This window comes from Convolutriloba macropyga, chromosome 15 (assembly GCF_964194025.1).
Source record: "Convolutriloba macropyga chromosome 15, txConMacr16.3, whole genome shotgun sequence".
Classification (NCBI taxonomy): Eukaryota; Metazoa; Xenacoelomorpha; order Acoela; family Convolutidae; genus Convolutriloba; species Convolutriloba macropyga.
In genome coordinates this window covers 2,737,086-2,881,264 of record NC_134482.1, presented here as the reverse complement: position 1 = coordinate 2,881,264, position 144,179 = coordinate 2,737,086, and the positions used below count along the sequence as shown (strand labels likewise).

The 144,179-nt window shown below is 35.1% G+C and overlaps 3 protein-coding genes across 5 annotated transcripts in view; 2 read left to right on the top strand and 1 right to left on the bottom strand.

Annotated features, from left to right (window-relative positions):
* The window catches only part of LOC142354744 (uncharacterized), a 52,127-nt gene extending 38,272 nt beyond the window's left edge, over window positions 1-13,855 (top strand). Inside the window, exons 10-12 of the mRNA XM_075407125.1 lie at window positions 5,159-5,294; window positions 9,691-9,869; window positions 13,475-13,855. Of these exons, the coding sequence (XP_075263240.1) occupies window positions 5,159-5,294; window positions 9,691-9,869; window positions 13,475-13,669 (510 nt within the window). The 3' untranslated portion in view covers window positions 13,670-13,855. The remainder of the gene's footprint in view (window positions 1-5,158; window positions 5,295-9,690; window positions 9,870-13,474) is intronic.
* A 22,463-nt stretch (window positions 13,856-36,318) lies between these two features.
* On the top strand, window positions 36,319-103,540 carry LOC142353905 (uncharacterized). Of its 3 annotated transcripts, none has more exons than XM_075406135.1 (5): window positions 36,319-36,455; window positions 51,657-52,206; window positions 56,023-56,046; window positions 76,915-77,081; window positions 103,114-103,540. In XM_075406135.1, exons 2-5 carry the CDS (start codon window positions 51,960-51,962, stop codon window positions 103,267-103,269), a joined length of 594 nt encoding a protein of 197 aa, XP_075262250.1. In that variant the 5' UTR covers window positions 36,319-36,455; window positions 51,657-51,959; the 3' UTR covers window positions 103,270-103,540. The 3 variants fall into 3 exon arrangements, with proteins under 3 accessions (XP_075262250.1, XP_075262249.1, XP_075262251.1); XM_075406134.1 differs by having other exon boundaries at window positions 51,404-52,206; XM_075406136.1 differs by lacking the exon at window positions 56,023-56,046 and having other exon boundaries at window positions 36,342-36,455; window positions 51,404-52,206.
* A 9,523-nt stretch (window positions 103,541-113,063) lies between these two features.
* LOC142354007 (phospholipid scramblase 1-like) lies at window positions 113,064-129,642 on the bottom strand. Its single transcript, XM_075406258.1, has 3 exons — window positions 129,378-129,642; window positions 115,260-115,554; window positions 113,064-113,529 (listed from the first exon to the last, which is right to left on the bottom strand). Exons 1-3 carry the CDS (start codon window positions 129,567-129,569, stop codon window positions 113,297-113,299), a joined length of 720 nt encoding a protein of 239 aa, XP_075262373.1. The 5' UTR covers window positions 129,570-129,642; the 3' UTR covers window positions 113,064-113,296.
* Window positions 129,643-144,179: the final 14,537 nt, after the last annotated feature.

Sequence of the window (144,179 nt, the reverse complement as noted above, 5' to 3'; positions counted from 1 at the left end):
TGATTACGTCATTCTTGACTTGTTTTGTGTCTGTAAATTGATAGGTTGATATTGTTGCTCCGTTTGGAGTTAATGCATTGCGTAGCAAGAAGAATTTAGTTTTTTCTATCGCATTAATTATGAAGTTTTTGTCTTCGTCTGATGGGGGAATTGCTTCTCCTGTTGGATTTCTTCTAAGATAATCTGCAAATCACATATTTTTGCCGGAAAGGTGTTCGACTGAGAAATGAATTGGTAGTAATCGATCTACTCATCGTGATAGTCTACTTTGGTAGGTTTTATTACCTCTATTTTCTTTGAGTGCTGTAAGTAACGCTTTATGGTCCGTTTGGAGAAGGAACTCTGAGCCGTAAAGGTAGTATTCAAAATGTTCTAAAACCCACACGACTGCTAGCAGTTCTAGTTGGTTAGTACTGTATCGTGAATCTAAATTGTTTAGGAAACGACTTGCGAAGGCAATAGGTTTCCATAAGTTGCCAGATTTTTGTTTTAGGCAGGCTCCTAGGCTTTTTTGCTGGCATCACATCGTACTCTTGTTTGTTTCGATGTATCAGTGTTTATTCTTCGTAATTAGTTTTATTTGAGATCTGATTTGGTTAAACGCTTCTGTGTGTTTATCTTTCCAGTCTAGCAACGGTCTTAGAAGTTCTTAAATTCTTGCCAGTTTTGAGAGAAATTTTTTAAGGTGATGGATGCTTCCTATAAACGATCTTAGTTGTTTCAACGTTTTAGAGTGTTCTAAATATGATTGCATCGTATTTTTGTTTTGTGGGGGTTACTCCATTTGGAGTCACTGTAAATCCCAACCACATTATCTGTTCTTTGGCGAATTCGCTTTTTTGGAGATTGATTGCTAGATTTTCGTCATTTAATCGTTGCATGATTTTGTCTATCTCCTTTTCGTGTTCTTCTAACTTTCTTTTTGTTATTATTAGAATGTCGTCCAATTATGCAAATTTTGTTTTTATTTCATGTAATGTTTTGTCTATTGTTTTTTGGAACGTTGCTGGCATGTCAGTCGAAACGTAGAATCCATTTATGAATCTATATGGACCAGTAGCTCTTCAGCCTTGAATATTAAAGTTACAGTATTTTTAATGTTGTCATCTAATGGTATTTGACTATATGCATAATTCAGATCAATCTTGGAGAAAAAATATTGTACTGGCTGGTTTTACTCTTCGCAGATGAAATTTGCTACGGAATCAATTAAATGATCGATGCCTTGCATCTGATATTTGCTTTTATGTACAGCGTCGTTTAGTTTTTTGGAATCGAGAGATACTTTTACTGTTTTGTCTTTTTTTACTGTTATCACTACGGGACTTATGAAGAGTTCTTCTGAACATTTGTCCAATTTTGTAATTTGTTTTTCGTCGATGATTTTTTTTTGTAGTTCCTGTTCCACTTTATATAATAAGTGAAGTGGTACTCTTTGTTCTTTGTGTTGGGATGGGGTATATTGAGATTTGAATATTCATTTTGCAATAGGAAATTGGGAGCGCCCCAGTCTTGTACATAAATGTGGATATTTGTGGAATATCTATTTTTATGTTTTTCTCCGCATGGATTTCAGAAAATGGATAATTTTCTTACCGGGTTTTTTGTTTGCGTTGAGAGTGATGCCGAGTTTTGTAAGTATGTCTCTCCCCATGATGTTGTTTGTTTGGTTTTCTACTATCAAAACTCTGCGTGTTTTTGTTTTCCAGGATTTTGACTTTATGTCGAGCGTTAGTATTCCTTTTATCTCGATGTTGTTGTTTGTAAATCTTTTGTAGATGGTTTTCTGTGTAGTCCAGTGTTTGGGCGTTTGGGATCTCATTTTGGAGTTGATGGGCGAATTCTACATTCGTAAATGACATTGGAGAATCGGTGTCCGCTAGCCACTGCAACTTGTGTGAGCCTGTTGTTGTTTCCACCCAGAAATCTCCATTTGGATCCTTGTTAACTGTTTCGTTTTTCTTTGCTCTGAATTCTGTTGGACGTATGAGTTTTATTTTGGCCCAATCTCATGGAGCTCTTTGATTTATAACCCGGCTTCGACGTCTACGCTCTCCTCCGTCTGGTCACTTTCTGGCATTTCTTGTTTTATGTGTTTGACTCTTCTGGTCTGTTGTTGTTTGCAATTTGGTGAGGAGTTATTCTGTGGTCCACGTGAGCCCTTGAGAATGGGTTTCCACATTTCCAGCATGCCGTGGAATATTGTTGTGTGTTTGTCATTTGCGTTCGTGGTTTGTTTTGACGAATATACGAGACTGTGTTTCAGCTCGTATTTGCCTTCAGGATTTCCTGTTGGTTGACTTGACCTGTTTCTCTGTTAATTGCATATTTAAGAGCCTGTTGAGGTGTCCGCACTTCTGATCGTAGTTCCATTTGGATAAGGAAACTTCTCATATTCGACATAAGTATTTCTTTTACGAGATCTTCTTCTCGCCTTTCGAATCTGCAATGGGCTCCTAGTTCGCGGAGACGACTCCTAGAACGTTTCGAAGGATTCTTTTGATTGCTGCACTGCTTTAAAGCGTTGGAATCGATCGAATGTTGTATTTCGTGGTCTGGTGAATGTCAGTGCTAGCTTACGGACTAGCTCATTTATTGCGCAGCGTTCTTTTTTTGTATGAGGTTTTCTTGGTGATAAGCTCTGCTGCCTTCTGATCCTAGGGAAAGGTATATTAAGCTTTTGATCTTTAGGTCGGCTTCATCCCAAATGATTCTGTCTATCATCGGTCCTGTTCGCTCGACTTGTTTACATTCAATTTCCCAGTCCACTATTCTGTGTTCATTTCGCTGTTCCCTCTGGCTTTCTTTGTTGTCTGTTTTTCCTTCGAGGGGTTCTTCGTATGTTGGGAGGGTTGGGTATAATAATTCAGATCTCGTCGGTTTAAGTTTCAACAGTTTATCAACTTGTAGGTTGTCTCTCGCCATTATGGCCATTTTTAATGTGCCGAACCACGTACTCCATTCTGTAGGCGGATTGACCATGACTACCAAAATACAGGAACTCCGAGTGGAGTTTTTATTTGCGACTGCGCCATGTGATCCCGCGCGCTTTCTCTATATGACATAAATCCGGTCGGAGCGCTAACGAGTGAACGTTCGCTAATGATCTCGCTTTTATTGATGGAGCTATCCGTAAGGAATGCTCGGTAATCTTGTTTTCGATTACGATCTAAAAACAATAGAGCCAGTGGAACTGTTTTAATAACTTTTGACTTTGATAAGGAATTATGATCAACACTAAATTGTTTGGCAACGAGGTGACTGTTCTCAGTGACAATTTCTGTTCGTCTGCACTTAGCAGACGTGTTAACTTGGCACCACGCTATGTTACCTGCTGTTTTGCAGGCGTTAAAGTGAACATCAACTCAATCTCCTTTTGGAGGTAACAAATATACAAACTTAGTTATTTAAAAACCATAACTGTTTATAGTAATGAATAATAAATACTTTTAGGACTTGGTTACATAGTATAGTTTGATGGATGCGGCTTAGGCCAGTGTTTCAGAGAACAAAATATTTCTGTCTTTTAAATAAAAATTTGTTTGTTTAACAGCACAAAATAATGATATATAATTTTGTAAGGAACACAAACAAAATAATATTGTGCGAACACTTATTGTTTAGAAAGTAATCGCCAATTTGTGTATATCACAAGCTTTACTGTCAAAATTTTGTTTCATAGAAAATGTACCCTGGGTTTCCTCAGTTTGTTTTTTCTGGAAGCTGTTTTACTTACTTTTTTCTTTTCACTTGTACCCCACAACCCCGCCCACTGTTATCAAAATTTTGGTTTTATAAAAGTAATTTTAACTTAATATTTTTGATTTTAGCATTGATAATATGTTTTGGTCATCATGGTCAGAGCAACTTTAGTTTACAGTTCAATGAAACTTTAGAAAATTTAGAAAAACTTAGAAAGTTGTATATTAGAAAAACTTGATTGAAAAATTCAGGATGTCGTATATTATGTTACTACCCGGATTGAAGTTTCTTTGATTTTATACAAGGATCATACATGATTTCATGCTGTCCATACTTGATTTCTTAGTACGATCCTTGTATGAAACCAAAGAAATCATATATGATCCTTGTACGATTACCAAAAAACCATATATGATCCTAGTACGAATACCAAGAATCATATATCTACTAAATAAAAATCTTTAACCATTTATGTTTTTTTTTATTCGGTAGGGCATCACCTATATGATACCCCGGCATCACATTGTGATCCGCCGAAGGACTCTAACGTACAATATCAATTGCAAATTGGGCACAAAATATAAGAGTTAGTCAAAACAGACAACAAAATTTTTGACATACTCCGAAGCCAGTTTATACATATAAATGCTCATTTATGAAAAAAAATCAAGAAAAAATTGAATATCACGTCAAATTTGTTTTCTGAATACGTTTAAACCACGAAGTCATTCTTTTATCGCACACAAAGAATCAAATGTAGATTGCAAATGCGATATAATAATTTTATAAGTCCTCTTACTACATTATACGAGAATTTGTGGCACTAGTCAATGTATTATGTGTCATATATGACCTTGTATGATATCCCAGAATTTTTTTCAACTTCGATGGAAAATCAAAATTATAGAGTTTTTAGTCTTTGAATTTTTTTGTATGATCCTTGTATGATTTCTAGGAAATCATATATGTTCCTTGTATGAATACCAAGAATTCATACAAATCATATATGACCTAGTGTGATTATTAAGAATCATATATGACCTAGTACGAAATCAAAGAAAGTTGTATGATCGTTGAACCGGGTATAGTTACTATGTTTCCTGGGTTTCCCGACAAGACAACCGAGCTGATCTGACAGGATTGTCTGGATTGTCTGGACATAATGACTCGTCGAATGGATTGGCTGGGTTGTCTGGGTTGCCTGCGTTGTCTGGGTTGTCTGGTCATTAGACTGGCTGGGCTGGACATAGACATTTGGTTGCCTCGGTTGTCTGGAAGCTGTCTGGCTTGTCTGGTCATATGTTAGTGACCTCGACTCGGGTACTGCCAAAAAGTGAACTTGATTGAACATGGCTAATATGTGAACTGTTCAAATACTTATTCAAATTTGGTTCCTGATTTAGCCGAGAATAACAATGTCATGTTGCGTTTAGTGTCCGTTCTGTGTTTTCTGTAGATCGGAGAGAAGAGATGTTCCTCCTCACAGTTGTCCACCGAGGTGGAAGAGGAGGAGGTGGAGGAAGAGGGAGCAGCTATGACTGATGAACAGAAACAAATGTGGAAAAACAAGATAGATGGCCTCAATAAAATATGTAAGAAGCGGATTTACTAGTTATTTTATTGAATAATCCTTTTTATTTCTAGATGCTAGCATTTTTAAACTCGCTAAAAGCAACTATTCTGAAACTTTCATTTAAGATTGGACGGTTTTCTGAAAAAAATCTCAATTGCCATTTTCAAAACAGCCCAAATACGACTAAGTTAAACACATTATCAGGCCTTAAACGACGAGACTTTTTTTAGACCTTACAATATAAAAACTCAAAATTACCAGATCTTGGACAATGAAATAAAACAAAGACTCTTATACAAATAAGGCATTTATGGACTGTGATTTAATGCTGAATAAACAGAGCTCAGTTGCATTTTTGGTTCATAGCTGAAATGGTTCGAATTCCAATCAAAAGTGCACTAATTGAATTTATAGCGTCCCCATCCTGATCGTTAATTTCACTAATTCTTGCATCTTATTTTTCGTCAACTTAAGCAATTTGTTCGACACCCCTCACCCTCACATTGGGTGAGTCGAGAAAAATTAATTCATTAATTAAATCGCCTCTCATTGGCTCTACTACTATTTCAGCTCCACAATTTCGCATACTATTTCACTCCATGTGTTCACAACCAATGAGAAATCTATTGTTCAATCTGTTCGAATTGCTCAGGTCTCCTTAATTTTGGGCGAGCAATTATGAATGTTGGGCGGTGTCCTCTTCTTGATGGTCGGCAACAAATCAAAATACCAAATAGCTGTCAACCCTTGAGATCAGCAGTCATTACATGAGAACTCAAAGCGCAATAATCGAATTGGAAAGACTGCTTTTTGCATCCGTTACCTCTTATTTACAAATTTGATGCTCTCAGGATGGCAAAACAATGTCTTTTTTAACCCAACTATTAATTGTGGCATACAGTTTTTATCACTTTGACGACAATCTATCTACTAATCTTTGCAAGAAAATTATGCTTTCTCGGTCCTCGATGCCGTCAACGCTAAACACAAGGAGAGTAAACGAGTTATGCTTCTCTTGACAGGCTTTGAAATAAGTCTCGCTTATCACCAGTGGCCCTCTTTATTGCGTCTGCAGGTTTCTGTTGCAGTAAGATTTTGCCTCATTGTCATCGACAAGAAAACCAAATGAGGCAATTTCTTGAGGGCTCCATGCTCCCCTGACCCCTACAGCTGGCTTATCCCCTCAATGATCTCTGATGATTGATTATTTTTTGGTTTAGGGCCATTACATGTTAAAAATATCCCCTACTCTCCTCATATTTCATTATGCATTTGCACGAAGAGGCCAAATTTTCTTACAGATGGGTGCATGTTGAGCATTGAAATCTTTGCCACATACGTCACATTTTTCGATAATTTTATGCTTGCATCATAGGGCGTTGTGCCAAGGCCTCAAAAAACTCGCTTCTATTTGCAATTTTGATCAATTAGATTAACTATTTTCAACCAAGAAATGATCTACAGAAATTCAACTTCAAAGAAAATCTCAAAAATCAAGTAGGTTTTGCAGAAAGAACACAAAGAGTTGCCGTACGCATCAGCTCTTTATTTGACCATCTTGACTGGCCAGAGGTATGCAGTCAACTTAGTACTAGATCAATCTTCAGGAAACAATTTCAATTGTTGTGTGCTGCTGTTTTGTCTTAGGTTTCATTGAAAATAAAAATTTAAGCGCATCTTATTGATTACAGCTCCAATAACAATCTATTAAGGGTGCCTTCTCTTGATTTTTACAATTGAATGAGTTTGCTTTGTATTGGGGGCGCGGTCTTTTTCAAGATCTAGTCTTATTTTCCCTAGCTTGTAATGTCCAACTGGCATTGTGATTTTGGTCAAAAAGAAACAGGAAGTAGATAAAAAAAGCTAGTGGTTTTGCGGCGTAAACTTTGTGTCAATTGAATTGCGAATCAAATTGAAAAAAACGGTGCTCGAAAACAGAATTGAATTCTGGATAGTGGTTTTTCGTTCACATGCGGCGATTTGAATTTGAATTTCGGTTACTGCTTTTTGAGCTCCTATCAATTTTTTTCTCTACATGATCTTCGAATCCAATCCCAGTTTTTTCTCAGTTTGGTTAATGAAAATTAAATTTCTTCATCGTTCTCACTTCAAATCTGCGTTTTTTTTATTGCTTCATGCAAAATCGTCTGACTTGCTTGACTGACATCATTTTTCACTCATAGTGAAGCACGCTTTTTTGTCAATTGCATGATTAACTTTGTGATCAAACGCTAATTACCTCAACATCAAAAGTAATTTCCTCGCTTTCAAGGGAACTTTTTTAAATTTTAACTGTAGAAGATAAAAGGAACTGATTATATGTCACTATTCGAAAGTTATTTGAAAGCAGCTAAGAGAAAAAGCTGATAAATACTAGTAGTTTTTTCAAAATAGATTTATGAGAAAAACTGAATTTTTAATTCTTTTACACTACCTTTTGAGAGTATTGGTCTATGCAACTCTAGCAGCTACTTCCTGAGAATCTGACATTTATGTTACTTTTTTTGCATAAAACTTCAGTTTAAGACCTTGCATTACTTATTAATAGCTGCCGTCAAAATCTCAACGCTCTTTAATGAGCGCTCTTCAAACTTGTCAATCAGTAGGCATTAACTGCTTTTGAACCAAAATTTAAAGCAATTTTTTTAAACTTGTCTCTTTTTAAGCAACGATTTCTTTAAACAGTTTATTTTAGAACATTCTACGAACTTACGAGTGACACACTTGATCTAAGTTGCTCTTTTTTTATATTAAATTTGTGAGAAAAGATTCCAGTTTAACGGTTAATACGTTGGGCTGCCATCCTGGAGGTATTGAGGTTGCTCCCCTGTGGGGTCTGAGTTTTGTGCACCAATAAAACAATTCTAAGATAAACACCTCTAAATTTAGTTTCCCATCCTGTTATTTGCCTTTCTAAGTTTTTTTCTTGTCATTTTGTAAAGAATTCAATAAAATGGGACTGCTAAAAGAAAACAAAGCGGAATAATTTGTTTGCGATAGTTTTGGTTTGGATTAAAAAAGATAGTTTTTCAACAAATTTTTGTTATTTTCATACTTTTTCTTGTCCTTATAATCCAATATCTTGTCCATATAACCCCACCCCTCCCACAGCAACCCTCCTCTACACAATAACCACCCCCAACCACCTACATCTATATACCCCCATACATGCCTCCCACCCCCACGCACACACACACAATAATCACATTCTTAATTAAAATTGGTTGTGTCTAAGTATATATTATCGTTTCATTTTTATTACTTTTTTGATATTTCTGAAGTAGTTATGGTTTTTCGACATTTTTGATTTAGGTAGGCGTTGTTGAAAGTTGTTTTTTAGCGCTACTCTTTGAATCGTTTCCGGTATTCTATCGGCTATTGATATAAATGGCTGCCAACGGTTTATATAAATGCTTAGGCACTCTGTACAATGTTATTAACGATGTCTTAATTAAGATAATGAAAATGATCTTTTTATTGATCCTCCAACTTGTTGAACGAATTCAGCAGGTGGATTCCATACATAAAAGTTGTTAACTACTTTCTCACGGCTTGTTTTCCAAAAATGAAATGTGATATTTGATCTTTAAATTTTTTGTAGTTTTTTGTGTTGTCTTGTTTCTTTGTTTAACCAATGGCAGGCTTAATTGAGTTGCCTTTGAGGAAGTTTTGAAGCTGTTTCATGGTTTTCAACTCAAATCTGTCATTATTAACTTCTTTTACACTTCTGTTCTTTTTAGTTTTACCCTATTTTGTGATTCTTGATATTGTGCCCACTAGTTCAGTTTATGACAGAACTCATTAGTTCTCTAATGAAGCATGAACAAACTATTCAGGGTTTTGTTTTGCTATATAACTGTTGTGAAAACTTTCGGCAACGTCCGGGCTCAAAATTTGTAAGACTAACGACCATTACACGAACATAACTGAACGTTCTCTTATTTTATACCGCTTAATTAAAATTTTCAGTTAAATTTAACCGCACAGCAACTTTTCTTTGATTAGATGTGATAGTTATGACAGTTTTTTTGCGTTGTTTGTCTTTCACTTTCTTCAGTAAAAATGATTGGTTTGTGTTATTAATAACATGACGATAAATTACACCAAATTTGTTTGAACATTGAGTTTCTATCTCCTTGTTTTGCGCTCCATAACTTGTCTCCAAATTCGCATTCAAAACCGGGTGAAAATTATTTGGAAAATCGGTGATCCGAAAAACAGGGGTCATTTCAGCAACAGGGGGGACCTCAAAGAGAACAGGATTTTTTGGCTGTATTAATGAACAATTTTACATACGTTAATGGTTTGTGATTTGTAATTAATAATTGTGGTTCCTGCGCAATCGCAGCGTAACAGCATTAGGCGACTTCTCCCTGTTCTCAGCTGCTATTTCAGACTGTTCTTTTAATTTATAGTGGACAGTAAAACAGAGGCAATAGAAGAGGCCAGAAAGAGACACCAGCAATTGAAGGCCAAACTGGTGTTGTGGAGGAAGGTGTATGTGGAGTTCCAGACCAACTGTCTCACCAAACACGCCCCAATTCAACAGCCTCACAAGAGGAAGTGCACCCAAAAGCACCCCACCATGTGTCAGGTAATCTTACCATTAATTTGGATCAATATCTTTTTGATTGGAATTTCGGTTTTTGTCCTTTCGTGCGCTCAAAATTCCCTATGTATTGAATTTCGTGCGTTAATTTTCGTTTCAGACCGTGTAATTGAGCGGGTCGAGATCTGTACCGTTAAAAAATGGAGATAGAATTAGAAACTTATAACTTTAAGAGTAACCAGTCTTGCGTAATTCAATGTGTAGCCATTTTGAGTCACTTGTTGGGATTAATTAGTGTACTATAAAATAAATTAAAAGAATTTTTCCTGAGAGTGATACTGATGAAGTCACTGGGATCTTTTTAGTATTAATCGAGTGTCATGTATCGTTTGTGATCTTAGAGCACATTTTCTGCATATAATTAACACTTACATCCGCCCATGGCTGAGGTCTTGAATCATCACAAATTCGGGTCGCGGACAGGGGGTTCCAGACCGAACAGACCAAGATTCTTCTTATCAGATCCGTTCCGCTAATGTTTGATTATTGTTTATGCTCTTCGGCTTAAGTCTTGCATACCAAGACAAAGTTTCAACAAAATTTTCATTTTTGAGAGTCGCGCCGTGGTAGCAAATCAAGCTCTGTAAATACAATAAAATTCGCGCCATGGGCACAAGAAATCTGTTCAAAAATGGGAAATCCCTTACTGTAAATATCTCACTTCTTCATTAAAATCAACATCAATCAGGAATTAAATTTCTGTTTTTTACAAAAATGAAAAGGTTTAGGGGACGGAAAAGTATAACTGAAGAGAGAGAGAGAGAGAGAGAGAGAGAGAGAGAGAGAGACTTTATTCTCAAAAAGAGACATCAACATTAAAGTTATTAAAAATCTCAATTATTATCTTTGTACAGAAATAGTTATTGGAACACACTTTTGAAAGTTCTACTGGTATAACATTGACAACATATATAAAACGAGCAAAAATTATCAACAAAAACTGATTCAAGCTTACCGATAATATATCGACGAATGAAAGATACAGACGGAGATTTTAAAAAAATTATGACTCCGTGTTACTGAAGGAAATTAGCTGGGATAATGACACGGTCAAAATAAGTATTTTAGTTAGTTTTAGTGAGATGATTAAGTTGAAAAACGTTGTATGAGGAAAAACGAATATTAGCCGTTTTGGCAGTTAGCACCATACTTTCCCAAGAGAAAATGGACAAAAAACTGAAGTTCAATGGTTGCAGCTGAAAACATATGGGTAACAAACTATTCCTCCGGTGCAACTCCGAATACAAAATAAAATTGTTGCCAAATATCCATTTAATTCAACGCGCTTGAAATCTCTCGAGATTCATCATCAAGGAAGTATCAGCGTGCCATACAATAATAATATAACCAAAACAATATTGTAAACAAAAAAACGAAACAAATTATACTTGACATTGAACTTTCAAGACGATAAAATTCTCGTCTAGAAAACGCAAGCTTTGCATCGGCATGTTTATTCCATTGGAATTTCTTGTCAATTATTATACTAAGGTACTTATATGAATCAACAGTTTCAATGACCTTACCATATAGAATTAAAGTTGGCTCCACAGAACAGCTAAACATAACAGCCTTTGTTTTCGTTCAGGCTATTAAGTATCATATCATTTTCAAGACCCCATTGCTGCAGTCCAGATAGATAAATTAAAAAATTCAAGGACTCAAATAACACTTTCAGAGAAAAGAATCCTGAGGAAATCCACTGAGAACTAGTAAGGACGATGACAAAACACCATGTTAATTTTTGATAAGGATCAATTAGGTAAGAGAGTAATAGGGCTCAAAACAAAAATAGTATGTGGAACTTTGTCAAAAGCTTTATGAAAATCCTGATGGACGGTATAAAGACAAGTTTTCTTAAATTTTCTGCAAATATTGTCTCTATAACCAATGAGTTGGGTGATCGGGCTTTTTCTGGATGGGGAACCAAACTGTTTGGAATGAAGAAGGTGTCTCACAATTGAATGAATAATTCCAAATAGTAGCCTCCTAAAAATAAGGGATATCTTGGGTAACAGACTAACTGGACGGTATTTTTCAATGCAATTCTTCGTGCCCCCTTTTATGAAAAAGATGAACCAAGCAGTTTTCTATTGTAAAGGTAAATGAAGAGTGAGTTTAATAGATTTTAAAAAGGTAAGGAAGAGGGAACCGAATAGAGCAGGACAATTGCTGAAGAGTTGTCCAGGTAAACCGTCGTATGACTTAAACTAAGCTGTTTTTGTACTAGACATGAGGCCTTGTACTTTCATTGAAGCAATAGAGGCTTGGAAATCTTCAATTAATAAAGCAGGCCGCGTCGAAAATTAAGGAGAAGCTTCACAGTGCTTCTACTGAAAATAGATGAGAAAAACATATTGAATGCGTTTTCCATTCGGGAATTCAACAAATAACACAAAGACTTCAGAAGCATAGGTATTGAGAATCGCATAGGCTGTCTAGAAGTAAATGACAACCTCGCAAAGTTGCAGTAATGGATCCATTGATAAAACAAACTGTATCAGGTTCATTAGACTGTTGCAGGGAGACTCTAGTGGCCTTTAACTTCTGCAGGTTGTTTGGTGTAGGGTTCCTAACACATCGGCTATAAGCATTCTCTTAAATTTTAACAGAGTGAATAATATGTGAAGAATCGAAATGAGGAAGAGAAAACGTTTCAAGGATATACGCTTGAAAGGAACCAGAATTTGCTCTACCAAAAAGCTATAATCTAGATAAATATCGTCTACCGAAGGGTAACAAGAAAACGTGAAATGCTGCCACTTGGAAACAAAGGCAGATAAATTGTTTAAAGTCGTTAAAAAATGTCTTCTCCTGCAAAATACAAATGGTCTCCTAATCACAGACTTGATAAAATGTTGTCCAGAATCTGCCCCTATCATGCGTAGCTGATAAAACTATCGGCATCAAATTTTATTCGGCGCATATTTCAACAAACTTGGACTCACGACAATTAGTACCGGTTATTGTCTCCCAATCTAAACCAGGCATGTTGAAATCACCTAGTACAACAAGAATTAGCTCATGGTCTGCACTCCGGTCAATGCCTGCAACTTGATCAAAAAGAACGCAATTGATTTAGCTACACTGTGTTTCAGAACAGCACAAGCACTGCCAATAGGTGGAAGATAAGTTAAAACATAGATAAATATGTCCGTTAGGTATAATTAGCTCTACGGCCGTAGAAAAATCACATGCAGTGGGCGATGACAATGGATAGATGTCAGATCGTAAATTAATTGATGTAAGAATAGCAACACCGCCACTCGAAACATTAAACTAGTTGAACGGGGATAAGATGCGGTCTTCTATAGAATCGTCAAGCCAAGTCTCGGTTAGAAAAGCAAGTAAAATAATTTCAGATTGCGAATACGTATATCTTTTCTTTCGAATTCAGACTCAAGGAGTTTGTCTCTTACAGCCAATAGCTTCTTCTCCTTAGCTCTTTCTTCCGACAGAAATTTGGTTTAATAAACTGACCCGTACCTTTGAGATTGTACGCGCAGTTTATTACTACTCTACGATCAAACTCATTCTGAGCTTGGTTCCTGTACAATTATTAAAATGATGTGTCTGTTTTGTGTGTTTAGGTGGATGATATCTACCAACCAGAGATGTACGCCCAAGAGAAGCTGAAGTTGCCCACCTTGGAAGAGATCCATAAAAAAGCGACTGCTCCTGCTCCAGTCCCAGATCGTCATTCCCATCAACAACAGCTACCAATGAGAGCTACCCCTGCACCCACAATCGCATCACTTAGCAACAGGGCACCCAGTGTTGCTTAATATGTGAAGAATACCAAACAATGACTCAAGTTTATTGTGATACAGATTTGAGAGAAATGGATACTTTGGATAATAGATAGACGTAAGGACATTTAATGAGGATAACTAGTTTAGTTTCCCGTATGACCATTATTGACCATTCATTTTTTAATAGCCGCCCTCATCTTCTCAGCCGGCTATTATAGCGCTCCTATTTTTTTTTTACGACTCGAAGAGGAGTATTGGAGAAGTCCTTTTTTTTTTTTTAATCACTTTAGTTGGAGTGAATTTTGAAGCAGGAAATGAAACGCGTGAAAAATTTTAGAGTGGTTTGGGTGCTGAACAAAAGTGAAGAGGGGAGCGAAAAGAGAGTGGTTTTTTGTTCATGCCTCTGTTTTTGATAGAGCGAGAAATTGATGTGTGAAAAAATTTTCTCTGAGCGAGCGAAATTTTTTTGTTCACGTGCGGCTTTTAAAAGCGGTTTTTTTTGCAATTTTTCTTGTTTATGAGATTTGATTATGATATTGTATTGGATTTGGGCTCGTTCTGATAGGAATTGAAGGTTTCAAGTAGTTAATTTGAGTTTTATGCCAATTTGGAGGTTTTTGATCAGTTTTGCTGATTTTTCGACGAAATTTAATGTATTTTGGTCTTTTGTTTTGTTTTACTGCTTTAAGTGCGATTTGCATAGAAGCTCGTTACTCAAAGATCATCAGGGATACAAATTGATTACAATTTTGTTGTTATAAATCATTTTTTCTGAAGAAAAATGACAGAAAAATTAGGAATTTTTTAACCACTTTTTCAAATTTTTTGCTTTTTTTCGTTTTTTTTCAATGGTAGACAACTTCTTTAGCTTGTTACGACTTGTCCATTTTTTTGCTAAAATTTCATTACTCTATTTGCTCTAAGTATTTTTATTTGGCTGTATTTTTTCTTGTAAAATTAAAAAAAACACCTTACTTTTTCTCGTTTTTTATTTGTTCAATTTGGTTTTAAATGTCGTTTCTATTCTTCCTCAACCTTTGATAGGATTTGGGGAGTTTTCTAGTGGAAGTCAACAGTTGAAGCTCTTCTGGATAGCTCTCATTTTGATTGATAATAGTTTCGAGTTGTTTTTGTTAAAGAAAATCGAGTAAATCAGAGCAAATTTTGGCCACTTTTTGTCTTTTTCTAACTTTATTGCATATTTCTTCCAATTTTATGTTTTTTTGTTGGTAACCTTTTCCCAATAAGGAGCATTTTTGTAGGTGTTGATACTATGAATTTGCACTTGAAGGCTTAGCAGGGCAGTTTTCATTTAAACAAATTATACAAATCTCTAATTCGTTAGAGTTTTTCTTAGTCTTTTTTAGTTTGTTGTTTAACGTTTCTCTGCAAGTACTAGGTGGGCGGTTGATCTAGCGAAATATATAACTAATTGATTGCTATGAGTTATGGATGGGAAGCTGCATGTTATCTTTTTGTAGAGGATTTTGTTTGGATTTTTAGAGAATATTATTTTTTGATTTGGTCCTTTGTCAAGTTTCCAGTTCTCCAGTCTTTTCTTTGTGAATTGGTTACACTGTCTGTCGATTGATAATCTGCTGGTGATGAATCTGATTAGTGAGATTAGTCAGATTTCTACTTCGAGTCGTTTCCGGAATTTTTCCGGCTATGTTTTTACTTCGTCGAATAAAAAAATGTTTCGCTTTACCTCATTTTGCCGCCTTTTCAACATTTTGCGTGAAATCTTTTTGACTTCTCTAGGCTAGTTTCTCTCTTCTCTCATTCTGCTAAAAGTGATTTTGAACATCAGTTGCTCAGCAAAGCAATTCAAAATGAACAGAGTCAGTATGAAAAATTGAAGTCAGAAATAGAAACGGGATAAACCCATAAAGCCCAATTTTAGATGCCCGCTATTTGAACGTCGGTCCTATAAGTATTAGTTGCCTCTCTCTAATGCTTATTGTTATTGATAGTAGCCCATGTAGCCTCTCTCTAAGAAACAGAAGTATGTTCAACTACGAAATGCCATCAAAATAAATCGGACTTAAAAAAATGTTTTTGTCCAAAAATCTTTTTTTTTTCAATATCTTCTGTTATTTCAATCCCAATCATGCTTATTGGAATCAACGGCGGCTATTTTCCGGCAATCTGCCGGGTATGTTTTTGTTGGTACATAATTTATTCAATAGCCCAATTTCTTGAAAAGTTGTGACAGTTGTCTTTACTACTATACAATCCATTACAATGTTAACACAATGTTAACTCAACTTAAGAGGACAATAGTTGAGAGCGGATGCAGTTTCTACTTTGATAGTTCATGCAAGATTATCATGGAGTGTCGACTGGCGTAGTTTTCTGGGTTGCGTGGCGTAATGATAGTCAAGTGGGGGGGGGGGGTGGGGGGGGGTGGGGGGTTACAGATAGGGCCCTTCCAAGAAAGTTAAAATAATCGTTTTGTGTATAGGAATATTTTGAGTTCAATATTTTTTTTGGTACATAAAAATCTTGCAGCACAACAAAAAGATAAAAATCAATGCCGCAAAAAATTAGATAACAGTTTCACCCACAACTAAATCTGTTTAATTGCTCTTGAACGAAGTTTATAGCAATTATTTTACGTGTCTTTTTTATGCAAAATTTTTGCCTGACAATTTTGACTTTTCGTGTGACTTTTACGCCCTTGACTGTTTGCGTTTCGCGTGATCTAAAATTCTCTCTAAATCACAATTTCAAGCAGCTGAATTCAATTGGCGGCAATTTAATACCAAAAGTCAAATGAAAATTGCGCCGAAACTGGTGCCATTTTTACTTTAAAACTAAATAGTGGTATATGTTAACCTCTAATGTGGTTATTTGAAGACCACTATTGAACTTCTTAGTTACATTTAGGCTCCCCCTCCCTCCCTCCCTCCGCCCCCCCCCCCCCCCCCCCCGACTGAAATGGGCTGCAATTCATTAGAGCTCCCACTAGCCGTTCGAGAGCAATTCTTCCAACGTTTAGTCGGTTATGTTTTACACCTGCAGCAACAAGATGATTGTACGATTAGGGTTGGCTAATGTGGTCTCAACCAGAGCTTTCAGAAATTATGTTTGTCGTCTCTTTAATTCTTTATAATTTTGTAATTTTGAGAAACTTTGATACCTTAACAGTTCCACTGCTCCCTTCCCTTACCCCCTCCCCCCTCAGTTCGTGTAACCCCAAATAGTCACGTAGCCCCTAAGCCCCCATCTGGAATTACTGAGTCCGCCTTGAAATTTCTGGTCTTTTAAAGCTGCAAAGCTGTAAGCTGAGCACAGCTATATTGAGGTGCTCTTGGTTTTTTACAAATCAAAGAACTTGATTGGTATTGGGGCGCTGTCTTTTTACGACTCGAAGAATAGTGGTTTTGCGGCGTGAATTTGTTTTGCTCTAATTTTGAAGTTGAGTGAAAAAACGGTGTTTAAACAAAAATTCGCTTCCTCGCTAGTGGTTTTTTTGTTCACATGCAGCAATTTCACTTTGATTTTTACTTTTTCTGTTTTTGTATAATTTTTTTGAAATGGTTTTCTCAATCCATTCATAGTTTGTACTGCGACTAGTTTTTTCTTTGAACCAAATTTCAATTTCTCGTTAGTGTTTTTTTGTTCACCTATGGAGATTTAACTTTTTTTCTGTTTTTTTTTCGATTTTTTTATCTGAATTTTTCTAAATGGTGTTCCCAATTCACACACAGTCCGTTCCAGGTCTAGTTTTTTTCTTTTGTCAATGAAAATTCTTTGAATTGTGCGTCAGGACTTGTCGTGCTATAATTTTTAAAATTCAAAGAATTTGAATTGTATTGGGGCGCTGTCTTTTTTTAAAGATCTGTTCACACATTTTCATGATTTTTAAAGACAAAATGGAGTAGTGATTTTGGTCACGCCGAAACAGGAATTGGATGGAAAAAACAAGTGGTTTTGCGGTGTGAAGTTTTGTTTGGCTCTAATTTTAAAGTAGAGTGAGAAAGCGTTTGAACAAATATTTGCATTCTCGCTGGAGGTTTTTTCTTCACATGCGGCAATTTTACTTCGACTTGTACTGTTTTTTCATCTTTTGGATTTGGTTTTTTTTCTAAATGGTTTTCCCGGGCCACTCATAGTTCATTCTCTGCCTTTTTTTATCAATGAAAATTCTTTGAATTGTGCGTCAGGACTTGTCCTGCTATGTTTTTTGTTTCGTCGTCCGATGCTCGTTTTCGTTTTAGATTTGTTCACACAGCAAAGCTGAAAAAGTCAAAATTTCTGAATGATTTCTTCCTCTCACTAACGGCGTTTGCGCGCATGACGTATTGTCTAATTCTCTCTCTAGCGAAATTTTTTAAATCATTTGCGTGATTAGATTCTGATCATACGTGACTTACCTAACTAAAATAAAAATGACATTTGCACTTTAAAACTTAAGTTTATTGTTGTTTTAGTTCAAGGTCAAAGGAACTCATATGTGCAGTAAAAGTCCCAAATAAAAAGCTTCTGCGGAAAAAATCTTAACAATCTTTATTAATTTTTCGCTGAATGTTTTTACCTAGCTTTTTGGAGTTTTTGAGTGGCGCAAATTTTTTTTTCAATTTAGATCTGTATCTGTTTGTATTTCTCTTAGCCGGCACGCAAGTCTATTCTTTTGCAGCTATTTTGGCAATCTGTTGGCTATGTTTTTTGGTTTCAATCAATTCTACTGGTCGCTCGCTTGCTATGAAAGTAATGAAAAATTATTCTCTTCTTCACTCGTTTGTGCCTATTCGTGAAGTGAACAACTTCTTTCTATTATTGACTTGAGAAGCAATTATTGTAGACGTGTAGATTTTTCCGACTCGAAGCGAAGTGGTTTTCTACAGTTTTTTACGACTCAAAGAGGAGTATTGGTACTCTACAGGGTTTTACTTCTAGGAGAGAAGCGTTGTTTTCTACATATTTTTACTACCTCAAAAGGAGCATTGGTTGTCTACAGGTTTCATGAGCTAGAGTCATGACTAGAAATTTGACTTTGTTGTCCAACATTGACTTCTGTGTTAAAATTTTACTCTTGTTTTTGAAAAACAGACTTCAAAAGTACTCTTAGAACTGATGGTACCTGCAACCTATCTAACATGCCTGCAATCTATCTAACCTATGTCCTTGCAACCTATCTAACATGCCCACGCCCACCTCCCAACGTTCAGTCGGTTATCTTTTACACCTGTAGCAACAAAATGATTGTAAGATTAGGGATGGCTAAGGTTGTCTCAAGCTGAGCTTTCATAAATTATGTTTGTCGTCTCAAATTTTTTATAATTTTGTAATTTTGAGAAACTTTGATACCTGAACAGTTCCACTGCTGCCTTCCCTTACCCCCCCTCAGTTCGTGTACCCCCAAATAGACACATAGCCCCTAAGCCCCCATCTGGAATTACTGAGTCCTCCTTGAAGTTTTTGGTCTTTTATAGCTGCAAAGCTGTAAGCTCAGCAGAGCTATATGGAGGTGCTCTTGGTTTTTTACAATTCAAAGAATTTGAATTGTATTGGGGCGCTGTCTTTTTACGACTCGAAGAATAGTATTGGAGATGTCCTTTTTAATCAGTTTTATTGGAGTGGTTTTTGAAGCGGGAAATGAAATGCGTGAAACAATTTGGAGTGATTTTGTTGCTGAACAAAAGTGAAAAATGGAGCGAAAAATGAGTGGTTTTTCCTCATAGCGCTGCTCTTGAGAGAGCGAGAAATTGATGTGTGAAAAAATTTACTCTAAGTGAGCGAAATTTTTTAGGTCTGCGGCTTTTAAAAGCAGACTTCTTGCAACTTTTGATGGTTATGAGGTTTGATTAGGATATTGTATTAATTTTGGGCATTAGTTTTTTATCAGTTTTGCTGATTTTTAGACGAAATTAAATGATTTTCTTACCGGTTTTTTTGTTTGTTTTTTTGCTTTAAGTGCAATTTGAATAGAAGCCTGTTTTTAAAGGAATTTTTTTATACCAATTGATTAAAGTTTTGTTGGTATAAATCAAAATTTCTTAGGGAAGATGACAGAAAAATTCCAAAATTTCAAACCATTTTTCTTGTTTTTCAGTATAAGCAGTTCTTAATCACTTTATGCTGTCGCATGTAACAAACTGGAAAAAAGTGGAAATTTTGGGATTTGCAGAACTGCGCATGTAAGAGGAAAGAAACAGTGATAATAAAAAATTACGGTGCGTTGGCTTCCCTTTCTAAACACCGAAGGGAACAAGTTTGGTATACAACATTAAGGAGTCAGAATAATTTTTTTTGTTTATAGCCGCAAAGCAATAGTTTGGGCTATTTATGGCCTTCTCCTGCTTTTCTACAAGTCCGCCTTGAAATTTCTGGTCTTTTATAGCTGCAAAGCTGTAAGCTCAGCAGAGCTATATTAGGTGCTCTTGGTTTTTTACAATTCAAAGAATTTGATTTGTCTTGGGGCGCTGTCCTTTTTATGATCTGTTCCCACATTTTCATGATTTTTGATGTCAAATTGGAGTAGTGATTTTTGTCACGGCAAAACACGAAGTCGAGCGAAGAAGCGAGTGATTTTGCGGCGTGAAATTGTTTTGCTCTAATTTTAAATTAGAGTGAAAAAACGGTGTTTAAAAAAAATTCGCTACCTCGCTAGTGGTTTTTTTGTTCACATGCAGCAATTTCATTTTGATTTTTACTTTTTCTCTTTTTGTATAATTTTTTTTTGAAATGGTTTTATCAATCCATTCATAGTTTGTACTGCGACTAGTTTTTTCTTTGAACCAAATTTCAATTTCTAGTTAGTGTTTTTTTGTTCACCTATGGAAATTTAACTTTGTTTTTTTCTGTTTTTTTTTCAATTTTTTATCTGAATTTTTCTAAATGGTGTCCCAAATTCACTCACAGTCCGTTCGAGGTCTAGTTTTTTTTTCTTATTTCAGTGAAAATTCTTTGAATTGTGCTTTAGGACTTGTCCTGCTATAATTTTTAACATTCAAAGAATTTGAGTTGTATTGGGGCGCTGTCTTTTTTTTAAGATCTGTTCACACATTTTCTTTTAAGTTAATTCTTAAGTTTGATTTGCTTTAGTTCAAGGTCAAAGAAACTCATTTGTGCAGTAAAAATTCCAAATAAAAGGCTTCTCTGGGAAAAATTGTAAAAAATTTTCTTAATTTTTTGCTAAAAATTTTTACCTAGCTTTTTGAGCGGCGCCGATTTTTTTATTCAATTTAGATCTGTATCTGTTTGTATTTCTCTTAGCCGGCACGCAAGTCTATTCTTTTGCAGCTATTTTGGCAATATGTTGGCTATGTTTTTTGGTTTCAATCAATTCTACTGGTCGCTCGCTTGCTATGAAAGTAATGAAAAATTATTCTCTTCTTCACTCGTTTGTGCCTATTCGTGAAGTGAACAACTTCTTTCTGGTGCCTATTATTGACTTGAGAAGCAATTATTGTAGACGTGTAGATTTTTCCGACTCGAAGCGAAGTGGTTTTCTACAGTTTTTTACGACTCAAAGAGAAGTATTGGTACTCTACAGGGTTTTGCTACTAGGAGAGGAGCATTGGTTTTCTACAGGTTTTTACTACTTAAAAGGGAGTATTGGTTGACTACAGGTTTCTATAGCTAGAGTCATGACTAAAAATTTGACTTTGTTGTCCAACATTGCCTTCTGTTTCGAAACTTTGACTCTGGTTTTCGAAAAATTGACTTTAAAAGTACTCTGAGAACTGATGGTACCTGCAACCTTTCTAACATGCCTGCAATCTATCTAGCCTAAGTCCCTGCAACCTATCTAATATGCCCACGTCCGCCTTCCATCGTTTAGTCGGTTATGTTTTACATCTGCAGCAACAAGATGATTGTACGATTAGGGTTGGCTAATGTGGTCTCAACCTGAGCTTTCAGAATTTATGGTTGTCGTCTCAGATTTTTTAATAACTTTGTAATTATGAGAACCTTTGATAAATTAACAGTTCCACTGCTCCCTTCCCGTACCCCCCTCCCCCCTCAGTTCGTGTAACCCCAAATAGACACGTAGCCCCTAAGCCCCATCTGGGTTTACTGAGTCCGCCTTGAAATTTCTGTTCTTTTATAGCTGCAAAGCTGTAAGCTCAGCAGAGCTATATTAGGTGCTCTTGGTTTTTTACAATTCAAAGAATTTGAATTGTCTTGGGGCGCTGTGCTTTTTTATGATCTGTTCCCACATTTTCATGATTTTTGAGGTCAAATTGGAGTAGTGATTTTTGTCACGGCAAAACAGGAAGTGGAGCGAAAAAGCGAGTGGTTTTGCGGCGTGAAATTGTTTTATTCTAATTTTGATTTAGAGTGAAAAAACGGTGTTTGAACAAAAATTCGCTTCCTCGCTAGTGGTTTTTTTGTTCACACGCGGCAATTTCACTTTGATTTTTAATTTTTCTGTTTTTGTATAATTTTTTTTCGAAATGGTTTTCTCAATCCATTCATACTTCGTACTGCGACTAGTTTTTTCTTTGAACCAAGTTTCAATTTCTCGTTAGTGTTTTTTTGTTTACCTATGGGAATTTCACTTTAATTTTTTTTCTGTTTTTTTTCGATTTTTGTATCTGAATTTTTTAAAATGGTGTTCACAATTCACTCAGAGTCCGTTCGAGGTTCAGTTTTTTTCTTTTGTCAGTGAAAACTCTTTGAATTGTGCGTCAGGACTTGTCCTGCTATAATTTTTAACATTCAAAGTAATTGAATTGTATTGGGGCGCTGTCTTTTTTTAAGATCTGTTCACACATTTTCATTTAAGTTAATTTTTAAGTTTAATTTGCTTTAGTTCAAGGTCAAAGGAACTCACATGTGCAGTAAAAGTCCCAAATAAAAGGCTTCTGCGCAAAAAATTTTAACAATCTTTATTAATTTTTCGCTGAATGTTTTTACCTAGCTTTTTGAGCGACGCCGATTTTTTTTCAATTTAGATCTGTATCTCTTTCTATCTCTCTTATGCGTCACGCAAGTCTATTCTTTTGCAGCTATTTTGGCAATCAGCCGGCTATGTTTTTTTGGTTTTAATTTAATTCTACTGGTCGCTCGCTTGCTAAGAAAGTAATGAAAAATTATTCTCTTCTTCACTCGTTTCTGCCTATTCGTGAAGTGAACAGCTTCTTTCTGGTGCCTATTATTGACTTGAGAAGCAATTATTGTAGACGTGTAGGTTTGGTTTTCTACAATTTTTTACGACTCAAGGAGGAGTATTGGTATTCTACAGGATTTTACTACAAGGAGAGGAGCATTGGTTTTCTACAGGTTTTTACTACTTGAAAAGGTGTATTGGTTGTCTACAGGTTTCTTTAGCTAGAGTCATGACTAGAAATTTGACTTTGTTGTCCAACATTGACTTCTGTTTTAAAACTTTGACTCTTGTTTTCGAAAAACTGACTTTAAAAGTACTCTTAGAACTGATGGTACCTGCAACCTATCTAACATGCCTGCAACCTATCTAACCTAATTCCCTGCAACCTATCTAACATGCCCAGTGCCACAACTTCCGATCTCCCACATCATCCCCAGCACACTTACGCCGATCCCCATTTCCGAAATAGGTACGGTTAGATTACACTTTTTTTGCACGATTTTTTGAGTCCTTGTCGGTATTCTACCGGCTTTTTTTGTAGCAGAAGTGATGACTTGAAATTGGACTTTAGTTTTTGAACATTGATTTCTGTTAAAACGTTGACTCGTTTTCGAATAACTGACTCTAAAAGTACCCTAAGTACTGATGGTAATAATAAAGATGAAAAATTGATTTGAAAATTTTTCGATCCCATATAAGTCCCTCCAACCTATCTAACTTAACCTCTCCCCCAACTAGTAAGTCACACGTACACTCTCCCCCCACAAATACATACCTACCCCCACACATATTCCACCTCCCCGTACCTACTAACATTTCTCGTTGAAATTGATTTTTTTCTCAAAGTATGTTGCTTTTATCTCTTTTTCATATTTGTGAAGTATGCAGGGTTAGATAAGAGATCTTATATCCAGAACTTTGTAGTCGTTTCCAGTATTGTACCCGCTGTTTTTTTGCAAATGTTTGGCCTGACCGTTTTGCGTTTTTGTTCCAGAATAATCTTTGACTTCTCAAGTTACTTTTTACGCAATCTTTTTTTTGAGTGATTTCAGTTGCTCTCACTCCGAAATAAAGTTTATTGTTAAAACAAAACCTATTGCTAGAGACTTGATTACGGATCCCTGATAGCCGAGTGCTTATTATCACCGTCGAGGTCACGGAATCGGGTTTAAGAGGTTGGTGTTCGAATCCTACTGTGGACTGATTTTTTTTGCACGCATAAAGAGAGTTTTATCAAGGCAACAGCCCTTGAATAACATTGCACCGCCTGTCAATTGCGAACAATTTTTCTGCAGTTAGTCGGGTTACTATTTAATAGTTGCAAAGCGATAGCTGAGGCCATTAATTCTGCTGGTTTCTTCACGACTCGAAGAGGAGCATTAGGTTTAATGAAGTTTTTTTTATCTGGAGTGCTTTTTGTTCAGAGAGAGTTGTGACATAAAAGCGAAGCTAAATAAAATTTTCCTCTGAACATTATTTCTCTGAGCAGGGAAAAAACTGATCATGCGATTCCTCTCCTGCAACTATGTACAGGTGTCTGATTTTTATGAAAACTCTTTCCGAATCTGCTTATATTTACAGCTGTCCTTTTTTTGCGTACAATCCACCCAATCTGCGTTTATTTTTGCGTCTTTTTACAGGTGTCCATTGATAGGTTTATATTGAAAGGTATTTTTAGCCAAGTGTCGATTGCCGAGTGTCTAATAGTTTTGTCTGAAAAATCCAGGCGTTCATCCAAAACCATTATAGTCACGCTGACAGTCTTCTGAGTAACCTTTAGACAATTTTTCACCACGGTTAAGGTGATGAAAAAAGTTTTATATCACCAACTGATAGACAAAAAGCTATTGAGAGGTGTCTATCGACAGGTTTTCAATGCCCGATAATTTTTTTTTGTAAAAAAAATCCATACATCTTTAGCGATTGTTGACACTCTTTGTTGATATTTATGATATAAGGGGATTTTTGGTAATTTGAGCGATAACCAAATAGTTCAATCTAACGCTACATCCTCTCAACAAAAAGATCCCGAAAAAAATAGAAAATACGGAAGTACTGCTATTAATGGAAAATTAATATACGGGTTTTGATTTCCAATAAACCTAATTTTTATTTTTTATTTCCGCGTTTTCCGAACTTTTCTTCTCTCTTTCTGTTTGAATGTTGTTTTTGGGATGAGTTTTGTGGGATGGCATTCTATTGGGGAGGTTTTTCTCTGGGGATGTCAATCCCATGTGTGGTACGGTTGTACCCTAAATTGAAACGTGTACTAATTTCTTAGTTGTCCTTGTGTCAGTTGAGTTAAAGTTTAGTCATATTTGTATTCACTCAGGTAAAACTTTACCTCCAACTATAAAGTCAAATTTTCAGTTGTATTTACGCTCTCCCATTTTACTACTTAAACTAACTTTCATTCTTTTAACAATATTTCTTAAACCTAGTTGTTCTCGATCTCTTCTGTTTTGATACCCGTATAGTTCACCAAAGATTCGAGACAGGATTCCACACCAATAGAACAGTGTCACATTCGTAACACTATTGCTTGTTTTAAATGAGAACTGTAATACTACACTTCACCGAATACAGTGGATTTGCACCTGGACTCCAACTTCTCTGAATTAACACACCGTCGTGGCTCAAATACATACCTCTGTAGTAAGAGGTATCACGTGGCACAGTCAGCACCTAAAGAACAAGCCCTTTTGGGAATAGAACCGTTTTGGGAACGGCCCAAATTAGAACCCCTGTTGAGATGGGAAGGTTGGAGAAAAAATTTTAAGCTGGCCATACTTGCTACAGAAGGTATTTCGATCAATATCCTACAAAAAACACCACCAGATAAGGTTACTTTTCACCCCGAAATTATCTATGAAGAAGATGTGGACAATAGCACTGCTCAAAGCGAAAGAGACTGCAGAATTTGGAACGCACAACTGAAGAATGCATGACTCAACAAATGTCAGAAGATTCAAGCGGCGATAATATTGTGCGGTGACAAACCATGGAAAATTTGCGACACCAAAGATGTCTCTCTCACCTACCTTAGTTTAGCCTTTGCTTGGGAGGCAGTCGGATATTTGGTTCTGAGAAACCAACCATTTAAATTGATCAAATCACGACAGAGGACCTTTGGGAGAGTTTGGATAACGTCTTTACTAAGCAGAGAAAAATAACTTTCGATCGTTATACTTTCATAACACGAAAACAGCTCAAAGGAGAACCAGTCAAAAATTCTACGGATGACTTCGAGAGCTTTCTTTGAACTGTGATCTCGGTAGCCACGAGGAATCTATCATTCGAGATGTTTTTATTGCAAATATGCAGGATGATGAAATACAGAGAGAGCTACTGAAAGAAACGAGATCGGCAAAAAAGCATAAGAAGTGGCACTAAATATTGAGATGGCTCATTCACCATCAAATCAGGCGGCCAATTTGTCAGTAAATAGCATTCAAAATTCATGGAACAGAAACAGACCATCGTCAAATACCTTTGTCAAGTCTACAATTTGCCATAATTGTGGTTGCGGATGATCAGCTAGTCATCGCCAAAACTGTCCAGTTCGAGGGAAAAACTACAAAAATTGCGGTATTGCAAATCATTTTGCAAATTTTTGCGCAAAGACAAAAATACGTATGAAGCCAAAAGCAAGAGTCAAGAATGGATAGTACTTCTGAAGCCGCAACTATCGGTACTTCTGCCACGGCAGGGGAGCAAGTAAAGCAGATTGAGACGATGTTCCAAAAACACAGTATTTATGATGCTAACTACGACTCTTAATATGATGGATTTGATGACAATTGTGTAGCTGAATTTTTTGATAATGACAATATAAGAGAAGTGGAACCAGTTAATTTAAACATTCGCATTCCAAATACAGAGACGAAAGCATTAGTGGATTTGAGGAGCGTCTGCACCATCATTGAAAGATGTCAAGCAAATGCAGTGGTATTGAATAGTCAAGAAAGGTTTTGGTTACAGTCTCCGGAAAATCAAGATCTAAAAACTTTCCCCCAACGAAATAATCGAGACTATTTGTGTAATTAAAACGTTGGTGAAATGCAACAACTGGGCAGCTGTAAATATCAATTTTACAGTTTTTGAAGAGGGTCAGAGACCGATAATTGGGCGAGATCTCTTTCTTCAGCTTGGAACTTACCTCACCCAAACTAAACAAGTCTTAAATGTTGAACAAAACCAGTGTTTAACCAAGAAACAAATAGCTTTTGACTTTCCTGGTTGAATCTCATGAATTGGTAATTCATTAAAACACACATTGATATCTACATTTCACAAATATTTTATACCAACACTTCAAAAAGGACGCCAAGTCCCTATAAATTTTCACACTTAGTTAACACAGAACTTGAAAAATTATTAGATGAAAAACACATAGTAAAATTAAATAGTCTTTCAGATAAAAATTTCAAATCCGCAATTGAAATAACTTGAATAGAGATAAAACAGTTAAATTAGCTTTAGACTCCAAGATCTTAAAAAATCATTACACAAAACTAAATATTAAAAGCCTAACATTGATAATCTAATTGACACGATTCAACAAAATTCAAACGTTAATGAATCACATGAGACAGCTTAATTCTCCACTCTGGATTTGGAATACGCCTAGAGTCTATTAACGTCAGACCCGGAAACCTCACGTCATCGCAATTTTAACATTGTTAGTGGTGAGGATAAAGGTACATATCGCTTTGTTTCTGGATTTTACGGGTTAACTGACATGTCAGTGGCATTCCAAAACATAATGGATTACACATTAGTTGGACGAGATAAAAGTCATTGTTTTCTAGATGATATTATAGTAGTTAGCCGTGGATCAAAAAAAGATCATATAAATATAGTCTATAAATGTCTTAGAAAATTACACGAGAAGATTTTGAGAATCAGTCTACCCAAATGCCACTTCGCTAAAACTGAAATAGAATGGTTGGGTTACAAATTTACTTAATCTGGAACCGCACCACTTGAGACTAAAACGTCAGCAATCCTAAATTTGACAGCACCGAAAAACTTAAAACAATTGCGATCATTTTTTGGATCTGTGCATTATCTTTGTTATCTACAGCTGGATTAGGGGCTGCATTGAAACAACGATCACCAACAGTTTGGCATACCGTCGATTTTGCGTCTCTTTTTCTGAATTCAAATGAAGAACGCTATAGCGTCATTGAATTGGAATTATTAGGAGTGTTGGGGTATTTTGAATATTTTAATTATCACTTGTTTGGAAAATCATTCACAATTATTACAGATCATTGAGCATTACTTTCAATCATGAAAGATTACAAATCTAACAAATCTTACAATAGTCCTTTAACTAGTCGGTGGATCGCTTATTACCTTTAACATTGAACATAATCATGATTTTATTATTGAACATTTACCAGGCGCAAAAATGGGGCTGGTAGATTACATTTCAAATACCTAAAGATTACAATCAATTAGAATACTTAAATCTCCGCACAAACGCAGCCTTTCAAAATTATGTTCATGAGCACATCAAATGCATCTTCACAAACCCCACCCACACCTGCAACCAGCAGAGTAACATTTCAATCTACTCCCAATTTGGCGGTTGATTCCACCCGCTCCCCAAACGAAGGCCCAATGTCACCCAACTTTGAACTTTCAAAGGAAGAATTCTTTGAAAACAATTTCACCAGTTGTTCACAAAGGAATTTCTTGCGCTGCTAACAAGCAAGGAAGCAGTTTTGAAAGAAATGGGGGATCGCATTCTCCAAAGAGACGAACAGAGATGTAAGGAGGTCAATCCCTATCTACATTCGTACTGGGGAGACATGCACGTTCGCTCGGGAGGTGTCTGTGTGGACGAGCGCGTGGCCATACCACACTCCATACAAGACGCGGTCCTCGAATCATTGCTCCTCCCACACCCAGGCAGTTGGGGTATGATTACCCTGGGTCAATATGCATTCTGCTGGCCCTACATGCATTGGGAAATTCTTATTGAGTCCGCACAGTGCGAACCATGAACTGAGATTTGTAAGAATCTTGAACCAGTCATTCCAGCGTCGAAATGGCAACTTTTGATAAATTGTTCCGAACATAACAAAAAAATTGAGCTAGAATTTGGCGGACCAGTTACAAGTGAAAAAGATCGAGATATACATTTCTTTGCATGTATGGATCGTTTCTCTAATTATCATACAGTCGAGGTCTTTTATACGCCTAAAGGACCTAATGTATTTGTAATAAATACATGATTCCTCGAAATATTAGATTAGATCAAGCACGTGGCTTAAAGCGGATAAAAAGTTAAAAAATTTTGTAAACAGACAAATATTAACATTATTACCGTTCCTGCTATCACAGGGCTATTGGATTAGTGGAACGTTTCATACAAAAAATTAAAAGGCGACTAAGTTGCATGAAATTAGTTTAAAAAAAAATAGCACATTCACAATAAAAGAATCAATAAAATCAATTGTGTATCAATTCTTTATATGCAAACATTAGACTACAAATGTAACACTTTTCCAAGCACACTTGGGAAGAAAACCAAACACAACACTAAGTAATATAAGTACAATACCAAAACCACTTAAACTTTCATCTTCTCAATCCTTATTTAGGCGCAGACACCGTCCCAGTGGAAGATTATCCTGATGACAACGGATGGATAACGGGAGAACGGAGCGACATTTTAGTCAAAGAGACATGTCTACAGCACAGGTGGATGCGGGCAGACGCTATAATGGGGACAAAAATAATCCAATATTGTGCATTATCCTCCACCCGAAATTGACAAATCACATACCCCGTACGGAAAGGTCACTAGAGTTAAAGTTGACCAGAAAAATCTTCAAACGATCGAAGTGAAATTCGCGAGGCCTTTGGGAGACTTTAGCGTCCGGCAGTAAAGATGTACGCACATCCCCTACAACGACAGCAATCAAAGAGACAGAAGTACAAGAAGTGAAGGTGCGCAATAGTGATATTGCTAAGTTTGGAGCACGGGCAACTGTGGCAATACGCCCAAAGACAATCACTTCCGCATGACAAGAGGACGGAAGAAAAGATTGCACAGCATTCCAAGGAACTTAAAATAATACAGAGGGGATATAAAAATAAGGCACACCTACAAGTTGATAAAGCATCCGGAATTTTATCCGCAAACAGCAATATTTCGAAGGCTATGTCATCCCGCAAACCAAAAAATCCTCAAGCAGGAACAAGTCTTTCACGCAAGTCATCTGCTACACCAAATACTTCAGCAGCCTCTTCGATAGCAGCCTCTTCAGCAGCCTCTTCGATTGCAAGTCCGACTACTTCAACGGGAAAGAAGAACCGCAAAGCTCCGGACTACTTTGGATTGGAGAGCACGGTATGCTCTGTTAGTGATCTGAGACAATGGTAGCACGTACACGCCGAAAAACTAACAACCCTGTACTCAAAACAGTAATACAGGAGAAGGCCTTACAACCACCAGCAATCAAAAGTTCTTTCGAATTACCAGTTGTGAGCCCATCAGACCCTCGTATTCGCCCTCTCGGAACATCGCCTCCTGAAGAATACGATTATGCTGACTATGAAATTGACGTCAGTATGAGCGTTTTTGATGCCGAAAACCAAATTTGAGAACTTTTCGCTTGCTCTGAAGAAATAATCTGTAATTTCAAAACTTTCCAATTTGGATTTTTGATCACAACTTTAATTTTAAACTTCAATTTATTTGTTGTTGAATTCATTCTCGTTTTAAAAATTACGTCGTGAATGAAAAAACTTTATGTTCATTTAATAGAATTGTCTGTTAATTTGATTGATGTTACATTTGTACTGCAGTTGCCTCTTGATTTAGGCCATTTGTTTAATATTGTTTGTAAACATTAGTTGTTAACATGTTTTTTATTTTAACTTGGAAAACCATTCCAATTCCAATTGTCCTGTTATTGTTGCAATTCTAGTCGCCTTTGTAAGTGTTAGAGTATTAATAACACTAACCAGTAAATATAATATTTATATTTTAAAGTTTTATTACTCGCAGTATTAAATTTTGTCAAAGCCACGGATATGTGCTACGGTTGTACCCTAAATTGAAAAGTTTAATAAATTCTTGGTTTTCCGTGTGTCAGTTAAATTAAAGTGTGTTCATATTTGTATTCACCTAGATAAAACTTTACCTCAGACTATAAAGTCAAGTTTGCAGTTGTGTTCACGCTCTCCCATTTTATTACTTAAATTAACTTTCAAACTTTTAACAATATTTCTTAAATACAGTTGTTCTCAATTTCTCTTGTTTTGATACACGTTTAGTTCACTAAAGATTCGAGACAGAGTTCCACACCAATAGAACAGTGTCTTGTTATAATTGAGAACTGTAATCCTACTTTCCACTGAATTCAGTGGATTCGCACCTCGAATCGAACTTCTCAGATTTAACGCGCTTTCGTGGCTCAAATACGTACCTCAGTAGTAAGAGGTATCACACCATGTGATGCCAATCGGATGTTTGCTGTAGGTAGTGATTTGGTTGTGTGGTGATGTCACTCCGTTCTGGGTGGTGTTTTACTGGTTCCCGGCCGACGATAAAAGACAAATGCTTTTTTGTGTATTTTATACTACTCATGAAAGTATCAATAAAGCTATAACTTTATCTGCATTGGTGAAGAGATTGGTAAATTTATCTAAGGCATGTTTGGTAAATTTTTAAACGAATTTCACCTGCTCAGTTAATCTAGCTTTTATTCACTTTTTCATGCTCAAAAACGCTCATTAAACAAGACACAATTAAGAATAATACATAAAATTATTGCAAAAAATAAACAGTATGATATAGTACTTTAGAAATTGTCACCCAAACTCCAAGTATCTTAATCTCGCGAAAATAGCAAAACAAATTTTGCAAAATATAGATATTAAGCTCATTCTAATATTGCTCATTTTAAATAACTTATTTCAAGCGACTTTTACCAAGGTTTATTGTATGGCTTTGTAAAGGAATTTTTGGAAAGAATGGCGCAAATAGATAACCTATTACCCTTTGAGACTTCATTTTTGTGGAAAAGTTTTTTGGTTGATGCTATATTATTATGTAACCCTCTAAAATTTTTACAGTAAAAAAAGGGTTTCAAGTTTAAAAGATGCAGATAATGCTTAATTGTTAGTTCTGTTTTATCAATTTCTCATTGAATTTTAAATTTTTGAATCATTAAGCCCACATTATTTCAAAAATTTTCGATGAACATGTCAAATTCCCTTTGATGATTCATGCATTGAATGCCCCTTTTTAATGTGAGTATTTTCTTTAAAAAAAAGGTACACAAGCTAATCCAATTTGTCCTATTTTCACCCCAGATTGTATTTGAACTTTGGTTTTAATTGGTAAAAAATTCTCTTTTTTGCATCTTCAGGGAAATTACTACTTGAATCGTTTTTTGCGTCGAGATTTTGAAATTCAAAAAAATTATTATGTGAAATTTTGAAAAAGTTTTGACATTTTTTTTTATTGTTTTGGATCTTTGAATTTTTTTTTATTTTCAGTTTTGCAAAATCAGGAAGAACCCCATTTACTAATTGTTTGATTTACAATGCATCCATAGTCACAAAATTCTAACATGTATCATTCAAGCATTCTTCTATGAAACAAAATTTTATCCGCTCTGCTTGAATCACTCGTTTATGAATTTTATTGATCTCTGCCTTCTTCTTAGATGTTTTTATTTTTTTTTACTTGTAAAATATCACAATTAAAAAGAAACAGCACTGAGACTTTGCTTGAGTTCCTTTCAAAAGTCTTGATTGATGTTTATTTTTTGCAGAGTTTCCATGGGGCCGGTTTTGATAATTACTGCTTTTGGACCACTGTTTTTTTCTCATTATTAATTGAACTTTTGCAATAGTTTGAAATCATTTTGACCGTAATATTTTGCTCATGAAAGAAATATCCTGTTTTTGCCTTAAATTCATGATTGCAAAACAAAAATTTTGTGTTTTTTGAGTCCTATGTTTTAGTACTCTATTTTGAATTAATAATTTAACTTTCTCAATCATAAGAAATTTAGCTGCATTACGCTTTCAAAAAAATTTTTTTCGTTGCAGAGTCGATTGTTGTGTTCTAATTTTTTGCCTAGGCTCATGAGCTAACTCTTGACAAATTTGCAGCTGTGTAAGTTTTTAGCGATTATCAATGTTTAACCCTCCTAAGAATTTGGGACTTTTTTCATCAATAACAAATGTTTTTGGTAATGAGCTTATATTTTATAAAGATTTTATTGATTTTTCAAGCTTTTAAATCAGTTCTTCTGTTCTTTGTTTAAATCAGTGCTTTTTTGTCTTGAAATTTCATGATGTGGTTATTGCTTTTGTTTTAAATTGTTCCAATGATATAATGCTCAAATGTTTCTCGTTATGACCGGCATAAATTTTACCATTTTGATCAAATCTGGCGAAGTAAAATGTTAAAGTTTCAACACAAAATTTGATGCTTTTTGGCTGCAAGTACTGTTTTTGTGAAGTTCCGAAGCTTCGACTTGCTACTGGGTTTCTTCCGCATATCTTTTCTATTTTGTCGTCAAATATTTTGTTTCGACCATATGAGATTACGATTTCTTCAAATCTTTTTTTTTCGTTCATGCAATATTAACTGAATTGCATGCGTGAGGTCATTTTCACCCTCAGTTGGCTAGGCGGGTGTTTTTGTTCATTTGCATGATTAACTTTTGATCACACGTGACTTATCCAACTCTCAAAAATTACTTTTTTATTCTGAACTTGACTTTTCTGTAGTTTAATTCAAATAGTTAAGGTCTGTGAGTGCGTGTGTCACACTAATTGAAAGTTATTTGAGGTCAGCTACTAGAGGTAAAGCGTATTCTTAATTAAAAGATAACCTCTCAGTATTTTTTAATGAGAAGTTTCTTTGTAGGCTTGTTTCCTTTAATATCTTTTTGAGACTGCAGATATACAAAACTAGGTGCGGCTATTTTCTGGCATTCTGCCTGCTATGCTTTTCATTTCTTTCAAACAAAGTTTTGCTTTTACTTTTCCAGAAAATTTAAATTATTAAACTCCAGCACCCTCATACTACTTGTCATCTGGAGATTCTAATAATTATCAGGATTCTTGAAATGTATGGTAACACATATCTTTATTGTGCCGTATGAAATATATACCTCAACAAAGGAAATTAACGTGCTCTCATTTTATCTTCTCGTTTTTTCTTGGCTTTGCATTTACAGAAACTAAATTAATTTCATCGAGGCTATTTTTTTGCTTTTGCTTTGCTTTCCTTCAGATAGACAATCGCTAATTTGAACAAAAGTTATTGGAAGTGCCCAGATTGGACTTAATCAATTGCTCTCTGACGTTAGAATTTTTAATTTTTACGACTCAAAGAGGAGTAAGGTTAATTTTTTTTTAAATCGTCGACGTCTATATTAGAGGATGTGTTTTAGCGGAAGTCATTAGACGCATTAGAAGCACGTGAAAAGAATTTTTGAGGTCAATCTGTTTAAGGAAAATCAAACGTAGCGAGAGCTTAGAGTGGTTTCCTTTCATGCATTATTCTGATAGAGAGTGAGAGAAGTAGATGTCAAAAACAATTCGGTAAGCAAACAATCTTTTTTCGATCACTTGCGGCTTTTTCAGAAAAAAATAGCCTCGAAATTATCGGGTAACAGTGTATGTCACAATCAATTAAACCAGTGTTAGCGTGTTTTAGGCCCCTTTTTAATAATCTGAGAAAAACATTAGACTGTTATGCGCAAAATGTTGGACGCTTTTTCAGAAGATTTTGTATTCTTATTCCCTTTTTTAAGGTTTCTGGCATCTTTTTTATTTTAGTTTTATAGATCTATTATATATGTGTTGCCACTAACATTTGACAAATCAAGGTCTCATACATCATATTGTTCACGAATTTTTGTTACTTACCTTTCTCAATGTAGAGCGTTTTTCTGACCGAACTTGCGTTGTGCACTGATTGAGCAGAAGAAATTATTAAAAGTTTCCTAAAAGGACAATCAAGAGAGATCATTTTTTTGAAGTTTAGTAACAATTTATTGAAATTTTTTTGTCCAATTTCCTCGATTTTCTCTCTATGTAACGTTTCTCTTGTTTGTTATTTTAAAAATCAAAGGGTCGTCAGTTATTGAAGAACGATTATTTGTGTTGCGATTTGTTTTGGCCATAGCAATTTCTGTGGAGTAACTTGGGATAGAAATTTTACAGATATTTTTTTTCAGATGTCCTATTTGATCGTCCTCTTGTTGTTTTTCCTCTGTTATTGTTTGAGATGATCCGTAGATTTGTTTAGCAGGCTAGATTTTTGTTAAGTGGTTGGCTGGGGCCTAAACGAATGTGTACTTTGAGTTGCTTCCGGAATCTTCCGGCTATGTTATTGCATTTGAAGTTCTTTTTTGCAATTGTCGCCGCATGAACAGTTTTATAGTATAATCTATCATAATTGTCAGGTCATAATAGAAATAAACCACATCACGTGTTATATTAAGTATATCGGTGGCTTTGCGGTCTCTTAGTTTTGATATTAATTTTAGGTGCTTATAACTCTAAAAATCAACGAATATAATTGATTGTCAGTCGCAGATTATATTTGAATGTTTTTTAAAGAGATTTGCTATGTTCATCTTTATCGCCAAAAGTTGACATCATAATTTCAAAACGACGTAATCTGCGAATCTGATAAATCATCGTCAAAGCGCAAATAAAAGCCTCGCTCAACTTCTCAGCAGTCCTTTAAATGTGAATAATTTAAAACGTGAGTTTAATTGGACAGACGTCTGGCTATAAATCTCTACGTCAATTTAACAAGACGCCGCTGTTTGATTTGAACATTACCTGTCACAACAATTCTTGTTTTAATTGATTGCTTGTTCTAGTTTATGATAAGAGTTCTAATAGGATTCTGAACATGAGTTTTCAAGCGTTTCCATTCGGGCAAAATTATATGAAAAGAAAATATGACATTTTGTTTATTCATTGTTGAAGCGCTTAATAATAAAGCGGGTTTTCATAAACCCCAGCTTAAGAACAAACTTACAACTCAATCTATGCAATCACATTAAACATGAATGATCAAAGCGTTTATTCCAAAAAATTGTTTTTCTACTGTAAAACCCTTAAAAAATTGACGCAAATCATAGTTTATTCACAGGGAAATTTTGTTTTTTTTTGGGCGGGGGAGGGAATAAGCATAATGGGAAAACAATTGTGAAACTGAGAAAATAAGTGAGGTTTTCTTATCACAAAGCTCTAAGTAGATCGATCGATTGGGAAGGCTCTTTTCCCTTTATTTTCTTAAAGACCATGTCATATTAGTAATTGCTTTGTTTTATTGCATTCCAGCATAGCGATGCTTTTGACAGAGAAAGGTACTTCAATTTTGTATTATAATTTTCATATCGAAAGCAGCTCTATACCCGCCCTTTGCAATGGAGCCGATTAGTTTTTATCTTGTTTAGGTTTTTGAAGGTTTGAATTTTAATTTGTTTCGCTATTATAATTCTTTTATTCATTATGAGACCAAATCTGATCAACCACCCGAACCAAAAACCTGACCACGTCATTTCATTGAGAATGAAACTAATGAATTTGTTGATGCAATTTTTACGTCTCGTTTCTTTCGCTATTTCTTCTCTGATTCTGGAGTTTTAAAACTTGGCTTCTCTGCTCTACTCGTTGAAATAGAACGAAATATGTTATCAAAAATGCCAGACATGTTAAACAAAATAGCATTCTTTGGTAATTTGTCATCTTGAGGTTTGTATTTATTATGAAAGCTTATTGTGTGGATCAAAAACAATTCAAATAGCTTTTCATTATATACAGCGTATAGCAATATCACCTACCGAGCAAATACTGCTGCAGTTAACGGCAACACGAAGGAGAACTAAGAAAATACAAAAGAAAAATTTATTCACATGTTGCTTATTCGCCATGTGTTCGATTCTCTCATATCAGATTAACACAAAATCTGTTTTTTTTTTCGTAAAAGTTTTCGAGTTTAGTAATTTTTCGAGTTAGCAAGTTTTTTTTAACTTGCAGTTGCCAACGAATCGGATAAGACTTGGGGCCCAAATAACTGTGTTTTTAGGGATCCGATTAGTGTATAACCCCTATGGTTCTAATTATTGTTGCGAGTTGCGTTTACATACAAGTAAGACCAAACCCTTATATTCATCTCAAACCGTACAGCATTCTTGGACAAACTTATTTGTAATCATGTCCGAGTCAAAATCACAGAAGCAACGCTGACTTCCATTTCCTAACGCTGCTAGAGGAATCACCTTTGAAACAACGAAATAAACAAACAATCTGGCATGTTCTTCTGAATAACTCAGTGAAAACACGCAAGAGCAATGGAAACAATCCTTTATCAGTCAACTAAATTGAACAAATCCTAAGACAAAATAGCAATCCTATAGTAAGACTTGCTTGTTTTCATCGTTTTTGGACACTCGATCTTTTCAAAAGTCTGTGTGATCTAAATTTTGCTCCTGTTATTAGAATGAGAGGTCATCTGATTTCACGAAGAAAAAAAGGGCCTTACAAGGAAATAGAAATGGAGCGGATTCATTCTGCATCTTGAATTGAAGTGAACTTGCACAAAACAGTTATTCAGAGATCAAAAACCAAGACGAGGAAAAGTAAGAACCGATCAAAAAACGTTAACAATTTAGCAACCAAATTTAGAAGTAGTGATTTATATTTTTTGCTTAATCAGTTCAAGCAGTTTTGAAGATTTTAATATTTTGAAACTGCTACAGAAAATAAGAAAATAAAGTCTAATGGCTGGATTGTAAATACTATTCTGCACATTGTTTGTGTTTTTTCCTGCTGTGGTACAGAAGACGAATCCGTTACAAATTTTGTTCCTTGTTAACTTCACTCTTAGAAGTCCTGTCCACTTGATCTAATTTTACCTCTATTCTAGTGAAGAAGTTTTTTGTTCGTTTCACCTACATTTCAGCCAACTTTTACTCTTCTGATTTCATTCTCAAATATAAGTTGCTCCCTCAAATCTCTTTCTATAGGACCGTTTCATTGAAATAAGTGGAACTGAAAACGTAGCGAGTTCCCACCCAATTGAACATTTAGTGAAAACGCAACGGCTGTCCACTAATCTGGAGACAAATCCACTTCGTAATTGTGATAGTGGAATCGCTGCATTTCTCCTAGTGTACTAAAATAGATCGCAATTGCTATACAAATGCTCAGCAACTTTTAATGAGTATCACATGGCGCAGTCAGCAACCAAAGAACGAGTAAACCTCCATTGAACTCTTCTGGGACAAAACGACTCGTGCACCCCTCTACTCTGGGAACGATGGTGTATTATTGTGAAGCTGCAATTTTAGCCGGAGAAGGTATTTCAATCGACATTCTCAGAGAAAGACCCCCACGGAAAGTGACACGCCCACCAGACTCAGTGTATGAAGAAGATATGACAAATAGTACAACTAAAATTGATCAAGATCCACGGAAGAAATGAGTAACTGAAAAAAAAGTGGCTGAACAAATGTCAGAAGATTGAAGCTGCAGGAATCCTCTGTTGAGACCATCATGCTCAAGCTTGGGTGGGAAATGACACCAAATACGTTCCTCTCAGGAACCAATTCATGACATTGAAAAACTGACGACCAAAGAAATGTGGGTCCTCTTGAATAACATTTTTACAAAGCAACGAAACATCACATTTCATCGCTATATATTTTTCACCAGCAAGCAACTCCAAGGAGGAACCAATGAAAAATTCTACAGCTGCTTGAGGGAACTCTCCTTCAAATGCGATCTTGGATGCCACGAGGACTCATCCGTGATATTTTCATAGCAAATATGTTACTTTGAAAAATACAACGAGAGCTGCTCAAACAAACAATCAAACCTAAAAGAGCATTAGAATTGGCAATAAAACTTGAAATGGGGATTCCCAATCAGTTGATAATACCTGTTACTTCTGCATATACAGTAGCATCTGGAACAAACCCAGCTGTGTAAAGAACAACGAATCTACAACAATTTCCAACATCCATAACAACGCAATAATTTGAGCAAAGCAACCCAATTTTCAATTTTTGGTATTATTTGGTCTCCAACTCATCCAATGATTTGCCCAGCAACATGGAAAACAATGCAAGAACTGCTGCCTAACAAATCTTTTTGCCAACGTTTATAGAAAAATTGATTGGAAGCAATTGGAAACCAAAACTCGGTTGAATAACGTAGAAAAAGACCAATCCGAAACAACTATGGCTGGAAATTCAGTTGAAAAACAAGTAAACTTAATTAGCATTCAATTTGCCGACCAAAATCTTTACATTGCCAAATACGACACCGACTACGACGAAACAGAGGATAACGGTGTTGCCCTTTCTCCTAACAACCAAAATCTTTCTGAAGTGGAACCGGTAAACCATCAAGTACAAATTGGAAGCATAGAGACATTGGTGGATATCGGAAGTGTTTGAATAACACTTTACAAATTTTGGCTAACGCAGTTGTCAATAGAGAAGAAACAGCGTTGGGATGACAACTACAGACAAAAAAGACTGAAAAATTTTCCAAATGACATAATCAAGACTGTGGGCATGACTATCGCCACAGTAAATTGCAATGATTGGAAAGCTAAAAACGTTAAAGGGACCGTCGTTGAAGACAGTCATTGGCCTGTTTTTGGGCGGAAAATTTTTCAACAATTAGTTTTCTCTCTAAATCAATCAGACTATACATATGTATGTATGTATGTATATATATATATATATATATATATATATATATATATATATATACATATATATGTATATATTGTTAATCAAACACAAAGGTACGGTGTACCATTAAAATTCAATTGGCTCATAATTTTCTTGATCTCATGTCTCGTAATGGAAAGTCACATAAGCACACAGTCAAATCAACATTTCACAAAATTTTTACACCCACACATTAAAAAGTGCCACGTGTTACTATAAATCTTCATATTTTAATCAATATTGAACTACGAAACTTGTAGATTAAAAGAAATCATAAAAATAAATAGTTGTTCCAAAAAAAATTGTTTCCCCAACAGTGATCATTGTTAAAAGAGACAAATCTGCAAATCTGTTAAATAAATAGTAGATTCCAAATTTTAAAATAAATTTCTTCGTAAAATAAAAATATCAGTGCCCAACATTGATAATTTAACCGACAAGATACAACTAAATCTAAATTCACAAACACAAGACCAGACAATATATTTTACAACATTGGATCTGAAATACGCTTACATGCAATCGAATTTAGACCTGAAAACGTCCCGCCATTGCAGTTTTAATACCGTAAGCGACGAATATACCGGCACAAATTGCATCATTGCAGTTTTCTACTTTCCAGAAGTTATGGATTATACATTAATTGTATAAAAACAACCTTCGTCTCTTAGTTGACACCATAAATTTTAGTTGCGGTTAACAAAAAGAACACCCTGAAGTCGTAAGTAAATGCCTTAAAAACTTTTGTTTTGCAAAACTGAAATTGAATGGCTATAAATTTATTGAGTCAAACATATGACCTCTTGAAACAAAACATTGGCAATTTTAAATCTTCGGGCACCAAAAACTCTTTATTAAAACTTTCCGATTTCGGTTCGGTAAATTTTTAGGAATTTTTCTCCAAATCTGTCACAATTATGTCACCCATTACGTCACTTTCTAAAGAAGAATAAAAAATTTGAATGGAATGATAAATCGTAATTGCAATTTCAAAACATCAAAAATCAACTCACATACGCAACAGAAAGTATACAATATATTCTTAACTTGGAATTCCTAATCAAATGCGATGGTTCGCATTCCGGATTAGATGCATTACTAGAACAACTTTCACCTAAAGAATGACATACAGTAGAGATTGCATCACGTTTCTTTAAAAGTAATGAAGAACGATAAAGTGTGAATGAATAAGACTTTTAGGCGTTTTCTGGTCAGTAGAATATATAAAATATTATCTGTTTGTCAAATTTTTCCCCTAATAACTTATCATCGAGCTTTATTATCAATCATGAAAGAAAATCTTCTACCGTTTGACATTGTCATTAAGCACATTCCGGGCAACAAAAAGAGTTGATAAGTTATTTTTAGCAACTATAAAATCAATAAGCAAAAGTTACTATCAAATTTGCGGATTGCAGCTGCCACAATTAGCCACATTTGTGACGCGATTGCAACGATTTATATACGACAATAAAGGCTGGCCGCGGTAAATGACAAAGATTCCAATCGTGCCACCAGTACCTAACTAGTACACAATTCTGAAATGATTTATCCCCTAAGCCATCGTAGAGATCAGTTGCTCCAATTGAACACTGGGATCGTAACGCCTTCCCAGTCACGTTCAGAAGTTAAAATGAGTATAACCAGTACTTGGTAGCACCAGCAACGCGAATCACTCCCACTACAAACTCTGGACGTGTGAACTTCCAGTCCATACCGAACTCAGATGTTAATGTGACGAGGTCCTCAACAGAGTGGTCATCCCCAAATATGGAACTCTCGCAAGGAAGCCTTCAAAAAAATGTCATTAAACTCTTCGCAAAGAGTTTTTTCCCAGTATTTGCAACAAAGGATGCTGTTCTCAGGGAATTGAGGGACTGTATTCTCCTAAAAAATAAGCCAGGTTGTAAGCATAAAATTCATTATTTACTTTAATACTGGCGGATTTTTTGCCCGGTCAGGATTTGTTGGTGTGGACAAACATAGGGCAATCCCCAGGTCCATACAGGAGGCAGTGCACGAATCATTGCATATGTCATATCCTAGCAGCTTCGAAATCTCCCTGAATCAATATTTGTTTTGGTTATACATGCACAGGGAAATTCTTACGAAGACTGCTATGTGTAAACCATGTACCAATATCAGTCAGATTTTTCAATCTATAATCCCTGCATCACAGTGGCAACCGTTAGAAGATTGTTCTGAACTGAACAAAGAAATACAAATTATTACACGAAAAGGGACCATCTTTAAACGAAAAGTGACTAGACGTTAATGTTCTTGCATGCTTTGTTCGCTTTTCAACGTATCCGAAAATTGAAGTTTTTGAACGTGCTAGTGGCTCTGATTTTATAATTTTTTTAAGAGGACTACATACAAATACATTGTGCACCTCAAAATATTCGATTACACCAAGCCCGATGCCTTATTGGAGAAAACTTTTTGTACAAACAGTAACATAAATATAATCACTGCACCTATTAAAGATCATAAGCAACAGGATTACTTGATTGATTGAACCATAGAATTGAAAGGAGATTGGTATCCAAGAAATTAGCAAACAATTCAAGCACAATTACACAAAACTCACCAATTATATCATTTGCTTAACAAATACGTATCTGCTAACAAAAGACTCGAAAAGTTTCACGTTTTCAAGCTCACTTTTGCAAAAGACAAACACACAATTTATTAATACATGTAACAATCCCGACACCACGAATCTATCATATCAGTGAATTTTCAATCAAAGTTTTTTATAATGAAAACGTACCCGTCTCAGACTATCTGGATGGTAACGGGTCGGCCACTGCCAACAAGATTGATCTACTCATCGATGCGGTCATTATAAAAGCTCAAGTGGATGCTGGCCGACGATTCAATGACCTCAAGAAGAAATTGGTATCTAGATTCATCGTCCACCCGAATTGATCCATCCCATTCCCCGCAGTGAACCTTCATTGTTAATCAGACTGGCTCGTAAAGTTAAGAAAAGATCAAAAGGTGACCTTTAAGGCCGCGATGAAACCCTAGATCCTGGGTCAGTCGTCAATCGTATCACATGCACAAGTTCAGTAATCAAGGAGCCATTAGCAGAAGAAGTTTGAGTAGGACATAGTGGCAGCGCTGAATTCGGCACCAAGACCTAGACAAAAACAATTTATAGCAATAAGCCTAATGTCAACCTTGTCCAAATGACAAGATCACTAGAGATAAAACTAGCTTCCACGTGAAAGAATAGAAGAAGAAATAAAGTTGTGACATGAAGATTCGCCATCGCCAGCCGAATAACACTTCTGGTTTTCGGCAAACTGGAATATATCGAATTCAACGGCTGCACAGAAGCCATCAAAATCATTTCCTTTGTCAGTAGTTAGAAGTAATGCTACAACCTCCTCCTCATCCGTTCAGTCGGTTTGAGCAACGTTGACCGGAAAGCGACAAAGCAAAGCTCCCAAATGCTATGGATTTGAATATGAAAGCAATGTCAGCTCCGTCAGGGATTCAGGTGTTAACAACGCTCCAAAACGCTCTCGATATTACAAACCTGTAATCGCTTAAGTGCAACAAGAAGTTGCAAGTCGACTTCCCTAGGACGAAACCACATTCCTTTTGTCGGAGTCAGCCCTCCTGACCCCGTATCAGAACTCTGGATTCATATCCAACCAACTATTAATTTGAGGATTATGAAAAAAGTTAGCATGTCGGTTTTGACGCCGAAAATCCAATTCAAAAGTTTAGTTTTCAAACATTTTGAAACAATGTTACTTTAATTAACCCCAACTGCTCTGGCAATCCAAATTGCCAATAAATAGCTCAATGTGAGCTAAAGTGCAGTCAAGTATAATTCTAGTTTCCAACGCAGTCTGCTAATTCTCAAGTGCTCTTGTTAAGTAAATATTTGAAAACACATCAAATGTCCACTCTTTGTTTCTTTTCATTCATAACCGTGTGAATACTTGTATTTGCCCCACTAAGTGACAGAAAATATTAATTACTTGCAAACGCATTACAATTGTGTTACACTACTATCACCAGCTTTGATAAACAGTGCGTATTTATATTTTATTGTTGTTCTCTATGTATACATATACACATTTATTCATATATATATATATATATATATATATATATATATACTTATATATAAATATAATTACATATATATATATATGTATATATATATATATGTATATATATATATATATATATATATATATTTATACATATTGATATATATGTTTATTTATATATATATATATATATATATATATATATATATATTTATATTTATATATAAATATATATATATATATATATATATATATATATATATATATATATATATATATCAAAATCTTATTAATAATATCTGTAAATTCACTAAATTTTGTAAATAAAATCTGCTATTAAATCATTGAGATGTGAATGTTTTTATTAGGAGAGGCAGATATGTGGTAGAGAAAGTATTTCAGACCCTGAGTATGTTCCTTTTTCACCCTGACTTTTATTAAATCTTGTTCACTCGATCTAATTTTTACCTCAAGTCTAGTGCGGAAGTTTTCTGTTCATGTCACCTACTTTTCGAGTATAGTTCACTCTTTTGATTTCACTCTCAATTCTAAGTTGCTCCCTCAAATCTCTTTCTTCCGAGTTGTTTCAGAGAAATAATTGGAAATGGAAACGTAGCGAGCGTCCAACTAATATAGCAATTATTGGAAACGCAGCGGCTTTGCATTAATCTGCTTGAGACGAATCCACTTCGTAATTGTGTTAGTGGACTTGCGGCAGTTTTCAAACTGTATTCAATTAGAACGCAATTGCTATGCAAATGCTCATCTACTCTTACTTTACTGAGTATTAAATATGAACACAGTTTTTTATTTTGCAATTTTATGTAATATATACCATTTCCTAACTTTTAATTTTGGAGAAGAATAAATTGGCCGAATGATTTCGGAAGCTGAAAATATTGCTAGAAATGAAATTCCATTGGAAAATGACAAAATTATCGTTTTAGCAAACTCAACAGTCCTGAAAAGTGCGCAATATTTATGACGCAATGCCCGAACTCAAATTTTACGGAGAAACAGCAATTAAAAACAATAGGGACCTTGAAACTGCCGTTGCTATAATTGTGAAAAGGAACTAAATTGTTCTTAGGCCATTGGAAGTTGTATATCCAGATATTGCTTTAGAGAAAAATATACATGCATTAAAAATCAATTGACAACATAGTCCCGAGCATATTTGAAACCATTCGGATAGAACTGCGGACTACTATCCGTTAGATTGTTGATGCCAACAAAATGACCTAGGAAGTGAATTTAATAGAAAAGTGAACTTGAAAGCCGCCAAAACTGAACCTATATCTCTTTCTGAATCTGAGCTCTTATACACTTATAATTGAAGAGATAATATTGTTCTGCTAAAATTATCTTCATGCTCAACTGAGGGTTAAAAAACAACAAGCATCAAAGCTAATTTTTGATGTTGCAGCAGCCTTCGGTAGCAAATTGAACCCGTAGAACAACTCAAATGGGCACCCTCTGCCGTCAAATTCCAAAAGCACACAAATGCGGAAATTTTGGGCAGAGAATCAAAACTGGACAAAAATTTGAAAAAAACCTGAGCTGATATCTCAAACTTGATGAAGGCATATGATAGAATCAATTCATCATGCAAGAGAGAGATTGAAATTTGTTCTATGAATGGAAATACGACAGTTTAGACCGCAAAGCTCAAAGATTGTTTGAAGGAGGAATTGATCCCATCTACAGTATTAAAAGTGTTATTAAATGTTTCAACTCTTTATTCCAAAACCACCTGCAGATATCATTAACCAAAATTTTTGTCAGCCAAAATTCTCACACAAAAACAGAAAACCTGACATCATTTTGCCGTTGTCTCAAATTCTGCAAATCTCAAATATAAAAACTAAAGCAAGTTCTGGTCCCAGATCGTTTCTCATCCCCAATACAGAAGACTCAAAACTTAAAAGACGTTACTGAAAAAATTATTATTAACGCAAATGTTACATCTATTACAAAAAAAAATTAAGCCCAGAAGCCTTTGTTTTTAATCTGAAGGCGCAACCTGATGAAATTTGTTTAACTGAATTCTGGCTTTGTGAAAAAGAAAAAAATCCAACTATCTTGTTACTTGTTAAAATTGTTTTGCAACCAATAATTGGGATTCGAAAGGGGTGGAGTAATTTTGTAATGTAATAAATTTTGGATTTTTACAAACAATGTGAGATAGATTTTGAAAAAACATTTTGTTTATATATCGGCAAAAACAAACAAACGTTTAAATCTTTTGGTGTATATAACCCACAACCCTAAATCAAAGTTGAAATTGTCAAAATCGTAGATGCGTTTTTAGAAAACGTGAACTCGAGCAACAAGTAAACCATTTTTTTTGGTAATTTGGTTTTGGCTGTTTTGAAAGACAGTTTGCTAAGCAGAAACTAATTGAACAGCATTGCAGCAAATGACTTTTGTTTTCACTCTCCCGATTAAACACGTTGAAACAATAGATTCAGTTCCTGTTTAGACCAAATCCTTGAACATCAAAGCTTTACTGATCAAAATCCGGTTGTTCCAACGGGGCGAACACCTGACGATATAAAAGAGATAGATTTAGATTTCCCACAGCTAGCTTTTTAAAAAGTGAGGACACTGTCCGCCGATATTAAATGTCATTTTAGGTACTTATTAACAAAAAACTGACCTTTTATCTTATTTAACTTAATTTTTCTAAAAGTGACAGAAGATTTTGCAGAATTAATAATTTTCGATTGAAAACTGAAAATTTCAAAATTTTTTCAATAAGTGGTTAAAAAAATTACGTCAAAGAAGAAACCACGTTGTTATAAACATAAAAAACCAGAATTATTATTGATTCCCGGGAAAAAAAAGCATAGAAGTTTCTAAATAGACATTTAAACTACTCAATGAGCTCAAAAGCAAATCATGTGAATCGCAAAATTTTTTTAAGCAGCTCTTATATAAATTATTGCGAACTTTCGCATAAAAATAATGCAAACGAGCTCAAAATTTTGTTTGCATCAAAAGAATATCAAATTTGTTTGAAATTAAAGAAATCTCAACATTCTTTCCTAGACATCAATACTTTATATATATTTAGAAAACTACTGTGAGAGAGTTGGGAAAAATATAAAGCAATCAATTGTCTTCAGATGTCATCTACCCTTATTTGGTGTTTTTAATCAATTTTTATTTTGGCAAATTTTTTTTACCTAAAGAAGTTGCTCGATAAAAATTTCTGCCACTACACAAAGAGGAGTCTAACACGATCGAACAAAATTAAAGGCTAAATTCAATTCCAGAAGTAATCTGTAAAACTTTCGAAAGAGCTATTTACAACCGAGTGCACCAATTTTATCAAAGTATTTCTTTTTTCAATAGGCAGTTGGTAAAAATCATAAGAAATATCAGATTTTTGAAAATAAATGGTTTGAGATCTAAACAAAGTAAAATTGAGGCACTGGCTGAACTAATAGAAACTGCTCTCATCAGTCAAAAAAATTCAGCAACACTTAGCTTCTCTCTGGACTTAAAAATGATTTTTGATGCTATCCATTATACAATTCTTTTAAAAAAACTAGAGAGATGTGGAAGTCGAAGCAACTGTTGGAATTGTCACAGGTCATATATTAGTAATAGAATACAACAATTGTATATAATGGTATTCTTTTTTCATATATATCAACGACGTACTCCTAGTCTTAAAAAATGTTGAAAATATTCTTTTTACAAACGATACTAAAACAGAAGCAGTTTGCTTTCTGTTGAAAATCTATAGGGAGATTTGGGGTGGACTAATGTTGTGATGTAACACATTTTGAATTATTTAAATACAAAGTAAGAAAGATATTGAAGAAGCTCTTTGTGTAGATATCGGCAAATACAAATAAACGTTTCAAATTTAACTTATATTTAACCCACCATCCTCTATCAAAATTTCGAAGGAGTAATTGATCTCACTTACAGCACTAAAAGTTGTCTAAAATGTTTCAATTCTTTTATTCCAAAACCGTCTGCAAATATCATTAACCAAAATTTTTGTCAGTCAACATTCTCTCACAATAAACAGAGAACCCGACATCATTCTGCGATTGCATCAAATTCCGCAAATCTCAAATTTAAGTACTAGAGCAAGTTCTGGACGCAGATCGTTTTTCATCCACAATCTAGAAGCTTCAATATTCAAAGGATATTACTCAACAATTATCATCAACGCAAACGTTAGATCTATTAGAAAAAAATGGTTGAGCCCAAAAGCCTTTGTTTATAATCTGAATGCACAACCTGATGTAATTTGTTTAACTGAAATCTCGCTTTCTGAAACAGAAGAAAATCCAATCTTATTACCGGGTAAAATTGTCTTGCAACCAGTAATTGGGATTCGAAAGGGGTGGAGTGATGTTGTAATGGAACAAATTCTGTATTTTTTCTAACAAGATAGATTTTGAAGAAGTTCTTTGTGTAGATATTAGCAAATACAAACAAACGTTTAGAACACACCAACCTCTATCAGAATTGAAATTGTCGAAATGCTGGATGCCCTTTTAGAAAACGTGAGTTCGAGCAACAAGTAAGTCATTATTTGTGGTGATATTGTTTGGTTATTATGAAGGAGGCTTTGTTATGCAGAATTTTATTGAACAACCTTGCAGCAAAGAGCTTTTTGTTTCACCTCTCAAATAAACATGTTGAAATAATACATTCTGTTCCTGCTTGGACCATTTCATTTTGGGTGAGCATGTTTATGTTGAAGTCTTTGAACATTAAAGCTTTACTGATCAAAATCCGATTGTTCTAACGGGGCGAACGACTGACGATATAATAGAAAAGGATTTAGATTTCCAACATGCTAGCTTAGTAAAAATTGAGGACACTGTCAGCCAATATTAAATGTCATTTTAAGTACTTATTAACAAAAATTGTGACCTTTTATCTTATTTAACTTAATTTTTCTAAAAGTGACAGAAGACTTTGCACAAATAATAAGTGTCGATTGAAAACTAAAAGTTTTGAAATTTTTCAATAAGTTATTAAAAAAAATTACGTCAAAGAAGAAACCATGTTTAGTAAATATGAAAAAAAAACAAAAATAACAATGATACCCTTAAAAAAGGTATAAAAATTTCTAAATAGACCATTAAACTACTGAATGAGTTTAACAGCAAATCATATGAATTGCAAAATTTTCCAAAGCAGCTCTTGTATAAATTATTGTGAATTTTCAGATAAAGATAATGCAAACGAGTTCAAAACTTTGTTTGCATCAAAAGGATATCAAGTTTTTAAACACCTAAGAAAATTCCAACATTCTTCTCTTGAAAAAATTAACACAAGCAAAAAATTTATAGGCCCATTTCAATTCTAGATGTAATCATTAAAAATTTTGAATGCGCTATTTACAACCGAGTGTATCAATTTTTTTGTTATAAGCAGTTGGTAAAAATTATACGAATTATCAGAATAATGAATAAAAATTGTTTTAGATCTAAACGAAATACCATTGATGCACTGGCTGAACTAGCAGAAATTGCTCTCATCAGTACACAACATTCGGCAACACTTAGTTTCTCTGTGGGCTTAAAAATGATCTTTGATGCTATCCACTTTACAATTCTTCGGAAAAAACTAAAGAGATGTGGAAGTTGAAGCAACTGTTGGATTTGTCACAGATAATATATTAGATAATATTTTAGTAATAGAATAAAACAATTGGTATATAATGGTATTCTTTTTTTCATATATATATCGACGACGTTCTCCTAGTCTCTAATAATGTTGAAATTTTTCTTTTTCAAACGATACTAACATAGAAGCAGTTGGGTGTTCTGTTGAAAATATAGTCAGATTTGGGTATTATAAGATTTTGTTTTGAAAGTAACAAACTTGTGATCAACCTTAATAAAACAGTGCGACTTAACCTGAAAAAACCCTTTTCGTTCTTATTTTTTTGTTATCGAACACAACTGAGATCAACATCGAGCATTTCCGTAAAAATTGTGGTATAAAATTAAATAATAGTTTACTTTTTCAAGCTCATAGTGATCCTCCGCAAATTAAGTTATTTAAACAAATTGTATTCTAGCAAAAATTAGATATTATTTTCCTAGGAATCAACTAACTGTTTTCTAAATGCGAATGTGACACCATTAAGTCAATGTGGCTCCTTGGTTTATTGTTGCTGTACGTACTCGGCACTTTTGCCGACCTAGCTATTGCAGAATTTTTTTTGAAGTTCATGCATTTTAGAAAGATTGCGATCACTGTGTTGAGATTTTTGTGAGGCACTCGTTGTTGACTATTTACGAGCCACACATATACGAATTAATTAAAATTGTTCTTGAATCAATCAATGGTATACGCTAGCAATATTTTTCCAACACTTTGTTTCAATTACATTTGAACGACTGGGAAACTAGACGCGTTGTACTTAACTTGCTGAAAAAACTGTTTTGTAAAGGGAAGTTGGAGCGCAATTCAATACGTTTTAGAGTTGCTAAACAGTCGAACAAATTGAAGACAATGGAGATCATTCCCGCTAATGTAAACAACGGTACCAAAAGGGAAGTGGCGAGTTTCTGCCATAAATTGAAATTCCCGAATCCGGTGTCGAACTCTGAGCTAATTAGATTCATTTTAACTGAAGCGAAAAACGTCAAATTTTGAACATATATTTAATCGAATTGATGTCCTGTTTGAACATTTTGTTTGCTATATTTGGAACATATTTAACGAACGTATATCAAGTCATCGCAGTCTTTAGTTTGTTTGGGCAAACGGAAAAAGAACACCGGTCTGATCTCGTTATTTGTCCACATTGCTTGTTCGTTATTTCTAAATATACAGCAACGAAATTGATTTTTTTCTTAAATCGAACAAGCAAACAATGTCTCGGTATTAACGAACAAAAGAGAAGAATTGGACCCAGAAAAAAACATCTTAGAGATAAAAGCTGCAATTTTATGGAATATGGGTCAACCATCAACAAAAATTTCAGAGTCCAGCTAGGGAACAGGAAAAAGTATGAATTTATATTTAATAACAAAATTCAAGTTCTTTCAGCCAGAAATCTTTGGAAAAAAATTAATCATCTTATCTCCAGCTCATCGTTTTCTGAAGTTTTAAAAGGACGAAAACATGTCATTTACTGACTTTTCAATATTTTTTATTTAAACAGGAACTTGAATAAAGTGGTGTTGATCCAGTTGTAGTTATATGCGAGCATGATAGTAAAGTGGATCTTATTTTGGTAGGGTTTGTTCAACTAGTAGTTTCTGGGAGCATTGGTTCACTTTCTAGGTTGTCTTGTTGAATGTTTCAAATTCAGACAAAATTTTGTTGTCCACAACATCAGAACTAAATATAATAAGCAAATTTCAAAAGTCAGCTCTCTTCAAAAAGTCTTTAATGGCTCCCAATACTTCATTGGCAAATAATTTTTATCCGAGCTGAACGGCTGATGTTTATAAGTGCAAAATTCACTCGGATGCATTTAACGCTAAAATATATAACATGTAGTTAATGCAGTCAACAAATTATATTCAGAAAATCTAATTTCACATTCCATCTCTTCAAAATTTGTTCCAGATCAATGGATTCAATGATATTGTTAGAAAAAAAATTATTTAAAATATTATACCAACTTTTTGTACATGACTAACATGCTATCTTTCAGAATCAAAAAGACGAGCTAATTCGAAATTATTAGCGAATTGAAATTGTCAGTAAAAGTAATCAAACATTTTTTAAGCGCTTGAGCTCTCATGTTCCCACATCACGTCAAAAATTGAACACCGTAATTTTTAATTACAGACTTGAATTCTGGGCAGCCGTCGCTTAAAATTGATTGCCCTATAAATTCCTTCGGGGTGCCCTTACGGGTTATGGCCTTCAAAAAAGGTGCGTCTTTCAGTTTTTTCAAACATGTGATAGTTATACTTATGAATCAGTTGATAACAGTCAAAGCTAATGGTTTATCCGCCCTTCTCGCCCATTAAAAGAGCAATAAAAGTAATTTGATTATTTTCAGACGCGCAAGCTTACGCCCAAAAATAAAATTATAATAGCTGTATAACAGCCATTACTAGTGGGAGTAGTTGAAAAGAAATCTTATCCAATCAGTTTGCGTCTTTGGCGGCCATTATTTGAACAGTCAGTCATAACAGGTAGCGAGGAAGTGAATAAATTAGTATCCCCTCTCAGCCGACCAGCATCGCCAGACCTACCACCGCCACCACAATCCAATTAAACTCCAGTCCAAAATTAAAACTACCACCGCGGCTTTTTATTCAGCTCATTTAAACAAAAATTTTCACTTGATTTACTCGTCAAAATCTTCTGGGAAATTTTTTTTTTTCATTATTCTAGAACTTCAAAGCTGTTTACCGCATCAACCTGTTAACTGCAATAAATTTTATCTCACACGTTTTTTTGGCAATTATTTTCAGTAACTATTAATTAGACCAAAAATGTCGCAAGTTTTAACTTTTGCTGTTACCATAACGATCGCCATCAGCTGTTTCTTCAATTTTGGTTCTGCCGCTATTCCGAGTCTGAGTTGGGTTTCCAAAGATAGTTCCAGCAGAGTGTCACCGGTCTCTCTGGGTCTAGGGGTTCCAGTATTTATGGGCACAAGTGCTTCCGATCCCGCTACGGACATAGACAGAAGGGCTTTCATGGTGAAGAGAAATTCGGTAGAAGATCCAAATTTTACAAGTGAGTCAAATAAACTTTTTATAAAAAAATTTTGATTTTTTAAAATGAAAATTGCATAAGCAGTCTCCAAATAACGTTCTGACGTGTATCTTAGAAGTGCCCCGATCAAATACATTTCAAAACCGAAGAGTTTCTTGGGAAACAAAAGTTTTTAACAACTATTAAGTTTTTAACTTTTAAGTTACTATTAAGTTACTATTTAGTAACTATTAAGTTTTTAACAATTATTATCTCAACAGTTAATTTTGCAGCTATTGTCCCTCAATCTGCAGTCTTTCAGGATTTTTACAGGGTTTATTTTCCAGTTTTGTGTGTTCTGGTTTACGGTCAACAACTTGTAAGGTATAAGTAATGCTATTTTGATCACAAAACGTTGCTGTGGATTTTAATATTTTCCTCAAGTTATCTCCCCTGAGCTAATTTTCTCCCCTTTCCAATTGTATTCATTTTAGAGACCCATAAAAATTTTTATAGCATGCAAGTGAGATAAAAGTTAGATTTGAAAACGGTTAAATGGCTCTGAGAAGTTAGCAGTAATTCTATCAGCTTTTTTGTAAGTTTTAATCAATCTTTACAAATTTTTTAGGCGTGTTTAATTGCTATCGGACAAAGTTTGAGACTACTGAAAACTTTTGTGGTTTTTGTACAAATTTTTTGCTCGATATTTTAGTGATTTTGTTCTTGAACATTCTTTTACTTCTAAAATGACCTCTTCACGCACGTCTTCTTCTTTTTTGAGTGATCTCAATTGATCGTTTGCTGCTATAAAAGTGATTGCAGCATAGTGAACGCCAAAGGTCTCAGAACCCAGTAGTTAATGGTTCTCTCGAGGACTCCGGAGGTTGCGAGTTCGAATCCTTTGGTTTTTTGCAACCACAAGAGAAACTTAATTAGGCTACGGCCCATAAATTATATTATTCCACCCTTGAATTATGTCGTACGTGAATTATGTCGCTCGTTTTATCGGTTCAAGTTTTCTTAAAAAATTATGTCACTGCTTTTACTATATGTGTCTAAGCAGGTTTCTGATACCATGTCAATTATTTTTTGTTTAAAATAATAATGAGGAAAAGCATGGTAATGACGAAATATATAACATTTAACTTCTTAAAATTTAGCATTAAATTCTTTATTTTTTCAAACTTCTTGTCCTTCTCTTCAATTTTTATTTCAAAAAGTCATTAAATCATTGTTTGCATTTTTTAGCCAAAAATTGGACTTTCGTATAGAATCTAGCAAACAACTTTTTTTTGAAGACATTAATACCATAAATATTTGAAGTACTTGATGAATTTTGTGAAAAAAAAATTGTTAATTTTTCTGTTTCTTAAGTTTTTTTCGTTGTTGTTTGCGCTCATCTCTTATAATTCAGGCTGGAGTTTGTGTTAGCTGTCATTTATTTCTGTTTATCTAATCCAAAATTTTTGATGAGGCTACTAAACGTTGAGTTTCAGTACCTAAACACCAAAAGTATCTGTAAATTAAAAACTAATATTGTATTGTTCTAAGAATATATTTCATTATTGTTTATTATTTAAATATATTATTATTATTTTGTTTAATGTATTTTAGTAACAAAATTGTTGTTTTTTATAGGTTTGTTTAACTATTTTTTATTAATTTTTTTTAAAACTAGGAATCATAACAGCATCTTTCGCGGCTATTATCCGGCAATTTAATCTTTTTTTCTTAATAAAATAATTATTATCGGCACAGAATTTGTTGATCAAACAAGCATCCTGAGGAAAAGTGAAGTGCCACTTTCTTTAACACTTTTGCTCGACAAATAAAGTGAAGTTTTAGACCATATTTTTTCAGAAAAAATGTGTTCAGCTGAAGCATGAATATAGGTATTGACAACTGACATATAGTTGATTGAATAGCATCTGAGTGATAATTTGTGAACAAAATTGTTTGCATCAAACTATTTGCTTGTTATTTTTAAAACTGAAGTGAAATATCTTCAATTTATAATACAAAAAATGACCAAATGAGTAGTAAATCACCAAGTTTGACAGAAATTCACAAGTGAATTAAAATTGCAGATCAAACAGCTTAGTGTGCGCATATTATTTGCACCCCCCAGACGCACGTGCAATATTTTTACATAGTGATTTACTATGTAATGGCACGTGCTCTGTAACTGGGGGGCGCATAACGTACTGGGGGGGCACAAACGGAAAAGATCCAAAATTGCTTTAAAATCGTCAAATAACAAGCTCATTTATGGAGCAACTTATTATGATATGGGTTTTTTATCACTCGTTAGAGCAGTTACCCAACCATGTTTACATTGATATTCAATTACTTTTACCTACTGAACCTAAAAATTATGAAAAATGCCAACAATTGCTTTTTTATAATCCTCATTTTGGTGTTATATAAAATAGTAAAGCAAAATAATGATAAGAAACCTCTAGTTCTTATCATTGCTATCTATCCATTGTTGTTTGTTTAGTAACTGTTGTAAGCACAGATTTGTCTTTCGAAAAATAATTTTTATTGTTATATATATATATATATATATATATATATATATATATATTATAATAATAATAATAATAATAATAATAATTGTGGTTTCTGCGTAATGGCAGTGGAACAGCATTAGGCCCACAGTAGCCTGTTTTCAGCTGCCCTTTTTCTTATTATATCAAAACAAGACAAACATCAATATGGTTTCAAGTCATCAGACAGTAATAAGTATCATGCAACCAAACTAAAAAACAGTTTTTTGATTTCTGTTTTGCGTTTCTGTTTTGCTCAATAGACTTTCAACTTTTCTTAGAAAATATCTCATTTGATATGAATATGAAGTCCAATACTTCTAATTATTATAGTTGCTCATACAATTTTAGTCAATTATGAAACTGAGTTTGTTGAAAAATTATGTCACTGAATTCTTAAATGCGTCCTTTTGAGATTTATGTTTTTACAATTGCTGAATTTAGTTTTTCATTTTGTATTATACAAGTTTTACATGATTTTTCACTAATGGCTTCGAAGCTTTGGCGTCCGATTCAATAAAATAGGATCAGGCGCTTTATCATTGTCTGGAGAGATGCATTTAGTGATACTGATTTGAAATTGATATTTTCAAATTCAATATTGAGGTTTTTTTAATTTAGGCAGATGGAATTATCCACACTGTTTTTTTTCTTTCGGTTTTCCATCCTTATGATTTTGGCTTCTCTTCTCTATATATTTCTGCATGATCTTTGCTTTTTGGCAGATCGCATAGAACATGCAATCCAAAGTTCTATTTCTCTTTACTACTTTTTCTGCTACTTGAACAACAAAAATATTTGATTCAAGTGGTTTTTTCCACTGAATAAAAATTCTGCTTTTTGAATTTGAGTTCCATATCGTCTATTTAACAATAAATCATGGCCCATATGCAATAACTTTACTAGGACCAGACGCTTTATCATTGTCCGGATATTGTCCTTTTAGTGATAATCGTATCAAGCTCATGTTTCTCTCATCTTAATTTTCCTGCATGATTTTTTTCTGGTTGCCACATCGAATGCAAAATCCTCAAAATCCTCACTAAGTTCTATTTTATACATAGTAACGTGCTATATGACAAAAGATAAATCTCAATTGGGGCACAAACGGAATAGGTCCTTCATCTCTTATGCTAAAAAACATCATCAATCAGAAAGCGAATCAGGCATCAGTTTTGTTCGCATAGGTTGATGACAACAAGTGGGGGGGGGGGGGGGGACGTTTCCTCAATGAGGTATAGAGACTATCCCAAGCCAACATCAGTTAGGTTAATTCCCTTGAATATTCTAATTGAAATGCACCTTTCAGACAAGGAGGAAAAGACGGAAGAAGGTTAGTCGTGAAGAGAGAGTTGCGTCTGACAACTTACACCTTCACTGGCCATGCATGAAAAAGTAGAAAGAACGTGTGTTTGTGTGTTAGTGTGTTATATAGGGTTGTAACCCAATTGATAACAAATTCAAATAAAACTTCATAGTTCAATATAGATATTATTGTACTTGATGAAAATGTACGCTAAGCACCCAATAAGCATCTAGATATTACTGCTAGTCTAATCAATGTTTTTAGTGTTCAGGTCTAGAGAGAAATTGAAAAGTGATCTCTTGTAATGGTGGAATTTCGTAATATCATATCGAAGCAGGCAGCGTTTTGAAGCCTGGTTTATTTTATTAATTTTACACAAGAAAGCGAACTAAAGAGCGCGTCAAAATCCGATCACGCGCTGAAGGCTGAAGACAGACCAAAACTTAGCAAATTAATCTTGAGTTATTTGATAATAGCGCACGTGAAGCAGAACGTGCTATATAAAATCGGCTAAGTCAGCTGTTTTTCAGCTGTTTACTAAAACTTGGGTCATAACTAAGGGACCCTTAATAGATTTTCTTTCCTTTTTTGAATTATAATTTGTTGAAACAAAGGAGATGACTTCAGAAATTGAGATAGAGGTTAAAAATAAATAAGTGCGCATTGCGCATACTGGAGACCTCAGTGTTTTTTGAATAGACGCCACCTGCATGACACCCGAAGACAACATAAAGGTATCAAAAACTCCTCCAATTCTAAAACACTTGGGGTAGAACTGATGCATCTTTACTCTTTGGTTTTTTAAATAAGTTAGCACATTAATCCTAGCCTCTCCCAGGAGTAGCACCTGGCACGTGGGTGCAAGTGACCTCGTGCCAGAGTACTAAGTCCCTCCGACCGCTTTTATATATGTTCTAACTTATTTATGGGCTCTTTTCTGTTATCCCCCCCCCAGCCTTATATTGCCAGGTGAATGCAAAGTGAGCCGATAGGCAAGCAAGCCGACAGAAAAGCAAGCCGAAAGTTATGTAATAGTTATGTAATGCATCAGAAATAATACATTGTCAGCCGTTACAATCAAAACTGCGCGTAGTATTATAGTGCATAATGTATTACAATGCACCAAAGAAACAAAAATGCGTCAATTTTTAGACATCTAGTGGGTACGGGCCTCAGTGGACCGCTGTCCATGGCCATGCCTCTCATCCGCTGTGGGATGTAATCCGGAAATAGCGTGCCGGTTATCGCGGTGATCGCGCCCACCGGCCCGCAGCGGCAACTTAAAATACGGGTATCCGAAAATTTTTCGGCTTACTTGACCTCATTTTCAAAATTCGGCCTGCTTGCCTATCGGCTAGCTTGATCGCCACCATATAGCCAGTCTATTTGCACCCCCAAATATGTACTTTTTGGTCCTTAGAGATACCTTATTTCAGTCATAATAAATTTCCGGTACCGGTAGACGAATGGATGAATTTTTGTTTGCGGTTGTCAAAAAAATCAGTGCCATAAAGCTATTCCTGTGAAAGAAAAGCGCAAAAATATTAAAAACACGCATTATTCTTTGTCTGCTTACATTATAAGCAAAGTTCAATTACCGTATGCGTCTTAATTTCAAAACTCGGCTGCATAATTAATTTGTAAATGCCGTTTGTGTATAATTGTATATGTAAGTGTATGAAATGCAAGCAATATGCTATAACATGTATAAGTGGGGGGTGCAAATGGACGTGGGGGGAGGGCAATAACAGAAAAGAGCCGTAATTGGAATTTTGTGTTTTCTCACAAAACTATTTGAAGAGTTTTTCCAAAGTCTTCCAAGTATCATGCCAAACTGCCTGAAGAGTTTCGAACGAAGATTCAATTTCGATTGTGGTGAATCTACCAACAATTGATAGAGCCAAAATTTTCCCAGAAGGTTTATTGAAATACTCAAAAAATGTAAAACAACAAAAAAACTTGATTGTGGTGTAATCATCTGATAATGTTATCAAACTACAATGTGAAAAAGAACAGTTTGAATTTTACACGTGGAGCTAATGGATGAGTTTTTTACATATGTAGAAGAATTTTACATACGCGCAAATGAGAACTAGTCTAATTAATTGCGGATTGGCTGTGTAGTCGATCTAGTGGCTTTATCAAAGGGCCACCTAATTGCAAAATCAGATATCACACCGATTTGGATCTCTCTATATAATTTGTATTAGTATAATAATCTGTATTACTATTAAATTTGTATTTCTATTAAGTTAGTTATTAATCATTTGGTAATGCCTCGCGGGCCATGGCCATGCCTCAGCAACCCGTGGGACTTGATATGAAACTATCTCAATCGAACATGGGATAAAGTTATCCGTTTAATTATTGAAAAACACATACGCAATGTCGACTGCTAATTTGCGGGGTGAAATTTTAGAGAGGTAAGATGATAGAGGAGTGATATGGGCTAAGATATGCGGGATTACATGAATTGCTTTGAAAAGAAGAACCAGCATACTACTCAATTGAATTTGACGCTTTTCTGAAATGACTAATGCGGCAACTGATTTGGACCCGTTGTTTTTTATATATACATTCTATTTTGGCCATTTTTCTACCAATTCAATTTTTGCCATAATAACTATAGTATGGAAGTTTGTTCGAGCGCTATAATTTGCACTAAAATTTTTTTGGTCTTAGATAGCCTGTCTGCGAAAAATGAACCAAAATTGCTGTGAATAGAGATTTTTTGTAAAAAGCAAATTTGAACTTTTTTATAACTCTGATGAATCTTTAAACAATTTATAAAAATTTGAGTATTGGAAGACCTTTTTCAATGCTAGGAGCACAATCTCGTTGTTGATTCAATCATTTCAAAATTTGCACAAAATTTGCTGTTTGTTGAAATAGATTAGTGGAAGCATTTCTTTCAAAATATTCTGGTTGTTGAAAATCATCATCAACAAGACTTTTTGCCTTGCTCCTCGTTTTTTCGAAGTAACTCAGAGTAAGTTTTTTTTGTAGTAAGTTTTTCTGTAACCTGAAGGTAACTTCACCCAGAAACTATGACATCATAATTGAAGTTTTTTAAAAGTTTTTTATTTTATTCTCACCGGATACTATGATGGTCTTTTCGTTTCAATCATTATACATGCTTCATTTTTCTTAGTGGGTCTTCTAAAAACCATACAAGGGATTTATGACCTCCTTTTAAGGTAATAGTTTGGAATCATCCTAAACTGACTAATTTGATTGTTGTAAATAGACAACGCGGTCCATATAAAAAAAAATTTCCGTGAATGCTGTATACGGTAATATTTTAATTGAAAAGTTTATTTCCGAATAAAATACGTGACTTTAGTAATTTTCGTTCAACCGTGGCAACTTTTTAACAAATTACAAAAACTCGTACTAAGTTTTGTATGAGATTATTTACCTTTTTATTGCAAATCTCTCAGGTTTAAATCTTCGGTCAATAATTTCTCGTGCTTTATTTTCTTCTTGTGAGTATAATTTAATCTCAAGCCCATAGTTCGAATGCTTGGCTACAGGTGACGCACTTTATGCAATGTTCTCTCATGTTTATTAATTCAATCGTAATTTTCCTTCAGAAGTCAATTTTGATCAGCTCAGGTTTAATTGGAGTCTGTGTTCCACCTGGCCTATCATCAAACGAGGAATGTTTGGCAAGTATTTGAACAACTTAGCAGTAATTTAATTACAAAACTGGCTTCAAACGTCTGGAAATGCTTTCTTTCTCGTATTAATATATGCAATGGTTCTGCGTGTTATGACAAACCAATAAATCAAATTTTGTGAAATATTTTCAAGGAACAGTTAGTTTTTCGTTTTTAAATATAAACACACATTTTTATTGAATAAATTTTTCTATATTTGAAATAAAGTTCAATTTATTGTAAGATTTTTTGAGTGAAGGCCAATTGAAGGGATAGAAGGGTAAAATTTTTATTAATAAACATACATAAGATTTAACTTCACAAACAATACGATAAAAGTTTTATATTAATAGCCCAATGCCATGATGATATGATGTAAACAATTTCAGATCTATTTCGAAAGCACAGTGCGCCATTTTATCCAATGTTGGACCAGTCTTTCATTTTCACGGCAACAGCTGTTTGTGTGAACAAAATTTCTTTGCAGATATTTTAATTTCACTGTTTTGAAAAAGCTATAAAAACCTTATATGCTGCGCAGCTAATATGCATGCCATAACTGGCTTCTCTATTACTTCTACAAAAAATGAAAAATCGAATAAATGATTTGCTTTTTGAAACAAACGAATGGCAAATGATGAACTTCTTAACTGACAGAAATTATTCGACAAAAATTGTTTTGAAAAGTTGGAAAAAGCGAGTTTAATTGAAAACCAGTGGTAAAATCTTATCAAGCAGAGCAGAAGAATACTCAAAATTACTGTTTGTTTTTGTTCGTAATAAATACTTCGAATTATCATGTGAAAAAAAGCAAATTTTAGAGGCTCCACTATTATTTTTCAATTTGAGCAAAACTTAATTTCTATGACGGGTATTGATATAAAATTATATTTGAATTTTAATCAACTTCTTTATTTTTAATATGAATTTTTGTTTGCATATCTCCTTGACATAAAATGATTTGATCCAGAAATATCGTATTTAAAAATGGAAAAAATCATTTGAGTGATTTAAATCAGGTATCATATCTGATTTCATAAGGTTCCGTGAGTTACAATTTTGCACGGTACTTTTGCACTTCAAAAGAGATTACGGAAAAATCTGCTCTGAAAAAAAATAACAAAACCATTGAATAAATTTTCAGGGACCCGTAACTGTTTTTCTTTCATTCAATATAAAAAAAAGACATTTTGAGGGATTTTAAATTACTAATTCTCTGAGAGTATAATTTGCAGAAGATTTTGCGTCTGAAGAGTGATTGAAATACGTTCTTGATTTTTAATATATGTTGGGTTATGGACTTTCGCAAGCGGAATAAAAAGCGTTTTTAACTAAGTAAAAGAATTAATTTCTCAAAAAATGAGAGAATAACAAAATGATATTTTACAGTAGAAATTAGAGATTTACAGGAGAGATCTGATTATAAGATCAAGATGGTGATTTGAATTTGGGGATGAAAAAGGACTCAAGAATCAGCTGTATATATACCCATTATCAGTGTGAAAAAGTCAAGATACAAAACTAATCTTAGCACCGTGATTTACAGTGGGGGTCGCAAAGGTTACCCAAAATGGTTTGCTTCTGCAAATCAGTCGCAAAGGGAACCATAAATGGAATGCATTTGCACTTTTCTAAGAATTCATTCACACTTCCGGAGATATCATCATCATTTAATACATGCTGGGAAGATTTTACATCACTTAATCTAACTCTAATAATAGTTATCTAGATTCACCAATTTGAACCGAATATTGATTCTCAGCACCATTTCTTGACGATTCATTTATAATTTCTTTGATCAAAATCATATTGCTTGTCTTTCTAATCTGGTAAGTCAAACTTTCTTTCTAATTCTCACTAAGTTTAAGACTATAGTTTGATCGAAATTCTAACACCCCCACTCAGACTTGAGCTGATTGCGTAGAGTCTGTTCCCATCAAAACTGCTCTGAATGTTTCCACTTTCGAAACGGGTAAGGACTTTGTGAAGATGTCCGCTGCCATTTTGTCTGTAGGAACGTAATGAATTGAAATAGTCCCATCCTCCGTTTTGTCCCGGATGAAGTGAAACTTTGTTTCGATATGCTTGCTCCTTTTGTGCATGACTGGGTTTTGGCAGAGTCTGATACAACTTTGGTTGTCTTCTCCAATTGCTATTGGACGTTTCTGTTGGATGCCAAAATCCTCTAGAAGTTGTTTCAGGTAAAGTGCTTCCTGAACTGCTGCTGCCATGCCCTGATATTCTGCTTCTGATGAAGAAAGAGCAACTGTGGCCTGCTTCTTGACACCCCAGCTGAGTGCTGCGCCACGTCCGTTGAGCTTGAAGTAATAGCCCGTTGTTGATTTTCTGTCGTTCACGTCTCCAGACCAGTCTGCATCCTTTTCCCCCACTAAATCATAACTAGCCTCTTTTGTGTAAGTAAGTTTTAAACCTTTTGAACCTTGAAGATATCGCAGAAGTCGTTTTCCGCACATCCAGTGTTGATTGGTAGGTGCATTCATGTGTCTGGACAGAATGTTGACTGTGAACATGATGTCTGGCCTCGTCTGTTTGGCCAGATACAGAAGTGATCCAACCAAGCTTCTGTAGATCCTCTGGTCCACTTCTTCGTCTCCGTTCTGTGCTGTCTGAAGTTTCAATTTCAAATCAGCTGGAGTTCTTGAGGGTTTGCATTGATCCATTTGAAACCGCTCAAGCATTGTTTCTATGTAGCGTTCTTGGTCGACTGTGACTTTGCCATCTTCTCGTCTGATTCTTAGACCCAGAAACCAGTGTAGTCTCCCTCTGTCTTCCATGTGAAAGGTTGCTTCTAGTGCCTTCTTGACATCAGAGACCACTGTCATACTTCTTGATGCTACTATGATGTCGTCAACCCAGACCAAGATGAAGGTATGATCCTCTGCTTCTGATCTTGCGAACAAGCAGTGATCGTTCCTGCTTCTGGTGAACCCCTGTCTCAGTAGGAAGTTTGCCAGCTCTTTGTACCAGTTGTTAGCAGCCTGTTTCAAACCATAAATTGATTTATTTAGTCGACATACTAACTTCTCCCCATCTGATCCGCGTTTTACAAACTCCTGTGGCTGTTCCAGATACATTTCTTCCTCGATTGGTGAGTACAGGAAAGCAGTCTTGACATCAAATTGGTGCATCACATGGCCCTGCTTCGCTGATAGTTGAAGTAGAATCCTGAATGTCTCTGGCTTACAGGTAGGCGCACAAGTCTCAAAGTAGTCCAGTCCTTCCACTTGCTTGAAGCCTTTCGCCACATAGCGCGCTTTGTATTTGTCCACTTGACCACTGGGTCCCAATTTCACTTTGTAAACCCATTTGCCCGTTATGACGTCCCTGTCTGTGGGTGGTCTCACTAGGTTCCAAGTCTCGTTTTCTTGGAGTGCCTTGACCTCGTCCTTCATTGCCCGGTGCCACTGGTCCCAATCGTCACCTTGCTTGGCTTCGTAGACTGTTTTGGGTTCCACATAGTCGCCCTCAGTCACAGCAAGATGGGTCCTGACTTCTCCTAAAAATTGCGGAACATTCCTTGCTCGTGTCCCTCGTCTGGGCTCTGCTCTGTCCGCGTGTTCCAGTGCATCTTCATTGAAGCCAACTGTCTCTAACTGTGAGAAGTCTTCTGTGTCACTGTCTTCTAGTGACTCTGAGTCTCTGTGACTCCCTCTTGTTGCAGTAGATCCTTCATCTAGTGCTGTTTCTCCAATATCCGAGGCCTCTTGTCTCCGTGTTGTTTCTTGAGTATTCACGCTCCCTGCGTCATGCCACTCCTCCTTTATTGCAGTAGATGTGTCCTCTCTGTCTCTGTTGTCATCATCTTGATGACCATCATCTGGGTGCCAGATTCTCAGTTCCGACCCATCATCTAGTAGGTCCGCCGTTTCTTTGTTGTCAGGGATTGAGCCTACTTCAGACTCCTTGATGATCACATCTCGAACTGCCATCACCTTGCGTGTGTTGGGTATGCACACCAGGTATCCGTTTTCTCCTTCAGTGTAACCCACAAACTTTCCTTCCAGTGCCTTGGGTTCAAGTTTGATGACTTCTCTGTCCCTCTTCCTCATGAAGACTGTGCAACCAAAAATAGATAATTTACTAATTGGAAGCTTAGGTTTTATACCTCTCATCAGCTCTGCTGGGCATTTTTCTTCTCCTCGTCTCACAACCAAGTTTCTGATCCTTGCTGCGTGAAGAATTGCTGCTTCCCACATCATCTTGGGAAGTCCTGAGTCAATGAGCAAACATCTTGCCATCCAGCAGTGTCCTGTTGCACCTCTCAGCTAACCCATTCTGTTGTGGCGTTTCTGGTATGGTCTTTTCCTGTAGAATGCCTGCATCTAAGCAGTACGTCTCAAACTGCTCTGAGAGAAACTCCTTCGAATTGTCTTGCCTCAGCTTCTTGGGCGTCCCCACACTGAGAACAAATTTCTTCAGGCTGGCCAGTGCTTCACTCTTTGCCTTAAGCAAGTCCACAAACACAAACTTCGTGTATTGGTCTGCAAACACTATGCCGAACCGGAACCCTGACAGTGACTCTACTCTGAAAGGTCCCATCACGTCTGTGAACACCCTCTCCAGCTTCTCTTCTGCTTGGGTCTCTGCCACTCTTGGTACTGGAGTCTTTGTGATCTTGGCCAATGCACACACATTGCATACATCATCGAGTTCCCCCACTGTCTCTGGTGCATTCCTGACCACATCCGCTTGATTCAAATGACCCAATCGTCTGTGCCACTTCCTTGCACTGTCAAGTTTCACGCTGTTGGAACTCATCTTGAATTCTAGAACGCTGCAGGGTAAGTAAAACAAATTATTTTCTTGTGTTAGTTTTACCCGAGTTCCCTTCTGGAGTTTCATGCAGCTGTTTCCTCTCTCGAAAGTGAAGCTATGTCCCCACTCCGTGCATCTTGAGACTGATAGAAGGTTTGAAGAATAGTCCGGCACACACAGAACATTTTTGAGTTCGCATTGGAATTCCCCTTTGTTTGAGGGTATGCTGATCCTCACACAGCCTCTGCCCACCACTCTGGAAGCCTCTCCGTTGGGATTTCTGACCACTGATTGAATGGGCACAAAGTCCAGAAACGCATCGATGTTCGTCACTATGTGATCTGTACAACCACTGTCCACTAGCATGCCTGCTGTCTTCCACTGGGTAAGAGCTGCCCAGCATTCCTCGTCTGGTGTAGCCAATGTTGGACCCATTGCCACTGACTCATGTTTGCCTCCATCTCTTTGTCTCTTGCATGCCCTGTCTAGGTGGCCCTTCTCACCACACTTGCTGCATTGTGCTGTCTCCTTCGTCCTGCAGTCCTTGGCAAAGTGTCCAGGGATCCCACACACAAAGCAGTTTCCTTTCTTGGGTCCCTTCTTGAAGTCACGCTTCACTGCCAGTGCCACTGAACCACTTTGTCCCTTGTGTCTCTGCACCGTGCTCTCATGAAAGTTCTGCAGCCTTTTCCTCAACTCTGTGAAGTTCGTTGCCGGGTTGAAGCTTTCCTGTATAACAAAACTTTCATACCTCATTGGCAGACCATTGAGGACCAAGGCGTTGAAGAGGGTCTCTGAGACTGCTTCCCCTGCTTCTGGTAGCCTTGTGAACAACTCCTGTCCTCTGATGAAGAAGCTGTCCAAATCCTCAGAATCCTCGAGCTGCAGTCGAGCAAGCTGTGCCACTAAAGTCACCACTGTCGGCGTCTTCACACTCTGAAATCTCTCCTGCAAAAGCTTCCATGCCTTTGCTCCATCTCCAATGCCATCATCTCCCACACAGTCATGTCTCATCAGCATGAGGGTTGTTGCATCTAGAGTCAGTGCCAGATGGCACCACACATTGTTCCGTTTCTCCTTGATGTCTGCAACTTCCTTCTCATATGCATCCTTCAGCACCTTGTGGTTCTTCTTTTCATCATTGGTTGCCCCATTGGCCAGTGGCGCAGGCTCATTGGGTTGCTCCTCTGTCCCCAGTAGTGATTTGTAGAGTCCCTTCGTCTGCATCATCGCCACAAATCTTGTGCTCCAGATTGGAAAGTCCTGTGCCTTTCCTGTGTAGGTCAGCAGCTTCACTGTCTGTTGATCCATTGAAGTTTGAGCAGGCAAAACAGTTGTGAAAAGAAAAGGTACTAAGCAGAAAAAGATTATGACTGTCAACAACAAATTAGTTTTGTTTTGGAAATTGATTTTATGACTTAGAAAATTGCTGGGCCCATAACCTGTTGGGTTATGGACTTTCGCAAGCGGAATAAAAAGCGTTTTTAACTAAGTAAAAGAATTAATTTCTCAAAAAATGAGAGAATAACAAAATTATATTTTACAGTAGAATTTAGAGATTTACAGGAGAGATCTGATTATAAGATCAAGATGGTGATTTGAATTTGGGGATGAAAAAGGACTCAAAAATCAGCTGTATATATACCCATTATCAGTGTGAAAAAGTCAAGATACAAAACTAATCTTAGCACCGTGATTTATAGTGGGGGTCGCAAAGGTTACCCAATATGATTTGCTTCTGCAAATCAGTCGCAAAGGGAACCATAAATGGAATGCATTTGCACTTTTCTAAGAATTCATTCACACTTCCGGAGATATCATCATCATTTAATACATGCCGGGAAGATTTTACATCACTTAATCTAACTCTAATAATAGTTATCTAGATTCACCAATTTGAACCGAATATTGATTCTCAGCACCATTTCTTGACGATTCATTTATAATTTCTTTGATCAAAATCATATTGCTTGTCTTTCTAATCTGGTAAGTCAAACTTTCTTTCTAATTCTCACTAAGTTTAAGACTATAGTTTGATCGAAATTCTAACAATATATGTTTGCAGTAATATGATATTGCTCTTTTGAATTATATTGCCTGATTCTCATTTCATTTTATCTAGTTTTAGTGGCCTTCAATCAAATTATTTGCGAAAATTACTGATCATCAATTGTTTTTTTGTTGACCAAGAATAATTGTAGTTCTATTTTGATTCTAACTACTATTGAATGATTTATTTGTCCAAATAACCTGCTAAAAAAATTTTGACCAAGCTTTTAAATACTTTGAAAAATTGGGAGTTCTGACGCCAAGTTATCAATGTTTGAATCATTCCTTCATAAAATTTATGAGCTATTATTTATATTGTTTGCGCTATTTGATCCCTAGAGATCAATATAACAAAAACACAAAAGAACTTGTAAAAAATTGTCTGCCAATCTTTAGGACCCAATGATTCAAAATAATCTATTTTTTTATTCATTGTATTGCAAAAGTCGCCTTTGCTCAAATTGGGGTGGTTTTGTTCTTTCGTGGACAATGGTGATAATACTTCGTCATTATCACGAATTCTTAAATCACGCCACTGCCATTCATGGTATAAAATTATGTGATAATCGTGAATAGAAGAGACGAGGAAAAGTAAAGTTTTGTTATTTGTAATCGTGGTTAACGTAACTATTTTCAAACATTTTGAACAGTCAATCAGATGAAAATTTTATTAGTCAAATTTATATATTAATTCGTGAGACCCAAAAAAATTAATTTATCATGTGTGCCATGATACTGGTAGTTGCTTAACTTCAAAGTGACTTCATAAGCCACAATTAGTATTGCAAGAAGGGTTTTTGTCATCACTCAGCGTTTAATCTCTTGCTAGTCTAATTGACATGCTGTTAGCTATCGCATTCTTTAACCATGGACAACAGTGCTGGTGTAAATAAGAAAGACGGCACGTCGAGATCATTGGCAAATTTTTGTCACATTTGTCCACGGTTGCTTGAAAAATGGTATTATGGATAACAGTGACTGATACTTTTTAAGGTTGACGCAAATTTGAAGTTTGCGTATCGTAGCAAATGTCCAAATACGTTTGTAACCCTATTATTAAAACATGAGCTAATTGTGATAAACTTATAAACTTAAAGCTTTAGTTTTATTAGTATTAGTTCGTTTTCAAGCTGATGAATCGATAAAACATAAAAACTGAAGTATAAAAGTCAAAACAATCAAATTTTTGTTCTACTCATCTTCCATTATATTTATTTTATTATCATTTTTTAATTGTTCTTAAACGAAGTTTGTAGCAAGTATATTTATCCTGTGATCTTTTTAATACCAATTTTCACTTGACGGGATAAACAGGTGGCGCTCGGAGGGCATTAAGTTTTTTTTAGAGCATTAAGCCTTACTATTCACTAAGAATGCGACTCACCAAAACTGTATTGAGGAGACACTTTTATTATGTGAAGCCCCCCCCCCCCACCAGCCAGCTAATACCCCCCCCCCTCCCCCCCACCCACCATCATCCCCCACAATAATCCGCCCAACACTCCCACTCCACCCCACTCCACCTGTCGATTTGAACCCCCCCTCTCATCTGGCCTTCGCAACCCTGCCCCCATCGCTCGAGCACCCCCCCCCCCAGCCCCTCCCCCAACCCAACGCTTGCCCCCTCGCACACCAGTCACCCCTCCCCCTCATGTTAGCATCCTCATGCCCCAGGTGGCTACTACCCAATCCAACCGATCGTTTGAGAGCAATTCGCTCCGACCTTAGTCGGTTATGATTAATATAGCATAACTCACTCTAATTTCGGTTAGCATTATATTTCAGGCTTTTTACGGTCAGGGGTTTGCTTACGGACACAATTTTCTATTTAACCAAAATCCTTACTATTTTGAAGTTTATAAAGTTCGGAACTTTAATTTTTTCGCGGATATTGCTCTTATATTGCTCTTATGATAATACATACGTCAGCTTTAAGTTCTGAAATGAGCGCGATTTGACGTTCAAGTTCCCCTAATTGAAAGCAAGTACTCAAACCAAATTTGTCCGTCCGTCTTTTAAAGTGGGCGGGGGTAATTTCTCAACCTCTGCTTTTTAATCCACCCCAAGGCAGGTGCTGAAAATAAAGAAAAGTCACCCACATATACAGTCTTTTATAACTTATTAACTTACAAATCGAATTAACCATTACAAAATGGACGTTTGTCAAACGGCTATTTTTTGAACAACAGCAAGAATTCACACATCTGAACAAATTCAAATCTCCAACTGAATGAAATAAAATCCATAACTGCAATTCATTTGATTTCGTCATCAATTATTCACGTGTCGTTCACGCGATGTTTGACACGCCTCACGGGTTGTGTGCGGGCTATCAAAACGGGGTTTTACAATAACAACAAAGAGGCGATTATTAAATAATTAACAAACAGGGTCCTTAGTTATAAATATCTTTTCAATTTCAAAAGCTCTCAAGTTATTGTGGATTTTATAATCCGACGAACGCATGAAGTATTATGCCATTACAGATGACTAATACGTCTACGATTGCAAAGCCGTAGGTTTTGTCCTTAATAAATACGGCGATTTCACCATATTAGGTTACAATGAGTTTTAACCAACTTAAGCTGTCCGTGAGTTTAGATATTATATGCCTAAGATAGTCAATCATTATTAGCAACACCTAAAAGGTATTAATCTGGTGGATTAGAAAATAAGGAATGTAAACAATAGAAGCATGCACCTGTCTGTAAGAGTGGGTGTTTGATAAACAAAAATAATGTTGCCCGAGAAATCAAATTTGAGGTAACCGATTAAAATTATAAATGTCATAACGATAAAATTTGATCAAAGAGAAAATGGATCTTTTCCGTTTGTGCCCCCCAGTACGTTATGCTTCCCCCAGTGACAGAGCACGTGTCATTACATAGTAAAACATTATGTAAAAATAATGCGCGTGCGTCTGGGGGTTGCAAATAATATGCACCCACTAAGCTGGGGGGGGGGGGGCACAAACGGAAAAGATCCGAGAAAATATGCAGGACATATCTGTCCAAGGGACAAAAACGATTGTTTGACATTTCAATCCCAAATTTCAGAATCCAAAAGGATTTGACCCCCCCCCCCCCCCCCCGAGCTCCCTGCCAACTGATCTGGACATATTTGCCCATTCTGGTGTTTAAAAACTTGTAAGGCGAGCGATTGTTATAAAAAACACAAGTGTGCAAAAAATAAGCCGTTAGTGAAATTTCGATATTTAGCCCCCATTTTAATGCTATTGCTGAGAATTTTGCATAAAAGTCAAGCTCTTATACTGTTGCAAGCCTCTTGAAATCGTTTCCGGTATTCTACCGGCTACATTTTTTAGCTGAAATCACGACTTGAAGTTTGACTTTTGTTTTCGAACATTGAATTCTGTTTTAGGAGGTTGATTTCTGTTTTCGAACAACAGACATTTTCACACCGCCCTTCACACCATAAGTGTAAGTCTCCAAAACAGTGTCTGTTAATCCCTTACTTGGAGACTATGCGAGGAAGGGGTAGGTGAGGAGGGAGTAGGTGTGGGGGCAGGTCGGGGGATGGGAGTCTGTGGGGTGGGGAGGAGGGGTAGGTGGAGGGGGAGGGTGTAGAAAGGTAGGTGTGGTATGTGGGTAGGCGAAGGGGTTGATATGTAGGTGCAGGTTGTGTGAGGCAGGTGTCTCACACCACCTGCACCGCCATACCAAACCTCCCCTCCACCTACCTACCCCCCAATTACCCCCCTCCTCACCTACCCCTTCCTCACACAGCCTCCAAGTATGCGATTCACAGAAACTGTTTTGGAGGCTTATATTATGGTGTGAAGGGCAGTTCTTAGAGGTTCACCTCCCTTCCCCCTCCCACATCAGCCCTCCCCCTCACTTCACCACCAATCACGACACCTGCACATCGTTCAAACCATAAGGGCCACGTGCAGCCAAAGACCCACTCCAGCCATTGTCCCCCCACATCAGCCCCCCCTCCCGCAGTGCACCCCCCCCCCCCACCACCACCACCAAACCACACCTACCTACCCACATTTCTCTCTAATAACTGGTTTTTCACACTGTTCACTGCTCTTTTATTTACTTTTTCTTTTTTCTACAATAAGTAGGGTTAGATAAGTCTTAATTGCTAGAGCAATTTTGTTCTTGACTTCAACTTTGACTTCTTTCGTTGCGAATATTTATCTCTGTTTTTGATGTTTGACTTCTGTTTTCGAACATTGGTTTTTAGCAGTAGCTTAGCTTGTAAGGTAAAGTAATTAGAAATGGCCGATAACACTTAAGGCAGAGTGGTCATTCTGAATTTCTTTCGATCCTATATACGTCAGTCCTACTTATTTAACCTACAAACCCCTACCTTCACGCCCTCTTCCCCACACATCTGAATGCCTCCCCTACCTACCGCCACATCCAACTACAACTCCCCTCACCTAGCTTTTGAAAGAACCAACCGCTCGCCGATCAGTCGTTTTAGAGCAATTAGTCCGATGTTTTTCAGATATATTTAAATATAAGGGCTTTTAAAAAAACAAAATGAAAATTGAAAAAATGAGTTATTAGAACCTCCAACCTAAACAACCCCCTCATCCATATAGCTCCCCCTCCTACCCCCCCCCCCACACACACACACACACACACACACACGCCTAACCACTACACCACCGTCCCCAACATCCTCCCAACAACCCCTAACCCACATTCCTCACTAGAAAATCATTTTATTCACACTTTGTTTTGCTCTTTTTTCATTTTTAAAATTTCTAAAATAAGTAAGGTTAAATAAGAGTTTTATGCGTGGCTCTTTGAGTCCGTTTCTTAGTCTACCGGCTACGTTTTTTTAGCTGAAGTCATGACTTGCAATTAGACTTCTGTTTTCGATCAAAAGATTTTTAAAGTGTCTTATTTTGTAATGTATACTAATTAAAAATTGATGGTAATATTCATGATGAAAAGGTCAGTTTAAAAATTGTTGATCCCATATAAGTCCACCCAAATAAACACACCAACAGCTTCCCCAAAATAACTAATCTCCCGACATCTACTCCCTACAAGCACACACCTACATAAACACCACCTATCCCACCCCAACTAGCCCCCTTCGACCCCAATAAACTTCCCCCACCTACTTACCAACATTTCTTTCTTCTTACAAAAAACTTTTTTTCTCTCACTGTGTTTTCTTGTTTGTTTTTTTAGTTCTGCAATAAGTAGAGCTAGATAAGATTTTTATTGCAAATTTCTTCGAGTACTTTTGGATGTTCAATCGGCTATTTTTAGCTAGACCAAATTTGTTCTTGACTTGAATTTTGTGTTCTCTGTTTCCAACATTTACCATTTTTGGTTTTTAAATTATGTTTTCGAAAAATGAATTTCAGCAGTAGCTTGGTTTTGTAATGTATGGTAATGGCAAATATTATTCGAGGTGAATTTTTTTGTTTATACAAAAGTCAGTTGTACTTATCTACATTACAAACCTCTACCATCATGCCTCCTCCTCCGCCAACCTACCTTTCTCCCAAACCTTCCACCCCACATACCACACCCTACCTACTCAATAACACCCTCCCCCTCGAACTACCCCTCCTCCCCACCCCTCATACCCTCCACACTGAGACCTACCCCCCGCCCAACTACTCCTTTCTCACATAAATTACAATTATGCGTTTCATAGAGACTGCTCTGATTATATATACTTATGGTGTGAAGGGCGGCGCAAAGCTCTCGCCCACTTCACCCCACAACAACCCCCCTCACGTCACCCCAATCCATAACCCTGCATATCCTGCAGGCCGTAAGGACACCGTTCAACCAAATACCCCCTCCCACCATTGCCCCCAAGTGACGCCCCCCATTCAAACGCCGTTCTCCCCGCAGCGCTCACCTCACGTTCCTTCAATTAAGTTTAAGATAGCCTAATTAAACTGTGGCTAGCTACTGACGGAGCCAACCGATCGTGGATCGGTTGTTTGAGAGCAATTATTCCGCAGTTTTTCTTCAGTAGTATTTAAATTTGTGGGCTTTAATGAAGACAAAAAGAAAATTGTAAAAACGAGTTATTAGAACCTGCAATCTAAACTACCTCCTCCTCCAACGAGGGCCCCTCCCGTCCTACCCCCCTCTCAGAAACACACACCCACACACACACACACAAACACAGAGAGATCTAAACCCCACACCCAACGTCCCCAACATCCCACCCAAATACTTCCACCTGCTTACCCACATTTCTCACTAAAAAGTGATGTTTTTGCACACTGTATATGGCTCTTTTTTTCGTTTTTCTGAAAAAGGTAGGGTAAGTTTTTTTGCGCGGCTCTTCTGAGTCGGGTCTGTCTTCTACCGGTTATGATTCTTTAGCTGAAGTAATGACTTGCAATTTGACTTCTGTTTTCGATCAAAAGATTTTTAAAGTGTCTTATTTTGTAATGTATACCAATTAAAAACCGATGGTAATGTTTATGATGAAAAAGTCAGTTTGAAAATTTTTGATCCCATATAACTCCCTCCAATTAATCACACCAACAGCTTCCCCAAAATAACTAATCTCCCGACATCTACTCCCTACAAGCGCACACCTACATAAACACCTACCCCACCCCAACTAGCCCCCTTAGCCCCCAATAACCTTCCCCACATACTTACCGACATTTCTTTCTTCTTAGAAAAACTTTTTTTCTCTCACTGTGTTTTCTTGTTTGTTTTTTTTTAGTTCTGCAATAAGTAGAGCTAGATAAGATTTTTATTGCAAAATTCTTCGAGTACTTTTGGATGTTCAATCGGCTATCTTTCTTTAGCTAGACCAAATTTGTTCTTGACTTGAATTTTGTGTTCTCTGTTTCCAACATTTACCATTTTTGGTTTTTGAATTATGTTTTCAAAAAATGAATTTCAGCAGTAGCTTGGTTTTGTAACGTATGGTAATGGCAAATAATATTCAAGGTGAATTTTTTTGTTTATACAAAAGTCAGTTGTACTTATCTACACTATAAACCTCTACCACCATGCCTCCTCCTCCGCCAACCTACCTTTTTCCCAAACCTTCCACCCCACATACCACACCCTACCTACTCAATAACACCCTCCCCCTCGAACTACCCCTCCTCCCCAACCCTCATACCCTCTACCCTGAGACCTACCCCCCGCCCAACTACTCCTTTCTCACATAAATTACAATTATGCGTTTCATAGAGACTGCTCTGATTATATATACTTATGGTGTGAAGGGCGGTGCAAAGCTCTCGCCCACTTCACCCCACATCAACCCCCCTCACGTCACCCCAATCCATACCCCTGCATATCCTGCAGGCCGTAAGGACACCGTTCAACCAAAGACCCCCTCCCGTCATTGCCCCCGAGTGACGCCCCCCATTCAAACGCCGTTCTCCCCGCAGCGCTCACCTCACGCTCCTTCAATTAAGCTTAAGATAGCCTAATTAAACAGTGGCTAGCTACTGACGGAGCCAACCGAGCCTGGATCGTTTGTTTGAGAGCAATTATTCCGAAGTTTTTCTTCAGTAGTGTTTAAATTTGTGGGCTTTAATGAAGACAAAATGAAAATTGTAAAAACGAGTTATTAGAACCTGCAATCTAAACTACCCCCTCACCCAACGGGGGCCCCTCCCGTCCTACCCCCCACCCCCCCTCTCACAAGCACACACACACACACACACACACACACACACACACACACAGATCTAAACCCCACACCCACGGTCCCCATTATCCCAACCAAATACTTCCACCTACTTACCCACATTTCTAACTAAAAACTGATGTTTTTGGACACTGTATATGGCTTTTTTTCGTTTTTCTGAAAAAGGTAGGGTTAGATAAGTTTTTTTGCGCGGCTCTTCTGAGTCGGTTCTGTATTCTACCGGTTATGTTTTTTTAGCTGAGTCATGACTTGCAATTTGACTTCTCTTTTCGAACAAAATTTTTTTTATGTGTCTTAGTTTATACTATTCAAAAATTGATGGTAGTTTTTATGATGAAAAAGTCATTTTCAAAATTTTGGTCCCATATAATTCCCTCCAACTTATCTAACCAAAACCTCCCCCAAAATAGCCTATCCCCCCACATCTACTCTCTACAAACACACACCTACCTCAAAACCTAACTCACCCCAAATAGCCCACTCCCGCCCCAAAAACCCTCCCCCACCTACTTACCAATTTTTTCCTACTTCTTACAAAATTTTGTTTCTTTTTCTCTCACTGTTTGTTCTTTTTTGTTTTTTTTATAATTTCGCAATATGTAGAGTTAGATAAGTGTTTTTATTGCACAACTCTTTGAGTTGTTTCCGGTATTCAACTGGCTATGTTTCTTTAGCTAGACCAAAATTGTTCTTGACTTGAATTTTGTTTTCTTTGTTTCAAACATTTACCAATTTTTTTTGCTGAATTATGTTTTTGAAAAATTAAATTTAGCAGTAGCTTGGTTTGTAATGTATAGCAATTAGAAGTGGCCGATTATATTCCAGTGAAGTGGTCATTTCGTTTTTTTATCATACATAAGTCAGCCCTACTTATCTAAACCATAAACCCCTACGACCATGCTCCCTCCCCCACCAACCTACCTGCCTCCCCAACCTACCACCCCAGATACCACTCCCCCACCTACCTAACTACACCCTCCTCCTCCACCTACCCCTCCTCCCTCCCACCACATACCTCCCATCCTCCCGCATACCCCCTCCACACCTACTCCTTCCTCACCTACCCATCCCTAGTCTCCAAGAATGCGATTCACAGAGACTGCTTTGAAGACTTATACTTATGGTGTGAAGGGCGGTTCACAGAGGTTGACCTCCTACCTCTCCCCCCCCCAACATCAGCCCCCCCCCCCACATCAGCCCTCCCCCCCCCCCCTTCTCTCACTTCACCCCAATCCCTACCCCTGTATATCGTTCCGGCCATAAGGAACCCGTGCAACCAAAGACCCTCCTCCCGCTATTGCCCCCCTCCCCCAGTGACGCCTCCTCCCCCCCCCCCCGTGACGCCTCCCACCTAAGTTTGTGTGTTTGAATATAAACAAAATGAAAACTGAATAACGAGCTGCTAGAAAAAACATTCTAATGGACATTAGTTTCGTGGGAAGAATCAATTGAGCCTCAAAAAATTAAGTGCTCTCCACTGATCCAACAGGTGCACGGCTGACGATCATGACTTAAATAATTGGGTGTACTCTAACATCATGACTCACAGCACTATTATGGACGCGGAACTTAAACCCAACTTCTTTGTGTTTTTTTGAGCAGTCTTCAGTTTTTTAGCATGAAGAACAAACACGTTGTTTCTAATTTATCAGTAAGCAGGTTCTTTAATTGAACTCAAGACAAAAAGCGCTAAATAAGGATGTGGTTCACTGAAACTAAGGCCAGCATTTTGTTGCCCCACGCGCAACAAGTGCCTGTAGATTAAGGGAAATTTGTTGGATGCTATTTGGTTTTGTTAGTAAAGTGTCTTTTGGCCTACTTTTTGGTCAGTTTCCGTTCCGTTTTGTTTCCGCTTGCTTGGCTTTCCCTCTTATTTTTAATGATTATTTTTAATGATTCGTTGAAAGTCTTACTTGACTAAAACTGATATGCTTTTTTTAAAAAACTTCAAATTATTGTAATTGCCAAATATATTAAAGTTATCAATTCATCGGATAACTTTTGAGAATTCGAAAAGTAAATTAGAACCGATGATTGATAACCGATGATTTTAAAACTTTTTTAGAGAAAGAAAAGCAAAAACTTCACTCCAACACAGAGGTATGCGTTTTGCATTAAAAATGACACTGATATTGACTCAATTGTACGGCTAAAAAACATCAAAGCTCTAACATGTAAAAACGTTGTGCAAATGTAACACTAAGAGTTAATTCTGGTAATAACAAAGTAGTCAATCTTCATTATTATTGGATGGAATGATTCCATAAAGGTTTTGTGAATGCGTGATACGAAATTGCTTCATCATTTAAGATGAGAAGACAAATATAATTTAAGCAAACCAGTTTTGGTGGTCTTAATTGACATAAGTGCGACAATCTACCAATTTTGTCCTATAATTCCTTTCCACAACAGTGAAGTTGGGACGAGAAATAAAAACATCAGCGCCAGAAATTCATTCCCTTAAGTGAAATGGTTACGGACTTTTTCTCTTATGTTTAAATGTTGAGCGACTTGTTTCTTTTTCTTTGATTCGGGTTTAATTTTCCGGTTGTATTTAATTGACGTCCACTTAAAAGCTGCTTAGGAAGTTAGTGGTGTTTTTATGTGTGGTAGATTTTATTGATTTCATTTCGTGAATGTATTTGCGCTGGTTGTTCTCATAGAGTGTGAGAGATTTTTATTATTGACTATTTACTGAAAAAACAACAGGAAGCAAAATTGACCGTACTAAACGCATATCGCCCGATGACCAATTTGATGGTAGTTTCACTTTTAGGGGGTCTCTTTATGAGCCCCGATGCTTCCTGGGGAAACCAGCCAGTCCCCCAGTGGATGAGTGTGAAGCGACTGGGAGCGAAGTCCCATTTCTCGCCCTCTTTTGGCAAGCGGATGACATTCGCGCCCTCTTTCGGCAAGAGACAACCATCCCCCGCACTCTTCCAGGTAAGTTTGATTTTGATGCGAAAAAAGATATCTACATTACTTTCAGAGTTTTTTTTGAGTTAATCATTTTTGCTAATTTACCACACCCCCCCCCCCCCCAGACATTCCAGAATGGTTACCTTGGAAGAATCAAGGTACTAATTGTTAAGCAAACTTGCTCGGAGATTTTAAGCCATGGTTTGTGAAGCAGATATTCCACTTACAAGTTAAAATGAAAATAACTGCAAAATGACTGAATGTGTGGGTTAATCATTGATTGGTTTGGTTTCTTTACTTCACCAGCTATTACTTTAAGGGTAGATTCTTAGCCCGGATTTCGCTGAGTCTGATCGGCAAATTTTAGTATTAAAATATTGAGTTTCGATTAAGATTTTTGGGATCTTTTCCGTTTGTGCCGCACCAGTACGTTATGCACCCCTCGGTTACAGAGCACGTGGCGTGTCATTACATAGTAATTACGTAAACATATGGCACGCGCATCTGGGGGGGGGGGGGGGGGGGAGGGGTGCAAATATTATGCTTACACTATGAGCGGGGGGTGCAAATAATATGCTTACACTATGAGCTGGAGGGGGGGGGGGGGATGGGCACGGGGGCGCAAACGGAAAAGATCCCATTTTAATTTTTTAAAATTATATTTAAGTTCTGATAATGTTTTATACGATTAGTGACTCAAAAGTTTATCTGAGGTTTATCGAAGGTTTACTTCTCAATTTGTGCTGACCTTATATTCCATTCATTTTCAATTACTCGGGCGTGTCTACAGAACAAATAGCAACATAAACAATTGACGTTTTGGTAAACAAATAGGTTTAAGATTCCATGTGTATATAGTTTCACAATTAAATCACGCGGAGTAAAAAGTAGCGGTATGTTTGTTGAACAAAGAGATCAAAGCAATCATATGAGCTTGTCTTTTGGATACGAAAACAATAACAAAAGATCATCAGTGGGCAGATAGGGACAGCATAATTGAGTATTGTTAAGGGAATTATTTAAGGCATGGCTCTCTTGTAGAGGTATAATGTATGTTTCTTTGTTGGAGTAGTACATTTGAGGGGGGAAATTAGGCCACTAGAGAGTTGTAATGCTATAGTGTAGAATGAAAGAAGGGTGGCTAATCTTTACTGTCTCTGAAAACGGATATATGTTTTTGGATGTGGTCTTTTGAAAGTGGGGTGGGACGGGGGGGGGGGGTCTGGCGCGTCGACTGATGTCAAATATACACTGAGGGCTCATGTTTGTGTGTGTGTGTGTGTTGTGTGTGGTGTGCGTGTGTGTTTGTGGTGTGTGTGTGTGTGTGTGTGTGTGTGTTTGTTTGTTTGTTTGTGGCGTGTGTTTGTGTGTGTGGAGGGTGTGGGGGGGGGGGGGGGGGGTTGGTGGGGTGGTGTGTTGGGACAGCATGACTAGGTTCCTGTCAGGGTCAAGAGTGGTCTTTATGTGGTTGGGAATGAAGTGAAAGCGGTCTTTCTTCTCCCATTAATCCCAATCACAAAACACCACCGGATTAATAAAGATTACACTACTCACAACTGCACAGCCACCCGCAAACACACATCAGTTACACAAACAGTTATACATCATACTAGTTTGCAGCGCAAAACTTTCGCTGACTTGCAACATGGCCAAATTGTCCTTCACTATATATAAATGCGCAAAAAGTGTGCCAACATTTTTTAAAATATATTAAAATGTTTTATATCATTTATTTAGTCAAAATGATTATTTTTCAGTCGATCTTGGCGTTATTGGTCAGGAACTGCAAAATCAGTTTTAAAAAACCCCAAAATCACTTCTAAAAACAAATTTTTTCTTTTTTTTCCCAGTTCGCTCAAAAGGTCTCTTTAAAACAGGGGGAACCCGAGGTTCGGGCGATACTTAGTCTCTCAATAGGAAGGCAATATAAATGTATAGTGTCTTAATTAGGAAGAAAGAAGGAACAGTCCTCGTTATTGAGCACATTTCAACATTTCTGGCAGGCAACACTGTTATTCTGAAACTCTCAGATTCAAGATGGGCTGAAAAAGATATGTGAACTAACATTTTATCTTTGGATACTGGTCTCCATTCTCTGCTTTATATGAGAAATAATTTTACATGAGGTAACTTGTAACAGTGTAGTTTTAGAAAGTGAAAGGGAAAGCCCTCCAGTTTAAATCTCAAGAAATAATCAAAAACTGATATCAAAGACCAATAATTTTGCTGCTTGAGAAAATCTTCAAACCGTTTCGTCTTATCCATAAAAGAAAATTCAAAAATTTATTCTTTAAAATTTTATTCAGAGTTATATTTAAACCTAAACTATTATTCAAAATTTGACTTTCCTCATTGAGCACTCTTTTCAGTTAGTTTCTTAGTTCTCTAAAAAACTAAAAGTCTTCCCCAATGATTGGGGAATTTTTATCGTGTAGAATCTGACAAATTTCTGACAAAACCATCTTGCTAATAGCCTGTAAGGGGATGCATCTTCTTATCAGATCTGATAAGACGTTTATCAGATCTCACACGATAAAAATTCCTCTTATAAGATTTTACACGATGAAAATTCCTCTTATAAGATCTTACACGATAAAAATTCCGTCTTATCAGATCTTGCACGATAAAAATTGCCTCTTATATATATTCCTGAAGTATGGTATATTCTTCATATTGAAGATAATTCAGAGTTGCCCTCAGGCAGTAGCCGAAAAAACTACAGCATGCAACACTTAAGTGTCAGAGCAACAAAGAGAAAAATATATTATACTGTCTTTTAAGACTTATAAGATAACGTAAAAAAGATTATTTGAGTGGCAGGGGCTTTCTCCGAAGCGTTGATTATCAAACAAGGCTGAAAATTTTTTTCAAAGACCGAAACTATCTTGGACTGCTAAGTTTAGCCATAGTACACAGTTAAGACTCACAATAAAACTGCCGCCAAAGCAGAGTCAACAAGCATTTTTTCATAATTGGTTAGCTGACCGATTTTTTCTTACTTTCATAGGACCTTGACTACGTTATTCGGTTAAATTGAAATAATTAAAACATGTCATATCAGATCTTACACGATAAAAATTCTAATAAGGGGAATGTTTATCTTATAAGATGTCTTATCAGATCTTACACGATAAAAATTCCTCTTACCAGAATTTTTATCGAGTAAGATCTGATAAGAGGAATTTTTATCGTGTAAGATCTGATTAGATCTTACACGATAAAAATTCTTAGTCAGCATCTTATCAGATCTTACACGATAAAAATTCCAGAATCACTGGGGTTGAGACTTTCAATTGCTGTTCTTTTTAATTAAGAACAGCTGTTCATTTGTTGGTAAATAAAATTTTGAAGATCTTATATGGCTAGTCATTTTGTTAATTTAGCAAAAAAATTTCTTTGGTTTTTATATATTTAACATAAATATCTGGTTAACGTTTGACGTTCCAGTATTGATTGCTTACAAGTTATCAATTATTTGTCACCAAACATTAGTTGCCAATGTAATTGTAGGCCAAATGAATACTGACATGGGTCCAAACATGTTTTTGTTCATCACCCAGTCACTTGGGATATCAGAATTTAACGACAATAGTTACAGTGCTCTGATGTTTTGTCACTCGAAGAGTGTTGGCATCAAACTAAAATCTAATTGATTCAACCAATTGCAGGGGAGTTTCTTAAGTATGATCTAAGTTTCTTAATATAAAACAATGCTGTTTGAAATCTGATTATAGATTGAGACTTAATTCTCGTTGAAATTTAAAGCAACTGAGATTTTTCTTCAAACCTCATTACAGTTGTCAACACCTACTAAGTTTTTCCAAGACAACCCCACCCCCTTCCCACATAAAGCATGACACCATGACTACGTGTGAACAACCTAATGGGCTTTCTACACTAATTAGATTTTGAATAGCCTAATAATGGAAGAACTAATAACAATTAATAATGGTTACCATGGTGACAAGGTATCAATCATAGTTGTTTAAAATCCACGAAGAATTTGTTCAGTTTTTTAATCTGTTGGTCCATAAAACACATTTGTTGTGGATGTGTTATCGAGTATTTCTCCGATTCAAGCATTTATGTTTCAAGTTCGTTACAAAAAACAGAAAATGTGTTTTGCTCTACTGCAGGTGTAAGCAAATTTCACATTATATTATAGCCTATTGTTTACCATCAACTGAAAGCTTCCCACAATAACACAAAATTGTTTTAATCGACGTTTTCCATCCCACTGGGAAACGAAAATTCTATGAGAGCAAAGAACAGTTTTTTTGACAACTCAAAAAACCTCCCGGTTCTTTCATAAATTTTCTTGATATCAATCATGGAAAAAGAAAAAAAATTCGCGGCAAAAATGTGCATCAAACAGATTGGGTATCTATTGTCTCAAGAAATCTTTGTTCACGATAGATTAAAGAAACTTCCACAAAAGCTAACAAAAAGAACAGATTTTTTAAGAAAAATTAAACAATTAACAGTATTGAAAAGAAAAAATAAATCACGACAATTCTATGGTCTGAAACTACTTTTTTGACTGCGATACTAAGCGTGCTAAAGATCTGTAACATGCAATATAACAAAGGTGAAATATATGAATTTCAGCGCAGTCCAAAAAACAGTCATTTTTGAAAGATCGTTTGAATGTCAGCTTAAACTGCACAGTGTAAAACGTAAAAAATTTTAAATTTTAGTGGAAGGGGCAAGTCCGAAGTCAGAGATCACTATTACGGGGACGTAAAGTTTCATAATCAAGATGAAAAGAATGACGCTGACTTTTGAGGGGTCTCAAAAAGAATCATACAAAAGACCGCTTCAAACAAAACAAAAAGGTTTAATCAGCTCTCTATATTCTACCGTGTTTCCTCTAAAAATGTCCTGCATGTGGTTCGTACGCAACTTTATATATCAAAAGTTCGAAACAGCGGTTTCATTGCCAACGGAACCGCCAAAGGAAAAACTTAGCAGGACAAGTCCTCAAATACAATCCAAAAACTCGAATCAAAAAGCTAGAACTCGTGTATCTGATCAGAAGATAAACTGAACACTGCTAGCCAAATAGGCAACTAGCTTCAAAATTGGTAAAACAAAATAATAATATTAATACGACAAACTAAACAAAAATATAATGAAATCTAAAACTCCTGATATTCTTAACCTCAAAGCAAAATTTGATAAATTTAAATACATCCATTAGCCGGCGCACAGGCCTTGAGAGAGGTTTATTGGCCAAAAAAGATTCGAGAAATGTGAAAAATATTTAAAAAATTGAAAAAAGCAAAAGTCATTAAAAGTATCTAAATTTCCCGATATTCCGATATTCAGTTCAAAATCAATTCATTGTCTCGTGAATCTGTCTAGTAATGCCCTGCAAGGCATAAAAAATTTTTATTGGCCCTTAAAGATCGATAAATTTGGAAACAAACATAAGAAAACAATTGCAATTTTCAATGAAACTTGGCTAAACTTCGCTAAACTTTATTAATATCTTTCAGAACTTTATCCAAAGTTATCGATAAAATTAGAAGATGATAACAATTTGCAGAAAATTGGGAAAAAATCACAATTTTTTAAATTGCTATAATAGGACGTGGAAAAGCATTCCACTGCCACTAATTACTATGCAGAAACCTATTATAAAATCCCATAGTAGCTTTCGTTGCACGTGTATTGAAAAAACTCAAAAAAGAAGAGAAAAATCTAAAAATGAACTTGAAAAAATAAACCTTTATTAAAAAACTGCTAAACTTCGCAAATATTCGAAAACCCTGAAAACCACTCCATTGCCACTAAAAGTTATGCAGTAACCTATTTTAATACCCTACAGGAAGTTTTCTGGCCGCTGAGGCTAGCAAAGCTGAAAAAATGACAAAGTTTTCAAAAACCTTGAAAAAATAGCATAAAGTAGTATCCTTTTGCGGGTTTGCATTACCAAACCTAATGCATATAATGGTCAAAAAGGTAATTATGTTTTGCAAAAGACCTTTTCAAAAGGCGTCAAAAAAGATGGGCAAAAGAACTTGAAATATGACGAGAAAGCGTGAGAAATTGACCCATTTTTAGCTCAAAAACACCTAAAAATGGCATTTTAACCTTAAATTGAGGCTTTCCCAGCAACTGCACGCACCCCTCTAGAAAATTATAGACTACTAAGGCAAGCTATGGGCGTCTAATGAAACGTAATGACCACTTGGCATCTTAAGAAAATCTTACAAAAACGTGTGAACAACCTAATGGGCTTTCTACACTAATTAGATTTTGAATAGCCTAATAATGGAAGAACTAATAACAATTAATAATGACCATGGTGCAAAGGTATCAATCATAGTTGTTTAAAATCGACAAAGAATTTGTTTTTTAAATCTGTTGGTCCATAAAATACTTTTGATAACACTTTGTGTTATCAAGTATTTCTCCGATTCAAGCATTTATGTTTCAAGTTCGTTACAAACAACAGAAAATATGTTTTGCTCGTCTGCAGGTGTAAGCATATTTCACATTATATTATAGCCTATTGTTTACCATCAACTGAAAGCTTCCCACAATGACAAAAAATTGTTTTAATCGACGTTTTCCATCCCACTGGGAAACGAAATTTCTATGAGAGCAAAGAACAGTTTTTTGACAACTCAAAAAACCTCCCGGTTCTTTCATAAATTTTCTTGATATCAATCATGGAAAAAATAAAAAAAATTTCGCAGCAAAAATGTGCATCAAACAGATTGGGTATCTAATGTCTCAAGAAATCTTTGTTCACGATAGATTAAAGAAACTTCCACAAAAGCTAACAAAAAGAACAGATTTTTTAAAAAAAATTAAACAATTAACAGTATTGAAAAGAAAAAATAAATCACGACAATTCTATGGTCTGAAACTACTTTTTGACTGCGATACTAAGCGTGCTAAAGATCTGTAACATGCAATATAACAAAGGTGAAATATATGAATTTCAGCGCAGTCCAAAAAACAATTATTTTTGAAAGATCATTTGAAGTCAGCTTAAACTGCACAGTGTAAAACGTATAAAATTTTAAATTTTAGTGGAAGGGGCAAGTCCGAAGTCAGAGATCACTATTACGGGGACGTAAAGTTTCATAATCAAGATGAAAAGATCGGCACTGACTTTGGAGGGGTCTCAAAAAGAATCATACAAGAGACCGCTTCAATCAAAACAAAAAGGTTTAATCTGCTCTCTATATTCTACCGTGTTTCCTCTAAAAATGTCCTGCAAGTGGTTCGTACGCAACTTTATATATCAAAAAAGTTCGAAACAGCGGTTTCATTGCCAACGGAACCGCCAAAGGAAAAACTTAGCGGGAAAAGTCCTCAATTACAATCCAAAAACTCGAATCAAAAAGCTAGAACTAGTGTATCTGGTCAGAAGATAAACTGAACATTGCTAGCCAAATAGGCAACTAGCTTCAAAATTGGTAAAACAAAATAATAATAATAATAATAGGACAAACTAAACAAAAATAAAATGAAATCTAAAACTCCTGATATTATTTCCCTCAAAGCAAAATTTGATAAATTTAAATACATCCATTAGCCGGCGCACAGGCCTTGAGAGAGGTTTATTGGCCAAAAAACTTTCGAGAAATGTGACAAATATTTAAAAAATCGAAAAAAGCAAAAGTCATTGAAAGTATCTAAATTTCCCGATATTCCGATATTCAGTTCAAAATCAATTCATTGTCTCAAGAATCTGTCTAGTAAAGCCCTGCAAGGCATAAAAAATTTTTATTGGCCCTTAAAGATCGATAAATTTGGAAACAAACATAAGAAAACAATTGCAATTTTCAATGAAACTTGGCTAAACTTCGCTAAACTTTATTAATATCTTTCAGAACTTTATCCAAAGTTATCGATAAAATTAGAAGATGATAACAATTTGCAGAAAATTGGAAAAAAATCACAATTTTTTAAATTGCTATATTAGGACGTTGAAAAGCATTCCACTGCCACTAATTACTATGCAGAAACCTATTACTAAATCCCATAGTAGCTTTCGTTGCACGTGTATTGAAAAAAACTCAAAAAAGAAGAAAAAAAATCTAAAAATGAACTTGAAAAAATAAACATTTATAAAAAAAACTGCTAAACTTCGCAAAATTTCGTAAACCCTAAAAACCACTCCATTGCCACTAAAAGTTATGCAGTAACCTATTTTATTACCCTACAGGAAGTTTTCTGGCCGCTGAGGCTAGCAAAGCTGAAAAAATGACAAAAGTTTTCAAAAACCTTGAGAAAATAGCATAAAGTAGTATCCTTTTGCGGGTTTGCATTACCAAACCTAATGCATATAATGGTCAAAAAGGTAATTATGTTTTGCAAAAGACCTTTTCAAAAGGCGTCGAAAAAAGATGGGCAAAAGAACTTGAAAGATGACGAGAAAGCGTGAGAAATTGACCCATTTTTAGCTCAAAAACACCTAAAAATGGCATTTAACCTTAAATTGAGGCTTTCCCAGCAGCTGCACGCACCCCTCTAGAAAATCATAGACTACTAAGGCAAGCTATGGGCGTCTAATGAAACGTAATGACCACTTGGCATCTTAAGAAAATCTTACAAAAACACAATTGGACATGTCCTGAATTACAAAACAAAGAACTGAATTAACTAATGACTAGACAATCAACATTTTCGCAGCAAAATCAATTTGAGACATGCATAACCCATCACCCTTTATGCGCAAAAATAAGCAAAAAAATCTAGAAACTTTTGTTTTTTGTTTAACATGATAAAAAATAAGAAAATTTTGTTTAACATGATCTGGTGTTGTGAACATTAACAGTATAAAGTTCAATGATAGCAGTAGCTACTCACTGAAAGCGTTTCGTCAATTAGATATATCTTTATTAGCAACCGAAAAGACCGCTTATGATGTAAAATATGTGCTAAAACAGTATCAAAATAAGTACCAATAATTACATTCAAAAGCCAAAAATTCACTTATGTTTTCAATGAGCTGCGTATAGAAAGCAATAAAAAGCAATGACCTGAAACAATTAACTCGATTGATTTAAGCTTCGATTAACAAGATTGATTTAAGATAAGACAACAAACAGCCGATAAAAACCAGCAAAACTAAAAAAACGACAATAAACATTTAGTGTTAAAGTTGAAGAATATCTTTGAACTGAAAGAATTAAGACAACCTATTTAATCGCTAGCACGAACAAATGAGACCTGTCTCTTTTGCGATTAAATAATAAGACTACAAATTTTTCAACAAATACCAATAACGTTTGTGAACAAAAGTGTCACAATCAAGAAAACCACAAATTATGGACAAACACCAATAATTAGGTTCATTTAAGTCTCATTAGCAAACAACAGGACCTGTCATTAATGATACTAAATGGTATGATTGTTCAACCACCAATTTCTCACTCCACTTTAAAAAAGTTTTTTTTGAGAAAATCGCGTCACAGATCTACTCCATTTTGTGTTCTCGCTACAACTTTAGCATGACTAAAATCGCCACTCCAACTTGACGTTGCATTGACGTGAAAATGTGAAGAAATCTTTCAAAAAAGGACAGCTGAACATTACAATCCAAATACTTTGGATGGTAAAAAGGGTCAATGGCAAGGCAAGGGAAGGTGGAAAAACAACAAATGTACGGCGCATTGGAATGAAGCAACTAATTTTTATAGAGCAACAGCCGTAGTTGAGAAAAAGTTGGTTTTAAAATATAGGATATTGTCAGTATTGTCATTTTCTTTTCAGCGAAAACGACGCCAGGTTTTATGATTTTTACGTCCGTACCGTCGTTTTCATTCGGTATTTAACTTGTAAGACAGATTTGGTACGTCCGTTTATTTTAAAGAAAAGCAAAACAGATTCCATATCGGTATGGTCGCTGGGTAGGGAGATTTGGTGTGGTCGTTTTTTGAAACGTGAGATGCGGGATCGTCCTTTTTTAAAACGTAGGAAAGATTTGGCATCGTCATTTTTTAACGTAGTAAATCGCCGTTACTTTAACAACAATTATAGCCATGGCGGAGAAACACAATATCCATTTCAGGAGTATTTCTGGATTTTTTCACCAATTGCCCTCCTTTGCAAAAGGGGGTCTGTTATAGAATAGAATTTAAGCGAGCAATTTATTGACCAATCAGAGACGACTAAAAACTTTCCGCATATGCGCATACTAGGTTAAACTGAATAGAATAAATACGTCATGCTATGGCAATTAGCCGAATTGGATTTCAAAGAAAAAAGAACTACCGACTGGCGCGTTGGTTGGTGCGGTTGACAACCGATTCGCAATTTCTGGATTACATCCCAAAGCGCATGAACAGCCGTCCCGTATATGCGTTTAAACTGATATTCGGCTATCTAAACTGTAAGCCGCATAATCTTGAGGCCAAACAGAGCAAAGACCGGGAGCCATTCTCTACTAGGTACCAAAGGGGGGGGGGGGGCATTGTTGAAAAATCCATATTTTCGTTAAACTATTTATGCTCACAATGTCACAAAAATCTCAATTTTTCCCTAGTTTAGATAGTTGTCGAAGAACCCATTTGAAAGTGAATGATTTCAAAGAAAATTAGAGCGTATGTACTCCACTCAGTGCAACTGAAGAATCGAAATTACTATCTCTTCTGTTGATTAGAACTATTATATCGTCAATAACCTCATGGTAAATTAAAATGGTGATTTTTTTTTCTTGTAAACACTAACTCAAAAATGAAATTTCTATACAAATCATAGTGAATTTTTGGGGAAAAAGTTTACAGATTTTTACAGCTCAACTTCCCATGAATATTTTGCGAGGCGACGAATTTGAATGTGAAGCCCTAAAAAAGCTGAAATGAACAAAGCACTTTGTCAACTTTACTCTCCAAATTTCTGTAAGCAAAGTCCACGCACAGTCAAGGGGTTTACTTTCAACAAGGTGACCAAGAGTTGATGTTAAACCTTTCAATGCTGTTTGAACTCTTATAAGAGTGCTAATCGTAAAGGACAGCAAAATCATTAGGATACCACATTACACTGGTTTGACCGTGAGCGAAATTGGCCAATCTATGGGGGGTCGTGGACAAAGCTTACGAAGCTTTGATCGGATACGTGCAAGAGAGCCGATGTTATACAGAACCTACGTTAGAAAGCGCCGAAACCTGACTTTATTTAAAAAGAGCCGAAAGCAAAAAGTTGTCTTTACCCTAGTGATTAAAAAATTTAAAAACTTGCAAGAATCTTGCAAGCTATCTTGCAAGAGAATACATACTTCTTGCAAGATTCTTGCAAGATTCTTGCAAGTTTTGAATCCAACTTGCAAGATTCTTGCAAGATTTTGAATCCGACTTGCAAGATTCTTGCAAGTTTTTGAATCCTGCTTGCAAGATTCTTGCAAGAGTTTGAATCCACATTTTTTAAAATTACCTGGCTTCAGGGGGCGACTGGTGGAGCTGAAAATGAATGCTAAGAACAAGAAAGTAATTATATGTCGGAAAACAATCTCAAGTCAATTTAAAAAAACCGACTTTATTTTTTTCCAGTATGATTTTTTTTCGCACCCTCCTCCTTTTTCATTCCGGGCTTGGGACCGGCAGTGGCGGAGTTACATAAAACAATTATAGGAGAATTGAGCATAACACTAGGTAAAACTATTTCACATTCAAAAGGCGTTTACGAAAAAAGTCATTTATTTTCAGTTTTGCTTATCAAGAATTCTGATATCAGTCATGATATTTGGTTCTCAGTTAGTTATAGCTACCAGAAACACGTAAATACTTTTTCCGGAATTCAAAATCTTGCAAGATTCTTGCAAGATTCTTGCAAGATTCTTGCAAGATTTTGAATCCTGGCTATTTTTTTTTCATTGAATTAGGCTTCGTAACTTGTTCAATAAACAATAACTTGCTTCAAAGATGTCTCCTAAAACACTTGTACCCAGATTTATTTTTTGGCCTTGATTGATATCTTGCAAGATTTTTGCAAGAATCTTGCAAGTTTTGAATCATCTTGCAAGATTCTTGCAAGATTTGAATCCGCACATCACTAGGGTATTTACCCTAAATTGTTAGTTGATTAACAAAAAATTACTTAAGTGGGTTAATTGGTTTTATGTTCGGTTGTGATAGGTTCATATCAAGTCCCACAAGCCGCTAAGGCATGGCCATGGCTCGCTATAATTTGATGATAAATGTTTATTAATTCCCTTTCAGTTTCTTTTACTAGAAAATATTTCATATGTCAAATACTCCGTTATGATTGGCTGAGAATTTGGTAGTTTCATTTCAGAAGGCAATTAAATTGGCTGCAAAAATTATCGACTAATAATTTGAATAAATTTTTGGCTCTCTTTCAAGCGGCTTTTTTCACTTGGGTTCTCTTGCAAGTCACCGTTTTGATCTGCTTGCCATCTTTCGAATGTAGAGTTCTTGTGAAATCTAATTACCATTTTATTTGAACAAATTGAAAGGTTATTTTGTAAGTACTTTTAATATTTTTGTGTAAATAAAGTCCACAGTGTAAGCGTAATTCACGTGCATAAATTTTGTTTTTAATTTGGACAAATTAAGTTGACAAAATATAAATTAGCAACAAAATTAATATCGTAAATTGAACTAAAGTTGCAATAATAGTAGATTAATTTCACAAATTAATACCGTTCAACCCCTTTACAAAGTTTACTAACAACCATGCCGACGTAATACTATGCCGACGTTTAAGAGTGCCGAAAGTAAAACATCTTTCAAGAGTGCCGAAAACATGAAAGTCTTTCTGTGAAATCAAGAGCATCTAAATTAATTTTTAAAAAAAATAGGGATATGCGGATCACATGTTGGGTTGCGATTGATTCAAATCAAGTCTCACGGGCCACTGAGGCATGGCCAGTGCCCGCAATTACGTAATGTTTGTCTTTCTGCAATTTTCTTATACTATTAAACAACAAGTTTTATAAGAAATTGGTTCTCGGTTTTGATTGGCCGATTATTTTTTTGCGTCATCTCCGTAAAATAACTTGATTGGTAAAGAAATTGATCAAGATAAAAATTGAATAAATTTTCGGTACTCTTGTAATCGGCATAGTATTACGTCGGCATAGTTGTACGTCACCCTTTACAAATAAATTTTAATTGATTTTGATAATTCATCTAGACAATTGCTATTCGGATGAGTACTATTTGCATGAATCTCTGAGCAACAAGAGCACTAAGTTGCAGTACACAGGAACTTTTGAAATTTACGTAGTGAAATTTCCCTATTCAAAAGTTAAAAATGACAGTTCAAGTTAACATTTTTTATCGGGCTTCAGTTTATGTTTTTTTAGTTTTTTTTCAAAAAATTTTTTTAGCAAAAAATCTATTTTCTAGTTTTTGATACAGATTTTGATTTCAAGGCTGATTTTCTTTGGCCCTATCATGAAATTTTTGACTATTTGAGAAAATTTGTTATTTAAAAAAATTTTTCCCATCTCAATCTTGTGAAAGTGAACTGAAATAAAAATAATCTCTTGCTAATATGTTTAAAAAATCGGTAATTAAAATTCAGGTAAGCTTTGCACGCAATTAAGGGAGAATTAAGAATAGATGTATTAAGATTGGTTGTGGTGTTCATGTAGGATGAATGAAAATTTGCACCACAAATTTAGGGTCAAAATACGCGTAATGCAAAATGTTTTAAGCCTTTCAGAGTAATGTGTATATGGCGACCTCCGCAGCATAGAGCCGCGATACGGTCGCCATATACACATTACTCTAACTCCCTTTATATGTCCACTACTCTATATTCACTTCTTTTATATTTAAAATCTATCATTTCTTGTCTCACTTAGTGCAAACCACTAGTGTCGAGTTGAGCTGGTAATTATCTGTTATCAGACGGATAGTTTGGGTTCTATCCCCACTGACTCCAGTGGACGTCCCCAGATACTAGTATAAAACTAGTGAGACCGTGTAAAAAGCACGTAAAACCAACTTGTGAAAATTGGTGTAACCACTTCGTGGATAACTTGAATAAAAAAACCAGCTTAACTCTTTTATAAATTTTAAATTTTGTTAATACTTATATAAACATTAATTGTAAAATCTAAATTCACCATTACAACCTTTAATAGCTTTATCATCAAATGAATCAATGGCTATCTTGTATTGTTCTTTTGTTTCTAAATGATGTTTCTTACTATCAAGAGCATAAATAGTTACATATTTAATTTTTGCATCATATATAGCGTTTTTATAGTCTTCAATAGTAATTTGATTTTTTATAGTAGCTTCAGTTATTCCTTTTAACTTTTTTTCTTTTTCACCTTTAACTGTATTATAACAATAAGCTTTAGCTTTAAGTAAGCAGGCTTCTATAATAGTATCATTAGGTAATTCATCCTTCATCTTACCTAACTCATTATTATGTAAAATATCTTTTATCTTATTCATTTCAGTTTCTATATTACTATCTAAAGGAAAACTTATGTTTATAAATATACTATCAGTATCTGTATAATGATAACTACAATCTAACTCTTTCTCAAAGTAATCATATATAGCTTTATACATAAATAGTTTAGCTTTCTCTAATATAACAAAACCAATATAATTCAACTTATCTAACTTAACATTACCTCTTGTTTTATGTACAGCCACTAATTCATCATCAAACTCTACAGCATATTTAAAACTAATACTTTCTACTAATTTAATATATCTATCTACTTCATTAACTAACTCTACATCTTGTCTATTGTATACATTTTCTATTGTTTTTCCATAGAAGGCATTATTCATCAGTTTAAAGAATACATCTCTAAATTTATCACTCTTAGCTTTAGCTTCTTTTCTTTTCCGTATATTAAACTCAATATAAAGCTTCAGCCACTCACTCTTATCATACTCTAACTTTTGCTTAATTGTAATATCTTCTAACTTCAAACCACTAGCTAAATACCAATCTAACATCTCACCATCAATTACATAATCGTTTTTATCCGTTAACTACAATAACTTTTCATTTGGTTTGTATCCTTTCTTTTTATTTTAATTTTGATAGTCTGTAAACTGATCAATGTTAGCCTTTGTCTTTCCTGGAAAGAATGCATATTTCTTTGTCTTTTGTTTCAACTCATCACTATACTTTACATCAATACTATAGATATAAACTTTTGAAGAGATAGAGCTATTATAGTCGAGAGTGTCACATACTTTGATCTCACCAGTAGGTAAAGCTTGAATCATAGCAGAAGCGTATAATGAGTTGAAGTCTAAATTTTTAGAGAATTCTCTTTCCCTGTATACACAGGATCTATTTCTTTATTTTTGCATTTTACATGACAATCACCTAATACTGAAGCTAACCCACCGCTAATACCATATTGTATTGTATCATAAATATTAACTGTATTTTTTTTATAATATTTAAGTCTAACATTAGTATATTTCAATCCACATAACCAAGTTAATCCAGGAGTAGAAAATGTATAACAGGGATCTATTTCATAATATTCTAAACACTTAACTCTTAACCTTTCAAATACATCTACCGATAATAATACATCTGTTTTAAGATATAACATCATATAGTCTTTTATTGATTTACATCCAGTATTATTCCAACAATCTATTGCTTGCTTATATTCTTTATCTGTAATACCACTTGGTTTCAACTTAGAATAGGATGCTTCCTTAGGTGGTAATGTTGTTTCATGTAGTTTATCTATACTATCAAACCATTCATATGGGAATATACCTTTACGTCGCTCTAACCAAATTTTGTTTAATGTTACACACTATTTATCACTCAATGTTTTACTTATAGCATCTAAGCTAAGTGGATGGAAGAATCTAAACATGTCTAATGCTTTAGCATAACCCCTATCAAAACTAATATAATTCTCATCAGTTTTAGTTAATACTTTAAGTCTAATCTTCTTTGCTAGTTTAGTTATATTTAAGTGATTATCATAATTAGTAGAATTAAATGCATACATTGGTTCGAATGTATTCGTAGCTTGGAGGTTACATTTATTGTGAGGATAACCTCTAAATTTACCATTTAGAAGATCATGATCTCTATCAATGTCATTACCCAAGTTTTCTCTACAATAGAAACACTCAGTAGTAAGTGGAGTAATAGTATCTTCATTAAGTGGAATATTAATTTCAAATACATCTTTAAACAATTTATTATAATAAATTACTCTACTTATAAAACAATCAACTATATCGGTCGAGCCGCCACTTTGTGGATCTTCACCACAATTATATTAAAATCTATCTTCTAATTTATCAGGATAGTCACTTTTTATATATAAACCACAAGCAATAGGTAAGTGTTTACCATCTTTCATTATAGATTCAAAATGATAATACATAGCAAATGGTACTCTGTTTTTATAATGGAGCTTATCAAACTTTAGATATTCATCTTTATGGAATGTTCTTCTTCCCACATGTTTCTGTGTATTACAAAAATCCAAATGTTTATTTAATGCATCTTCTGACTGAAATGACACACAACATTTCAGACATGGATAACATTTATGCCTAGTTGATTTTCTTAATAAGAATGATACATCTTTACATAGGAAGCAATGATTATCCCAGTATAATATATTACATCTTTTAGGATCATTATGATTGATTAATACAGGATTAATAGTTTTATTTTTATTTAGATTCAATACATTAAATAGTATTTTATCTTTATTTAGTTCTTGTGTTTTCTGTAAATCTTTATATCCGTAGGGAGGTGGAATCTTTGTTAATTTTATCTCATTAATATACTCTGGTTTATTATATTTACTAACTATAATTGGATCACGTGATGCAGGATGTAGATAAGCAATTAAACACCACAATAAACATTTATTATCAGTATTATGTATATTAAGTATATATCTAGATGTGAATGGTAATTCAGTATTACATCCACCAATAGGATAAAACCTATGTATATACATTGTTCTTTTAACAAATCTTTGAAAGCTCCAACCAGATTGATTCATCTCTTGTTCTTGCATTCTAGTCTCTAGTTCACTATTCAACATATCCAAGTAATGAGGACAATTATATTGTCTAGTCATTAGTCTAGAAGTAAATTCGTTTTCTTCTAACTTATCATCTGTGGGTCTTGTATATCTAATCACATCAAAGGTGTTAAACTTGATATGGGGATGTATATTGTGCAATGTCCCCAATGCATTAATGAATTCAGGATCTTCATAACTCCTACTTCCTATAATCAACTGATTATACTTCATGTTATGATCCAAGCCTAATTGATTAACTTGATCTCGCCACTTATCAACAAGTTTTTTCTGATTATTATTTTCTTTATGTTCTTCTGTTTCATTGTGTTCATTTTCATTATTATAGCTGGTATTAAATATATTGCAATATCCTTCAGTTATATTATTATCTTCCCTAGCTATATTATTATTATCATCTCCAGTTATATCCTTATCAGTTAAAATGCTTCGCAGATCTTAACCCCAACTTTATCCAGATGCATCTTTGTTTTCAAATTTTGATCCAGACTATATTGACTCAGAGAAATCTTAAATGTTACACAATCAAATTTACTCCCATTCTTTATTATTTCCCCATTAAATAGTCTTAAATTATTCCTATATTTTAATGTTGTCACATGATTATTATCAGCGGTATTATTATCTAGATAGATCTCACAACTATCCCAATACTTTATTCCCGTTCTGGATACTGCTCATCTAACTTTTGTTCTATATCTTTATTCCATCCTCATAAGTTTTATTCCATCCTCATTAGCACTCTCAATAATTTTATTTATATTATATAGTCGTGCGTTCTTTTTATGTTTAAGTGATTGAATATGTCTGTTATAATTCTTTAGACTTAATTCTTCTTTACATTCTTCACACTTAAACTTTTTTGTTTTAGGCTTTTGGACATATACAAAATCATCAGATGAAGATGATTCTCTATCTGCATCCAAACCTGAATTCTTATCAGAATCTAAATTCCTATCCTTATCAGAATCTAAATCCGGATGATATTTAGCCTCAGCCTCACGCATTAGATTTTTCATGTCCTCACCCCTTTGTTTTATTTTAGCCGCATATTCACCATATGACTTCTTTGCATCCTCGTTTACTTGATTAAACCGTCTAATTGGTTCTAATGGATCTTCTTCTTTATCTACCAGTTTGATTTCTCCCCTCACTTTGGTTTTATTTTTTAACATTTGGACCGCCATGCTAGTAGAACCAGATTGATCTTGACCAGGAGATTGGTCTTGACCACGAGATTGAGCTTGCTCAGCTTGAGATTGGACTTGACCACTTCTAGATTGGACTTGACCTCTTCCAGTTAGAATGTTCCCGTTGTTTTCTTGCACACTCATTTTTATAAGACAAATTTTGAAATAATAATATTAATATAAAATTTAATCAATATGAAATGATTAGTACTAAATGTGATAGATGTCAAGATAAAGCTTGGTGTTGGAGTTGTGATGAGTGCCAAAGTAACCCTTTATCATGTTTTGTCTGTAAGGAAATTATAACATATAGAGAGAGACATAATCATATGGTTAAACAGTAAAATGATCCAAATCAATATCTAACATGTAATAAGTGTAAAGTAAATAAACATATCTCTCACTGTAGATTTAAACATTACACTTGTAGAACATGTTTGTATCTCAATAGATTTAGATTATGTCATACACAAGAAAGATTTAGAGAATATGTAAAGAAATTTAATATCAGCGAAGCTGGTTCCCAGATCGAAGTTTAGTCCTTTTAAAATGTTACTTGCGTTCCCGTTATTTATTATATTGATATTTATTATTATAATTGCTTATTGGAATTATGATAATATTCCGATTTAGGGAAGAGATTCAAAGGATATAGGAATGTTATACCAGAACCATTTTAAACTAAAACATAACCTTATTGTTTATGGTCCATCTCTAGTAAAACACCTTTTATAAAAAATTTTTGTGGTTTTTATGATACTGTTAATGTAATCTGTATCGACGGTAGTGAGTGGAGGGGATATAAAGTTTATGGCATTGATGATTTAAAATTATTAGATAATTTAGATAGTTTTGCTAATAGTCTTTTTATATTTGATGATATGGGAGAAAACATTAGATTACCAGCTATAGACTCATTGTATTCTAAAGGTAGACATCACAATATTAATATAATATGTGTAGGTCATACTGTAACAGATTTAAATACTAAAGCAAGAGATAACACCCCAGCTATATATATTACTTTAATTAGTTCACAACACAATTTTGAAAGAGTACAAGAGAAGTTTAAAATTGATTCTAATCTATATAGATTTAAACATTTTAACTATTGTGTAATAAATTAAAATACTATTAGTGACTATTATATTGTATTAGATAAAAATAAAAAAATTGTACATGATTCTAGCATAGGTGATCTTGATATTGAGATGTATGTTGATTATACAGAGTTTAAGGAAAAGGAATATAAAATACTAGGTAGTTATTTAACAGATAGAATGATAGAACCACACATATTAAACCAAAGGAGTTAATGTTCTCTTCTGAAGAATGTTTAGAAATTAAGGGAATACATAAATCCATTAATTTATCTAAAATAAATACAAATATAAAAATGTACTTAGTGAGATTTATAGCTGATATGTTGCTGTGTTTGGCATAACTGCTATAATAGGAGGTGTATATACTTACTTTCAAAAACGTGGTAAAATTATTAATAATAATATTAATGGTATAGATATAATGAATATAGATAAGGCAAAAATATAATTAAAAAATGGTAAGTATATTACAATTGGTTGTGGTTTGATTGATAAAAACACGTATGATCTCAATCATCCATTTAATATAGTATGTATTTTAGCTAGTTGTCTTGTAAGTATTTATGCAACTCATAATCATATTAATTCTAAATCTAAAAAATCTAAAAATGAGGGTAATATGCAGGGAATGTAATATTGAAATTGATACTAGCAGTGGATATCCAGAACATGAACTATTGGATCATTATAATATTTCACATAAAAATTTGATGGGAAGATGTATGAAATGTATGTATAAAACATAGAGTGGTTATCAGATTTTCGATAAATGTAAAGCTAATAGAACAGGCCTTATCACATCAGTACATAGTTATATTAATTATACCGATATTATTGATAGTGATAGTAGTGATAAAATTGATAACAATAAAGATAAAGATGAAGATGATTTAAATAAGAATTTAAATGAACTAAAACATAATATTATAGAGAATTTGAAAGATAACATTAAAAAATGATCTAAAAATAGAATTTATAAATGAGATAAAAACAGAAATTATAAATGAGATAAAAACAGAAATTATAAATGATTTAAAAACAGAAAGTAATATTAAGAAGATTTTGTTGTTTATGTAAAATTGAAAAGAATAGAGATTGTTTTTATAAAACTGGTAGTTTATGTAAAGATTGTTGTTCTCAAAAAGTTTCATGTTCCATATGCAATATTGTTTTAAATAGATCTTCTCTTAATAAACATAAAAAAATGGCACATAGTAATCAATCCCGAATTTCTAGCAATATTTAAGAAAATGATTACAAATTACAAAGATTACATGAGGTTACATAAGATTACATGGATTATTATGAATTATATAGATTATTTTTAATCATGATAATCCCGCATTCTGTGGGATTATCATGATTAAAAATAATCTATATAATCCATAATAATCCATGTAATCTTATGTAACCTCATGTAATCTTTGTAATTTGTAATCATTTTCTTAAATATTGCTAGAAATTCGGGATTGTTTACTATGTGCCCTTTTTTATGTTTATTAGGAGAAGATCTATTTATAACAATATTACATATGGGACATGAAACTTTTTGAGAACAACAATCTTTACATAAACCACCAGTTTTATAAAAACAATCTCTATTCTTTTCAATTTTACATAAACAACAAATTCTTCTTAATATTACTTTCTGTTTTGAAATCATTTATAATTTCTGTTTTTATCTCATTTATAATATCTATTTTTAAATCATTTTTTATGTAATCTTTCAAAGTCTCTATAATATTATGTTTTAGTTCATTTAAAATCTTATTTAAATCATCTTCATCTTTATCTTTATTGTTATCAATTTTATCATTACTATCACTATCATTAATGTCGGTATAAACAATATAACTATGTACTGTTTTTATAAGGCCTGTTCTATTAACTTTACATTTATCGAAAAAGTGATAACCACTATATGTTTTATACATACATTTCATACATCTTCCCATTAAATTTTTATGTGAAATATTATAATGATCCAACAGATAATGTTCTGGATATCCACTACTAGTATCAATTTCAAAATTACATTCTCTACATATTACCCTCATTTTTAGATTTAGAATAAATATGATTATGAGTTGCATAAATACATACAAGAGAACTAGCTAACATACATACTATATTAAATGGATGATTGAGATCATAATTGTTTTTATCAATCAAACCATAACCTATTGTCATATTCTTACCGATTTTTAATTTAATTTTTGCCTTATCTATATCCATTATATCTATACCATTAATTTATTATTAATATTATTACCACGTTTTTGAAAGTAAGTATATACACCTCCGACTATAGCAGTTACACCAAATACAGCAACATCCACTATGTATCGCACTAGGTACAATTTTTATATTTGCATTTGTTTTATATAAATTAATTGATTTATGTATTCCCTTAAACTCTAAATTTTCTTCAAAAAAGATTATTAACTACTTTGGTTTAGTATGTGTTGGTTCTATCTGTTAAATAACTACTTAGTATATTATATTCCTTTTCCTTAAACTCTGTATAGTCAACATACTTCTCAATATCAAGATCACCTATTCTAGAATCATATACAACATTTTTGTTTTTATCGAATACCATATAATAGTCAATAATATTATTATAATTTATTACACCATAGTTATAATGTTTGAATCTATATAGATTAGAATCACTTTTAAACTTCTCTTGTACTCTTTCAAAGAATTGTTGTGAACTATTTAAAGTAATATATATATATATATAGCTGGGGTGTTATCTCTTGCTTTAGTATTTGAATCTGTTACAGTATGACCTACACATATTATATTAATATTGTGATGTCTACCTTTAGAATACAATGAGTCTATAGCTGGTAATCTAATGTTTTCTCCCATATCATCAAATATAATAAGCATATTAGCAATACTGTCTAAATTATCTAATAATTTTGAATCATCAATGCCATATACATTATATCCCTTCCACTCACTACCGTCGATACAGAATACATTAACAGTATCATACAAACCACAAAAATCTTTTATAAAAAGTTGTTTTCACCAGAATTCGATGGACCATAAATAATAAAGTTATGTTTTTTAGTTTCAAATCGTTCTGGTATAACATTCCTATATCCTTTGAATCTCTTCTTTAAACCGGAACAATTATCATAATTCCAATAAGCAATTATAATAATAAATATCATTATAATAAATAACGGAAACGCAAGTAACATTTTAATAGGACTAAACTTCGATCTGGGAACCAGCTTCGCTGATATTAAATTTCGTTGCATGTTCTCTAAATGTTTCTTTTGTATGACCAAATCTATATCTATTGATATACAAGCATATTCTACAAGTGTAATGTTTAAATCTATAGTGAGAGATATGTTTATATACGTTACACTTATTACATGTGAGACATTGATTTGGATCATTATAATGTTTAAATATGATTATGTCTCTCTCTATATGTTATAGTTTCATTACAGACAAAACATGATAAAGGTTTACTTTGGCACTAATCACAACTCCAACATCAAGCTTTTTCTTTACATTTATCACATTTAGTACTAATCATTTTATATTGATTAAATTTTATATTAATAATATTATTTCAAAATTTGTCTTATAAAAATGAGTGTGCAAGAAAACAACGGGAACATTCTAACTTGAAGAGGTCAAGTCCAATCTAGAAGTGGTCAAGTCCAGTCTCAAAGTGAGCAAGCTCAATCTCGTGGTCAAGCCCAATCTCGTGGTCAAGACCAATCTGGTTTTACTAGCATGGCGGTCCAAATGTTAAAAAATAAAAACAAAGTAAGGGGAAAAATCAAACTGGTAGATAAAGAAGAAGATCCATTAGAACCAATTAGAAGGTTTAATCAAGTAAACGAGGATGCAAAGAAGTCATATGATGAATATGCGGCTAAAATAAGACAAAGGGGTGAGGACATGAAAAATCTAATGCGTGAGGCTGAGTTATAATATCATCCGGATTTAGATTCTGATAAAGATAACGATTTAGATTCTGATAAGGATTCAGGTTCTGATACAGATAGAGAATCATCTTCATCTGATGATTTTGTATATGTCCAAAAATCTAAAACAAATAAGTTTAAGTGTGAAGAATGTAATGAAGAATTAACTCTAAAGAACTATTACAGACATATTCAATCGCTTAAACATAAAAAGAACGCACGACAATATAATAGAAATAAAATTATTGAGAGTGCTAATGAGGATGGAATAAAATTTACTAATAAAGATATAGAACAAAAGATAGTTGAGCAGTATCCAGAAGAAGGAATAAAGTATTGTGATAGTTGTAAGATATATCTATATAATAATACCGCTCATAATAATCATGTGACAACATTAAAACATAGGAATAATGTAAGACTAGTTAATGGGGAAATAATAAAGAATGGGAGTAAGTTTGATTGTGTAATATGCAAGACTTCTCTGAGTAAATATAGTGTTGATCAACTTTTGAAAACAAAGATGCATCTGGATAAATTTGGGGGTAAAGATCTCCGAAGCAGTCTAACTGATAAGGATATAACTGCAGATGATAATAATAATAGAGCTGGGGAAGATAATAATATAACTGGAGGATATTGCAATATATGTAATACCAGATATAACAATAAAAATGAACACAATGAAACAGAAGAACAGAAAAATAAATATTAATCAGAAAAAACTTGTTGATAAGAAGTGGCGAGATAAAGTTAATCAATTAGGCTTGGATCATAACATGAAGTATAATCAATTGATTATAAGAATTTGGAGTTATGAAGATCCTAAATTCATTAATGCATTGGGGACATTGCACAATATACATCCCCATATCAATATTAACACCTTTGATGTGGTTAGGTATACAAAACCCACAGATGATAAGTTAGAAGAAAACGAATTTACTTTTAGACTAATGACTAGACAATATAATTGTCCTCATTACTTGGATATGTTGAATAGTGAACTAGAGACTAGAATGCAAGAACAAGAGATGAATCAATCTGGTTGGAGCATGCAAAGATTTGTTAAAAGAACAATGTATATACATAGGTTTTATCCTAGTGGTGAATGTAGTACTGAATTACCACTCACATATAGATATATACTTAACATACATAATACTGATAAAAAATGTTTATTGTGGTGTTTTATTGCTTATCTACATTCTGAATCACGTGATCCAAATAGAGTTAGTAAACATAATAAACCAGAGTATATTAATGAGATAAAATTACCAAAGATTCCACCTCCCTACGGATATAAAGATTTACAGAAAACACAAGAACTAAATAAAGATAAAACACTATTTAATGTATTGAATCTAAATAAAAATAAAACTATTAATCCTGTATTAATCAATCATAATGATCCTAAAAGATGTAATATATTATACTGGGATAATCATTGCTTCCTATGTAAAGATGTATCATTCTTATTAAGAAAATCAACCAGACATAAATGTTATCCATGTCTAAAATGTTGTGTGTCATTTCAGTCTGAAGATGCATTAAATAAACATTTGGATTTATGTAATACACAGAAACATGTGGGAAGAAGAACATTCCATAAAGATGAAAATCTAAATTTTGATAAGTTTCATTATAAAAAACGAGTACCATTTGCTATGTATTATGATTTTGAATGTATAATAAAAGATGGTAAACACTTACCTATTGCTTGTGGTTTATATTTAAAAATGACTATCCTGAGATTTTAGAAGATAGATATGAATATATTGTGGTGAAGATCCACAAAGTGGCGGCTCGACTGACATTGTTGATTGGTTTATAAGTAGAGTATGTTATTATAATAAATTATTTAAAGATATATTTGAAATTAATATTCCACTTAATGAAGATACTATTACTCCACTTACTACTGAGTGTTTCTATTGTAGAGAGAACTTGGGTAATGACATTGTTAGAGATCATGATCATCTAAATGGTAAATTTAGAGTTTATGCTCACAATAAATGTAACCTCCAAGCTAAGAATACATTCGTACCAATATATGCATTTAGTTCTACTAATTATGATAATCACTTATTTATAACTAAAGTAGCACTATAACTAAAGATTAGACTGAAAGTATTAACTAAAACTGATGAGTATTATATTAGTATTGATATGGGTTATGCTAAAGCATTAGACATGTTTAGATTCTTCCATCCACTTAGCTTAGATGCTATAAGTAAAACATTGAGTGATAAGCAAATTTTAAAATTTATAAAAGAGTTAAGCTGGTTTTTTATTCAAGTTATCCACGAAGTGGTTACACCAATTTTCACATGTTGGTTTTACGTGCTTTTTACACGGTCTCACTAGTTTTATACTAGTATCTGGGGACGTCCACTGGAGTCAGTGGGGATAGACCCAAACTATCCGTCTGGTAACAGATAATTACCAGCTTAACTCGACACTAGTGGTTTGCACTAAGCGAGACAAGAAATGATAGATTTTAAATATAAAAGAAGTGAATATAGAGTAGTGGACATATAAAGGGAATTAGAGTAATGTGTATATGGCGACCGCATCGCGGCTATATGCTGCGGAGGTCGCCATATACACATTACTTTTCAGCTTATTTTTATGTAACGTTTTCAAGCTGAATTCTTCCAAAATTTCAGCGCATTCAGGGCACTTTAAGAGTCTGAGGTAATCCAGCTCATTTATTGCAAAAAAGCGCTAAAAACGAGTTTTAACCTCGACCTGGGGGTATTAACGGGGAATATCAATACAGGTTATGTATTATGTGTTTAGAGCGGTCGAGGTCAAACAGTTGGAGTTCAAGGGTCGGCTAGTGAGAAGAAACGAATGGCCAGGAAAGAATTCTATCCCTCGTTTGGGAAGAGAAATTTAGTCAACTTCATGGAGAATCAAGCGAAGCCATTCCCCTTCCAAGTGAACAGAAAGTGAACAAATATCAAATCCTTCATTTTACTAGAGAACCCGCTTCCTTTGAAGACAATCAACGGACCCTACGAATAAGGAGTAAATCAACAAATTGTTGTTTGATAGATGTCAACACTAAATATATCAGTTCTATAATAACCGTTATTACCTGTATCAGTGCAATATCTTCAAATTACCCTGACTGGTCCATTTCACAGTGTAAATTCAAATATATCTTGCAGTCAAGTTTTGTTTTATCAATATGATATCAAATTGAAGTTGTTGCCTTCTATTATTCCACTTCTTCAAAAAATGCTATTTTATTGACTTTTCAGGCATTGAAAGACTAATGCACAACAAAAACAACACAGGCTAAGAGTGCAAAACAAAAACGGAGATCAAGTATGTCCAGAACGTTTCTTGAACGTTCTCCAGACTTTTGTGCGTTCATGTCCAAACTTTCGGGCGTTTACGTCAATTTTTTCGTGCCTTCGCCGAAATTTTGAGTATCTATATCTAGACTTTCTTCGCGCGTCCTTGCAAAAATTTTGGTGCGTCCATGTCCAGACATTTTTGCGTTCGCGTTCATGCGCCTTAGCCGGTTATGTTTGGATTTGAAAACTGGCTTTGCAAAATATTTAATGCTTTGGGTTATTTTTCAATTGTTTCAACTTCCGAAATCTCTCTTTTTTTCAATGGAAGTCAGAATCGAAGTCACGAGAAAGTTTATATATTCAATAATAGATCTGAGTGCATAAAAATGAGGCATTGAAATGTCTGTCTTCTCATATACAAAATTGAGCTCGCGGAATTTATCAGCATCGAAAATAAGCAATTCGTCTTTAATCCAATCAATAACAGCGGCAAAATTAGTCGATTTGCTAGCTGTATTGTGAGAAGGAAAGTTTGATATTAAGTTAAATGTTTTTGTATCATTTGTTAGTGTATCGCTACTGGAGCAGAGCGATTGGTTTGAATTCTGTAACACCAGCAAATCTCAACAAGTAAAAAGTCTGAGAAAATATTTTCACGAAGATCTTGAAAATAAATTATTCACAATGTAAATATGTGCTTTTAACTTCACCGCTTTTAACAAATGCAGAAGAACTACAACCATAGGTGCCTCAAAGTTATTTTCATTGCAATACTAGAATGTATTAGAATATTAGTTCCGATACGAAATTATCGCATCATCATTTGCCATATTGAGAAAGAGTGACAAAAACCATGCTTCTCATGTTTAAAACTGACGGCAAACGAAGTTTAAGAAAAAATGAGGACTTTTATTGGTTTTCCCAATTAAGTCGATGAAATACGAAAACCAACACATTCATATGCCTATTTCAGTCAAAAATGTTAACTCGCTCCCTTCAATCCGAACAGTTTTAATCAAAGAAAGCTTAAAATGTAAAATTCCCATTGATCGAGAGCAGCCATAAACAGTTAGTTTTGGTGTCAATTACTATAACCGTCAAATGAACTTTCTTGGAGATCTAGATAGGAAACTGAAGACCAAAAATTGCTTCGATAAATTTTTGCAATTATGCATAATTTATCTATTAAATATTTGAGTCCCCACCTCTTTTTTTGGTAGAGGCTTCGTTATATTGGTTGTTTACGGTTACTTGAGGTTGTGCAGTAAACTAATGGTCCTTTTTACTTTTTCTTCAAAGTTTTTCAACTCTACAATTATCTTGGTTAACATATCGGTGGTTATCAATACAACAGTTTATGAATCTCGTTTCATCAGCGTTTCTTAATTTTCCTTTTGTACAATGTTTGTCTTTATTCTCCCCACTAAAAACAAATGTGGTAAGAAAAAATTTGATCAGATCCTTTACTTAGTAAAAAATAATTCTATGTTCATACAATACGTGATCTTGGGGTCCGCAAATAATATGAGCACGCTAAGGTGGGACATTAAAAAAGGAGATGATGACTAGTCCCACTTCTTAACGTCAAACCATTGCCATAGAAATTACCATAGATTTTCGTCAGGTTTGAGTGAGAAAATCGGCTGGAATTTTTTCTGCAACCAAATATTTTTAAAGTACAGGCTTCTGAAAGCATAACTAACCAACATCGAAAGAATTGTCCTTGAACGATAATTGGGAGCTCGAATCTATTACAACCGGCTCGGGTTGGGGGCGGGGTGTAACTAAATTTGCCGTTTTCTTTTGACTTTTAGTAGTGAACTGTCGCCACTTGAGTTCAGCTGCTGACACTTGTGCCAAATCAGAATCCAGGTGCTCAATGAACAGAAAATTTTCGCACTAGGGTTATAATTGATTTCAGAATTCTAAAAAATTTACAACTGTTTAACAGGACAATTGTTGAAATACTGATTTTTAGAAAAAGTCAGAAATACTTGAAATTTTTTTTTGAGAGCATATTTTTGCCTGTGATACGAAACAGAAAACACAAGGTAAAACAAATTGGTGTGCGTTAGACAGACGCTAAGTAAAGCCCTGTGATTTCTCATTTCCAGCAACAGCCCAATTTTATCCAGAGGTCACTGTCCCCCCCCACCCATATTTCACACTTCATTTGTCTCTGTGAGACAAGAAGGTTGTCAGTTGCTTTGAATAACCATTTTCTTTCTTGTAATACTTATAATTGGAGAAAAGGTTAACTTGCTCTAGTAGTTATTGAAAAACAATTATATCCAAAACGGGATAGAGAAATTCTGAATATAGAACAACTGTGCTTGACCAAGTTTAAGCCGACTTTTTACAACCTTGTTTCAGGGTTTTTTAGTGTTGAGTATTTGAGTTCCCACCTCCTTACTTTAGGCAGAGGCTTCGTTGTATTAGTTGTTTACGGTTACTTGAGGTTGGCTGTAAACTGATGGTCCTTTTTACATTTTCTTCAAAGTCTTTCAACTCGACAATTATCTTGGTTAACATAACGGTGGTTATCAATACAACAGTTTATGAATCTCATTTCATCAGAGTTTTTTTTAGTTTTCCACATGTAAAATGTTTGTTTTTATTCTCCCCACTAAAAACAAATTTGTTAAGAACAAATTTGATCAGATCCTTTACTTAGTAAAGAGTAATTCTTTGTTCATACAATACGTGATCTTAGGGTCCGCAAATAATATGAGCACGCTAAGGTGGGATATTAAAAAAGCAGATAATGACTAGTCCCACTTCTTAACGTCAAACCATTGCCATAGAAATTACCATAGATTTTCGTCAGGTTTGAGTGAGAAAATAAGCTGGAATTTTTTCTGCAACCAAATATTTTTAAAGTACAGGCTTCTGAAAGCATAACTAACCAACATCGAAAGAATTGTCCTTGAACGATAATTGGGAGCTCGAATCTATTACAACCGGCTCGGGTTGGGGGCGGGGTGTAACTAATTTTGCCGTTTTCATTCGACTTTTAGTAGTGAACTGTCGCCACTTGAGTTCAGCTGCTGACACTTGTGCCAAATCAGAATCCAGGTGCTCAATGAACAGAAAATTTTCGCACTAGGGTTATAATTGATTCCAGAGTTCTAAAACATTTACAACTGTTTAACAGGACAATTGTTGAAATACTGATTTTTAGAAAAAGTCAGAAATACTTGAAATTATTTTTTGAGAGCATATTTTTGCCTGTGATACGAAACAGAAAACACAAAGTAAAACTAATTGGTGTGCGTTAGACAGACGCTAAGTAAAGCCCTGTGATTTCTCATTTCCAGCAACAGCCCAATTTTATCCAGAGGTCACTGTCCCCCCCCCCTATTTCACACTTCATTTGTCTCTGTGAGACAAGAAGGTTGTCAGTTGCTTTGAATAACCATTTTCTTTCTTGTAATACTTATAATTGGAGAAAAGGTTAACTTGCTCTAGTGGTTATTGAAAAAAAATTATATCCAGAACGGGATAGAGAAATTCTGAATATAGAACAACTGTGCTTGACCAAGTTTAAGCCGACTTTTTACAACCTTGTTTCAGGGTTTTTTAGTGTTGAGTATTTGAGTTCCAACCTCCTTACTTTAGGCAGAGGCTTCGTTGTATTAGTTGTTTACGGTTACTTGAGGTTGGCAGTAAACTAATGGTCCTTTTTACTTTTTCTTCAAAGTCTTTCAACTCGACAATTATCTTGGTTAACATAACGGTGGTTATCAATACAACAGTTTATGAATCTCATTTCATCAGCGTTTTTTTTTAATTCTCCACTTGTAAAATGTTTGTTTTTATTCTCCCCACTAAAAACAAATTTGGTAAGAACAAATTTGATCAGATCCTTTACTTAGTAAAGAGTAATTCTTTGTTCATACAATACGTGATCTTAGGGTCCGCAAATAATATGAGCACGCTAAGGTGGGACATTAAAAAAGCAGATAATGACTAGTCCCACTTCTTAACGTCAAACCATTGCCATAGAAATTACCATAGATTTTCGTCAGGTTTGAGTGAGAAAATCAGCTGGAATTTTTTCTGCAACCAAATATTTTTAAAGTACAGGCTTCTGAAAGCATAACTAACCAACATCGAAAGAATTGTCCTTGAACGATAATTGGGAGCTCGAATCTATTACAACCGGCTCGGGTTGGGGGCGGGGTGTAACTAAATTTGCCGTTTTCATTTGACTTTTAGTAGTGAACTGTCGCCACTTGAGTTCAGCTGCTGACACTTGTGCCAAATTAGAATCCAGGTGCTCAATGAACAGAAAATTTTCGCACTAGGGTTATAATTGATTTCAGAATTCTAAAACATTTACAACTGTTGAACAGGACAATTGTTGAAATAATGATTTTTAGAAAAAGTCAGAAATACTTGAAATTATTTTTTGAGAGCATATTTTTGCCTGTGATACGAAACAGAAAACACAAGCTAAAACTAGTTGGTGTGCGTTAGACAGACGCTAAGTAAAGCCCTGTGAATTCTCATTTCCAGCAAACGCCCAATTCCATCCAGAGGTCACTCTCCCCTCCTATTTCACACTTCATTTGTCTTTGTTAGACAAGAAGTTTGTCAGTTGTTTTGAATAACCATTTTCTTTCTTGCAATACTTATAATTGGAGAAAAGGTTAACGTTAACTTGCTCTAGTGGTTATTGAAAAACAATAATATCCAAAACGAGATAGAGAAATTCTGATTATAGAACAACTGTGCTTGACCAAGTTTAAGCCGACTTTTTACAACCTTGTTTCAGGGATTTTTTAGTTTTGAGTTGTCTTTTTTACAGCATTGCTTGATACAATTAATCAACATTATAGTAGAGCCAATAAAGTGTTAGAGCTATTAATACGAATTCAAATTAGCAGTTAAGTGAAAACTTTTCACTTGGTTTGTTTTCTATTTTTCTCGCTAATTATTTGTGAGATTCAAAAAGTTATTCATGCCCAATCAAAAAACTATCAAAAAAATTTTCAATTAAATAAATCAGTTCAATAAATGTTCAACACTCAATCTGCTCACAAAAAATGACTTCACAAATACCAAATTCTAAAAGAAAGATCAACAGAGCCACGTTCTAATTGTGGTGAGCCAAATTTGTATTCAGACTAATTCGAAAACAAGTGAAAGCAAAATTCATCTAGACATGCAAATTAAGGCCGACAGCTTAAATATTCAGTTTAGCTTAGGAAAAAAAGGTTGAAAACAAAAAAAACCTGAAGTGAATGCCAATTGTAATTTACTGCTTCGAAGATTGATATCTGGGAATATACTCCGAGTGATTTCACAGCAGATTCAATTCAAAGCAGACTGCTTTGTGTGTTGTTTTCTTTCAAGCGATATAGCAGAGCTACAAAAAAGACAGTTGAAATAGAGTATTAGGAGCTCTCAAACAAAAATTATTTGATTTCTGTTTTCTATAATGCTATTTTCCGTACTACCAAATTTTTTTGATTTTTTGTGTGACTACCAACATTTCGTGACATAAATTATGAAAGTTGAGGGCGCTAAGATGATAAGCAGTTCCCATGGAGCATTACCAGTCTCTATGTGTCCAAAATTTCTGAGCAAAACCATTGTGGGGAGACATAAACTAATGGTATTAAAAACGGCTAATAATGTTTGACCCCCTCCCTCTTCAATGCACCAAACCTCAATTCCCCCTGCTTCATCGCCCAGTGATGATAGTCTTACTAAACCTAAGCTAGCAAAATCAATCATTTCAGAAAATAGAATTTGATAACCAATTTACAATATTTGTATCTAATTGGTCATTCTCTAATTTGAGATGAATCAATTTGTTAGCAACAAAAATTTTTCCAAAAACCAACTTTTGCTTTTATCAGTTTGACATCTAATTTGTCCTGCACTTTTTTTAAAGAAAAATGAATCCAGTAAATATTTTTCTTTTGGCAAAAACGAGAGTAGAAAAAACCTACTTTAAATAGTGACAAAGTTTTTCGTTGCACTATTATTGTCTTCAGAAATTGTTTTGCAAGGCACTTCAATTATTTTAAAAAAGCTTTTAGAAGATCAGCGTTCCTTTCGATACAATGCCTAAACAATAACATAGCTTGCAGATTGTCAGAAAATAATCGCAATAGCTTTGTAGATCTGCAGTCTTATAAAAAAAACAGTAAAAAAGACAGACCAAAAAAATAAGTCTTTTAATTGAAGAATGAGATGTTATATTTTGAATATGAATCTGTACAAGTTATTGCTGCCTCTATTATCTGCTCTCAAATAACCTTCACTTAGAGTGATACACATTCACTTGACATTTTCTCTTTGAATCAAAGTAAACAAACGTCAACTTCAAAGTGAGGAAGTCATTTTTGTGAGCGAGGTAAGTCACGTGTGACCAAAAACTTAATCATGAGGATGAACAAAAAACTTGCTCCCTTAGGAGCGAAAAATGACGTCACGCACACACTATAGTTGAAATTGCATGAACAAATGAACAAAAAGCAGACTTGACGTGGTTGTGACATTATATGGTCGTAACAAAAGTCTTGACGAAAAAAAAACAAAGCAGGACAAGTCCTGAAGTACAATTCAAAGAATTTTCCTTGATTAAACAAAAAACGACCTATAACGGACTATGAGTGAATTGGGAAAATCAGATAAAAAACAGAAATGTCAAAATGCCGCTAGCGAGAATAAAAAACCACTAGAGAAATAAAAATTTAATTCTAACAAAAAAATAGGCATAAAGTGAACTGTGAATGGAGTGGGAAAACTATTTAGAAAAAAATCCGATCCAAAAAAATTAGAAAACAGTAAAAAGCGAAGTGAAATTGCCGCATGTGAACAAAAAACCACTTGCTAGAAAGCGAACTTTTGTTCGAACACCGTTTTCTCACTCTACTTGAAAATTAGAGCGAGAAAATTTCACGCCGCAAAACAACTCGCTTTTTCGCTCAATTTCCTGTTTCGGCGTGGACAAAATCAATACTGCAATTTGACTTCAAAAATCATGAAAATGTGTGAACAGATCATAAAAAAACAGCGCCCCAATACAATTCAAATTCTTTGAATTGTAAAAAAACCAAGAGAAGGCCAATAACAGCCCCAGCTATCGCTGTGCGGCTATTAATATTAAAAAAGTTTCTGACTGCCTTATTTTCTCTAGCAAACTTGTTCCCATCGGTGTTTAAAAAGGGAAGCAAACGCACCATAAAATTTTAATATCACTTTCTTTCCTCCTCCATACAGTTCTAAAAATCCGAAACTGCCACTTCTTTGCAGTTTGTCACATCTGACTGCATGAAGTGGTTAAAAATGCATTGAAAACAATACCACTTACTCCTAAATCACTTAATAATGATATTCAAATTTCTAACGCAAATATAGAAACAAAACAAATATAGAAACAAAAACGAAAATTCAATTTTGTAATTGGTTTCTGAAATTATTTAACGGTGCAAGCTCTCAATAATTGGCGAGCTTTTGACTTCGTCGTCTAGTTTATGGAGGCTTGAAGGGGCGTGGCGGGAGCAGTGCCCAGGGGCACGGTGGTGGAGCGGGGGGTGGGCGAGCGCGCTAGATTACGGGTGGAAGAATGTGCAAGGGTGGGAATTGGTAGAGAGCAGCATGAAGTAGGGTGAGAGTGGTGGGAGGGGTCAGGAGTCAGTCTCTGAGAACCGACCTTCACACCATAAATGTCTCCAAAACAAACTACTTTTCGTATTTTGGCTCTGATGATCAAATTGATAAAAATTTCGTACTAAATGAGTAACCCGGCAAAACCTTCAGCTTCGGTATGGCATTTACTTTGCACTGATCTCTGCGATTATCAAAGAGATCTATTTCTTGGAGGTTTCCAATTTTTTTCCGAACTTTCTACTTCAATACATTTTATTTCAGTATAACGTCAGTACCGCCTATACTGTGCTAACTCATTTTTGTCTCCGAATTCGGTCAAAAAGGATCAAAACGAAAAGTAAAATTTCGGATAGAATTAAGACAGATTTAGGATAGACAGTTGACAATTGCTATACAAAATCCATTAAATCGGTTAAAAGGTGAAATGCATTTATCATATAAAATCGTAATTCCATCTTATCTACGTTCTCTAACAGTAGCCAGGTTTGGCTGGTCTAACTTTGGATAAGTCACACAAAAGTAACAATCCATGCACCAGCAGCTGATATGTTATCAAGTTAACCTGCAACACCAAAGCTTAAATACGCTGAAATCATCACATTAAAACACTATTATCATTACAACGATCATTTCTCAGTCATAATCTTGAAATTAATTAACAAAAGAAAGCGCTCAGATTTTATGTTTCCATCTTTAGGATCGTTTTTAAGAACAAATTTGGAAATATTAAAGTAGAAATGACCTTTGCAAAATTGGCCTGAGATGTGCATTTTATTACCACTGACTAACCACTGTAATTCATTGGTAGTGATCGATAATTGGTAGCAATTCAACATTGTATCTCTTAGTACCTTACAACACAGCAGAGATCAAATCACAAAAAGCCGAATCATTATTGACAATGTTGCTGCACCACAATTTCTCGACAAATAGAATGAAAGATCTTAAAAGCTCGTCAATCAGTCGCAAATTAGAACTCTTCGAAATTAATAGAAACAAATTATGACTGAAATGCTAGGATTTATGCCACGAGACTGTCAAAATAAAATTATTTACATTTACACCCTAAATTTACAATTAATTAATTATTACACAAAATTTTAGGTTAACAAAATTCAAAGAATTTGCAGTCCGCTTAATGGCCAGCACTTTAAAAAAAACAGGTGCATGTTTTCACCAAGAAAATGCTCAGATTAGTAAAAGGGGTCATTCGCAATTTAAACATATGTAACTAATCTAGGATGACAATTTTATATAAATGTTTAAGTAGGATAGAATTGAATACAAAAGCGCAAATGAATCTTCATGAGTTGAGGATTATTCGGCAAGGATTATTCGATCAGCCGTTGATCATTCGATATGGACTATTCCTGTTTATTTAATGCATCATTTGGAAATGCCAAAGTAACTCTTGCTGATGAACAAAGTCTGTTTCCTTCCTTTTCTCCCAACGTCGAATATTAATAATAAATACTTCAATTTTGTACCATCTTGAAATTGTACTTCTGAATTGTTGCTGCTAGAGCAATCTTTTGACAACCTTTGAACTTATTGAACTCTATTCATCATTTCATGGGTTCTCTCATTAAACCGCTATAGGGGTTAACAAACTTTTAACCCGTAAAGTCCAATAGTGAAGGCAAATGTTCAAGATTTTTGTTATTACCAAAACAAACTATAATGAAGTGCATCCACTGATTGTGCGCAAATGAATTTCTCTTCACGCGGGAGAAAAGGAAGGTAGATCCCTGGTAAGTGACAAAATATATGGAACTGCATCTCCCGCCAGAATATGCCCCTCTATTAAAAAATATTTCACAGCCACCTCACATGTTTAACCAATTTAACATCAATTCCCACCTCTTCTAAGGATACTCAAACCAATGTTTAGGCAAAAACTACTATCAGTTTGCTTACATACGCTTACGGGTACTATAATATTGTTCAATGGAAGAAAAGTGGGAGAAAAAGTTCCAAATATATATAGTTTCGAGTGTGTGTATGTGTGTGCTTATGGTTGACTATTTACTTTAGTTAGTAATAATGAGTTATTAATTGTTCTGCTGTTCGAAGAACATGAAGTCGATGAGGAATGCAGCCCCCATGAGAGTGGCCTTGGCCTTCACATCCAAGTCCATCGGGAAGTTGATGGTGAAGGTGTTGGCATTCGTGAACATCTCAGTCGCCACTCCTCTCCACTTCTTCTTCACTGTCCCGATAGTCTGGCTCTTGTCCAGTGTCTGGATCTCAAAGTCCGCACAACAGTCGCACACGCAACATGGCCCTGTATAATAATAATAATTATTATTCCGGCTACTACTCTGGAAATAATGTTTCTGTGGATTTAGTAATCAAAGAACCAAAAAAATGGAATAATTTTTGAAAATGGAATCAACGGGCTGCTTTGCTGCATACCCGGAAAGCCAGGCTAGTCTTTCTTCAAAATTGACAACTTACAAATGTATTGTCCTGTAAAGGGAAAAATCTACTTGAGAACGGTTCTTAGCACTTGAGAAGGGACTATGCAGCTTCATTAAACATGTCAACCTGGTGCATTAAACACGACACTTGAATTAGTTATCGGCACTACTTTGCGCAGATCTCAATATCACTGGAGACATACATAAGCGCAGTATTTGAATTGAATTGAATTGAAGTTTACTAGCTATATCAAACATAGCTGGCAGATTGCCAGAAAACAGCCGCAATAGATTCGTAGATCGGCAGTCTAAAAAAACAGTAAAAAAGACAGACCAAAAAAATTCGTCTTTTCATTGAAGGCTGATCTGTTATATTTTGATTAAAAATCTGTAAAGTTATTGCTGCCTCTATTAGCTGCTCTCAAATAAGCTTCATTTAGAGTGACACACACCCATTTGACCTCATCTCTTTAAATTAAAGTAAATAAAAGTCTATTTCAAAGTGAGAAGTCATCTTTGAGTTAGGTAAGTCACGTGTGACCAAAAATTTAATCACGCGAATGAACAAAAAACTCGCTCCATTAAGAACGAAAAATGACGTCACAAATGCAATTCAGTTGAAATTGCATGAACGAATGAACAAAAAGTGGCTGTGACGTCATATGGTCGTAACAAAAATCATGACGACGAAATAAAAAAACATAGCAGGACAAGTCCTGACGTACAATTCAAAGAATTTTCATTGACTAAACAGAAAAACTAGACCTAGAATAGACTATGAGTGAATTGAGAAAACGATTTTTGAAAAAATCAGAAAAATGAGACAAAAAAACAGAAAACCAATATCAAAGTGCCGCACGTGAACAAAAAAACCACTAGCGAGAAATAAAATTTAATTCAAACAAAAACCTAGGCCTAGAATGAGCTGTTAATAGATTGGGAAAACCATTTAGAAAAAAAATCCGATCCAAAAATCGAAAAAACAGTAAAAATCAGAGTGAAATCAGAGTGAACACCACTACCGAGAAACCGAATTTTCGTTCAAACACCGTTTTCTCACTCTACTTTAAAATTAGAGCGAAAAAAATTCACGCCGCAAAACCACTCGCTTTTTCGCTCCATTTCCTGTTTCGGCGTGACCAAAATCACTACTCCAATTTGACTTCAAAAATCATGAAAATGTGTGAACAGATCTTAAAAAAAAAGACAGCGCCCCAATACAATTCAAATTCTTTGATATTGGCTATCGCTGTGCGGCTATTAATAACATCAAACAATGAATGTTAAATAATGCCTGGAGGGGTTTCCGAAGAGCAGTACTGCTCATCGAGCAGAAAACCTCGACAAGACAAGGTAAGCGACCTTAATTGAAAATGAGGGTTCAAAGGGTTAAATTATCATGAATTTAAACCTGGCAAAAATTGTGCAGAATCGTTCAAACAAAACAACCTTTAAATTGGTGGACACCAATAATCTACATAATCGTATAGGAGATTCATAATTCTGATATCCTAAATGAGCAGTAAACATTACAATTTGAGTAGGATAAAAACTAACAATAGAAATATTGGGATAAAGATAAAATGGGATCTACCTTGGAGATGCAGGGTCTGATTACCCTGTCCGTCCATTATTCTGAACTCCGGAACCCAACAAGACTGCCCTTGGCGCACTTTTCCTATCGGTTCCCCAGCTGCCGTTTCCACGTACACCTCAAATGCACAGTTGCAGGAATCCGCACAGCACGGACACCCAACACAGCATCTGAACTCACGTCTGAATCTCAGCACTTCCTGTCCGAAGTTGTCAGTGACATGGATCACGAATCCCCTGTTGGGTCCACAGCATTGACGTTGGAAACACGTCGACTCCTCTTGTGCGTAGAAAAACTAAAACAAAAACCCATTAGAGCTGTGATTGAATCGTAGTAGCTTTCGGACCCCTTTTTCAATCATAGTCATCATAGCAATTAGTGGAATCTTCCAACAGATTTCAAAATCACAGAAGGAAATGGAACAATAGCGTCTCAGATGACATCGCATCAGGTTCATAGTGTAACTTTTCTATGAAAATGGGAGTAATCGCGTTTTCTCGATCAACCCGATTCTCGAGTTCCGCTGAATGTCAGAACTTTCATATAGCCCACTCTATCCAAAATCAATACAGAACGGGTTGATCTTGCCCAACCGAAAGTTGGCACGCTTTTCTAAGTTTAATTAAGAAAATATCGTAGTTTATTCTCATATTCGGAGTTCGCGTTCATTTTCAATCTACAACTAAAACCTACACCATCGGGCTCTCCGAGCTGACTTTTGTTTACATAATTTGGCACGTTGAATCCCGGAAATTTTTCAAATTTATCAAAGTGATCTAGAAATTGTGAGAAGTCAAAAAAGCACTCAGCACTAGCAGGTCATAACAGGAAAAACAATCACTTCAAAAAATTACAGGAAATCGGAAATTTACAAGCTTCGAAATCTCTTCGCTTAGAATCACTTATTTGTATTATTTGAATGACAGCAATTTAAGTCAATCAAAAATCAAGAAGTCACGCGTTAGAGAAGTCACTCGAGAAGTGAAATAAAAAATTGCATAAAATAGACACACAAGTTTACAATAATTGCCTCCTAAAGCAAAGGAATGTCACGGTTTCATTTGAAACAGTAAACATAGCCGGTCGATTGCCGGTTAAAAGCCGCCATACAGATCGCTGAAACTCCTGGCTAAAAGAGAACGCCAAGACCAATAACCAATAAAGAACCAATAAAGTTCTGGTTTCAGATATGCTCACTTTCAAATCAAAATTCAAACGCAAATGTCTTTCAATCAGAATAGCCGTGTAATTGTCTAGTTTTGATGACGTCCATTATTTTTCATGTATTCTCTATTGTGAAGGTGCTATTGTCGGGGTTTGAAGTATGTAGAAACTAAAGTTTTCATTAATTTACTATATGGATAGCGAGCGTTTTAACTTCGAAGCAGGGCCGACAGTTTTTTATTCTCACTCTCGAGAAAGAAGTTTTCTGACTAAAAGAATCAATTTATCGCACTGATCGTTATATTAATTTTTTCTGGTTGCCCTTTTGTAATTTTTCAGCTTAATAATTTAAATTATAATTCTTGTCAGAACATATCAAGATTGTGTATGTAACAAGATTGCGCCAGCACGCGCCAGGTAAGAGAATAATAGATCGAAAATAATTATGATAGCACTTGATAAGGCAGTTGTTTACAGTATTTTGGTAGTAATGGGACAAAACAAATAGATACTTTTTCCGGTTAGTAAGTGGTTTAATTGGATTTTGGCAGATATACTTGAAATGTTTATAATATCAGGTTTAAACAAGTAATTTTTACATTCTTGAAAAGGTATTAAAGTTTAAGATCCAAATATGGTTATGATGAAATAAAATAGGGAATGATATCACTTTTATAGATAACGAACTATATAGGACGTTACATCTATTTATATATAATAAGTTAGTGCTAAGTTACTTTCAGGAGCGAGGTAAGTCAAAAGAACAAAAAAGTATCACACGATTGACCAAAAACTCCTAACAATAGAGTAACAAATGACGTAACACGCACAAAATCAATTGCTGAGTGATAGAAGTCACCGAGAAAAAGTCCCCCCGTTTGGAAAGCGATCAAACGGTCGAAACAAATATACAAAGACGACGAACTACAAAAAAAAACAGCACGGTAAGCCCTAAACTACAAAATTTCAGTGACTAAACAGAAAATTAGAGCAAAATTAGTGGAAATAAGTAAACCCATTACGTAAGACAAAAAAAACATTAAAAAACATAGCTAGCAGATTGCCAGAAAATAGCCGCAATAGCTTCGTGGATCTACATTCGCAAAACGATAGTAAAAATCGACGAAAAACAGATGTCTTATCAAAAGCTGAGGTGTTACATTTTGAATAAGAATCTGTATAACTTATTGCTGCTTCTATTAGGTGCTCTCAATTAATCTTCAATTAGAGTGACCTTATCTTACCTGACACTCACTTGACCTCATCTCTGAATTAAACAACAGAAAAGTCAATTTCAGAGTGAGGAAGTCATTTTTGAGAGTGAGTTAAGTCACTTAAGACAAAGGACTTTATCACGCGAAAGAACACAAAACTCAATCCATTAAGAGTGACAAATGAAGTCACAAACGCATTTTCGTTGAACGAATGAACAAAAAGCAGATTTGAAGTGGTTGTGACTTCATCTGGTCGTAACTAAAATATTGAGGACGAAAAAAAACATAGCAGCACAAGTCCTGACCTAAAATTTTCATTGACTAAATTAAAAAGAAACCTATAATGAAATATGAATGGATTGGGAAAACATTCATTGGGAACAAAGTCCGATCAAGAAAAATGGAAAACACAGAAATCAGAGTGAAATTGCCGCATATAGACAAAAAACCACTAACAGGAAAAGAAAATTAGGTTCAAACAATAAACTAGGAATGGATTTGGAAAACCATTTAGAAAAAATCCAATCCAAAAACAGAAAAAAGTAAAAATCAAAGTGAAATTGCCGGATGTGAACAAAAAACCATTAGCGAGAAAGCGAATTTTTGTTCAACCAACGTTTTCTCTACTCTAAAATTAGAGTGGAAAAATTTCAAAGACAAAGTTTACAATAACTGCTTCAAACTTTCAGATCAATAAAATAATGAAGTAATATAATCTTTTTGAATTTGTTTTCCAGCAATTTCGATACATTGTTGACTTAGAAAATCTTCGAAGTGCACTTCCAGTTAAAATCATCGGTTTATCCCGATCCCTTAGCGATTTCAACATTCGTTAAATTGTAAAAAAACCACAATAAGATCGCAATAGCTCTCGATATTGATTAGAGACTTAATGGAAACGTTCTCTTCTCTTTCTAAGGTTAATTGGAGGCCTAGTCTTCAACTGATCACTTTGAAATGTCATTTGTGAGCAAGAAAAGTTCTGCCAAAGAAAAACGAAACAAAGCATAACCTGCTTTGAAGAGAGTGCGACAACATTGAAACAACCAGCAGACCTGTAATACCCTTGTTCAACTCTATCAAAGATACAGCAGCTATCAATATATAGCAGCTATCAAAAAGAAAATCTAAATATTCGATTAGTTTTGATAGTTAACATGAACCGACAATACTCGGACAAATTGGTCTCAAACAACAGGTGGGGCAATTTAATTGAGGGGCAGCAGCCTAGATAATTTTTACGGGTGGACAAAATTGAAGACCAATGAGGGTTTCGAATCTCCGACCGCCGGCAAAGTAATCCGCAGCAATTTAGGTCAACCAAAAATCAAGAAAACAAGAGTGCAGGAAGTCAGGCTGAGATGTTACATTTTGATTAGGAATCTGTATAAATTAATGCTGCCTCTATTAGCTACTCTCAAATAACCTTCATTTAGAGTGGCACACATTCACTTGACCTTACCTCTTTGAATTAAAGTAAATAAAAGTCAATTTCAAAGTGAGGAAGTCATTTTTGAGTTAGGTAAGTCACGTGTGACCAAAAATTTAATCACGCAAATGAACAAAAAACTCGCTCCACTAAGAACGAAAAATGACGTCACACACGCACTTAAATTAAAATTGCATGAACGAATTAACAAAAAGCAGATTTGAAGTGGCTGTGACGTCATACGGTCGTAAAAAAAATCTTGACGACTATATAAAAAAAAACAAAGCAGGACAAGGCCTGATGTACAATTCAAAGGATTTTCACTGACTCAACAAAAAACTAGGCCTAGAACGGATAATGAGTGAATTGGGAAATCCATTTCCAAAAAAAATCAGATAAAAAAACAGAAAATCAATGTCAAAATGCCGCATTTGAACAAAAAATTACTAGCGAGAAAGGGAAATTTTGTTCAAACGCCGTTTTCTCTCTACTTTAAAATTAGAGTGAAAAAATTTCACATAGCAAAACCACTCGCTTTTTCGCTCTACTTCCTATTTCGGAGTGACCAAAATCACTACACCAATTTGACTTCAAAAATCATAAAATGTGTGAACAGATCTTAAAAAAAGACAGCTCCTCAATACAATTCAAATTCTTTCAATTGTAGAAAAACAGGAGAAGGCCAATAATAGCCCCAGCTATCGCTGTGCGGCTATTAACAAGTCAAATTGCCGCACGTGATCAAATAGTCGTAATTCAGAAAGCTAATTTTGGTTAGAACACCATTTTCTCACTCTACAACTACAGTGAAAAATTTCATGCGGTATTAATAACATACACAAATTTTATCATGATCACGCCATGCAAGCATATATATAAAATACATTGATAAAATTCAAAACAATGCAGAGATGCATGGTTACGGCAATTAAGCGGTTCAATATTCAAAAACCGACGCATTTCTGTCTAAAAATTTAACACTGAAAACTGACTATATTTTCAATAGAAAAAATTGCGAGTCTAAATGGACAATTAATTGAAAAAAAATCAAGAAAACGTATTGATCGAAAAATTAACAGAGTGTAAAGGGTTGTTTTAAATGCAATTAGATAAGATTGGATAAGCATTAAAAACGGTTCCACAGGGTGCAAAATTAGGCCCTGTGATGTTTAATATTTAAGCGAACAGTTTTTCAACTATCGTTTCGAACTAGTTCAGTTGTTCATTGTTCTTATGATAAATTTCTTATTAGCTCAGACAAGAATAAAAACCTGTCAAAACCACGTCTTGAACGAAATATTTCGAAAGCTATTAATGACTCACAGAATCACATTGACAAGTGGATAAAAATAACAAAATATTGTTGCCAGCAAAAGGAACGATAATCGAAGACTTCTTAATTTCGGCGACAATATTACACAGTTCACTACGGTTGAATAACTTGGCGCTACCATAGATAGCGAACTGACGTTTAATGAAAAAGTGAAAGATACTACACCGGATTACTTGCGGAATAGAAGTTCTAACTGCTATAAGAAAAATAAGTAATTCGGACAAAATAGATTCTCCTGTTAAACGGAGGCTTTTAGGCCGATTACAATATTTAACAATCATTTTCTTGCAAACACAAAAAATATTATTTACAACACGGGAGAAACATTTCAGTCGAAGAATCAAGTTATGGAGGAAACATAACTCTACAGATTTCAAAATTAGGAATGAAAATTCACCAGCGCATTATCTTTTAAAAAACTCCTATGTAATCTATTTTTGTTGCTGACTAAGTAAAGATTCTTCACCCTACAAAAACGAGATGCTCTCCACTTTGCAAATAAAAAAGCAACATCTATCAAAAATGTTAAAACTCCACTCTTAGGAAGAATAATAGGTTTTCAGTTCATTCTATAGTGGCAGAGGCCAACATAATTTACAATTACGCACCTCTTCAGTTATGGACACCAAAAACACCATTAAACATAGTCAGCAGATTGCCGGAAAATAGCTGCCGTTGACGCACATCGGAATTGAAACAGAAAAAGAAAAGATAGAATTTACAGAAATTTTTCTTAAGTCTCAAAAAGTGTTCTAATTCCATGTGCAGTTTCAATTAGATTCTAAAACTAAACTTAATTCGGCTTTAAAACCTGAAGCTATTACGCTTAATTTTAATATCAGCTAGCAACTGCTCTGATGAACTTTGATGACCTCATGCACTGAGTTAATGACCGGACTTTATCGGTTCATTCCGGTTCTTTTGATTTTGCTTTTTGACATTGACCGTATTCACTGCGTTGCGTAAATCAATGCGTCAAAGAATTTAAAATCCATTCAGTTGAAACAATGAGTGAGGTAAGTGACAAGTCAAACGTGAAAATCCTGACAAATGTATAACGAAAAACGTGATCAAAAGGTGAAGCGAATTAAAAAAACATAGCAGCACAAGTCTTGACGTACAATTCAAAGAACTTTCATTGACTAAACAACTACTAGACCTAGAACGGACTATGAATGAACTCGGAAAACTACTAGAGGAAAAATCAGATAAAATGGAAAAAAAAGTAAAAATGGATCTCAAAAAGCCACATGTGAACAAAAACCCGTTAGCGAGAAAGCGAATATTTGTTCAAGCACCATTTTGTCAATCTACCCTAAAATTCGAGTGAAAAAAAATTACACCGCAAAACCACTCGCTTTTTCGCTCCACTTCCTGTTTCGGAGTGACCAAAATCACTACACTAATTGGACTTCAAAAATCATAAAAATCTGTGAACAGATCTTAAGACAGCGCCCCAAACAATTCAAATTCTTTGAATTGTAAAAAAGGAGAGCGCCTAAATAATAGCCGTTGAGAGGCTGACGGCGGCTTAAAAAAATTTTAAAACTTTTCTGGAAAAAGTAATTTAATGACCTGGAATTAATTGATATGAAAGATCTAAATAGAAATAAATTTAATTCTTCATATTAGTTCATTGTGCGTAGAAAATTAGCATATCAGGATTACATATTATTATTTAAGGCAGGTGTACATCATTTAAATATACTAGATACATATGCTCTAGATAAACTTTCTAAAGAACATTCCCCATAAACCACATTTCAATACTTGTTCTTGAGGAAATCACATTTCTCCTAACTTTTTAAAGCAAAGAACAAGCAACCTTCAACAAATGAAGAAATTGTTTATTTGGTAATGCACACTTTGAAATAAAGTTAAAAATGACATTTCCAGTTAGATAACTATGTTGTATTTACATGTTTTAGATTTATAACGAGTCAAATATTTTATAAACGTAGTTATGAGGATACAATCTTAAGACTTTGTGCAAACGCTCGAGGATGCCCAATCTGACCGATGGATTACTAATCAGATTAGAGCAGCACACATTAATTGGATTAGAATATATTCTTTTATCAGAGTAGAGAAACCACTACAATTTTGAGCTTTTTGAAAAACAAAAAGAGAATTATAGCACAAGCGTGTCAAGTGTTAGTCCGAGCGTAATTGATACTAGCAGCATTCAATACTGATATGATACCTCAATGGTTATCAAAGATTGTACAACGTGAAAATATGTGAAGACTAAAATGCTAGAAAATAATTTTGCTGATATCGATTGTAAAGACTCAGAAAAGCAATACGTTAGAAAAAGTTCATTTGAGAGAACGTTAACCTTGAGTCATGAAAATATTCAAATCAATTGTCAGTAGAAGAGTACAAGTGGTGACGCAAACAAGTCAGTAGAACTTCAATAATAGCAGTATAAAATCATTAATCTGGTAGTATGATGCGCTGGAAGTACTCGCTACTAATTTGATGCAATCTGATTAACATCAACTAATCATGTGGGAAAACTTTAAGCGTAATGATTAACTACTATATACTGAGTTTACTTGTTATTCTGTTTGTCCAAGAACCGAAAAACAAAATTGAAAAAAATGCAAGTTGCTCCACACAAACTGGAATATAGTTGCAATAACTCAGCAATGGAATACAATCAAACCACGCTTTCCATCTTTCGAGTTAAAAAAAACATTTGTAATATCAATAGAGACTTCCATAAAGCAGCATCAGTTTTCCCTGATTTTTTCAGCATCAAAAGTCAGATTTTGTATTTAGTCATCTATGATTGTTGACCAACTTACTTATAAGATTGATTTGACAATAGTGAATTCACAAATTTTGGTTTCAGCGGTAAATTAGCATGGAAACATGAGCTAAAGTTAGAAATCAAATCATGCAAAAGAAGTCAAATTAGGAATCGTTGAAAAATTGAAGCTTGAGCTTCAACAATAATGCATTTCACCCAATATTGATGCCAGCAATCAATCACATCATTCATACCATCAAGATCATCGATAAATATTGATGCCGGAGCCACAAATGATTTCATTTGTTTTTATAGTTGGATCGCTCCGAAATCAGTTATGGATAGTATGAGATCACATATGATCCTTGTATGAAATCAAGGAAACATCAACCTGGGTAACTTTATTAGAAGATTAAATGGGCTACATTGAGTGAAGAAGACGGAGAACAAAATCACATTTCTTCCGACACATTTTTAATATCTAAATAAAAATTTAATATTGATATATAGAACCGAAACAATCTGGATTTCAAACAGGAAATTATTGAACAAGATAAAAACCTAATCGAAATAGGCATTCCCAAAGTATTTGTCACGCATACTCAACCGCAGTTATATCCATATTAGCTCAAAAATTAATTTTTTTAGGCACAACGTTTTCAGAGATTTTTTCAGGGATTTGGTTTAAAACAAATTAATTTATCCTTCGTAACAAAGACGGTATATTCAGCGACAAACTTCAACAAAGCACAAATAGAAAAAGCAATGTCCTTATTGCCAAATGATACAACTCAAATTCTTTTATTTAAAGAGGACCAGAGAACATTACGATGCAGAGGTATACCCCAGAATTTCCGCCTTAGTAAAATTGGCTCGAAAATTAGATACATACAATGAACGAAATCAGGAGATATCCTTTGTATCTTACTTTCGCAAAAGGGGTTCCGCGACGATTTGGCGATATCTGCCCGTGACGATTTGGGTATACCTCTGCATCGTAATGAAGATAGGGAAATTGGACTGAATATTTAAGAGTACCGAAAAAACATAGAACCACCGATTAGCTTCAAATTTATAGTTCTGTGTGACCTTGAAAGTCAAGTTTCTTTAAAACACCAAGTAACGATGTCGATTATGACCAAATCTTTTGAATTTTGAATAAAAACGGCGTCAGCTAGATAAACGCAATACAGCTCAAAGACAGAAGCTAACTTCAAAGCAGTCTCTTGTCAAAAGGACAAAACAATCGTGTAATTTTTTTCTTTATTGATAGATTTGAAGACTAAAAGGTTGACATAAAATTTTTCCAAGTATAATGATAATCTTTATTAGCATAAAAAGTTAGAGCTATTGGGTTAATTGTTAGCAGATTAATCAAGAGAAAATTTGTCTGGCAATTTTTTAAATTGTTTTCTCATCGTAACCAAATAGTTCTCTACTGACCATCAATTGCAGGAATGTGACTCTTGCCAACACACAAGGGGCTCAACGAAACAGAATAAAATCGTACTTCAGGTGATAGTAACACTCCTATGTTTTTCACAAACTAGCAAACGATGTTTTAAGGTATTTTTAAAAGTAAGGCGGAGTTATATAAGTTTCCACATGATCCTGTTTCCTTTTTTGTTTATGACTAAATTTCAGTGACTCGGATGTTTTAGCTTCAGACTGCAAACAACTCTTGTTTAATCCTAATCCAACAGAAATTAACCGTATATAAAGTTTGATAATTTCTTTAAAAAATATATCCACTTAAATTCAAACTTTAAATTCTTTATATTGGTTGTAACTGATATTTTCACTAGGACAGGCGGCAACAAATACTGTTTAGAAAGCGATGTATACAGATGCATTACATTAGTCTTGAGAAAAAAGATCAGAAGTTACTATAATCCATTCAACGATCGGAATATCAGAAAATTACCTAGAAAGTAAACTAACTGTCGATATTCCTTGCTTTACCCTTGTGTTTTGCTGGTTTACTTTTCGATCAAAAAACAAGAAAATCTTACAGAAGATTTAATAGAAAAAGCAATATCCTTTTTACCAAATGATACAATTCAAAACCTTTTATTTAAAGACGACCAGAGAACATTACGATGCAGAGGTATACCCCAAAATTTCCGCCTTAGTAAAAGTGGCTCGAAAATTAGATACATACAATGAACGAAATTAGGAGACATCCTTTGTATCTTACTTTTCGCAAAAGGGGTTCCGCCAATTTTGCGATAAAAAGAACATTCGGTGCAAAAAGTAGGTAACAAATCTTGTAGCACGTTTCCGCTCAATTTAGGTATCTTTTAATCGTGCGCATTTTGAGCATGCAAAAAGTAGCTATTTGAGCTAAAGTAGCTTGTTTCCGCAATATTGTTCCACTTTCAATGTATTAACATAGTAAAAACGAACACGAGATACACGCATCAGGCATATCTGCCCGTGACAATTTGGGTATACCTCTGCATCGTAATGAAGATAGGGAAATTGGACTGAATATTTAAGAGTTCCGAAAAAACATAGAACCACCGATTAGCTTCAAATTTATAGTTCTGTGTGACCTTGAAAGTCAAGTTTCTTTAAAACACCAAGTAACGATGTCGATTATGACCAAATCTTTTGAAATTTGAATAAAAACGGCGTCAGCTAGATAAACGCAATACAGCTCAAAGACAGAAGCTCACTTCAAAGCAGTCTCTTGTTAAGAGGAGAGAACAATCGTGTAATTTTTTTATTGATAGATTTGAAGACTAAAAGGTTGACATAAAATTTTTCCAAGTATAATGATAATCTTTATTAGCAAAAAAAGTCAGAGCTATTGGGTTAATTGTTAGCAGATTAATCAAGAGAAAATTTGTCTGGCAATTTTTTAAATTGTTTTCTCAGCGTAACCAAATAGTTCTCTTCTGACCATCAATTGCGGGAATCTGACTCTTGCCAACACACAAGGGGCTCAACGAAACAGAATAAAATCGTACTTCAGGTGATAGTAACACTCCTATGTTTTTCACAAACTAGCAAACGATGTTTTAAGGTATTTTTAAAAGTAAGGCGGAGTTATATAAGTTTCCACATGATCCTGTTTCCTTTTTTGTTTATGACTAAATTTCAGTGACTCGGATGTTTTAGCTTCAGACTGCAAACAACTCTTGTTTAATCCTAATCCAACAGAAATTAACCGTATATAAAGTTTGATAATTTCTTTAAAAAATATATCCACTTAAATTCAAACTTTAAATTCTTTATATTGGTTGTAACTGATATTTTCACTAGGACAGGCGGCAACAAATACTGTTTAGAAAGCGATGTATACAGATGCATTACATTAGTCTTGAGAAAAAAGATCAGAAGTTACTATAATCCATTCAACGATCGGAATATCAGAAAATTACCTAGAAAGTAAACTAACTGTCGATATTCCTTGCTTTACCCTTGTGTTTTGCTGGTTTACTTTTCGATCAAAAAACAAGAAAATCTTACAGAAGATTTAATAGAAAAAGCAATATCCTTTTTACCAAATGATACAATTCAAAACCTTTTATTTAAAGACGACCAGAGAACATTACGATGCAGAGGTATACCCCAAAATTTCCGCCTTAGTAAAAGTGGCTCGAAAATTAGATACATACAATGAACGAAATTAGGAGACATCCTTTGTATCTTACTTTTCGCAAAAGGGGTTCCGCCAATTTTGCGATAAAAAGAACATTCGGTGCAAAAAGTAGGTAACAAATCTTGTAGCACGTTTCCGCTCAATTTAGGTATCTTTTAATCGTGCGCATTTTGAGCATGCAAAAAGTAGCTATTTGAGCTAAAGTAGCTTGTTTCCGCAATATTGTTCCACTTTCAATGTATTAACATAGTAAAAACGAACACGAGATACACGCATCAGGCATATCTGCCCGTGACAATTTGGGTATACCTCTGCATCGTAATGAAGATAGGGAAATTGGACTGAATATTTAAGAGTTCCGAAAAAACATAGAACCACCGATTAGCTTCAAATTTATAGTTCTGTGTGACCTTGAAAGTCAAGTTTCTTTAAAACACCAAGTAACGATGTCGATTATGACCAAATCTTTTGAAATTTGAATAAAAACGGCGTCAGCTAGATAAACGCAATACAGCTCAAAGACAGAAGCTCACTTCAAAGCAGTCTCTTGTTAAGAGGAGAGAACAATCGTGTAATTTTTTTATTGATAGATTTGAAGACTAAAAGGTTGACATAAAATTTTTCCAAGTATAATGATAATCTTTATTAGCAAAAAAAGTCAGAGCTATTGGGTTAATTGTTAGCAGATTAATCAAGAGAAAATTTGTCTGGCAATTTTTTAAATTGTTTTCTCAGCGTAACCAAATAGTTCTCTTCTGACCATCAATTGCGGGAATCTGACTCTTGCCAACACACAAGGGGGTCAACGAAACAAAATAAAATCGTACTTCAGTGATATTAACACTCCTATGTTTTTCATAAACTAGCAAACAATGTTTCTAAGTTTTTTTTAAAAGTAAGTCGGAGTTATTTAAGTTTTCACATGATCCTGTTTCCTTTTTTTCTTTATGACTAAATTTCAGTGACTCGGATGTTTTAGCTTCAAACTGCAAACAACTCTTGTTTAATCCTAATCCAACAAAAATTAACCGTATATATAGTTTGATAATTTCTTTAAAAAATTATATCCACTTAATTTCAAACTTTCAAGTCTTTATATTGGTTGTAACTGATATTTTCACTAGGACAGGCGGCAACAAATACTGTTTAGAAAGCGATGTGTACAGATGCATTACATTAGTCTTGAGAAAAAAGATCAGAAGTTACTATAATCCATTCAACGATCGGAATATCAGAACTTTACCTAGAAGTAAACTAACTGCCGATATTCCTTGCTTCACCCTTGTGTTTTGCTGGTTTATTTTTCGATCAAAAAACAAGAAAATCTCAGAGAAGATTTAATTGAAGTTTGATGGACTTTTAAATAGTGCGATTTCACTTCGCTTTCTGCCGGAACCAATTGGTAGCTGGTCCTCTCAATCGTGTTTTCAAATCAGATTCAAATAAGTCATAGCCGTGTTAATTTACGTTATTGAAATAGAAATATAAAGTAACTGAAAATTTATGCAAAATCTTCGAAATCGTACTTCAAAAAGGTTGATGTGCTCCTTCAATGCACGAAGAGAGGGGAAAGACGAAAACAGATTCATCGTCATGGTTGTGTCCGCAACTGAATATCGAAGTTACCAATTTAAAACAATCCATTAAGACATCGGTGAAACGGTTTGTTTGATCTGCTTTAATGAGTTTCACTCAGAGTTAAACTTCACTCAGGTTTTCATGAGAGCCTTTTTAATGGTCGTAGCGGTTATATAGATATCAGGATTTATTATGAATCCCTTCTCCGCCTTAAAATGAGAATTTTTAAGCACCAAGCTAAAATCGGTGCTTATTTAATTTCTACAAATGACTGCAACAACTTTTCAACTCTCATCAAGTTCTCATAATATTTGAAGACCTAAGAGCAAAAAAAGTATTTCTCGAAATATTGCTTTCAGCAGTAATATTTCAAGAATTTATCAAAAGGTCTAGATTGTTAAATATCTGTCCTTAATCAGAAGTAAAAATTTCCAACATAATTACCTAGAATATGTATAAAAAGATTGGCAGGCTAAAATATGTGAAGGGAAATTGGAATGAACATCAGCGATTTTACGGGCATTTGATTCTCGAGGCAAAAAAATGAAAAGGTCTCTTCAACGATCGATTCACTTTCTCAAGAGATTTTAAACGAGATCGATCAACCAAAATTGGGAAAACAGGCCAGCAAAAAGTTTCGAACGCCCATCTGCTCGTGTCATTTGGAACTGTTGATAGAGTGATCAAATGATACCACGACAAGAACGACATCGAAAACATCAAGCAACAATAAACCTCTATGCAAATATACAATATTAGTAAGAAAGGAGAGGGGGGGGGGTTGTCGTCCAGAAAATGCATCATTCCATACATGTAATTTAGGTTAGTTTAAAATGATGCGAAAACTGAGCGACAGACTCCACCATTTCTTACTACTGATATCAACTTCTCATGCGAAAAAAGAATGTCTCGCTATTTGCTCACTTAATATTACCTATTCACATTAAAAAATTCACCTTAAAATGATAGAAAACCAATACTCTGTAATTGTTATTTGCTTCCAAAAGCTGCCTTGGTCACGAACAAACTCAAACTTACCATTTGGTTGAGTGCATTTCTAATTTCAAATCGGTTTCGCTGCTCCCAACCAGTAAATATCTCCATGCAATCTTTCTTCTGCCTCACCAACATCTGGTCTATTTGCGTTAGGTACTCCAATCCAGGTGGACAACCCGGAATGCCCTGGGGCTTAGCCATCCAGTCTGAGTACTGTGTATTTTGCATCTGCATTGTAATCAGCTTTCAAAGCATAAACCTCGAAAAAGTAAACTATCTAACCAAGTGGTAAATTATAAAAACTACTATAAATAACTCACGCTTTTAGTGACATGTATATTTATGAAAACAGTGTACCATTTATTAAGAACGCAAACACCGTTCGCGGTGCTTTTGTTTGTGACTACAATTTATCCACTTCCTGTTTGCGCGTTAAAAAGACTAATTTGATTGTAGAACTGCGTTACAAATGCTCTGATGAATCAATTACCGGTACTAAGATGCTGCCTCTTGCTCTAAACGGCTCAAGTAATTAGACTGCTATTTCCACGTGAATAAATATATATAACTAACGTGAAGGACTTCGATATATATTAAAATTTTGGGTTTTTACCATAATAGCCCCCCCCCCCCCATTTTATATTAACGGTTAATGTGGTTCTAGGGTTGGGGCTATAGGCTGTATGACCACTAAGCTTGGGGGTTTAAAATGGAATGACCATGAATTTCTTAATGATTCAAAATTGATATTACAGGAACAAAACAGTGTTCTAGATGCAGACAATTGCAAAAAAAATTATAATCAAGCTTCAATAGGTCGTCGGAATAGTTGACAGAAATTTTCGTACTGGTTCATCACAAAGCCCATATACTCATATCAACAACAATTGGATATTATAAAAAACAGATTTCAGGCAAAGGAATCCAGAACAGTGTGACCTATGCCACAGCTCGAATGAGAAAAAACGATAAAATTGACCAAACAGAATTGACCGATCATTTTTTAGCCTAATTGTTGTGATAAAATTATTGAATAGATTTGATGTGTTTAAATCTTTACAATCCGGATTCTCAACGGAGAGGTTTTGGATGCAAGGTACGAATGGTTTGCTTTATCGGAACGAGCTATCTGGATAACAAAAAGAATTCTCTATCCTATCACAAACGACAAAATCTATCAGGACGACTATATTGCATTGGAGGGCTCAGTTTCAAGTCCACATATTTGGAGCTCAGAAAATGAGAAGAATTCAAAGATCTCAATTACTTGCTGACAAAAGGAATATTGAAGACAACATTGTTTTGTGGCACGATATTGTAAGCAGCTCTTATTAACATTCACAAGTATAACAGAAATACTCCTGTCATCGACGAATCGAAAGGAATCTTGAACGGATTCGGTAACGGAATATCTGCTGTGGTTTACGAGAGAAGATACTGTACCCCAAATTACTTCAAGCAGCTGTAGAGGAGAAGTATTGGGTTATTGACGTGAAAACTTCTCTCAGACCGTAAGCAAAAGTAAGCAGACACTAAGTGAGTTACGAAGGGTTCACCCCTGCGTGAAAATAGAGATTCCCTTTTTCGACATTTTCTGCCGTCATCGAAAAACATCTCACAAGAACTCATATGCCAAAAAACAACGAACAACACCGGCCGTCGTCAAAGAAAAGCAAAGAAGTTCTTCCAAAGGAAGAACCTCAGAGAAAACATCCAATCAGCAGTCTCGACAACGAAGGTTCATAAAGAGTTATTTCCGATAATCTAACAGAGGCGCCTTTGGTGACTTAATTGACCCGCAGGTGCAACGTTGGGTTATCTTAAGTAGGTATAGATTATTATACAACTATGAGTACCAGATCCAAACTTCAATCGACAAGTGACTCTGAGGCATGTCACACTTGTAAGGAAACATTCGACACAAGTGACATTATCTTCAGCTGTCTCACATGTGAAGAAGTTACTTTTGACTATAAACTGTACGTTGCTATAACAAGTTGCAATTGACGTTATAAGAGAATTGCGCAGTAACGCACTTCTTCTCTGTAACAAATGTGTTCAAGCGAAAGAGAACGTCACGCTTGCGGAGTGTAGAAAGTAGCTCAAAGAATTGAAAGCAGAAAAAAAATTCAGACTACTCGAAAAGGAAGTTTCTGAAGTCAAAAAGCTGCAAATGAGCTGAGAGAAAACGTTAAGTTAAGAGACAAAAGGCAGCCATCAGAGGATCATCCCAAAATGGAAGCAATTCCGGAAGTAAATTAATTTGAATTGGAGGTATTCCTGATTTTGATTCAGAAAACGCAAGATATTGTCATGAGCAGGACATGAAAGACGTTTTGAAGGTTCTCAATCTTAATGATTGGGACGTTCAGAAGCAAAAGAAGTCGCACTAGAATAATGAAAGTGTCTAATGTCTGGAACGAGTCATTCTATCTTCCGTTGCGAACTTAAGAAGTTTTGAACTACAAGTGTTCGTGAGCCGTGAATTGACACCTTCTGAAGCTAGGTTCGAGCTTGGAAATCTGATTGACGAGTGACCTGATAAAAGCAACCTTCGAAAAAAATTCAAATTATACCAAAAAAAATAATAGTCGGATGAAAGTGAAGGCCCAGTCTACTGAGGCTTCGAATTGGAAATACTCTGAACCTATTAAGACAAAACGCGTTCTGGTTTACAAAGTGAGAAGTACTCTAGAAATCCGACGAAGGATGAATTTTTCCAAAGCGCTGCAGATAACCAGTCAATATGATATTGTCTGCTTGACTGAGACTTGGGTGACGAATGATATTCCCGACTTTTTTTGTTCCTTGACGAGCACATCATTTACCGCCAAGATACAGCAACTAAATGCAGCTTAGCCGCTAACAATGGTGGTGCTTCGATTGCAGTCAAACCCGAGATCAGTCATGAGAGATTGGAGCTGGAGATTCTAATTGAAGATGCTATTGTCCTGAAAATACAAAATGAGTGCAAAAGCTTCGCTTTGTGTTGTCTGTTTCTTGTCTGTACAGCATTCCGAAACCAAGTGTTTATCGTCAAAAGACAGATCACTTAATTTTTTTTGCTGAGTCAACTTTTGTTGGCTGGTTGTAAAGCAGTGTTCAGAGTGGGCGAAATCAATTTCAATAGAACGGACACAAAGCTAATCTACTGATCCAGTTGAGAAACAATTTCTAGATTTTCAACTGCAAAACAACATCACAACTGGTAAGCGAAGGCTCAAGGCAACCCGATGTTGTGTTGATTAACTGTCCGGATTCTGTTTAAAACCTGACATTAGATCAAGTTGAACCAGGCGTTCAAGACAGACCATCTGCCATATTCAATCAAGCTTATTATATAAGTTTCACCGTCGAGCTACTACAAGCAGTGAAAAAAATCAAAGCGCCATTTTTCTGTTCTTTCGCTTGACAAAAGACATTGGAAGGCGTTTGAAGAAAGCATTCTCGAAAGTCCATTTCAAACGTACTGCTATACTGATGTCAATGTTGTACTAGAAATTTGATATGAATGGTTGTTTAAGCCAACGAGCTCAACTTTTCCGAGGAAAACAAAAAATCGCATTAAATTAGCTCCGTGGGTTTCAAACCAAAGTTATAATTTGATTAAAGTGAAGAACACACTTGAAAAGACCCCTTTCAACCGAGATCGAAAGAAGAGCTCGAAAAAATTACAGAAGATCTGATAGTCAGCACTGAAGAGGATAAACTCAGCTTGGAAAAAGATCTATTTCGCAGGGCATATTCTCTAACATTCAAAATTAACTAAGATCATTGAAAAAATAAATTAGTTTACCTTCTAAAGCCTATTTTGAGAAAACACAGGCTTCAAACGGCTTGGCTTAAACACAACTATTCAATGTTTACTTCCAATCTGTTTTCTTTTAGAGTCCTTATAAGGGAAACATTAGCGAACGTAACAACGGCTGCACGAAGTATTAGACATTGTGTTTCTGAAACAAATGGCAATTGTTCTTCGCAAGTCGATGAAAAGTGTTTGCAACACTATTGCAAACAAACATGTGTTTCCAGATGTTCGGAAAACAGCAGAGGTTATGCCCATCTACAAATGTGGAGATAAGCAAGACATCTCCAATTGTAGAGGAATTAGCTTTCTCTCCAATACGTCCAAGGTCCTTGAAAAGCTATTGTTCGAAAAGTTTTATGCTGTTACAAAAGATGTCCTGTTTAATGATCAACACAGATGGTGTCAAATCAGGTCTACAACAATCCAGATAATTTGTTTCCTGAATGAAATCCTTCCGAGTTGAACAATGAAATTCTTTCTACACTCTGCCTAGACTTCTAGAAGACTTTCGATGTAATGTTTCATGATGAACTCTTGAAAAAAAATTACTACGGTTTCTCCGGGGTATTTACGCTCTAAATGAAAGCTACCTGACTAATAGAAGGCAGAGAGTCAGAGTGGAAGGCTTTTTATCCGAAAAAGTTTCTGGTCATAGTGGTGTCGTGTCCCCCAAGGGTCCGTGCTTGGTCCTCTTCATCTTTTTTTATAATAAATCTCTCTAAATGTCTAATGTCTATTTTTTTGGCTATGCCGACGAACTTAAAGTTGTATATGATAGCTCAGTACCGCTTCAAATTGATGCGGCTAGGTTGTGGAATTGGAGTAACAAGAATTTTATGCAACTCAATCTTTCCAAATGTAACATTATGGTCTTCAAGGGTGACGTGTCAGTCCGAATAGGGGGCGTTGAAGTAGAAGAGCATTTGACTCTTGAATGATTTAGGCTTCATGGTTCACAATTATTCAATATGGAATTCACAGGCTAAATTTCGTCGCGGTAAAGCAATCAAAACTTTGGGTTTGATCAGACGCAATATCTCGCGTACCGTTTTTTGTCCTATGGAGCAATTTTATGGAAAATTTTTAAAAACGACTTGAGAATTACTGAGAGTGTACAAAAGAAAGCCTTGAAATGGATTTTGAGATACTGTCCCATTGGCTATAAAGGAAGACTCCAGAAATTGAAGCTACTTCCTGTGTTGCTCTAGCATAAGTTACATGTTCTACTAAGCTTTATTCAAATTGTCAACGACAAGTTTTGGCTAGACTGGAAATCCAAAGGGGAAATTCTTCCGAGTGATAAAAAAGTTTCTCATTAAGATACAAGTGCAAAGGAAAGAAAATTAAGAGGAGCAAACAAGAAAAAACAACTTTTGGCTGCATGCCAGGTCTTTGGCTAAACTCTTTGAACAGTATTTCGCTTAGGATGAGGCCAAGCTTTGTAATTATAGGGCGAAATTTTTGAAGGCGTATCTGAGCTACTTTAACCGCAGTTCCCACGAGATAGATTTGTTGTCTTGGCGATTAACATGCAACTGTGCTGATTGTAGGAACATAAAAAAACTCGAACTGAAGAGACTGCTAAATTTGAGTTGCGAACTTAAAAACTTCCCTGGTTATTCCCTAAATCTGGTATTATTATTATTATTCATTTTATAAAACAAATTATCGAATAGTACTCTCAACTCAGAAACAGAATAGTAAAGCCACCTTGATTAGCCAAATAATTACGCAAACATTGCCAAAACAGTCTTGGAGGGTAGTGAAAGGGACTCCCAAACCCCAAAACATGATTATATCTCAGCAGCAAATGTCATATATCTAATACTTAGATACAAAAGCTCTTAGAGAACTAGTAACCTTTATTCAATTGTCAACGACAATTGTTTCAGTTAGACTGGAAATCCGAAGTTGAAATTGTAAAGAGCGCTAAAAGAAGCTTATCAGTACAATACAAGTGCAAAGGAATAAAAATTAGGAGGCACAAGCAAGAAGACGAATTCTGGCTGCGAGCCACAACTTTGGCTAACCTCTTTGGACAGTATTTCCGTGAGGATGTGGCCAAGCTGTGTAATTATAGGACAACACTTTTCTAGGCGTATCTGAGCTATTGCAACGAGATGGATATGTGTTTTGGATATTGACATGCAATTGTGCTGATTGTAGAAACATCAAAAAACTCGAACTGAAGTGCCTATTAAATTTGAATTTGATTAGGAACTTAAAAACCTCCCTTGAGTATTCCCTAAATCTTGTTATTATTATTAAACAAATTATTGAATAGTACTCTCGACCCAGAAAAAGAATAATCAAGACACTTTGATTAGCTGAATTATAAAAACCCAATCTCGGCTGGCTTTGATTGCTGTACCTATCTTACGTTTAGGATGGCTAGCCTGACCTAAATATGGGGAGCAAAACATGGGTGGAGCAAAGAAGTGCCAGGATAAAACTGGGGAGGGGATTCAAACCAGCTATAGCCATATACTCAGTGGACGTACGCTTACATTGCCGAAATTGTCTTGAACGGCAGTGATAGAGGCAAATTTCATGAATCGAATACTTAGATACAAAAGCTCTTACGGAATTGCTAAGCGACTCAATAAAATCGGGCATTAACAGTTTGTTCTCGTTCCTTAGCTAGTAATTCTCCATTTTTCTGTCAGACCAAAAATTAGTAGCCTAAAAAATCGCAGTGAAAAAGACCAGAGCTTATAGTCAAAAGATTAAGATTGTTCACGAATTACAATTTCAGTGAAAGCTCTCGTGCGCAGTGTTTGCTGCTGAATAGCCGATATTTTTCTGTGGAACGATGCCAGTACCACCCACTGCACTCAATCCCGTGCATTCTCATTGTTGAGTCAGCTGTGATCACAGATATCACGGCTAGTTTCCCTAACATGAATTCAGACCAATAACTGCTACGTCTGTGCACCGAAAGGGATCTTGAGTGTTTTTCAAAGACTGACAAAAGCTGGGTATAAATCTTCAATTTCCCAGTGATAGCTTGTCTATTTAACATGTGTTTACTTTTTAACAGAATCGTAGTCAATACAAACGCTATAAAAATGGATTTTTCATCAGTTGCTTCTTTACTGCTCCTGTTAGCATTCAGTTTAAAATCTCCCCATTGCTTTTTACGCAATAGGGAAAACAGATTATCAAAGATTTTTGATGATAAGATACTTAACCCTCATGTAAAAAGCTGTCCCAGATAAATCGAAGAAGCCTACAAATACCACGAGCCGATCAAGAAACTAAAATATGAACAGCGAATCAGATATCTCAAGAATTCCACCCTTAATCCCTTATTTTTTTTCCTGCATTGGAGGAGCAGGTCTCTTTGCTTCCAAAGTCATCAAAAGCATGACAAGGAAGCTGAGCAACAAAAGGGACTGTAGCGCCGACGTCATTACATACATAAGAACCAAGATAGGCCTCGCTCTATTGCGAGGCTCCATCACATTCATCCGCGGATCTCGCACGCTCAGGCGACACGCGACTGTCGGTGCACCTATTGGAACCACTGTTGAGGAGAGGAGCTTCTCCTGTAGGAGTACAATGCTTCTCAGTAACGAGGCTTTTCTCTGATTCAATCAACCCCTTCATAAATATTGTCTGTGTTTATCATATTTCCACATCGTTCACTGGGTTCCTAATTTTTGACCAAATGCTATTTTCGCCAGTGCATCGTGAAGAAACCGCTAAACTGCTGGTGCTCAACTACAAGGCAGCATTGAGTCAATTTGCTTTCTGAAACTGGTCTTCTAACATTTTGCATGCAACACATTTTACACTAAGTAAGAAAACGTTTTGTTAATTAAAAACAAATAATGATTCTATGACAAACGTTTTCAAACTTTACGTTCATCGTCAGGTTAAGGGATCAAATTGTTCAAGGATCAAAAGATAATGTACTCACATTTGCATTATACCACAATTTCAACAACTCCAGGAGAAATCTTAATCCCTTCTTTTTAATTTTTTTTACATATACCCAAAGTTTTGCTCATTTACAACTATACATTTACATTTTTAAAAACATACCTATACAAGATTTTCCAGTTTTGCCCAAATTTGAAAATTTGGTTATTTCGGAACTCTGCCCTAACCCTAAGAATCGCTCTTGAGCGCGTTTGCAAATTTGGTATTGCCATGCACAAAGTATTTTTCTTACCGCCGAATAACTCAGTCCACTTATGATTTTGAACTGAACTGCTTGCGTGTGTTTAGCCCTGGCTTCCACTTTCTAATGTATATAGCTTTGATGGTCATAAGTTTTTCTACTGTGAAGCAGGCATCCAGATTTTTCCATTCAATGCTACTCATAGAGCCAATTACTTTGCAATGTGTTGACCCACGTGAATCCATCATCTGATGTTCTGATATCCTAGTGGTAAAAAGCCGGATTGTGACCCTGACTTGGTTGAATCCGCATTCAAAAAATTTTCTTTCATATAACTCATGAAATTTTAATCTTTCCGCGCGAAGTTTTTTTCTGGGTGGCCAGAAGTTATCTTAAGTTTTGCGTTGCAATTTGCAATTCGCTTTTTTTTCTTATTCGCTGGCAAAATTCTGCATAATATGGCCACTATATTGAAGAAAAAGTGTAGTTAAAGTCTCTCCCTTTTTTGATATTCTTTTTGTTTAAGATTGTTGGAGTAATGTAATGAATTAAGAGAGATTTAATCGCTGCTGAGGATCACGAATTACCTCGTCGCTGCGAGGGTTTAATTAAATGCAAAATTATCGATGAAGAAGGTAAAATAACACAGCAAACAGAAATTATAGTCGAACCCATGAAATAGATTGAAGACAAATCACACTTATTAATAGCGAGATCGCTGAATGACATGGTTGATGATGTCGTATGGGTTCGAGTTCTGAACCCTACATTAGAGTCAAAGAAAGTTTACAAAAATGCGAGAATCGCATGTGTGGAAAACATTGAAAAAATTTCAAGAGTACAACAACATAACCCTGACAATAATAAAAAGCATAGGGTTTAAATTGATTTTGAGAAATACGTGAACTCAAGTTCAATGAGCTTGTCTTGTGAGGAAATGACAAAAGTGAGGTTAGTTTGCACAAAATATGAAGTGATATTTTCTCGAAACTCAAATGATATGGGATTTTGAGACCGAATTTATCATAAAATAAAATTAAAAAAGGATGCTGTGCCATTCAGACGTACATACGGCAGCATGAGCTTTGAGAAAAGAAAAGCACTGAAAAATTGTTGAAGACTTGGAATGAGATGACTTAGTCGAACCAACACACTCTGATTGGGCCGCACCATCATTACTGGTACCAAAAAAAGACGGAACCTACCGCTTAGTTGTAGACTACCGTGGTCTGAACAAACAAATAGAGAAAACATGCTGGCCTTTACCACGAATTAATGAGGTTATTGATTCACTGGAGGGAAACATGTACTTCTGAAACATTTGTCTTCTGTCGGGATACTTTCAAATGGCGCTGGAAGAAGAGAGTCAAAAGTAACAGCTTTTATAACACCTTTGGGCCTATATAAGTGGAAAAGGCTACCTATGGGAATAGCTTCTGCACCAGGAGCTTTTCAAAACCAAATGGAATTAATTTTTGCTGGTCTCTCTTACAAAGTAGCTTTAGTTTATGTAGACGGCGTTATCGTTTTCGGACGAATTTTTGAAGAACATTTTAAACGCTTAAAGCTGGTTTTCCAACGTTTATCGGAGAATGGATTAAAGATTAAAGGATCAAAATGCAATTTCTTCCAAAGGCGCGTCAGCTATTTAGGACATATTATATCTGAGAGTGGTGTCGAGGTCGACCTAGAGAAAGTAAGAGCGGTAGGAAAAAAGAAAAAGATTTATCTTGAGGTCAAGACCAATAAAAATAAGGGGAAAGTCTTGAGATCAAGAATGAAAATATTGAGAAACTTTAGAAGCAAAAATGGTTTCTATTAAACTTAGCAGGCAGTGAGACCCTACAAATTGGTGAATATGTGTACTATATGCCAGAGTTGTGGAAAGTTATTTCGGAGATTTCCCCAGGAGTGTACCGAGTGAAATCTTGTCTGTCACGGACTCGGAAGTTGTCTACACCAGAACTTCTGGCACCCGCCAATTTTTGCTCCCGAGCTCTACAGACTGAAGTGGAAATGCAAAACCATTGCGCGCAGTTAGAGAAATTGAAGAGTACAAACACTTTACTCCAAAAGAATTTTGTCGAGCTTCGACAAAAACTAGACAAACATTGCGACAAAGCCAAAGAGGCAACAAGAGAAGCATTGGGAAAACTGAGTGCCAAGTGTGAGGCGCTAAGAGATAACCTAAAGGCGGCGGCAGCTAGAAACGCTGAACAAGAGCAGTCAATCGACTTACTTAAGCAGGAGTTGGCCGATCTAAAAGTCAATACTGATAATAAAAGAGCAAAGCCATGGAGAAAATGGAGAAAGAGAATGACCAATTGAGGTCAGAACTTCAGCAGCTGGAAATCTATAACCAGTACTTGACGATTGAGTGCCGAAGGAAAGACACTATAATTGATAGACAAAAGCATTCTTTGAAGAACGAGAAAGCCAAAACGAAGGCCACAGAAAAGTGTCTATTCGAGATTTGGAATTAAAATGTATTGAATCGGCCTGCGACATTGTACGAGATTTTTGTTAGTAAAAAGTTCTGCTTCAAAGGATCACATCAAAAAACACTACCACAAAATGAGCTTGTTTGCGCACCCTGATGCTGGTGGAAATGAGGAGTTTTTCATGACCAATAATCGAGCATACCAAATACTGATGAACGATGGGGCGCGAGAAGCGTACAACAATTTTGGGCTGGACGAGGCAGAGAAAGTCATGAATAACGAAATCTGATACCTAAACTTTTTATATGAAAAGTACAAACTTTTTGTATTTTAAAACGTTCATGCATTAAGAGCTGTAAAATTTGTTTGATTTTATGTGAGTGAGTGAGACACTCTATTCTTATTGAGAGGGGGGCAGTGTGAGAGTCACACTTATGTAAAAAAATTTGTTCTAAAAACCTTGGCTTTCAAGGTCAAAGATTTTGTTTAAATTTTAATTTATTAGATGATTAATGACTGACACAATCTTGATAGGTGTCGAAAGATTGAAATAGACAAAGCTGGGGCTTCGAGCAATACTAACAATTGTGTCATATCAGTATTCACTTGGTTAATTTACCACGGTGATAGAACCGATATTGTTTACGGACAAAACTGAGGATAAAACTCATTCATTGAACAATAAAACTACCTTCAGAATTAATCACTCAATTAGATCTTCATTTATTTGAAACCATTCTCTTCTGCTTTTATCTAGTTATTATTTAAACTTCAATCCTTGTATTTGAAACAAGTACCACGCTCAATTACAAAAGATAATACATATTGCGCACGGGCGGCTGCTATAGTACCTATTAATTCACAAGACCGAGTCAATAGTGAAATTAAAAAACTTCTCGAAGAAGGACACTCAGAAAAACTTAATAATTGGTCTGATCAAAATTTTATTTCACCTATTGTAATTACAGTTAAAAGAGACCAAGCAATAAAAACATTGGATTTTAAATTTCCTAATAAATCTATACATAAAAATAAGTATCAAATGCCGAATATTGAAACACTTATGGACTCTTTATCACAAATCATAACAGATTATAAAACAGAACCAGTGGAAAAAGTCTCTTTCTCTACTATAGATCTTAAGTAAGCGTATAGTCAACTGAATCTTCATCCGGAGACAGATAAGCATTGTAACTTTAATATTGTGAGTGGTGACATGCAGGCACGTACCGTTTTAAAACAGGGTTTTATGAACTTACTGACATGCCAGCCGAGTTTCCGAAGGCGATGGACTATACGTTAATCGGCCTTAAATACACATTTTGTTTTTAAACTACATATTGATTATTTGTTTTTAATGAACAAATGGGTTTCTTGCTTAGTGTAAAATATGTTGCATGCAAAATGTCAGAAGACCAGTTTCAGAATGCAAATTGACTCAATGCTGCCTGTAGTTGAGCACCAGCAGTTTAGCGGGTTCTTCACGATGCACTGCAGAAAATAGCATTTGGTCAAAAATTAGGATCCCAGTTAACGATGTGGAAAATTGATAAAAACAAACGATATTTATGAAGTGGTTGATTGAATCAGAGAAAAGCCTCGTTGGTGAGAAGCATTGTGCTCCTACAGTAGAAGCTCCTCTCCTCAACAGTGGTTCCAATAGGTGCACCGACAGTCGCGCGTCGCCTGAGCGTGCGAGATCCGCGGATGAATGTGATGGAGCATATCTTGGTTCTTATTTATGTAATGACGTCGTCGCTACAGTCCCTTTTGTTGCTCAGCTTCCTTGTCATGCGTTTGATGACTTTGGAAGCAAAGGGACTTGCTCCTCCAATGCAGGAAAAAAAATAAGGTGTTAAGAGTGGAATTCTCGCGATATCTGATTCGCTGTTCCTATTTTAGATTCTTGATCGGCTCGTGATATTTGTAGGCTTCTTCGATTGATTTGGGACAGCTTTTTACATGAGGGTTAAGTGTCTTATCATCAAAAATCTTTGATAATCTGTTTTCCCTATTGCGTAAAAAGCAATGAGGAGATGTTAAACAGAATGCTAATAGGAGCAGTAAAGAAGCAACTGATGAAAAACAAATTTTTATAGCGTTTGTTTTGACTAAGATTCTGTTAAAAAATAAACACATGTTAAATAGACAAGCTATCACTGGGAAATTGAAGATTTATACCCAGCTTTTGTCAGGCTTTGAAAAACACTCAAGATCCCTTTCGGTGCACAGACGTAGCAGTAATTGGTCTGAATTCATGTTAGGGAAACTAGCCGTGATATCTGTGATCACAGCTGACTCAACAATGAGAATGCACGGGATTGAGTGCAGTGGGTGGTACTGGCATCGTTCCACAGAAAAATATCGGCTATTCAGCAGCAAACACTGCGCACGAGAGCTTTCACTGAAATTGTAATTCGTGAACAATCTTAATCTTTTGACTATAAGCTCTGGTCTTTTTCACTGCGATTTTTTAGGCTACTAATTTTTGGTCTGACAGAAAAATGGAGAATTACTAGCTAAGGAACGAGAACAAACTGTTAATGCCCGATTTTATTGAGTCGCTTAGCAATTCCGTAAAAGCTTTTGTATCTAAGTATTCGATTCATGAAATTTGCCTCTATCACTGCCGTTCAAGACAATTTCGGCAAGGTAGGCGTACGTCCACTGAGTATATGGCTATAGCTGGTTTGAATCCCCTCCCCAGTTTTATCCTGGCACTTCTTTGCTCCACCCATGTTTTGCTCCCCATATTTAGGTCAGGCTAGCCATCCTAAACGTAAGATAGGTACAGCAATCAAAGCCAGCCGAGATTGGGTTTTTATAATTCAGCTAATCAAAGTGTCTTGATTATTCTTTTTCTGGGTCGAGAGTACTATTCAATAATTTGTTTAATAATAATAACAAGATTTAGGGAATACTCAAGGGAGGTTTTTAAGTTCCTAATCAAATTCAAATTTAATAGGAACTTCAGTACGAGTTTTTTGATGTTTCTACAATCAGCAAAATTGCACGTCAATTTCCAAAAACAAATATCCATCTCGTTGCAATAGCTCACATACGCCTAGAAAAGTTTTGTCTTATAATTACACAGCTTGGCCACATCCTCACCAAAATACTGTCCAAAGAAGTTAGCCAAAGTTGTGGCTCGCAGCCAGAATTCGTCTTCTTGCTTGTGCCTCCTAATTTTCATTCCTTTGCACTTGTTTTGTACTGATAAGCTTCTTTTCTCGCTCTTTACAATTTCCACTTCGGATTTCCAGTCTAACCGAAACAATTGTCGTTGACAATTGAATAAAGGCTAATAGTTCCCTAAGAGCTTTTGTATCTAAGTATTAAATGTATGATATCTGCTGCAGAGATATAATCATATTTTAGGATTTGGGAGCCCCTTTCACTACCCTCTAAGACAATTTTGGCAATGATTGCGTAATTAATTGGCTAATCAATGTGGATTTACTATTCTGTTTCTGAGTTGAGAGTACTATTCGATAATTTGTTTTATAAAAAGAATAATAATAATAATACCAGATTTAGGGAATAACCAAGGGAAGTTTTTAAATTCGTTCGAGTTTCTTCAGTTCGAGTTTTTTTTATGTTTCTACAATCAGCACAGTTGCATATCAATCGCCAAGACGACAAATCTATCGCGTGGGAACTGCGGTTGAAGTAGCTCAGATACGCCTTCAAAAGATTCGCTCCATAATTACAAAGCTTGGCCTCATCCTAAGCGAAATAGTGTTCAAAGAGTTTAGCCAAAGACCTGGCATGCAGCCAAAAGTTTTTTTTTCTTCTTTGTTCCTCTTAATTCTCTTTCCTTTGCACTTGTACCTTTATGAGAAACTCTTTTATCACTCGGAAGAATTTCCTCTTTTGATTTCCAGTCTGGCCAAAACTTGTCGTTGACAATTTGAATAAACCTTAGTGGAACATGTAACTTATGCTAGAGCAACACAGGAAGTAGCTTCAATTTCTGGAGTCTTCCTTTATAGCCAATGGGACAGTATCTCAAAATCCATTTCAAGGCTTTTTTTGTACACTCTCAGTAATTCTTAAGTCGTTTTTCAAAATTTTCCATAAAATTGCTCCATAGGACAAAAAACGGTACGCGAGATATTGCGTCTGATCAAACCCAAAGTTTTGATTGCTTTACCGCGACGAAATTTAGCCTGCGAATTCCATATTGAAGAATTGTGAACCATGAAGCCTAAATATTTCTGAGTCAAATGCTCTTCTACTTCAACGCCCCCTATTCGGACTGACGCGCCAACCTTGAAGACCATAATGTTACATTTGGAAAGATTGAGTTGCATAAAATTCTTGTTACTCCAAATCCACAACCTAGCCGCATCAATTTGAAGCGGTACTGAGCTATCATATACAACTTTAAACTCGTCGGCATATCCAAGAAAATAGACATTAGACAATTAGAGAGAAAATTTTTTTAAAAAAAGATGAAGAGGACCGAG

Coding starts and splice junctions, on each gene's coding strand:
- LOC142353905 (XM_075406135.1), top strand. CDS start 51,960: ATGTCGCAAGTTTTAACTTTTGCTGTTACCATAACGATCGCCATCAGC. Junction 52,207..56,022: donor AGAAGATCCAAATTTTACAA/GTGAGTCAAATA, acceptor TGCACCTTTCAG/ACAAGGAGGAAAAGACGGAA. Junction 77,082..103,113: donor CATCCCCCGCACTCTTCCAG/GTAAGTTTGATT, acceptor TTATGTGTTTAG/AGCGGTCGAGGTCAAACAGT.
- LOC142354007 (XM_075406258.1), bottom strand. CDS start 129,569: ATGCAGATGCAAAATACACAGTACTCAGACTGGATGGCTAAGCCCCAG. Junction 115,555..129,377: donor GAAATGCACTCAACCAAATG/GTAAGTTTGAGT, acceptor TTTTTGTTTTAG/TTTTTCTACGCACAAGAGGA. Junction 113,530..115,259: donor TCAGACCCTGCATCTCCAAG/GTAGATCCCATT, acceptor ATTATTATACAG/GGCCATGTTGCGTGTGCGAC.